General features: G+C 45.7%; 4 protein-coding genes across 6 annotated transcripts in view; 2 read left to right on the top strand and 2 right to left on the bottom strand.

Annotated features, from left to right (window-relative positions):
• The window catches only part of LOC144509981 (N-acetyllactosaminide alpha-1,3-galactosyltransferase-like), a 65,843-nt gene extending 61,062 nt beyond the window's left edge, over positions 1 to 4,781 (top strand). For all 3 annotated transcript variants that reach the window (XM_078239056.1, XM_078239055.1, XM_078239054.1), the window contains one exon: positions 771 to 4,781. In XM_078239056.1, coding sequence (XP_078095182.1) covers positions 771 to 1,464 — 694 coding nt within the window. In that variant the 3' untranslated portion in view covers positions 1,465 to 4,781. The remainder of the gene's footprint in view (positions 1 to 770) is intronic.
• Positions 4,782 to 12,025: 7,244 nt separating this feature from the next.
• Positions 12,026 to 33,847, bottom strand: LOC144509983 (chymotrypsin-like elastase family member 2A). The gene is made up of 8 exons (XM_078239059.1): positions 33,808 to 33,847; positions 31,743 to 31,831; positions 31,184 to 31,281; positions 28,018 to 28,146; positions 23,825 to 23,961; positions 19,441 to 19,586; positions 19,205 to 19,354; positions 12,026 to 12,043 (listed from the first exon to the last, which is right to left on the bottom strand). Exons 1-8 carry the CDS (start codon positions 33,845 to 33,847, stop codon positions 12,026 to 12,028), a joined length of 807 nt encoding a protein of 268 aa, XP_078095185.1.
• A 29,363-nt stretch (positions 33,848 to 63,210) lies between these two features.
• Positions 63,211 to 84,714, top strand: LOC144509982 (chymotrypsin-C-like). Its single transcript, XM_078239058.1, has 8 exons — positions 63,211 to 63,274; positions 66,052 to 66,140; positions 71,054 to 71,151; positions 72,863 to 72,997; positions 75,840 to 75,976; positions 77,810 to 77,955; positions 79,918 to 80,070; positions 84,625 to 84,714. Exons 1-8 carry the CDS (start codon positions 63,235 to 63,237, stop codon positions 84,640 to 84,642), a joined length of 816 nt encoding a protein of 271 aa, XP_078095184.1. The 5' UTR covers positions 63,211 to 63,234; the 3' UTR covers positions 84,643 to 84,714.
• A 2,677-nt stretch (positions 84,715 to 87,391) lies between these two features.
• rcc2 (regulator of chromosome condensation 2) lies at positions 87,392 to 124,031 on the bottom strand. The gene is made up of 12 exons (XM_078239041.1): positions 123,470 to 124,031; positions 114,696 to 114,789; positions 111,552 to 111,695; positions 109,974 to 110,105; positions 107,303 to 107,391; positions 106,100 to 106,214; positions 99,752 to 99,918; positions 98,504 to 98,684; positions 97,016 to 97,121; positions 94,503 to 94,575; positions 92,549 to 92,626; positions 87,392 to 91,814 (listed from the first exon to the last, which is right to left on the bottom strand). Exons 1-12 carry the CDS (start codon positions 123,629 to 123,631, stop codon positions 91,710 to 91,712), a joined length of 1,446 nt encoding a protein of 481 aa, XP_078095167.1. The 5' UTR covers positions 123,632 to 124,031; the 3' UTR covers positions 87,392 to 91,709.
• Between the last annotated feature and the right edge of the window lie 20,148 nt (positions 124,032 to 144,179).

Here is a 144,179-nt window from a genome sequence, read left to right as displayed (position 1 = left end):
ATGATGAAATTTGAATTCAATAAAAAGTATCTGGAATTCAGAGCCTACTGATGACCATGGAACCATTAGCTGAGGGGAGTGTAGCTCAGTGGCAGAGCATTTGACAGCAGATCAAGATGTCCTCCATTCAAATCCCGGTGTTTGATTGACATCTTTGGCGTGGCACAGTGGTTAGCATTGCTGCCTCACAGTGCCAGGAACCCAGATTCGATTCCTGCCTTGGGTCACTGTGCGGAATCTGCACCTTCTCCCGTTCTGCGTGGGTTTCCTCCGGGTGCTCTAGTTTCCTCCCAAACTCCAAAGATGTGTGGGTTAGGTGGATTGGTGATGCTAAATTGCCCCTTAGTGTCAGGGGGACTAGCTGCAGTAAATACATGGGGTTATGGGGATAGGGCCTGGGTGGGATTGTAGCCGGTGCAGACTCGATGGGCCGAATGGCCTCCTTCTGCACTGTAAGATTCTATGATTCATTGTTGGAAAAACCCATCTGGTTCACTAATGCCCTTTAGGGAAGGAAATCTGCCGTCCTTACCTGGTCTGGCCTACATGTGACTTCAGAGTCACAGCAATGTGGTTGATTCTCAACTGCCCTCGGGCAACAAGGATTGGGCAATAAATTCTGGCCCAGGCAGTGACGCCCGTGTCCCATGAATGAATAAAATAAAAGATGATACTGTGGTGGGGGGGTTGTGATTGTGGGGAGGAAGAGTATGAGGATGTGTTTGTGTGACAACTACTTCTGAGAGAACATGCATGTTTGGATATTTCAGGTATCTGGACATGTACTTGGAGAGTTTTCTGGTGTCGGCCGATGAACACTTCATGCCAGGCTTGTCCGTTATCTACTACGTGTTTGTCGATGAGCTGCCGAAGCTGGACAGTCTGAGGCTGAGGCCCAACGTGAGACGAAAGCTCAAGAAATTCCAAGTTGACAGGCACAAGCGGTGGCAGGACATCTCAATGTTCCGCATGAAGACCATTAGCAGGCTGATTGAGGATCACGTCAAGCACGAAGCCGACTACGTGTTCTGCTTCGACGTGGACCAGAGATTCCAAGGTCGCTTTGGCACGGAGGCGCTGAGCGAGTCCGTGGCCCTCCTGCACGCCTGGTTCTACAGAAGGCCAAAGTTCATGTACACCTACGACCATAACCCCCTCTCTGCAGCTTACCTGGACGCTGAGGGGGATTTCTACTATCACGCCGCCGTGTTTGGTGGGACTTGGCAGAGCGTCAAGAACCTGACAGAGTCCTGCGACCGGGGCGTCATGCAGGACAAGCAGAAGAACGTGGAGGCTCTCTGGCATGACGAGAGCCACCTCAACAAGTACTTTTGGCTGCACAAGCCCACCAAACTCCTCTCGCCAGAATACTGCTGGGACTCCAAGATCGGGTGGCGAAGAGACATCCGTGTGGTCAGACTGCTGTGGGCTGAGAAACAGTACGACATCAGTCGACAAAACTGACTGAAGCGTTTGGAGAAGGCCTCCTGTTGATTTTAGCACTCTGTTCCTTGAGGTGAGGTGTCGTCTTCTTCTCTTCCCAAACAGGCGTAACATGGGTTAGGTGCATGGTGAAGCTGGTCAGATAGTATGCCTTAAACCTTCGCCCCACCCGCCATTCCCCCCCCTCTCCCACTCCTCCCCTGCAAACCCAGAAGATCATCCGCTTACTGCAACAGTGTCGTTTGGAAGAATGGTTTTTAAACTCCCGACTTTGTGCCAAGCAAGTTAATATAAATGTGTATAGATTAAAAGTGAGGGGTCTCAATGAAATATTGCAGCCTTTTTAAACTTGATTTGTGCTTTATGTTTACACAGGCCCGTTGAGGCCAGCACTGACCTTTGGTGATAACTGCTTACTCCGTTTCACTTTCATTGACTGTGGTGTACAGATAACTGTTAATATTTGGGGGGGGATAGAGAAAACTGTATATATTGGCTCGCGAAACAAATAAATTTTTAATTCTGCCCCAAGGTGTTTATTTTTGAATAATGTGCATGGTAAGTCATTTAGCCACAGGCTCTGATCTGTTTGGGGTACATATTAATGAATTAGATGAGGGAGCTAAATGTAATATCTCCAAATTTTCAGATGACACAAAGTTGGGCGGGAGGGTAAGCTGGTGCTTCAGTGTGATCTGGACTAGTTGAATGAATGGGAAATGCATGGCAGATGCAATATGATGTGGATAAATGTGAGGAAGGCAGCTTATTTTGTGAATGGTTATAGATTGAGACGGGAATGTGCAATAAGACCTGGGTGTCCTTGTACACCAGTCACTGGAAGTATGCATGCAATTGCAGCAGGCAGTAAGGCAGACAAATTGTATGTTGGCCTTTGTCGAGGGAGGATTCTAGTACAGAAGCAGAAATGTCTTGCTACAGTTATACTGGTGAGGCCAAACCTGGAATATCATGTGCAGTTTTGGTCTCCTTATCTGAAGAAGGATGTTCTTGCCATAGAGGGAGTGCAGAGAAGGTTTACCAGACTGATTTCTGGGATAGCGGGACTGATGCGTAAGGTGCGATTCAGTTGATTAGTTGCACGGTGGCACAGTGGTTAGAACCGCTGCTTCACAGCACCAGGGTCCCAGATTCGATTTCAGCCTTGGGTGACTGTCTTGTGTGGAGTTTGCACATTCTCCCCGTGTCTGTGCGGGTTTCCTCCGGGTGCTCCGGTTTCCTCCCGCAGTTCAGAGATGTGCGGGTTAGGTGGATTGGCCATGCTAAATTGCCTCTTCATGTCAGGGGAATTAGCAGGGTAAATACGTGGGGTTACAGGGATAGGGACCGGGTGGCATTGTTGTTGGTGCAGCCTTGATGGGCCAAATGGCCTCCTGCACTGTAGGGATTCTATATTTGCTGGAGTTTAAAATAATGAGGGGCGGGGGGGGGGGCGGGGGGGGGGGGGGGGATCTCATAGAAACCTATAAAATTCTCACTGGATTAGACAGGGTAGATGCAAGAAGGATGTTCCTGATGATGGGGGAATCCAGAACCAGGGGTCACAGTCTAAGGACACGGGGTAAACCATTTCCAACGGGGATGAGAAAAAATTTCTTCATTCAAAAAGTGGTGAGCCTGTGGAATTTATTACTACAGAAAGCAGTTGAGGCCAAAACATTGTATGTTTTCAAGAAGGGGTTAGATATAGCCCTTGGGGCTAAAGGGATCAAAGGATATGGAGGGGAAATCAATAACAGGTTACTGATTTTGATGATCAGCCATGATCATGATAAATGGTGCGGAACAGGCTCGAAGGGCTGAATGGCCTACACCTGCTCCTATTTTCTATGTTTACAGGGGTGGGTTTTCCAAACCGGTGTCGTGGAGTGGAAAGGAGTCTCTCTGAGCTTGATGGCGTACATTTCCAACAGATCCCCTACCCAGAAGCTAGCCTGAACGACAGGTTTGGTTCCCTATCAGAAGAGGTTGCAGCCAAGGAGCAGGTAGACCAGGACACGTTGACCAAACCCAGACCCACAGCAATGCCGTTAACTGCCCTCTGAAATGGCCCAGCAAGCCACTCAGTTCAAGGGCAAGTAGGGATGGGCAACAATTGCTGGCCCAGCCAGCGACGCCCACATCCCATAAAGGAATAAAGATAAAGAAACGGTTAGCCATAAGAGTTTTACAGCAGAACAAGAGGCCCTTCGGCCCACTGTGTCATCTATCTTGACATCCCTTATTTTGGCTTAGTAAAATGACCCAACTGATAAGAGTCACCAATCAAATTTTAACACTGTTAAAAGTGCAATATGAAACTAACTTGTTGGTGGAGAGGTGGGTGGGAGTCGAACATGAGGAAGGAAGCAGGCTGGCTGCACTGGGGAGAACACTCTTCTTCCTCCTCTTGGCCCATAAGCAATGCTGGATGGGCCAATGCCGCTTCCACAATGTAAGAAATGGTAGTTCTGAGAATATGGTAAAATTACTAGAAATTAAAGGTCTTCCACTTAAATATGAAGGTACGGCAATAGGTTGCTCTTTAGGTCTTGCACTCCATTGCTCACAGGTGCTCTCTATCGTTCTGGTGCTCTGAATACCAGTGATTCCATGGTCAAGATAGACCAGTTTTGTAAGGGTTGTTATCTACTTAAGGGTATTATTCTAGTGCAGATCCTGGCACAATCCTTTCCTCCGCTTGATAAGATTGAACGTCCTATCAAGAGGTGAGTAGGAGGATGATCTCACGGGCTGGGGGCTGGAATCCGAGCAGGTGAGACACACACCAGCCCCCTGGATGTAAGGTATATCAACAGGCACTTGAGGGTGTTGTGGGAAAATCACCACTCGGAGTCAGACTTAAAGATTCAACATGCAGTTTATTCGGACAAAGCTTTGGGAGAAGGGCTGGGCACTCCGCAGTGCAGGCAGTCACCTTCTCAACTTTAAAATAGCAGTTGAGCATCTTTTATACATTTTCAAATAATGGACAAGTACGGACATTAGCCGTTAGCACATCGTTATACGTTGAGTAGACAAGGACGGACATCGGCAGTTAACACATCGTTTTACATAGAGTAGATACATTTATGTCTCCCATCAACGACTGATCTCGTTATCAAAACTCATTGTTTTGGTTCTGCTTTATCTCAAGCAGCTAAGGTGCCTCAAGGTCTGATCTGTTTCCTGCAGCTATTTAAACACTGACAGGTTTTAACTTGCTGTGCAATGTCTGTGCCCAAGTCAGCACATCTTAATGTCTTTTCCCAGAGTCCATTTTGTGCCAGGTAACCATTTTGAGTCCTTTAATTTTGATTTCACTCCAACAAGGGGAAGGTATGTTAGATAAGGTAGAGCTTTCTGAGGTGGATTCCCGCTGTCTTTGGCCTTGTTCCCTGCTTAACTCAGGAAGACGGAGAGCAGAAGTCACTGTAAATTGAAATCAGCATCACTTTGCTTCACCTCTCCCTCTAGCTGATCCTGCACTGGTAAACAGCTCTCGTGTTGAGGGTTATATGTCTATTGTCGATGTAACTTGTACATTGTTTCTAAACTATATTTTAATAAACTGTTTTAAATCACTTGAGATCTTGACTCTTTTTTTGGGTAATGAGCGATCAGACCAAATTTCGCTCAAATTCGATAGACTTGAGCACATCTTGGCCAATAGTGGGGAGTACCAACTGAGTGTCCCAAATCAGATCGGGTGACCCCTGCCCTTGTTAGGACAATATGGACAAAGGGGGTTACCCCTCCCTTCCTTTCCCATACAGGGTTGACAGTGTGGATGGGTAATGCTGCACGGTGTGTGGATTCTCACAAACCCCAGCAACAGGTCAGCCTAGGCACAGGACTCAAGGGAATAAGGATGGCGTACGACAAAGCCCACTGAGGATGAGGGAGAGACCACCATCACACCACACATGGACCCCATACCCCCTGCTGAGGTCAAAGCTGTAAAGGAGGAGCTGGGATGAGGATGGGTATTAACACCTTGAATTAGAGAAGGATGACCGAACCCAAAGAACGAAGCAGACATGCTCCTGCGATGCACACACCACTGTCATAGAATCCCTACAGTACAGAAGGAGGCCATTTGGCCCATCGAGTCTACACCAACCACAATCCCACACAGGCCCTATTCCCGTAACCCCACTCCTAATACCCTAATATTCCCGTAACCCCAATACCCTCCTAACCCCCCTGACACTAGGGTCAATTTAGCATAGCCAATCCACCTAACTTGCCCATCTATGGACTGTCATAGAAGTTTACAGCATGGAAGCAGGCCCTTTGGCCCAACTTGTCCATGCCGCCTTTTTTAAGCCACTAAGCCAGTCCCAATTGTCCGCATTTGGCCCATATCCCGCTATATTCATCTTACCCATGTAACCGTCTAAATGCTTTTTAAAAGACAAAATTGTACCCGTCTCTACTACTACCTCTGGCAGCTTGTTCCAGACACTCCCCACCCTCTGCATGAAAAAATTGCCCCATGGACCCTTTTGTATCTCTCCCCTCACTTTAAACCTATGCCCTCTAGTTTTAGACTCCCCTACCTTTGGGAAAATACATTGACTATCTAGCTGATCTGTGCCCCTCATTATTTTATAAACCTCTATAAGGTCACCCCTTAGCCTTCTACGTTCCAGGGAAAAAAGTCCCAGTCTATGCAGCCTCTCCTTATAACTCAAACCATCAAGTCCCAGTAGCATCCTGGTAAATCTTTCGACTGCGATTATCCCAAGTGTTTGAACCACTGTCCAGCCATTGTTAAAGTAGAGTGTTGCTCACAAACATCAGAAATTGATAAATCAATTGAAGGAAGTAGTTAATTTGTTCAGAGGTAGCTGGAGATTAATCAAAAACGCTGCCTTCCCTGAAGAGAATGTTCTTCACCTCCTTGTGAACCTGCTCCCGGGCCGAGCCCAATGTGCAATAAATAGGTCCGGGCAGTGGGCGACTGACGGGGTCATACAACTGACTGTTTGCCCCTCTACTGTGGCTATGTTCGTGGCTGGGTGTCCCTGGAGAGGGAGCATGCAGAGTCCACGGGCGCTGTCGAGGCCTCCCATACTCATTGGGCACCGCAGGGACTGGGTGTATATTTGACCACTTCAATCGCATTTTGGTTTTAGGTTTTAAGTTTCCTTTATGCTTGGGGTTTTGTTTCGGGCGGTTCTCCCCTTTTAAGGGGCTGCCCTCCTTGCTTTATCCCTTAGTTTGTTTAATTGTTTTAACCAAAAAGAAGGATGAGAATGTTGGCCTCTTGACGTTGACAATGTTAATGATTCATTCCAGAGGATAAAAATATGTACAGGTTTGAAAAGGAAGCGAGACGTAAAACATTTGAAATGCCTTCAAATGGGGGGGTGGCGGGGAGAGCATCAAGTGGCACAATTGGAGGCGCCTCGGAATGTTCTGCTCCACTTTCTTACCGGAAAAGAGATTTACTATTTATGCTGACAATTTTTAAGAGTCACCAGACAAACAATGCAAATTTCTATACTGGGCATTATTACATTTGAAATTTCTAAATTGACGAATCTGATTGAACCAATCAACCCATTGGCCTCCTGAACAGAACCACAATTTCATTTTCTTTTGGAAGTGTATTTGGCATTTTAGAGAATAAACTTGGAGGGCACCGGAGATGTTGAAGAGAGGATAGGACTGACTGGATTGCTCTACAGAGAGCCAGTATGGACAGAATAGGCCAAATGGCCTCCTAGAGTCATAGAGCAATGCAGCATGGAAACAGGCCTTTCGGCCTAACCAGTCCATGGTGCCCTCTCAGCTAGTCCTAATTGCCCGTGTTTGGCCCCTATCTCTCTAATCCTTTCCCATCCATGTTCTTATCCAAATGCTTTTTCAATGTTGCTATTGAACCTGCCTCAGCCATTTTCTCCGATAGCTCAGTCCATACACGCACCACCCTCTGCGTGAAGAAGTTGCCCCTCAGGTCCCTTTTAAAATCTTTTCCTTCTCGCCTTAAACCGATGCACTCCAGTTTTCAATTCCCCTTCCCTGGGGAAAGGACTGTGTGTGTTCATGCTATCTATGATTTTATATACCTCAATAAGGTCACCCCCTCATTCCCCTGCTTTCCAAGGAGTAAAGTCTTAGCCTGGCCAACCTCTCCCGATAACTCCCATACTCCCATACATGGGCGGCACGGTAGCACAGTGGTTAGCACTGCTGCTTCACAGCTCCAGGGTCCCGGGTTCGATTCCCGGCTCGGGTCACTGTCTGTGTGGAGTTTGCACATTCTCCTCGTGTCTGCGTGGGTTTCCTCCGGGTGCTCCGGTTTCCTCCCACAGTCCAAAGATGTGCGGGTTAGGTTGGCCAGGTTAAAAAAAAAAATTGCCCCTTAGAGTCCTGGGATGTGTAGGTTAGAGGGATTAGCGGGTAAAATATGTGGGGGTAGGGCCTGGGTGGGATTGTGGTCGGTGCAGACTCGATGGGCCGAATGGCCTCCTTCTGCACTGTAGGGTTTCTATGATTTCTATGAACTCAGGCCCACTAGTCCTGGGGATATCCTCGTAAATCTTCTTTGCACTCTTTCCAGTTTAGGGGAGATGGTGGTAATGTTGCTGGAGTTGTAATCCGGATGCCCAGGCTAATGCTCTGGGGGACATGGGTTTAAATCTCACAGCAGCTGGTGGAATTTAATTTCAATCAGTAACATCTGGAATTGAAAACTAGAATCTGGAATGGTGACCATGAAACTATCATCAATTGCTGTTTTTAAAAAACCCATCTGGATCACTAATGTCATTTAGAGAACAAAATCTGCCGTCCTTGGCCTGGATTACATGTGATTCCAGAGCCACAACAATGTGGTTGACTTCCAATGCCCTTGGGAATAGCCTAGCAAGCCCCTCAATTCAAGGGCAAAACCTCCCATGAAAGAACGTACTGTAATGACTCCATATAATTTGTTCAACATGCAGAAATGCATGATGAATTTGAACTGAAGAATAGGATTGAGACATGCTCAGCTAATTTTAAACAGCACAATATAAAAAGGTTGATGTGGCCAAGATAGATTAGGGCTGGAATTCTCCAGTCTTGCACGTCCTGCTGCTAGCGAGAATGGAGAATTTGGCACTCAGCCAAATCTCCGTTCACTGCAACGGGACTGGAGAACCTCAGCTGTGGGTGGGGTCGGAGAATTCCAGCCTCGGTTTCGCAATGGCTATTATCTAGGTCCTGGTATTCCTAATCTGGATGAGGTGGGGCCTCATGCTCCATATCTACATGAATTGTTGGAATAAGGTTAATATGAAGTCCTAATGATGTGGAGATGCCAGCATCGGACTGGGATGGGCACGGTAAGAAGTCTCACAATACCGGGTTTAATTCCAACAGGTTTATTTGGAGTCATGAGCTTTCGGAGCGCTGCCCCTTCATCAGGTGAGTCACTCGTGATTCCAAATAAATCTGTTGGACTTTAATCTGGTGTTGTGAGACTTCTTACTATGAAGTCCTAGTCAGAGATGAGCTTATGGGCTAGGGGCTGGATTTTTGGAAAGAGGAGACACCTGCCAGGCCACTAGAAATTAGATATGTAAATAGATAGTGAAGTGGGAAAAGGTATATCGGACAAGGGCAAGCTTTCTGAGGTTGGTTTGCACTTGTCTTCGACCTCACACTCTGGTTAGCTCAAAAAGACCGAGGGGGAAGAGACAATCACTGCTAGCTGCGGAGATCATCATCACTTTGCTTCTTAACATAGAAATGAGGAGCAGGGGTAGGCCAATCCTACCTTATCAAATACCTTCTGGAAATTAACCAGCAGTTCCCCTTTGTCCACAGCATGTGTGACTCATTCAAAGAACTCCAGTAAACTGGTTCAACACAATTTCCCTTTCACTAAACCATGTTGACTCTGCCTGATTGCCTTGAATTTTTCCCAGTGGCCTTGCATTAACATCTTTAGTTATGTCTTCTAACATTTTAGCTTTGACAAATGTTGGTTAACTGGCCTATAGTTTCCTGCTTTCTGCCTCTCTTTTTTGAAGAAAGGAGTTACATTTGCTATTTTCCAAATTAATGGAACCTTCCACGAATCTAGAAGAAAATTAAAACCAATGCATTGACTATCTCAGTAGCCACTTCTTTTATGACCTTCGGGTGAACTAGACCCAGGATTTGTCAGCCTCCAAACTCAACAATTTGCTCAGTACCAGTTCTCTGGTGAATGCAATTTTCCTGAGCTCCTCCCTTCCATTTCCTGATTTATAGCTATTTCTGGGATGTTACTTGTATCCTCTATAGTGAAGATAGATACAAATTGCCTGTTCAATTCATCTATCATAGCCCTATTTCCATCACCCAGACACATTTTCTATAGGAAAAGCATTCACTTTGTTAACTTTTTTTCTTAGCTAAGTATCTACGGAAACTCTTACTGTCCATTTTTGTTCCTCGCTAGCTTTCTCTCGTACTCTAGTTTTCCCCTTCTTATCAATCTTTTTGTCATTCTGTGATGTTCTTTATATTATTTCCAATCTTCTGACCTGCCATTAGTCTTTATGCAAATATGTGTTTTTCCTCAACATTAATACTGTCTTTAACTTTTTTAGTTAAGCACAGATGATGGACCTTCCCTTGGAATTTTTCTTTCTCATTGGGATGTGTCTATTTTGTGTATTCTGAACTATCCCTTTAAATGTCTGTCACTGGACATCTATTGATCTATCCCTTAAGCATATTTGCCAGTTCACTAAAACTGGCTCTTCTATGGTAGTGACTTTTCAGGGGCGTCTTGACAAGTACATGAATAGAATGGGAATAGAGGGATATGGTCCCTGGAAGGGTAGGGGGTTTAGTTAAGTTGGGCAGCATGGCCGGTGCAGGCTTGGAGGGCCGAAGGGCCTGTTCCTGTGCTGTAACTTTCTTTGTTCTTTGTTCTTTCATGCCCTCATAATTGCCCTTATTTTAAGTTTCAAATACTAGTCTTGGACACGCTCTTCTCACCCTCAAACTGAATGTAAAATTCATTCATGTTATTCTCACTGTTGCCTAGGGGCCATGCAGGGTCATTCTCAGCTATTACAGGTCAAATCTCAATTCTGTCTATTTAGCTTGCATAGCTTTTCTGAACTATGTCTTCTCAATAAACAGCTTTATTGGGGTTCAATTCCCAGTTTGGGTCACTCAGTGCAGAGTCTGGATGTTCTCCCCGTGTCTCTGTGGGTTTTCTCTGGGTGCTCCAGTTTCCTCCCACAGTCCGAGATGTGTTGGTTAGGTGCATTGGCCATGCTAAATTCTCCCTCAGTGTACCCGAACAGGCGCCGGACTGTGGCGACTAGGGGATTTTCACAATGACTTCATTGCAGTGTTAATGTAAGCCTACTTGTGACACTAATACATAAATAAACTTTAACTTAAGTAGCTTGAAGGGAAACTTAAAGGTGGTGGTGGTCCCAATCATCTCCTAGACCTGTCCTTCTAGATGATAGAGCTTGCATGTTTAGAAGGTTTTGTCAAAGGAGACTTGGGGAGTTAGGATAAGCAGATTATCCTATTGAGATAGGTTGAACAAGCTGGGCTTGTATCTATTGGAGTTCAGGAGAATGAGAGATGATATTGAAACATTTAAGATCCTGAGGAGAGGTTGACAAGAGGGATGTTGAAAGCATGTTTCCTCTTGTGGGAGAGATCAGAACTAGGAGGCACAGTTTAAAAATAAGGGCTAGAATTCTCTAACCTGAGCCACGGCTGGGGTTTTCTGGTCCCGCTGCTATGAATGGAGATTTGGCTGAGCACCAAATTCTCCGTTCTCGCTGGCAGTGATGGCGGGGTGTGCGAGAGCTGAGAATTCCAGCCAAGATGGCGAGCCTTTGGAACTCTTTTCCAGGAAGTGGTAGAGATAGGGTCAATGGATACTTTTAAGGCAGGAGTAGATAGATTCTTGACTATCAAGGGAATGAAGCGGGGTAGGGGGAGAGGGTGGAATGAGGCCAAAATCAGATCCGCCATTATCTTATTGAATGGTAGAGCAGCTGGAGGGGCCAAATGGCCTGCTGCTTGTTTGTATGTTTGTTTGCTGTAGTGCACCTTGTATATGGTACACACTGCTGCCACTGAGCATTGGTGTCGGAGTGAGTGATGATTTAAGCTGATGGATGGGTTGCTTTGTCTGGGATGCTGTTGAACTCCTTGAGTTAAGGCGTAGCTGGCCATGACCTATTTGAACACTAGAACAGACTCAAGGGGCTGAATGGCCGCCTTCTGTTCAACGCTTATTATCTGGTCTCCATGTGGAGAATTGCCACGCTTGTGAAGGTTGCTGACATTGAGGAACCAGACCTCGGCAGCACGCCTCAATTACGAAGGGGGCTTTGCACAGTCTGCTTAGGTTAATAACATTTCTCATCTATACAGTCTCCATTCTGTGATCTACGTGTATGTCAAAGAGCTCAGAGATCTTCCGAGTCACTGACTATAAATGTAGATCACTTTCAATAAAGAATGTCATTGAAAGGCCACACAACAGCGTTAATTTCAGAAATATATTTATTTTGTGAATTCCATCTGTTTGCAATCATCTGAAGCCTCAGAGTGAATCATTTTAGTTGTTCATCATTTTCTGTAAAGTAATAGAATTGTCATTAGAATGATATTTTTAGAATAATTTGTTTATCAAACGTTCACCCCAGTCGTTAGTAATAAATTCATTGAATAATAAAATTCCTACAGTACAGAAGGAGGCCATTTGGCCCATCAAACCTGCACTGACAAGAACCCTGCCCAGGCTCGAACCCCATAATCCCACATATTTACCTTGCTAGTCTCCCTGACACTAAGGGGCAATTTGCCATGGCAAATCTACCTAACCTACGCATCTTAAGACACTAAGGGGTGAATTAGCATAGCCAATCCACCTAACCTACACATCTTTGGACACTAAGGGGTAATTTAGCATAGCCAATCCACCTCACCTATACATCTTTGGGCTGTGGGAGGAAACCGGAGCACCCGGAGGAAACCCACGCAGACACGGGGAGAATGTGCAAACTCCACACAGACAGTGACCCGAGGCCGGAATTGAACCCGGTTCCCTGGATCTGTGAGGCAGCAGTGCTAACCACTGTGTTACCCTTAGATTCTTAGATCAAGAGGTGGATACGCACTTTCCTTGGCAGCTATGGATGTGACTGACAGGCTGGCAAAATTTAGATCGGAATGTCTGCTCCCATTCTTTTCTCAGACAGGAATAACTGATCTTTTGAATTTCTCCTGTTCAGCTAATCCCTCCTTTTTCTCGCCCATTATCATCCCTTTCACAGCGCACCATCTTCCCTTTTGTTATTTAATCTCCCTGCCTTCCACCCTATCACAGACCTTCTCTTTTGATCTTCCTCACTCTTGTCCAGCCTCTCTACCTGCTTAAAAGCTGTTACCTCTCTTCTGGTGGAAGGTCCTTGACCTGAAACATTAACTCTGTTTCTCTCTCCACAGATGCTGCCAGACCTGCTGGATGTTTCCGTTTTTATTGCAGATTGCCAGCAGCTGCACTATTTTATTTCTGGGCAAATCTCTCACTGGAAATAGGATTGGTGCTGGAATGGCCAGGTTATGGGCACATGACCAAATCTTCAAATAGCAAGACTATGGGAACAGAGCAGAGGGGTGGGATTGATTGGATTGCTCTGTAGAAATCCAGCATGGACTCAATAGGCTGAATGGCCTCCTTCTGAAACAGTTCTATGTAATGACTCTTGAGAACAGGAATAATTAATATGTGTTGGGAGAGAGACAGAGTTAACATTTCAGGTTGATGACCTCCAGAAGAACTTGACATAATTGATGGCCCAAAATGGCTACTGAGGCTAGGGGAAGAAGGAATAGAGACCGGAATTCTCCAGTCTAGAACACCCCCCCCGGCACGCCCCCGCTACTGCTGCCAGCGAGAACAGAGAATTTGGTGCTCAGCCAAATCCTCATTCACTGCAGCGGGACTGTAGAATCCCAGCCGTGGGCGAGGTTGGAGAATTCAGGCCATTGTCTCTGCCACAGTTGGATACGCGATTTTCTAATGGTCTTAATATTATAATAAGAACACTTGAGATTTTGTAAATACTGCAAGTGATAAGATACTTGATATCCCACTCCCACTGTTCTAACTGTGGAACCCACCTCACACTATACATTCATCATTGTTACAATGGTACGATGGGTAATCTATGGACTCCCACTACAATAAGAAGTTTAACAACACCAGGTTAAAGTCCAACAGGTTTATTTGGTAGCAAAAGCCACACAAGCTTTCGGAGCTCCGAAAGCTTGTGTGGCTTTTGCTACCAAATAAACCTGTTGGACTTTAACCTGGTGTTGTTAAACTTCTTACTGTGTTTACCCCAGTCCAACGTCGGCATCTCCACATCATGACTCCCACTACAAGGCAGCCTGGAACCTTTTACCAGGAAGCTTCTATGGAGCAGATGTTCACAATGCGTCACAATATCACCTAACAAGCAAGAATGGGCTAACTTGGAATGGACCCAGAGAGATAGGAATCCCCATCTCAAGCCGACACTGGCAATGACTTGAGCTTGCGGGACCTCCCAGTTAACAGCAAGGGTCATTGATAGTCTCCTGAAACATCCAAAGATGAAGGCCAAATCATTTTGTATCCCCACAGCATGCAGTTGGCATCACATGGGCACAGACACAGGCTGTCTCAATGTGCCACTAAACTCTATAAATACCCGTGACAAATCTGCTCCATTTGCGATTCAGCACTGTGGGGAGGAGGGGGGGTAAGCAGTGATGTTGTGGTTATCCACAGCCCACCCACACTCCTGCTGCTAGTCCATTCACCCCACAGAGCGGCATCTGGGTGGAACTTTATGAGTGGAATTTTATCTTTTTCACAGATTGTGGCAGTGGGCAGGAAACGTGGCGTTGAAGCCACTGGCACTGAAGCCGGCTTGTCGCTGCCGTATTGTCAGGAACGTAGTGCAAAAACTTAAAGGGGCAGGCCCCACAACAGAGCCCGCCCCGCCAGCAGCTTTGTTTTTTAAAGGTCTGGGTGCCATTTTTAAAGGCCACCCCAGTGCACAGAAGTTCAAATGGAACCACTACCACCCTCCCCATCCCCCTATGAAACCCTGGGCACTGCCCCTGGCACTACCCGCCTGAGCATGGCACTCTATTCCCTGAGCGATGCACCCATTTGAGCTCCTCTGGGAGGTCTGCCCACCAAATGCATGCCATGGGAAACAAGTGATAATTCACTCAGCATACCCTCACACAAACATGAATGGATTATCTAACAGGGGGGGTGGGGGAGGTTGATCAGGTGTAGAGACCTGATTGTCAGATTCAAGCTTAAGGGGCTTTTAGATAAGCACATGAATATGCAAGGAATAAAGGGATATGGAGCAAAGACAGGCAGAAAGAATGAGTTTAATTTGGCGTCATGTTCAGCACAACATCGTGGGCCGAAGGGCCTGTTCCTGTGCTGTACTGTTCTATGTTTATTATAATTGTGTTCCCAACATTGAACGTTAGGATTCCTGTTATGTCACTGGCAGGGGGCAGCAGGGGGCGGCAGGGGACAATCATGGCGTGACTTCCCGCTGACGTAAAACGCAATTTGGGCCTCTCGCAAGATTTTCCACTCCTATCACCAAACCCAGCCGGGAAGAACGGGAGCTGATCCTGGTTACTGGTTTTCCTGACCACATGGTCAAGGGAAACGATGGCACAGTGGTTAGCACTGCTGTCTCACAGCGCCAAGGTCCCCGGTTCAATTCTGGTCTCGGGTCACTGTCTGTGTGGAGTTTGCACATTCTCCCTGTGTCTGCGTGGGTTTCTTTCAATTGCTCTGGTTTCCTCCCACAGTAGTCATGATGTGGAGATGCTGGGGTAAGCACAGTAAGAAGTCTCACAACACCAGGTTAAAGTCCAACAGGTTTATTTGGTAGCAAAATCCACTAGCGTTCGGAGCGCTGCCCCTTTGTCAGGTGAGTGGGAGTTCTATTTACAAACAGGGCATATAAAGACACAAACTCAATTTACAGAATAATGATTGGAATGCGAGTCTTTGCAGCTAATCAAGTCTTAAAGGTACAGACAATGTGAGTGGAGAGAGCGTTAAGCACAGGTTAAAGAGATGTGTATTGTCTCCAGACAGGACAGTTAGTGAGATTTTGCAAGCCCAGGCAAGTCATTATGGGGGTTACAGATAGTGTGACATGAACCCAAGATCCCGGTTGAGGCTGTCCTCGTGTGCGGAACTTGGCTATCAGTATCTGCTCAGCGACTCTGCGCTGTTGTGTGTCGTGAAGGCCACCTTGGAGGGCGCTTACCCAAAGATCAGAGGCCGAATGCCCATGACCGCTGAAGTGTTCCCCAACAGGAAGAGAACACTCTTGCCTGGTGATTGTCGAGCGGTGTTCATTCATCCGTTGTCGTAGCGTCTGCATGGCCTCCCCAATGTACCATGCCTCGGGACATCCTTTCTTGCAGCGTATTAAGGTAGACAACGTTGGCCGAGTTGCAAGAGCATGCAACTCGATGGATGGTGTTCTCACGTGAGATGATGGCATCCGTGTCGATGATCTGGCACATCTTGCAGAGGTTGCTGTGGCAGGGTTGTGTGGTGTCGTGGTCACTGTTCTCCTGAAGGCTGGGTAGTTTGCTGTGGACAATGGTCTGTTTGAGGTTGTGCGGTTGTTTGAAGGCAAGAAGTGGGGATGGCCTTGGCGAGATGTTCGTCTTCATCAATGACATGTTGAAGGCTCCGGAGAAGATGTCATAGCTTCTCCACTCCGGGGAAGTACTGAATGACGAAGGGTACTCTGTCCACGATGTCCCGTGTTTGTCTTCTGAGGAGGTTGGTGCGGTTTTTCGCTGTGGCGCGTGGGAACTGTTGATCGATGAGTTCTTATGAGGGCACCTTTCAGCGTCTGGAGGTGTCTGTTGCGATCCTCCTTATCTGAGCAGATCCTGTGTATACGGAGGGCTTGTCCGTAGGGGATGGCTTCTTTAACGTGTTTAGGGTGGAAGCTGGAGAAGTGGAGCATCGTGAGGTTATCCGTGGGCTTGCGGTACAGTGAGGTGCTGAGGTGACCGTCCTTAATGGAGATGCGTGTGTCCAAGAATGCAACCGATTCCGGAGAGTAGTCCATGGTGAGTCTGATGGTGGGATGGAACTTGTTGATGTCACCATATTGTTGTTTCAGTGATTGTTCACCATGAGTCCAAAGGAAGAAAATGTCATCAATGTATCTAGTGTATAGCATCGGTTGAAGGTCCTGTGCAGAGAAGAGGTCTTATTCGAACCTGTGCATGAAGATGTTGGCATATTGAGGCGTGAATTTGGTCCCCATGGCTGTTCCGTGTGTCTGGATGAAGAACTGGTTGTTGAAGGTGAAGACATTGTGGTCCAGGATGAAGCGGATGAGTTGTAACATTGCATCTGGAAACTGGCAGTTGTCAGCGTTGAGTACTGAGGCCGTTGCAGCAATGCCATCGTCGTAGGGGATGCTGGTGTAGAGTGCCGAGGCGTCCATTGTGACGAGGAGTGCTCCTGATTCAACTGCTCCATGTGTGCTGAGTTTCTGTAGGAAGTCCGTAGTGTCGCGACAAAAACTGGGGGTTCTTTGTACAATGGGTTTCGGGATGCCCTTGACATAGCCAGAGAGGTTCTCGCACAGGGTCCCATTACCCGATACGATGGCATGGCCGGGTGTGTTTGCCTTGTGTATCTTCGGGAGGCAGTAGAGATCTCCAACGCGGGGAGTACGTGGGATGAGAGCACGGAGGGTGCTCTGAAGGTCCGGATCAAAGGTCTTGATCAGTCTGTTGAGTTGATGGGTGTGTTCTTTGGTCGGATCTGCAGGTAACTGTCTGTAGTGTTCCCCGTTGTTCAGTTGTCGGTACACTTCTTTGCAGTAATCCGTTCTGTTCAGTATGACGATGGCCCCTCCTTTGTCTGCTGGTTTGATGACAATGTTGCGGTTGGTCTTGAGAGTGCGGATGGCGTTGCGTTGTGCTTGGGTGATGTTCGGGGCTGTCTTGTGAGTGCGGCTGATGAATCTGGTGTTGACGCACCTCCTGACGGCTTGGGCATACATGTCAAGTCGAGGGCAGCGGCCTTCCGGAGGAGTCCAATTCGACTCTTTTCTCTTCGGTTGCTGCACTGCGGATCTCTCTGTCGGCTGTTCCGGTTCATTGGCTGTCTCATTGTGTTCGCTGTTGGCCTCTTAGGGTTTGTGGAAGTGACCACGACACCACACAACCCTGCCACAGTAACCTCTGCAAGACGTGCCAGATCATCGACATGGATGCCATCATCTCACGTGAGACCACCATCCACCAGGTACACGGTACATACGCTTGCAACTCGGCCAACGTTGTCCACCTGATACGCTGCAGGAAAGGATGTCCCGAGGCATGGTACATTGGGGAGACCATGCAGACGCTACGACAACGGATGAATGAACACTGCTCGACAATTACCAGGCAAGAGTGTTCTCTTCCTGTTGGGGAACAATTCAGCGGTCATGGGCATTCGGCCTCTGATCTTCGGGTAAGCGTCCTCCAAGGTGGCCTTCACGACACACGACAGCGCAGAGTCACTGAGCAGAGACTGATAGCCAAGTTCCGCACACATGAGGACGGCCTCAACCGGGATCTTGGGTTCATGTCACACTATCTGTAACCCCCATAATCACTTGCCTGGGCTTGCAAAATTTCACTAACTGTCCTGTCTGGAGACAATACACGTCTCTTTAACCTGTGCTTAACGCTCTCTCCACTCACATTGTCTGTACCTTTAAGACTTGATTACCTGTAAAGACTCGCATTCCAATCATTATTTTGTAAATTGAATTTGTGTCTTTATATGCCCTGTTGTGAACAGAAATCCCACTCACCTGATGAAGGGGCAGCGCTCCGAAAGCTAGTGGATTTTGCTACCAAATAAATCTATTGGAATTTAACCTGGTGTTGTGAGACTTCTTACTGTGTTCCTCCCACAGTCCAAAGATGTGCCGGTTAGGTGGATTGGCCATAGTGAATTGCCCCTTAGTCTCAGGGGGATTAGCAGGGTGGAAAAGTGCAGTTATGGGAATAGGGCCTAGATGGGATTGTAATCCGTGTAGACCTGATGGGCCAAGTGGCCTCTTTCTGCACTAGGAGATTCTTCTATGACTTTGGTCATTACAATGTTCCTCTGTAGCTTCCAGCCCTCAACAACAACTTTCATTTATATAGCGCCGTTAATGGAGCAAAATTGCACTTGGTAAGAATGTTATAAGATGAAATGAGACATGGAGCAATGTAAAGATATTTATTGGGATAGGTGACTAAAATCTTGGTCAACGAGGTAGGCTTTTTATAGGAGTGACTTGAAGGAAGAGAGGGAGATAGATGGAAAGGTTCAGGGCGGGAGTTCCAGAGCTTAGGGCTTAGGCAGCTGAAGATACAACCACCAGTGGTGAAAATGGTGGATAGCCAAGAGATCGGAATTGGAGGAAGAGGAAGATCTTGGAACCTTATAGGACCTAGAGGAGATTACAGAGATTTGGGGGTGCAGGATTTTGGGGAAGGAAAAGTGATGGGGAGGGGCTGGATTTAAACACAGGGATAGGATTTGTAAAATTGAGGCATTGTGAGCTTCTCAAAGGCCACCAGCAATGTAAAACAGATGCGTTTGACAGGAGTGGCGGGGTTCAGCAATACGAAGAGATAGTAATATTCATGACTTCAGTAACCATCATTATTTCTGGCTAGGTACCTCAGAAATCCAGTCATTGTAGGCAGACACACGGGTGAAGACCGTTGGCTTCTTCTTGTGGCTGCAGAAAGAGGACCCAAAGCTGACTATGCCGTGCACTTCCCAGGCACCGTTAGCGTTCTGGCAGTTCAGGGGTCCGCCAGAATCGCCCTGAATGGAGAGCAGAAACAATGGTTAGTTGCCGCGGAAGGTCTCAAATGACACAACCCGTGAGCAGTTTGCATTGGTCGACTAACATTGCATCCTGAGACGACTCCATCGCCACCGGCGCACACCATCGACTGCTTGGCTATCGATCCCCACCAATCAGCCTTGGAGCAAGTGGCATGATCAACGATGGGTAGAAGGGCTTGTTGTAGAACGTCAGAGACAGTACCGCCAGCTGAAAGGAAACAAACTCAATTGTTACAGAGAAGTGTAGGTGAGAATTGGACAATAATTTTCCAGTTACTACCCAAAAGGCACTAATGTGTTGGGTTCTCCATTTGCATTCTCCCAGATCCAAGAATTTGGACACACCTGATATTGGGACGAGGACTTCATAATTACGTTAAATGACATTTTTGGTAAATCCACCTCAGGGAGATGCTAGGGTCAGTCAGAGTTTGCCAATCTCAGCATGGGTGATAGAGGAAGATGCTTGAACTGGCTTCTGCCTTCTCAGATTGGGGAAAGGGGAGAGAAATGGCTGCTTTGGACCACCCACCAATCCAATTGGCACGGTAGCACAGTGGTTAGCACTGCTGCTTCACAGCTCCAGGGACCAGGGTTCGATTCCCGGCTTGGGTCACTGTCTGTGTGGAGTTTGCACATTCTCCTCGTGTCTGCGTGGGTTTCCTCCGGGTGCTCCGGTTTCCTCCCACAGTCCAAAGATGTGCGGGTAAGGTTGATTGGCCATGCTAAAATTGCCCCTTAGTGTCCTGGGATGCGTAGATTAGAGCGATTAGTGGGTAAAGTATGTAGGGGTATGGGGGTAGGGCCTGGGTGGGATTGTGGTCGGTGCAGACTCGATGGGACGAATGGCCTCTTTCTGTACTGTAGGGTTTCTATGATTTCAATCTACCGATTAAAAAACATCGGTGTGGACATCACATGAAGGCCTGGTCATGATGCACCACACCACCCCGCTCAGCCTGCCAACGCTCGGCAAATAGGATCACCCGTAACTTGTGTGTGTTTCTCAAGGGTGACCAATAACCCAACAAGAGACACAGAATAAACAAGCAAAAACAAAGACTGAGAGTAATAAGGAATAATAGGCTGAAGGATGTCAGTGGAATAAAAATTGTGCAACTCCCAGATATGTTGGCAAAACAGCTCAGCCAGATTATTGTCCAGACACTGAAGGTTCCTGGTGCTCTTCCTGCTGCTCTCTCCAGAGTACCGGTATTTATCGTACTGCCAACTGAAACTTTGGAGAAGTGTCTGTGAGGGCACATGTAACAGACATGGCATCCCCCCAAAATCTCTGTCATCTCCTCCAGTCCTACAAAGTTCTAACATCTCTTTGTGATTCCCGATCTCTTGTATGGGATTGAATTACACTGGCCCCCAGGTAAGGGTGGCAGGGGAGCTGGTAAAATAGCAGGGAGCCACTCTGGGATAGTTCCCCAATGTTAGAACAAAGAGAACAAAGAAAATTACAGCACAGGAACAGGCCCTTCGGTCCTCTGAGCCTGCACCGACCATACTGCCCATCTGAAATAAAACCCCCTACCCTTCCGTGGACCATATCTCTCTATTCCCATCCTATTCATGTATTTGTCCAGACGCCCCTTAAAACTCACTTGTTGTCCTGCTGACAGGAATGGTTCCCAGCAGCGGGCAGGAGGTGGGCAGCCAAGTTGCATAATTAAGACCCCAATTAGGGGCAATTCAGCGAGGCCGCTGGCATCTTGCTCATAAGAGGGTGCCCACCTGCTGTGTGGGGAAATCACAGCTTCATGGGGGTTCCATTGTCCATGAGGGGCTGTAGGATGGCAAGGCAGTCCTTGGATCTCCCCGGGAGGTGTTGCCTCTTGAACCTGATTCCTCGGGTGGCAAGTTTGGGTTAGGATTGTAATCATTGGAGTTTAGAAGAGTTGGAGGGGATCTCATAGAAACTTATAAAATTCTAACAGGGTTAAAGACAGAAAGAATGTTCCCGGTGGTGGGGGAGTCGAGAACTAGGGATCATAGTTTGAGGATAAGGGGTAAGCGTTTTAGAACTGAGATTAGGAGAAATTTCTTCACCCAGGAGGGAGGCGAATGTGTGGAATTCACTACCACAGAAAGTAGTTGAGGCCAAAAAGTTGTGTGATTTCAAAAAGAAATTCGACATAACTCTTGGGGCTGAAAGGATCAAGCGATGTGCGGGGGAAGGAGGGAATCAGAATATTGAATTCAATGATCTGCCATGATCATAATGAATGGTAGGACAGGCTCGAAGGGCTGAATGGCCTATTCCTGCTTCTAGTTTCTATGTTTCTATGATCTCCAAACCCCCTGAATTTTTAGTTTTCGATGTATTGATATGGAGGTGCCTTGTCAACGCCACCTTTTCCACTGTGGAGACTTCGGACCTGCCAGATCTCTGATTGGTTCAGCAGATCAACAGTCCTCCCACCGTCCTTAATTGGATGGGGGAACTAGAGGTGACCAATTAGGAGGTCCCACTGCTGGCAAGTATGGGCTAGGGACCCCCTATATTTGGTCCTGTCATCGAGGTCCCAAAGCCCACGGGAAAATTCGGCCCATGAAGTCATTGGATAAAAGCAAATTACTGCGGATGCTGGAATCTGAAACCAAAAGAGAAAATGCTGGAAAATCTCAGCAGGTCTGGCAGCATCTGTAAGGAGAGAAAAAAGTAATGAAGTCATTGTCGCATTTCCCAGACCGTACTACTGTGTGTTTAGATATTGTGAGTTAACTCCAAATGTCAGAGACACTGAGGCATGTCCTGGGAGTGACTAATGCCACTGAACACAGGAGAATACTTCTGGCAGACCCGAGATCCGTAACATCAATTCATCTAAAGCACATTGATTACATCAGCTTTCCACGTTCAAGGCCTTTTGATAGATCCCTATATACCATGAGGTAAATTATTTCTGTTCTCTGATCACTCTTAAGGTCCCATTAATGTGTAAATAACATAATAAAGATCATTGTTACGAGATAGAACGAGTGAGCGGCGTAGGATTAAAAATAATCTCTTAAAATATGTTATCGTTTCATACCAGGATTTCAATAAAATGTATCACTCACCTGATGAAGGAGCAGCGCCCCGAAAGCTCGTGATTCCAAATTAGCCTGTTGGACTTTAACCTGGTGTGGGGAGACTTCTTACTATGATCTGTGTAAGCTACCTCATGGACCATGACGCTCGAGTCAAAATTCCCATTAATTTGTACACATCCCACGTTGTTGATCAGTTTGCTGATTTGGGGTTTATTCACTAGCGTGGCAACAAAGCTTGTAACAGCCCTTTTGAAACTGCGGATCCACAAAATTCAAACTGTGTTTTTGGCTTCTTTCAAAACCTATTTTTTATGTTCGCTTTTCTCCTTCGCTTCCTTTGAAAGCCTCTTTCTTTAGTTTCATTGTTAACTTTATTTCTTTACTCTTCACTGGTGTGTTATTACTGACTAGTTTATTTTCACCTTTTAGTCAGATATATTTCATATCCTCTTTGTAAATAGGCTGCTTCTCTGTGTTTTGATGTAAATTATACCCTGTTCGACTATAAGTCCTGCTTGCTTCCAATTTGTTGATTGGCACAATGGTGTCAGCAAAACTCTTGTGTTACAGTTCACCATACTTAAAACATAGAATCCCTACAGTGCAGGAGGAGGCTATTCAGCCCATCGAGCCCGCACCAACAACAATCCCACCCAGACCCTATCCCCGTACCATAACCCCACGCATTTACCCCACTAATCCCCCTGACACTAAGGGGCAATTTAGCTTGGCCAATCCACTGCAGAATCATAGAATCCTGCAGTGCAGAAGGAGGCCATTCAGTCCATCGAGCCCGCACCAACAACAATCCCACCCAATCCCTATCCCCGTAACCCCTCTCATTTACCCTACTAGTCCCCCTGACACTAAGGGGCAATTTAGCATGGTCAATCAACCTAACCCGCACATCTTTGGACTGTGGGAGGAAACCGGAGCACCCGGAGGAAACCCACGCAGATACAGGGAGAATGTGCAGACTCCACATGGACAGTGACCCAAGCTGGGAATTGAGCCCAGGTCCCTGGCGCTCTGAAGTGGCAGTGCTAACCACTGTGCCGCTTAATGGCCTAATCATCTCAAAATGAAGCCCTCAAGTTGATTTACAGATGCAATCGGATGTGGTACTAAGAATAACCAGGTGTAAGTTTGATGCGGTGGTCCCTGGGGAATTGGCTAACATTTGCAGAGTAGCAGTTGGAGGATAAGAATTGAAGAACAGATCCACAAACTAGTGGGAAAACTAGTGAACTAACACTAAAAGTGCAAACAGCAAGGTGTGGCCTCGGCTTTGCCAGATTGCCAAGATTTGTGGGATGCATGGGGCCTTAGATGAGATCATTGTGCTCTAATGCTGTGAAGCACTGCCTCATTAAATAGTTCTTTATATCTTGATTCACTCACCTTTCAGAAGGCCCCAACCGGTGATGTAACAACTGAAGTTATTGGGAAGAAGCGTGCCTGGGGCAGGGATACAACCCAACTCAATTTTGGCATCTAAAACCACTGGTGCTGTAAGCTTGACGAGAGCGATGTCATATCTGGGAAGAAAAAGGGAAAAGAGCATTGAGCATCAACAGTTGTGGAGAGGAGTGTACAGATGGAGTGAGCTTTTTATCAATGGTGTGAGCTCTGAGGGGTCTGACTGACTTTTCTCATTCTAGTCTGTTTCCAATTAATTTAGTGATGTGATTATTTGTGTTTCATAGAAATGTACAGCACACAAGGGGGACATTCAGCCCATCAAATCTGTGCCAGCTCTTTGGAAGATTTCACTCCCCTGCTTTTACCATCGAATCCAACAGAATCCCTACAGTGCAAAAATAGGCCATTCAGCTCATCCAGTCTGCACTGACCCTCCGAAAAAGCATCCTACCTAGGTCCACTCCCCCACCCTATCCCTATGACCCCACACATTGATCATGGCCAATCTACCTACCCCGCACATCTTTGGACTCTGGGAGGAAACTGGAGCACCCGGAGGAAACCCACGCAGACACGGGGAAAACGTGTAAGCTCCACACAGACAGTGACCCGAGGCCGGAATTGAACCCGGGTCCTTGGCACTGTGAGGCAGCAGTGCTAACCACTGTGCCATCATGCTGCCCCTTTCCTCCTTAGAACGTATCCTCCTTCAAATCTATCAAGTAACAATTTTCCTGCCACTTTCAGAGACCCCCTGTATGGAGACATTGGGCCCTCTCTATTCCTGCACACCCATCAAAGCTGTATCATTCAGTCCACGCTGTAACAGCTCCACTACCCCAAACTGTTGTCAGCACCAACGATCGGCCAGCACCCTGCTCCAGCATCACCGCTCCAACTCTACTCCATCCCTCCTCCAACCTCTCCCATCCACCTATAAAATTCAACAAAAATGTTTCTGACCAAGAACCTGCATCAACAAACCACACCTGACATCAAAGCTGGTTTGTAAAGCTATGGGAAAATATTCTAGCACAAGTACATGCCCTAGACCCAAACTATTCCATCGTTCCTGATAGGTATAACCTCAGTTCTACCATAATTCTCGCAAATACTTTTTACACATTCCCCTGTGCCTTGATATCCTTTTTGGAGACCAAAGTTGCTCACAGCTGACAAGGTACAATTGACCCAATATTCTATACAAACTTAACATACACATTCTCTGCTTTAATTTTGACCTTCTAGGAATGAACCCAATGCTTTGTTTGTTTTTCTTATGGCCATATTAATGTGTGTCACTGCTTGTAAAGATCAGCATATCTGCACCCCCACTGCATCCCTCTGCTCCCCTAATCCCTTTTATACAGTTGTTGTTCAAGGAGTAAAGGACCTCATTGTTTACCAAAAGTGTATTATCTCAATGAACCTTTTTTTTTCATTCATTTGTGGGACATGGGCGTCGCTGGCTGGCCAGCATTTATTGCCCATCCCTAGTTGCCCTTGGCTAGGCTATTTTAGAGGGCAGTTGAGAGTCAACCATATTGCTGTGGCTCTGGACTCGCATGTAGGCCAGACCAGATAAAGACGGCAGATTTCCTTTCCTCAAGGACATTAGTGAACCAGATGGGTTATTCCAACAATCAACAATGGTTTCATGGCCATCAGTAGATTCTTAATTCCAGATTTTTTTTATTGAATTCAAATTCCACCAACTGCTGTCGCGGGATTCGAACCCGGGCCCCCAGCACATTAGCTGAGTTTCTGGATTAACAGTCTAGCAATAATACCACTAGGACATCGCCTCTGCAAAGCCTATTTGCCAATTGCAAGTCCATTCTCCAAGTTTAGTTAATGTCTTCTTGCATTTTGTTGCAGCCCTTCTCGGTCTTAACTCCGCCCCGATTTCTTGTCAATAAATTTTGAAATTGTATTTCCTACTCCCAAATTCACACAGTTCATGTAAATGGGGAATAAAAAGGCTCCTAATGATTATCCTTGTTGAACATCAGTGCCCACCATTTACTAATCTCACCTTTAATGCCTGCGCTCTTTTATAATCAGCTTGCTAGCCATTGTGCAATTTGCCTCCTGACAGATTCTGACTTTATTCATGGGTTTACTGTACGGTTTTTAAAAATCCAAATATATTACATCTACTACATTACCTTTGTCCACCCTTTCTGTTACTACTATGGAGAATTTTATTAAGTTTGTCAAATATGACCTTCTCTTTTGGCATCCTTACCAACTGCTCTTTACTATATTTTTAGCTGAGGGAGAATTTAGCACGGCCAATGCACCTAACCAGCACATCTTTCGGACTGTGGGAGGAAACCGGAGCACCTGGAGGAAACCCACGCAGACACGGGGAAGAACGTGCAGACTCTGCACAGACAGTGACCCAAACCGGGGAATCGAACCCGGGTCCCTGGTGCTGGGAGACAGCAGTGCTAACTACTATGCCACTGTGCTGTTCCAATAACGACACAGAGATTGCAGACATGTCAGAGGCTCAGGGGGTGGAGTGTGCAAACAATTGTCAAGGCTTCATTGAGTGCACTCAGCTGTTTCTCGGTGTCTTACAGGGGGTAAACTAAATTGGATGAGAACTTGAGGAGGCAGAGAAGGGTCATCTGCTTAGCGCATCTGACTAAAGATAGCCGCAAATGCCTTAGCATGTGGCAGGTTCTACCATCAATGAGAATAGGGATATCTGTGAAGCTTCCTCCTCCTGTTTTTTACCCCCAAGGCTTAACAAGATGTTAGTTTTTCTTGTGCTTTATGTCAGCAGAATGTATCATTGTTTCTTTTCATATTCCTTGCTATTCTTTGTCTTCCTAATGTGTTTCTTTTGGCTTCTTTCCTAACCTATTCACATTCCTTTTATTATCCTTTCCTTTGTTGTCTATGTACTCAGTTTCAATATCTTCTGTTTCAATATTGTCCCTACTCGTTTATTCATCCATGGTGCGCTATGACTGACTAGTTTGTTCCTGATTTTAGTGGGATGTATTTCTCTTGGACTCTGTAAATAGGCTTTGTTTGCTTTGCTTTTTGTTTCATTTAGTAAGATTCACTTATTGGACCTTCAGTCCCCTCGCCGTCAATTCACTGACTGGCATCCCAACGTCAATAGATATTCCACAAGATGTCAGTGTAAAATCCTATGGTACAGTTAACAATATTTATGACTTAAATTAACACCCTGTTTTACAGATGAGGCCAAACATCTAACAGGAACAATGGGGTGTGGTACTAAATGGACACAATTTTGATTCCTAAGCACAGATCTTCCAGCCAATGCCAAGGTTGCAACACCTTCATCTTGAGTTGGCCAATTTTTGCAGAGTAGCAGTTGGATTAAACATTAGACCACCCTGCTCCTCATATAGAAGAGGGGAAAGAAATTCGTTGAATCGTAGAATCCCTACAGCGCAGAAGGAGGCCATTGAGTCTGCACCGACAGCAATCCCACCCAAGCCCTATCCCCGCAACCCTACGTATTTACCCTGCTGATCCCCTTGTCAAAAAGGGGCAATTTACCATAGCCAATCAACCGCAAACATCTTTGGAATGTGGGAGGAAACCGGAGCACCCGGAGGAAACCCATGCAGACATGCAAACTCCACACAGTCAGTGAGCCGAGGTTGGAATTGAACCCGGGTCTCTGGTGCTGCGTGACAGCAGTGCTAACTGTGGTGGACTACAGTTGCGCCTTTGTCCTGTCTGGACCACCGTTGTTGTGTTTGTCATGCCTGGAAACATCCCCTGCCGGCTCCTCCCCTTGTCACCTAGTATAAAGGTGGCTGTTTCCTCCCCCTTGTTCAATTCGGGTCGGTTATCTGTTAGGATGCGCTCCTAGTTCTGCAATGAATAAAAGCCTACAGTTGTATTGGCACACAAGTAGTCTTTTGCCTAATTGATAGCGCTTCACTAACCATTGTGCCATCCAGCCAGGATTCTCACTCCTGATCACTGCTGGAAAGTTAATTGTTTGGGGGGGTGTGGTGGTGGCACTGGAATCTACCTTAGCTGAAGTGCCTTCCAAAGTAAGAAAGAATCGAAATACTCACCCTGTCTAAGTGCAAATCTGAAATGTGACCAGCTTTGCAGTTTTGTAAGAAGAGAAGAAACCTTTCATTTAATCCAGTTTTCTTTTTTATACTAACCCATTGGCAGCAAAGATCATGCTGAACTTCTCATGGCGGATGGTCTTCTCAACATCAGCGAAGAAGGACCCTGGTTCATTGGCTGTAAGGACTTGCTTGCCAAGTGCCACTCTGTAGGTATTCTTCCTGCTGTTAGTAAAAACAAAGATTGTTAAAATAATGAAAGGCTTCAGAACGTGTCATAATGTGAAATAGAAACCCGCATACTTGTTAACTGACTTCAAGTAGGGAGAGGATGGGGCTGTAGATTAGACACCATCTTTCATCACCAGGAAGGAACATGGAACATGTGAAACAGGAGCTGGAGTAGACCATTTGTCCCGTTGAGCCTGCTTCACCATTCAAATAGATCATGGCTGATCTCCTGTCCCAACTCCATCTTTCTGCTCTATCTCCATATCCCTTAATTATCCTAGTACCCAAAACTCTATCAGGTATTGATCACCTTATCTAAGGAACGATGTAAAATACATTGGAAGCAGTTCAGAGAAGGTTTGCCGGACTAATACTAGGAATGGGTGTGTTGTCTAATGAGGAAAGGCTGGACAAGTTAGGCTTGCATCCAATGGAGTTTAGAAGAGTAAGAGGCAACTTGATTGAAACATATAAGATCCTGAGGGGTCTTGACAGGGTGGATGTGGAGAGGATCATAGAAGCCCTACAGTGCAGAAGGAGGCCACTCGGCCCCATCGAGCCTGCACCGACAACAATACCACCCAGGCCCTATCCCCGCTTAGTTACCCCGCTAATTCCTCTAACCTATCACACCCTGGGGAACTAAGGGGCAATTTAGCATGTCCTTTGGACTGTGGGAGGAAACCGGAGCACCCGGAGGAAACCCACGTGGACATGGGGAGAATGTGCAAACTCCACACAGACAGTGACCCAAGTTGGGAATCGAACCCGGGTCCCTGGAGCTGTGAGGCAGCAGTGCTAACCACTGTGCTACCCAAGGATGTTTCCTCTTGTGGGAGAATCTAGTACTAGAGGCCATTGTTTCAAAATAGGAGGCCATTTAAAATGGAGATGAGGTGTAATTCTTTCTCACGAATCTTTGTGTCTCTCGTTCTGAAAAGGTGGTGGAAGCAGAGACTCTGAACGTTTTTAAGACAGAGGTGGATAGATTCTTGTTAAGCAGGGGAGTGAAAGGTTATCGGGGGATAGGGGGAAATGCAAATTTGAGGGGCGGGATTTACAGTGCAATCTGCACATGTTTTGTGGTTGCAGGAATTGGCCCGCCATTGGCCGGCAGTGGGATCATCTGGTCCCGCCACTGTCAATGGGATTTCCTGTTGAACACACCCCTCACAGCTGTGAAACCCACAGAGGGGGAGTGTCATTGGCAGGACTGGAAGATCCTGCCGGCATGAATAGCTGGAAATTTTTAGCAGAGGTTACTTTCAGATCAGCTATGATCTTGTTAAATGGCAGTAGAGGCTCAAGGGGCTGAATGGTCTACTCTTACTCCTTGTTCATATGTTCGAGTTCTACCTTGACTATACTCAATGGCTGAGCAACCACAGCATCCCAGGGTCGAGAAATTTGAAGGCTCCAAACGTTTGAGTGAAGAAATTTCCCCTCATCTCAGTTTAAATGGCCAACTCTTTATTCTGAAACAGTCGCCCCATGATTCAGATCCAATGGAAACAATGACTCAGCATCTACCATGTCAAGCTCCTCAAAAATTCTATATATTTCAATTAGATCACCTTTCAGCTTTCTAAACACCATGGAATACAGGCCTGGTCTACTCAATTTCTCCTCATCAGACAATCCCCTCATCCACGAAACCTAGTTTAGTGAGCCTCCTTCTAAAGTGAGTAAGTCCATCCTTACATATGGAATTAAATATTTCAGTCCAGTTTGGTGAGGTGAGGGCTTCCACTGGTAACTGGAATTGTGGCTGGGAAAAAGATGGTGTTTATATTTGAGACGGAGGGTGGAATTTTCCTGCCCTTCCCACCGGCAGGATCTTCCAGTCCCGCCGAAAGTCGACCCCTGCCATGAGTTCCCCAGCAGCAGGGAGGGTGGACCATGTCAAGCACCATAGACTTTGGCAGAACTCGAAGTTCCCGTCAACGGATAATGGCAAGTCGCCACAGTTGGTGTGGGGGTGGGGGAGGGAGGTGGGGGGGTGGTTTGAAATTTCGGCCAAAGGGTGGCGCACTAAAAATGGGATATGGGCTCAACCTGAGATTGTTTAACTGGGATATGTTACAGGGATTGTCCATTGCAGCCCTAATGTAAAGCAAGTGTTGTCCTTCTCAACCAGTTGCTGAATGGTTGATGAACTAGGGGCAGCACGATGGCACTGTGGTTGGCACTGCTGTCTCACAGTGTCAGAGATCTTCCCCGTGTCTGCATGGGTTTCCTCCAGGTGCTCCAGTTTCCTCCCACAGTTAAAAGATGTATACATGGATTAGCCATGGGAAATGTGTGGGGTAATGGGGAAAGGGCGGGGGAGAGGGCCTGTGTAAGATGCTCTGCTGGAGAGTCGGTGCAGACTCGATGGGCCAAATGGCCTCTTCTGCACTGCAGGCATTCTATGATCTGGAGATATTGCTCAGGCAGAATGGCAATGACAAAAAAATGCAAAGCGCTGCAACAGGTAGAGTTGGGTCAGGCTAGGAGAGCTTTTTAAGGGCGTAAGACCATAAGATCATCGGACAGAGGAACAGAATTAGGCCACTCGGCCCATCGAGTCTGCTCCGCCATTCAATCATGGCTGATATTTTTCTCATCCCCATTCTCCTGCCTTTTCCCCATAACCCCTGATCCCCTTATCAATCAAGAACCTATCTATCTCTGTCTTAAAGGCACTCAATGACCTGGCCTCCACAGCCTTCTGCGGCAAAGAGTCCCACAGATTCACCACTCTCTGGCTGAAGAAATTCCTCCTCATCTCTGTTTTAAAGGATCGTCCCTTTAGCCTGAGGTTGTGCCCTCTGATTCTAGTTTTCCCCACTAGTGGAAACATCCTCTCCACGTCCACTCTATCCAGGCCTCGCAGTATCCTGTAAGTGGTGTATAGTGTATGTACTGCTGATGCAGTACTCGATGCAGCCTACAATGGGAAAATATCACAACAATCTGACTTTAAATGATACTAATTTCACAAAAAGATAAAATGTATTAATATTCATTTTTAAATAAACCAGTGACTTACTTAATGCAATGTGCAGCTGTCATAACCCATCTCGGATCAATCAATGTTCCCCCGCAAGTGTGAAACCAGTTACCTTCCCTCGCGACTTGGAGAGAGATCTGCAAGGAATTCAGATGTTGAGCTTTAAAAACAATGGATGGAACTTTCCGGCCGCACCCGCCCCAAGGCCAGAAATTCCTGCCCGGGGTCAGCGGACCTTTGCATAGTCCGCTGAATTTTCTGTCCCTCCTGCTACGATTCCCGTGGCTGACAGGATGGGTAAATTCCACCCAATATTCTAGCAGAGAAACGTTGCTTCGAGTTCTGTATCCCTGAGGTCATCCAAAAGGTGTCGGAGGAGAAGTAGGTCATTCAGCCCGTCGGGTCTTCTCTACCATTCAATGAGATCATGACTGATATGGTGTGATCATCCTAAACTCCACTTTCCCGCCTTATCCGTATAACCCTCAATTCCGACCCCCCGGCCCCTGGTCATATATTATTCAGCCCACATTCTTTACTATTTGGAATATTAAAGGCTTTAAATGTGAAGACAGTTTGGTATTAGGAGTTTACGTACCTGCCATGGCCAGCTGTTCGGTCTTGCATCCACACCTCCTACAACCCTGGAGAGTATAGGTTGGTAGGTAGGGGACCCACAGCCATAGACTGGAAAACAAAACAGTACTTCAAATAATTCACATTTCTAACATTGTCCCAGTTCTTCACTTCCTATCTTCATAAAAATGGTGGCACAGTGGTTAGCGCCGCTGCCTCAGTCTCGGGTGACTGTGTGGAGTTTGCACATTCTTCCCGTGTCTGCATGGGTTTCCTCCAGGGGCTCCGGTTTCCTCCCACACACCAAAGATGTGCAGCTTAGGTGGATTGGCCTTACTAAATTGCCCCTTAGTGTCAGGGGGTTAGAAGGGAAAATACCTGGGGTTATGGGGATAGGATTGTGGTCAGTGCAGCATCGATGGGCCATATGGTCTTCTTCTGCATTGTAGGGATTCTAAACCCTACAGTGCAGAAGGAGGCCATTCGGCCCATCGAGTCTGCACCAACAACAATCCAGGCCCTATTCCTGAAACCCCACATATTTACCCTGCTAACCCCTCTAACATACACATCCCAGGACACTAAGGGGCAATTTAGCATAACCAATCAACCTAACATGCACATCTTTGGAGTGTGGGAGGAAACTGGAGCACCCGGAGGAAACCCGCACAGACACGGGGAGAACGTGCAGACTCCGCACAGACAGTGACCCAAGCCGGGAATTGAACCCAGATCCCTGGCGCTGTGAGGCAGCAGTGCTAACCACTGTGCCACCATGTCATCTTGTACAAAGGTATTGAGATTCAATGTGGCAGCCCAGCTGGTCTAGCACAACCCAGTTTCAAACCAACCAGCCCACTGTGATTCAATGCCATAATGTATAGTGTATTTACCCGTCAAGTCATCGGGATAAATGAGTCAGGCATGATTTTTATAACAATCAACAGGGCTATTTTTAAAGAACGTGGTCTATCAGACCTATAATTAACTTTTGAAACTGTTTGTCCATCTCTGCGAGAACTGTGGGGGACCCGGTTTAGAAATTAGACAGCTGGCAGTTAAGATTGAGATGAGAGGAATATTTTTTTCGTCTCAGAGGGTTATTAGTCTGTGGAAATCTCTTCCCCAGAGAGCAGTGGTAGCCTCGTCACTGAATATATTTAAGGCTGAGTTAGATAGAGTTTTGATCAAAAAGGGGCTCAAGGGTCATCGAGGGCAGGCAACAAGATGGGTTATGTGGGGGGCAGGCAGAGAAGTACAGTTGAGGCCATGATCGGAGCAGCCATGATCTTATGGAATAGCGTAGCAGGTTCAAGGGGCTGAATGGCCTACTCCTCTTCCTACTTCTGGTGTTCTCATGTTATTCTCATTGATAGTTTGTGACGATACCTGGGCTAACTTGATCTTTTACCCTTTGACCTGTTTGATGAAGCTGAGGTATGGTGGTTCATTCTACTTCCCAATTGCTGCCATTGGCCAATTGGAGCTGCTAGAGAGCTATCCATAAGGCCATAAGATATAGGAGCATTGATTCTGCTCCACCACTCGATCATGGCTGATATGCCTCTCAACCCCATTCTCCTGCCTTTTTGCCGTAATCTTTGATCCCCTTACCAATCAAGAACGTATCTATCTCTGTCTTAAATATACTTAATGACCTGGCCTCGGCGGCCTTCTGTGGCACTGAATTCCTCTGGCTGAAGAAATTCCTCCTCATCTTGGTTCTAAAGGTCGTGCCTTTATTCTGAGGCTGTGCTCTCGGATCCTAGTCTCACCTACTAATGGAAACATCTTCCCCATGCACACTCTATCCAGGCCTTTCAGTATTCTGTAAGTTTCAATGAGATCCCCCCTCATCCTTCTAGACTCCATCGAGCACAGATCCAGAGCCCTGAAACACTCCTCTTACATAAAGCCTTTCATTCCCGGGATCATTCTCTTGAATCTCCTCTGGATCCTCTCAAAGGCCAGCACATCCTTCCTTAGATACAGGATCATGTCCATTGCATGCTGTATTTAAAGGAATCCCTCAAACCTGAGGAGGAGGAAGGAAGAGAAAAAGCTGAAGGAATGAAATAGGTGCTTACCGGTTGCGACAAGAAAAGCAGCCAAGACAAAACGTATCATGTTTGCAGATGACTGAGGTCTCTGTACGCACTCTACTGACTTTATTTATACCTGAAGAGGAGTTATCGCTTCAGCATGTAACAACCCTTTCAACCTTAATTGTGGGAAATAAGAGCTTGTGTCCTTGTAAAATATCTATTGATTTGGCAATTTTTCTCCTTTATCTTCGATAAGCTCCGGCATCGATACAGTCACAGAATTCCCATGGCTTTGAAGGAAAAAAACATGAAGAATGACCGATGGATAGCTGCCAGCAACCATGAAGTGTGCCCCTGTGGGATTCAACATCTTCGACAGAAGAGAAGAAAACAGAGATGCTTGAAGTCAAGGTCTGTTTCTTCCGACAGGGCTTTTCTTTCCCCATTCCTGTGGTGTGTGCGTTCTATGGACAATTGTAGAATCCTCTCTGTGGTGTTAATGGATGGGTGTCATGGTGCTGCGGTGGTTAGCGCTGCTACCTCACAGCACCAGGGACCCAGGATTTGGTGAAAATATCACACACAGAAACAGAAAATGCTGGAAAATCTCAGTAGGTCTGACTGATAGCCCCTGTGGAGAGAGAATAGAGTAAGAAATCTCACAACACCAGGTTAAAGGCCAACAGGTTTATTTGGGAGCAGAAGCCACTAGCTTTTGGAGCGCTGTCCCTTCATCAGGTAAGAGAGAGAATAGAGCCAACGTTTCGCGTCTGGATGGTTCCTCATCAGAGCTAAGAGCAAAGAAAATCAGAAGAGATTTATACTATTATACTGTGGGGGGAGGGTGGTGCTGTGATTGGACAAATGAAATGTAAATGATGATGAAGGCTAAGAAAGATGCTGAAAGTGTCCATTAAACGATTAGAATGTGTGAAACTTTCCAAGAGTTTCTGTTTTTGTTTCAGATTCCAGCATCCGCGGTATTTTGCTTTTATTTTGGTGACAATATGTCTGTCCATTGTCCTATTTTGTGACATTAATGTCACGGGCGGCACAGTGGCACAGTGTTAGGGAGGCGGTGGCAAAGTGGTATTGTCACTGGACTAATAATCCAGAGACGCAGAGTAATGTTCTGGGGACCCAGGTTCGAATCCCGCCATGGTAGATTGTGGAATTTGAATTCAGTAAAAAATATCTGGAATTAAGAATCTACTGATGACCATGAAAACCATTGTCGATTGTTGGAAAAACCCATCTGGTTCACTAATGTCCTTTGGGGAAGGAAGTCTGCCATCCTCACCTGGTCTGGCCAACATGTGATTCCAGAGCCACAGCAATGTGGTTGACTCTTAACTGACCCTTAAGGGCAATTAGGGATGGGCAATAAACGCTGGCCCAGCCATGTCCCATGAACTAATGAAAATAAGCACTGCCACCAGGGACCCGGGTTCAATTCTGGCCTTGGGTGACTGTCTGTGTGGAGTTTGCACATTCTCCCCATGTCTGCGTGGGTTTCCTCCGGGTGCTCCAGTTTCCTCCCACAGTCCAATGATGTGCAGGTGAGGTGGATTGGCCGTGCTAAATTGCCCCTTAGTGTTGGAGGGACTAGTTAGGGTAAATGTGGGTAAATGGGGATGGGGCCTGGGTGGGATTGTGGTCAGTGCAGGCTCGATGGGCCAAATGGCCTCCTTCTGCACTGTAAGATTTTATGACTTTTAAACAAAGGCACAACATTTGCCACCCTACAATCTTCAGGTACCTCATCTGTGGCTGTCGATGATTCAAATATCTCTGCTAGGGGATGCACAATTTCCTCCCTAGCCTCCCATAATGTCCTGGGATACACTTCATCCAGTTTCCTCCCACAGTCCAATGAGGGGCACAGATCAGCTAGATAGTCAATATCTTTTCCCAAAGGTCAGGGAGTCTAAAACTAGAGGGCATAGGTTTAAGGTGAGAGGGGAGTGATACAAAAGTGTCCAGAGGGGCAATTTTTTCACACAGAGAGTGGTGAATGTCTGGAATAAGCTGCCAGAGGTAGTAGTAGAGGCGGGTACAATTTTTTCTTTTAAAAAAGCATTTAGACAGTAACATGGGTACGATGGGTATAGAGGGATATGGGCCAAATGCGGGCAATTGGGATTAGCTTAGTGGTTTTAAAAAAGAAAGGGTGGCATGGACAAGTTGGGCTGAAGGGCCTGTTTCCATGCTGTAACCCTCTATGACTCTATGTGCAGGTTAGCTGGATCGGCCATGCTAAATTGCCCCTGAGGGAGAAAGAGAGAGTGTGTGAGTGTGGCTATGCTTGATGTGGTGTAGTGCCCCTCAAGATATAAGCATCTGGCAACAGACTAGTGACCTGTTCCAGGAATCATTAGCTAAAGAAACAGAGAAAGGTCTGACCTATGCACCATCAGGGTGCGGAAAGGTAGAGAGAGAGAGTATTGATGGAGTACCACTGAATTTGTTTTTGCATTGAACAATGGAATGAGATGCCCATCATGTATGTGCGGACAACTGTGGTGGGATTGGACATTGACAGTTCTGAGGGAAAAAAATTTAAATAGCAATCCTACTCTCACGTTCCCTTGCCTAAATCTTCAAAAGCACATTTCACAACTATAGGGCTGTTTAATTTTAGACAATACACTATTTCCCTCTTCCAAAAGCAGTGACTTATACCCAAAGGCCCATTGCTGGGATAAGATCAACTTCAAGTGTGAGAATGTGGGTTCCGTCAGAAACATGTAGCTGTAGGGACGTCACAACAGATCCCTTTAAAAATATTCCTCAATGTCATAAATATTTAAAAGTTGGCGTATGCCATTTCTCATTTAGCAGAGAGGGCCATTTTAAACTCTCAAGAAACAATTCACTTTTGCACAGCTTCCAAGATTTCAAGCAATGCTTTACTAAGAATTGACATTTAGCACTGAGCTAGCTCGTATAACTTTTCAGCGCCAGGGACCTGGGTTCAATTCCGGCCTTGGGTCACTGTCTGTGTGGAGTTTGCACCTTTTTCCTGTGTCTGCGTGGGTTTCCTCCGGGTGCTCCGGTTTCCTCCCACACTCCAAAGATGTGCAGATTAGGTGGATTGGCCATGCTCAATTGCCCCTTAATGTCAGGGGGATTAGCAGGGTAAATATAAATATGGGGATAGGGCCTGAGTGGGATTGTTGCTGGTGCAGGTTTGATGGTCCGAATGGCCTCCTTCTGTAATCAGATTAGGTTGGTAGATTAGGTTGGTAGGTGTCAAGTGATAGCTAGGTGTTAAAGTGAAAGCTATACTGATAACTCTTTAGCTGCCAGTATGTGTTTATAAAATCATAGTTTAGATTATCCACAGGGAAGGGTTTCCATCAGAGGTGTGGCGGGATAAGGATGTCTGCTCACCCGATGACACAACTCCTGAGGTTTCCAGTGTCAGGATGACTTGTGTAATTTGGGTGGGTTCCCAGTGCTGTAAATTTCTCTGGAGAACAGCAACAGCGCAGGGACAGGACATTTGGAATTGAAAGACAGAAGACACCCATGGAATGGTTTGGAGTCAATGAGAGTTGGCCAGAGCTGTACCCCCAAATTCCATCACCCCTGGTACCGTCTCTCAATTCAGGAAGAAGCTTAATAGAATCATAGAATCCCTACAGTACAGAAGGAGGCCATTTGGCCCATCGAGTCTGCACTGACCACAATCCCACTAGGCCCTATTCCCATAACCTTCATTTACCCATGCTAATACCCCTGACACTAGAGTCAATTTAGCATGGCCAATCAACCTAACTTGCACATCTTTCGACTGTGGGAGGAAACCGGAGCAACCAGAGGAAACCCACGCAGAAACGGGGAGAACGTGCGAACTCCACACAGACCCAAGGCCAGAATTAAACCTGGGACCCTGGTGCTGTGAGGCAGCAATGCTAACCACTGTGCCACCATGCCGCCCTTATGTACTTACCAGAGCAGGTAGGATATGAGGAGATGGCCACAACTTCTAAGAATGCTCTGCGCTGATTAAGGGGTTCTGATCGTCATTCTTAAACACATTAATTGACATGAAGTCCTCAATGCCACTCCCTCGACTGTAGAGATGTGAGCCGCAATGCTTGGGAAACCATTCTAACCTTTCTCATTTATTTTCTCCCTTCGTGTGCCAGAATATGAGCAGGACAAAGCTTCATCTCCATCTGCTACACTTGTAGCAGGCGCCATCACTTCACTGAGCCACTGGAATGAATAGTGAACCCACATACACACACAAGCACTTATTCCATGCCCTTGCTACCCTCAGTGTTGCCATCAAGTTGTGTTCAATGTGGAGGGCAGTAGGTGGCGATCAGCTGGTTTCCTTGCCCATGATTTACCCAAAGTCATGCGAGTTCATGAGTTAATGTTGAGTACAAGTGGGCCAAGCCTCCATGACTCTACATCAATGTGCCCCACTTAGGTGTTGAACAAATCTGGGATAGAGGCAGATATGTATTGCTATGTTAGACTGTTGCTTGACTAAATTGAGAGACAATTCTCCCAACTTTGGCACCAATCCCTCGGTGTTGACAGACCTGATGAAAGGGTACGCGAGGCAACGAGAAGGAGAGCCCCGCAGCAAGTGGCTAAAAGAGCTGTCTGGTCCAGTCAAGTCCAGTCCAGTCTGTGCTCCAACAGCATTTAGATTCCTTAGGCAGCACCTTCCAAATCCATGACCACGACTACCGATAAGGACAAGAGCAGCAGATACCTGGGAACACCATCACATGTAGGTTCCCCTCCAAGCCACTCACCACCCTGACCTGGAAATATATCGCCGTTCCTTCATTGTCACTGAGGTCAAAATCCTGGAACCCCCTCCTCCCTAGCAGCAGTGTGGGTGTACCTACACCTCAAGGTACTACCATCTTCTCAAGGTATTACCATCTTCTCAAGGGCAGTTAGGGATGGGCAATAAATGCTGGCCTAGCCAGTAACGCCCACATCCCGTAAATTAATTTTATAAAGTGATGCTATAGGAGATAAATGATTAATTGGTGAGTATTTTGCTCCTTTATCTTTCAAAACAAGTATAATTTATTGATAATTGTCATGTTTTATTCATATTAGTAACTTTACTAGTGGTAATAAATTAGTAGGAGTAGTTGTTGGTTCTCTTCCTGCACTTAGTAGCACACAAGGCAAGCTTTCCTCTTCTCATAGCGATATTAAGCTACTCTAGCTATGACTGTAACACTACATTCCGCACCCTCTCCTTTCCTTCTCTATGAACGGTATACTTTGTCTGTAGAGCACGCAAGAAACAATACTTTTCACTGTGTACTAATACATGTGACAATAATAATTCAAATCAAAAACCAAAGAGATTTATCCTGGAACATGTTGCTAGTTTGGCCCCAGAGGCTTATAGCTTGAGGGGCCAAAGAGAAAACGCAGGAAAATCTCAGCCGGTCCGGCAGTATCTATAAGGAGAGAAAAGAGCTGCCGTTGAGACCTTTTGTCAAAGCTTGAGGGGCGCACTCGTCATCAAGCATGGCTAGCCAGGAGTCTCTCCCACTCTTACTAGCTGCCATTGGTGTATGGGAAGGATGTTATACATTGGCACTCCACCTGTTTGGCCTCATTATGAATGCACCTTCCTCATCAAGTCCTGGGGTGGGATTCAAACCCGGAGCTTCTGGCGCAGGGCCAGGGATGCTACCCAAGATCTCATATTGGGAGTAGTATAAAATAAATTAATAAACACATAATAAGGATGGCACGACTGAGAACATAAGAGCTCTGGGGTATCTGTGTGATTCAGGGCAAACACATCTGTAGCAAGTGTCCTTGTGGAGCTTTGTCTCAGAGTCTTCGAGCTGGAGGCCGAGCTGCAGACACTGCGATGCAACAGGGAGGGCAACAGTTTACCTGTTTGCTCTGTCGCAGGAGACGGTTACACCTCTTAGATTAGGAGCTTTTGGTTTGGTCAGTGGTCAGGGACAGCAGGGTATGGCAAAGGGTAAATCGATAAATGTGTGACTCAGAGATTAGTGTAGGAGAAATGGGTTTCTATTGATGGGGCATTGGCACCAGTATTGAAGAAAGTGGGAGCTGTACTGTTGGCTAATGAGATAGTTGATGCATTGGTTTCCTTTTCCAGAGAGAAATTTCCTGCCGTTCCCACCGGCGGGATCTTCCGGTCCCACCAAACCTCCTCTGTGGGAAACTCCATTGACAACGGTGGGACCAGAAGATCCCATAATCAGCCAATGGCAGGCCACCTACGCCACTGTGAAGCCCAGGGCGGGGAAGGTGGGGGCAAAATATCTCGCCCAGGGTTAACGGCCGTGATTCTCCCTAAAAATAGCGCAGCAGGCCGGGAGATTGTTGTGTTGGCCAATTTGTGGGGTACATGCATGCTTTTGCACCCCACCAGCGTCCCCCAGTGCCAGATTTCTGGCGGTGTCTGCTCCACGGCAGGGAGGCACAAAGATCATTAACATGGTCATTGTAATCTCATTTGAATGTGATTAGCGGGCCTGGGACTGAAGTCTCCGGGCCCGCTAGCATCTCCCACCCCACCAGAGTGGTTCACTCCAGCGGGGATTACAGTAACTCCCCACTTTTGGGGAACTAGCGACCCGACCCCGCTGGAGTGAAGGGGGACAATCGGGGCCCCCAGAGAGTCAGGTGGTGGGGGTGCCCCCTGAGTATTGGCACCCTGGCAGTGCCAGCCTGTGCCCCCGGCACTGCCCAAGGGGCAAAGTGCCAATCCCCAGGGGGCTCCTTGGTTCTGCCCATTGGGCATGGGGCAGTGCCAAGGGGATGGAGCATAAGGGGGCAGGGCCTCGGGGATGATCAGTGCGGGTGGGGGAATCATGCTGCCACTCTGCATTGGGATCGGTGGGGGAAGGAGGGAGAACAGCGATTGGGGCGGGTTGGGGGTTTCAGCCAGGAGGGGCGGTGAGTCTGCTGGGTGGGGTATCGGCACTTGCGGGGGGGTGGGATTGGGACTGCGGGGAGACGGGGGGGGAGTAATTCTCCGGGGAGGAATCGGTGGTGGGGTGGGAAGGCTGGAGATCGCAGTGAGCTGGGAGGAGGGGTGTTGGGGCTGGGCCCAGTAATGGTTGGGGGGGGGGGGTCATCGAGCGGGCCGTGGGAGATGGGGGGTCGGGAGGGGGGGGGGGGGGGCGGGGGGGGGAGGGCGTGGTGAGAGAGCCAGCATTGCAGGTATCACGGGATTGAGCTGGCCAACGATCGGGAGGCCGGCAGTGCGGGGCTGCTGTGCATGCGCCAATCTCGCCACTTGGGAGCCAATTAGGAGCCAAGCTCATGGATGCGTGACTGGAGTCACAAATGGAACAACTCTTGTAAAAATGGTCGATTTCCTTCACGACTGAATCAGTTGGGATTTTACAACCAAGTGACAGTTTTGTGGCCACTTTCTGCAACTTATTATTTCCAGATTTGTTTTTAAACTAAATTCAAGTTCTCAAACTCAGTTTCCGCTGCAACAATATAACCACTAAGATCTGTGCCCATATCAACAAAAATAAGTCAAGATTGTCAGAGGTTCAATTCAAATCAGATGTTTTAAATTGAGAGACTCATTAAACTGCATTGGAATGTTGAAAAGTATTTTGAAGTGAACTGTAGGATGATTACAAGAAAAATGTAGTTACACGCAACAACTTTGCCCCTCATCGGGCTCTTTCGCAGACAAAAGCCAGAATTTTCCAGCCATTCACGCCTAAGCAGCACTTAAAAATGGCCCTAGGATACGTTGGTGCTCATCCGCCAAGATTCTATAGACTCTGGAACAGTTCCTGCAGACTGGAGGGCAGCTAATGTAACCCCACTATTCGGAAAGGGAGGTAGAGAGAAAACGGAATTATAGACCAGTCATCCTGATGTCATCAGTGGGGAAAATTCTAGAGTCCATTATCAAAGATTTTATAGCAGAGCACTTGCTAAACAGTGGTAGAATCAGATAGAGTCAGCATGGATCATCGAAAGGGAAATCATGCTTGACAAGTCTATTGGAATTCTTCAAGGATGTAATTTAGACTTTCAACAAAGTCCCATATAAGAGATTAGCATGTAAAATTAGAGTGCTTGGGATTGGGGATAGTGTATTGAGATGGATAGAAAACTGGTTGGCAGACAGGAAACAAAGAGCAAGAATCATTTTCCGAAAGGCAGGCAGAACTAGTGGGGTGTCACAGGGATCGGTGCTGGGACCCCAGCTATTCGCAATGTTTATTAGTGATTTGGATGAGGGAACTAAACGTAATATCTCCAGATGTGGAGGTGACATGAAGTTGGGTGGCAGGGTGAGCTGCGAGGGGGATGCCGAGATGCTTCAGTGTGATTTGGACAGGCTGAGTGAATGGGCGAAGAATGGCAGATGTGCAGTATAATGTGGAATGTATAATGTGAGGTTATCCACTTCTGCAGCAAAAACAGGAAGACAGATTATTATCTGAATGGTTGTAAGTTAAGAGAGGAAAATGTTCAATAAGACCTGGGTGTCCTTGTACACCTGTCATTGAAGATAAGCTTACAGGTGCAGCAGGTGGTAAAGAAGGCAAATGGTGTGTAGGCCTTCATAGTGAGAGGATTCGAGTACAAGAGTGGGGATACCTTGCTACAATTATGCATGGCCTTAGTGAGACTGGAATATTGTGAGCATTTTTGATCTCTTTCTCTGAGGAAGAATGTTTTTGTGCTAGAGGGAGTGTAGAGAAGGTTTACCAGGCAGATTCTTGGAATGGCAAGCCTGATCTATGAGAAGAGATTGAATTGGTTAGGATTATATTTGCTGGAGTTTAGAAGAATGAGGGGGAATCTCATAGAAATCTATAAAATTCTAACAGGACTAGACAGGGTAGATGCAGGAAGGATGTTCCCAATGACAGGAGTGTCATAGTCTAAGGATATGGGGTAAACCTTTTGGGACTGAGATTCAGAGAAATGTTTTCACCCAGAGAGTGATGAGCCTGTGGAATTCATTACCACAGAAAGCAATTGAGGCCAAAACATTGAATGCTTTCAAGAAGGAGTTAGATATAGCTCTTGGGGTGAAGGGTATCAAAGGATGTGGGGGGAAGGTGGGATCAGGCTATTGAGTTAGATGATCAGCCATGATAATAATGAATGGCGGAGAAGACTCGAAGGGCTGAATGACCTACCTTTGCTCCTAGTTTCTATGTTTCTGTTTCATCCTGGAGTGAAATACTCATTATTTTCTCTGTCCTCTCAAACCATTTAAGTTCCCCGGTCACTTTCATTTCCATGTCCCCTGGACAGCTGGAAGTCTTCCAAATCACTGCGGTACTCCATTCAGCAGAATGAGTTCCCCTTACTCTGTCTAGGAAGATGCAGGTGTGAGAAGATCCTTTTAAAGTCCTCTGACTGTCAGAAGACACTCACTTCCACTAGAGGGGGAATTCCCATCTCCATAGCTGTTCACCCAGCCCCATTGTTTTAATTCACCATTTACTTCAAGTCGCTGAGCCTTCATAGAAAGCTAAGAGCCTTTGAAATAACTTCAAACCCTCTGAAAACCTTTGTTTCCATTAAATTTCAGCCCAATCCTTTTAACTCTCATTTGACTGACAGCTTAATGGTTTTTACTCAGCAAACAGTCAGCTGTGTTGATTTACCTTTCCTTTCAGGCCTGAATGCATCTCAAGTACACCTCATTGTTCCTAAACTGCAATGTTTATATAAAAGAGGAAATGGAAAGCACTTAGCTGGTTTGGAGTTGCCTGCAGCTGTTTGTGGTCTCTGCAGGCAACTCCAAACCAGCTAAGTGCTTTCGCTTCCTCCTTTGTGTAAAAATTGTGGTTGGGAATAATGCTGCTTGAAATGCATTCAAACAAAAGGTTGTTGATCAAGAATCTTGACTCCCTTATCATGTAAGCGGAGTGGTCGTGCTAGCTTTTCATAGATCAATGATGCTGTCGCTGAGAATGTAAATGGTTGTTATTGATTTGATTTTGATTCAATTTGATTTGATTTATTATTGTCACATGTATTCGTATACAGTGAAAAGTATTGTTTCTTGCGCGCTATACAGACAAAGCATACCGTTCATAGAGAAGGAAACAAGAGAGTGCAGAATGTAGTGTTACAGTCATAGCTAGGGTGCAGAGAAAGATCAACATAATGCGAGGTAGGTCCATTCAAAAGTCTGATGGCAGCAGGGAAGAAGCTGCTCTTGAGTCAGTTGGTACGTAACCTCAGGCTTTGGTATCTTTTTCCTGATGGATGAAGGTGGAAGAGAGAATGTCCGGGGTGCGTGGGGTCCTTGATTAAATTGGCTGCTTTTCTGAGGCAGTGGGAAGTGTAGACAGTGTCAATGGATGGGAGGCTGGTTTGAGTGATGGACTGGACTTCATTCATGACCCTTTGTAGTTTATTGTGGACTTGGGCAGAGCAAGTGCCATTCCAAGCTGTGATACAAACGGAAAGAATGCTTTCTATGATACATCTGTAGAAGGTGGTGAGAGTCATAGTGGACAGGTCAAATTTCCTTAGTCTCCTGAGAAGGTAGAGGCATTGATGGGCTTTCCTAACTATAGCATCCACATGGAGGGACCAGGACAGGTTGTTGGTGGTCTGGACACCGAAAAACTTGAAGCTCTCGACCATTTCCACTTCATCCCCATTGCTGTAGAAAGGGGTGTGTCCTCCACTACGCTTCCTGAAGTCGATGACAATCTCCTTCGTTTTGTTGACATTGAGGGAGAGATTATTGTCATCGCACTAGTTCACCAGGTTCTCTATCTCATTCCTGTACTCTGTCTCGTCATTGTTTGAGATCCGACCCACAATGGTGGTCTCATCAGCAAACTTGAAAATCGAGTTGGAATTTGGCCATACAGTCAGAGGTGTATAAGGGCGGCACGGTAGCACAGTGGTTAGGGGCGGCACGGTAGCACAGTGGTTACGGGCGGCACGGTAGCACAGTGGTTAGCACTGCTGCTTCACAGCTCCAGGGTCCTGGGTTCGATTCCCGGCTCGTGTCACTGTCTGTGTGGAGTTTGCACATTCTCCTCGTGTCTGCGTGGGTTTCCTCCGGGTGCTCCGGTTTCCTCCCACAGTCCAAAGATGTGCGGGTTAGGTTGATTGGCCAGGTTAAAAATTTCCCCTTAGAGTCCTGGGATGTGTAGATTAGCGGGTAAATATGTGGGGGTAGGGCCTGGGTGGGATTGTGGTCGGTGCAGACTCGATGGGCCGAATGGCCTCCTTCTGCACTGTAGAGTTTCTATGGTTTCTATAAAGGAGTATAGTAAGGGGCTGAGGTCACAGTCTTGTGGGGCACCGGTGTTGAGGATGATCATGGAGGAGGTGTTGTTGCTTATCCTTACTGATTGTGATCTGTGGTTTCGGAAGTCCAGGATCCAGTTGCAGAGGGAGGATCTGAGCCCCAGGCCACGAAATTTGGTGATGAGTCTTGTCGGAATAATGGTGTTGAAGGCCGAGCTGTAGCCAATAAATAGGAGTCTGACGTAAGTGTCTTTGTTATCTCGATGTTCCAGGGTTGAGTGCAGGGCCAGGGAGATGGCGTCTGCTGTGGACCTGTTGCGGTGGTAGGCGAACTTTAGTGGATCCAGGCAATCTGGGAGGCAGGATGCTTTACAATGAACTCAGTACTTTGAAGATGAGAAGGAATTTCTTCTCTCAGAGGGTAGTGAATCTGTGGAATTCTTACCGCAGAGGGCTGTGGAGTCTGGGTCGTTAAGTATGTTCAAGGCTGAGATAGACAGATCTTTAATCACTAAGGGAATCAAGGGATTGGCGGAAAATTGCAATTGAGGATTATATTAGATCAGTCATGATCTGATTGAATGGCGGAGCAGACTCGATGGGCCAAATGGACGATTTCTACTCCTACCTACTATGGTCTTATGGAAGTCTAGTTACTGTTGTATTCTAAGAAGTGCAGTGGAAAGTACGATCACAGGAAACACCCACAAACAGCAATGTGATAATGTCCAGATATTCTGTCTTGGTGATGTTGATTAAAGGATGAATATTGGTCAGGATACTGGAAACTCTTCTGACCCCCCTTTAAAATAATGCCACTGAGCTTTGACATTGTATCTGAGAGAGCAGATAAGGAGCTTGCTTCAACATCTTATCTAAAGGACAGCACGTCTGACAATGCAGCACTCCCTCAGTGAGTGTGCTGCCAACTGGCACTGATAAATTGTGGCCTGCGGCTATTTTTCCAGCCTTTCTGTGGCTCCTCCCACAAGTTCACGGCAGACAAGTGGGAGAACCCTCTTGAAAATACACCTCCTATTTTTCTCACCCCAGACTGCGCCACTAATGTGACTCGTGAACTGCCTGGGTCCCAAAGTGAGTCCACTCATTTAATTGGGGTTTAGATTGGATTGGTTGGAGGGGAAAATTTGGTGCAAAGTAAGTGTCCCCAAAGGGGGCGGTGGGGGGGGGGGGGGGGTGCTGGAATCTGTTCCTAATCACTGCCATAGGGTGAAACCTACAGGAAGACACTCCTGTGGTGTGACTATCAGGATGCCCATTTCTACCCCTCTCCCTCCTCATTGGTTGCCCATTTAAGACAATTCACACCTCTTTAACCTGTGATTATCCCTCTCTCCACGCACACTTTTTGCATCTGTAAAGACTTGGTTACCTGGAAAGACTCACATTCCAACCATTCGGTGGCATGGTAGCACAGTGGTTAGCACTGCTGCTTCATAGCGCCAGGGACCCGGGTTCGATTTCTGGCTTGAGTCACTGTGTGTGTGTGGAGTTTGCACGTTTTCCCTGTGTCTGTGTGGGTTTCCTCCAGGTGCTCCGGTTTTCTCCCATAGTCTGAAAGACGTGCTGGTTAGGTGCATTGATCCGAATAGGCGCCGGAGTGTGGTAACTAGGGGAATTTCACAGTAACTTCATTGCAGTGTTAATATAAGCCTTACTTGTGACTAAATTAACTTTAATTCTTCACATTACAATCTGTAATCATCTTGCAGTTGTGTCTTTGTCTATATATACTGTGTTTGTGAACCTACCTCCACTCACCTGATGAAGGAGCAGCGCTCTGAAAGCTCACGATTCCAAATGTACCTGTTGGACTTTAACCTGGTGTTGTGAGAATTCTTACTGTTCCATTTAAGACAGAGGTAAGGAGGAATTTCTTCTCTCAGAGGGTAGTGAAGCTGCGGAATTCTTTACCACCGAGGGCTGTAGGGGTTGGTTCATTAAGTATGTTCAAGAGGTAGGCATTTTTAATCAGTAAGGGAATCAAGGGTTATGGGGATAAGGCGGGAAAGTGGAGTTGAGGATTATCACATCAGATCAGTCATGATCTCACTGAATGTCAGAGCAGACTGGATGGGCTGAATGACCTACTGCTGCTCCTACATCTTGTGGTCTTATGATCTATATTGATGTTGGATATATTGTTAACACAAAGGAAGGCCAATGCAAGGCTTCCAGCCATTTTAACATATTCAGAATACCAGCCCCCTCTCCCCCGTGGGAGGATATTGGCAACCCACCCCTCGCTCCCTCAGTGAAGAGGTTGGCAGCTGGAGCCGGAGTCCTGGCATGCTCAGAATTATTGCCCTTTCCAAATCCCCCACCACCCGCACCCAATCCAACCCACTGACCCATGTTAAAATCCCCCCCTACCCCACCCCATTACTGTAAAGCACTTGGATGAGTTCTGGAGTGCACGCTCGGAGGAGCATATCTCACAGGAGCAGGCAGCTTCGAGCGAGGAAAGATGCCACCTGTAACTTTCCTGATATATTCAAGTTAAAGATTGACTGAACTGAGCACTCACTTTTTTTCCCAATTGACCCCCTGTCAGAATAACCTGTTTAAATTAAGCATTCCGACCACTTCACCTTAATCTTTGTCATTGAATAACCTTAGTGAAATGATACCAGTTATTAATAGCCACTGCACTGGCTTCACCTACCTTTCAGCCCTCCTCAAGAGTGAAACACTTGAATAACCCAGAATACATGAGGTGTTATCGGGCATGATTTTACCGCCCGTCCACATCACGCTCCCGCAGCAGCAAGATCGGGGAATTTGGTGGCCAGCTAAATCTCTGTGGGAAAATTCCACCGGCGTGAATGGTAATAAGATTCCGGCAATGGTTTCCGACATTGGAACGGTGACTGCTCCTCAAAAACACTTCATCCAGAATCACAGAATCGTTACGTCGCATTAAAGTTTTAAAAATTGTTTTAAAAGTTTATTTATTAATGTCACAAGTAGGCTCACATTAACACTGCAATGAAGTTACTGTGAAAATCCCCTAGTCGCCACACTCCAACGCCTGTTCGGGTACACTGAGGGAAAATCTAGCCCGCCCAACGCACCTAACCGGGACTTCTTTCGGACTGTAGGAGGAAACCAGAGCACCCAGATGAAACCCATGCAGACACGGGGAGAATGTGCAGACTCCACACAGACAGTGACCCAAGCCGGGAATTGAACCCAAGTCCCTGGCGCTGTGAGGCAGCAATGCTAACCACTGTGCCACCCCAGTAGGAGGCCATTTGGCCCATTGTGTCTGCACCGGATGTGCAGGCGTATCGCACTTTAGGACGTCTCGAAGTTCTGAAAGGCGCTAAGTCAATGCAAGTCTTTCTTTAGCTTTCATGACGCATCTTGGTTTGAGCCCACTCTCGCCAAACGCAACAAGCAGCAAGCTGGCCAGAGATACATCACCGACTCCATGCCACGCACTGACCCAGAGAAATTAAACTGTGCCCTGTGATGGCGCAATGCCAGCTGTGACTATACCTTCCAGTAATTTAGACTGCAGCATTTAACACCAATAGTTTACATACAAAATGCAAGTGTGTACATGATTTGGCCTCAGTTGTGGGTGGATTAGTCTCACCAACACTGAAGAGGTTTAAGTAACCTGTGCAAACATTGCAATGCAGTGATGCAGGGATAGTTTACAACTGGTGTGAAGTCAGAGTGCTGTGAGATTAACTTGCTGAAATCATTTCTCAACCTTGCCCTAATTTGGGTCAGTTTCACACAGTAGTTTCACCACATTGAAAGTAAGTCGGAACCAGTACAAATCGATGGTGTACCAACGGTAGCAGAGTTGAGCATTTAGAGTTTGGAGAACTGAATGTGTGACTTATGTGACTCCTAACGGAAGTGCACTCGATCTGTGGATAAGCCAGCATCAGGTAAAGGAATTTGGGCCTAGGAACTCCTGTGGCTTACTGATGAAGTAATTGCAGAACCATAGAATCCCTACAGTGCAGAAGGCGGCCATTCGGTCCATCGAGTCTGCACCAACCATAACCCCATCCAGGCCTTATCCCCACATATTTACCCTGCTAATCCCCTGACACTAGGGTCAATTTAGCATGGCCGATCCACCTAACCCGCACATCTTTGGACTGTGGGAGGAAACCGGAGCACCCGAAGGAAACACACGCAGACACTGGGAGAACGTGCAAACTCCACACAGACAGTGACCCGAAGCCGGAATTGAACTCAGGTCCCTGGAGCTGTGAGGCAGCAGTGCTAACCACTGTGCCACCGTGCCGTCCCATGTCAATCTGGACAGAACCTCATCTGGTTCTGACAGCAAGCCATCGGCGTGAAACGCTGTTCCCAATTTTACAGCAGTTTTCAGAATCCTGACCCGATCCTGAGGCCACACTTGCCGTCAGTGGGACTGGTGATTTTAGTGGACATGAGACACTAATTGGACACCAGCAAGCCCACTGCCTCATGAAGGATGAAGAATGGACCCCCGATGCTCTGGGCCCATCAGAAGGCCAGCAGAACTGAAGCTTCGGTGGCGTCACCAGGGGAGATGGATGCTGCTGAGGCAGGTCGGAGAAATTTGAAGTGGGCCTCAAAATGGTGGCATCCTTGGAGAGTTAAAAATAAATTAAGGTTCTGGATGGCCAAGAATTGAAGGGCCCACCGACTGGAGGGGACACCCTTCGGTAGGGATCTTCGGGGCTGAGGGACTTACCTTTGCTGCCTGTGACCTCTGGTTTGTTTTTGACCAGAGAACCACAGATCCCGATGGCTCTCTGGGCTGCTGCAGCGAACCCCTCTCCATAACCCTGACAGCCTCCACATGTGGGGCGAGTGGATGGTGGCGCTGCTCTAGGGGACCCTGACAGAGGCCTTAATTATGCAAATCAGCTGTCCATCATTGGGAAACGTGACACCTGGTTCCTGGGATGGCAAGTTTGCCATATGAGGAGAGACTAAGTCGCTTAGCATTATATTCACTGGAGTTTAGAAGAGTGAGAGGGGATCTCATAGAAACGTATAAAATTCTAACAGGGTTAGACAGGGTAGATTCAGAAAGAATGTTCCCGATGGTGGGGGAGTCCAGAACTAGGGGTCATAGTTTGAGGATAAGGGGTAAACCTTTTAGAATTGGGGTGAGGAGAAATTTCTTCACCCAGAGGGTGGTGAATGTGTGGAATTCACTACCATAGAAGGTAGTTGAGGCCAAAATGTCTGATTCCAAGAAGAAATTAGATACAGCTCTTGGGGCTAAAGGGATCAAGGGATATGGCGGGGGGTGGGGGGGGGGACAGGATATTGAATTCAATGATCAACAGATTTGAAGGGCTGAATGGCCTACTCCTGCTTCTAGTTTCTTGGTTTCTATGTACTAAACGGCTCCATCACGCATTCAACTTCATCCCAGAAATGGGGCAGTCAAATGAACTTCCTTTCCTTCATATACTAGTTGAGAAATTTGCCATGGGTCTAACTGCCATGGCCTACCACAAGTCTATCTACACTGGTCAATGTACACATTGGGATTCTTACAGTTCAGCATGGTGTAAGATTGGCCTTATCGTCAACCTTGGGCCTCAGCCATTTGCTCACCGTGCAAGCTTGTTGCTAAGATAAGACACAACACAACAGTGGCATACTGCGGGATAATGGCTACTCCGATCAGACCACTTCATTCTGTGTATGGTACAAACTCATTAACAGGTCTAACACTGTCACTTTCCACCCTAAAAATGCCCAGTCTACCTCAGATTACTCTAGCAGGGCATGGTATCTCAAACTTTGTGCCTCAGGTGAAACTAGCTGTTTCACGTTGCTATTCTGCTACTGCATAATAGCAACGTGGCGAAGGCGATGGCCTAGTGGTATTACCACTAGACTATTAGTCCACGAAACTCAGCTAATGCTCTGGGGACCCGGGTTCAAATCCCGCCACGGCAGATGGTGGAATCTGAATTCAATAAAAAAAGATCTGGAATTAAGAATCTACTGACGACCATGAAACCATTGTTGGAAAAACCTATCTGGTTCACCTATCTGTCCTTTCGGGAAGGAAATCTGCCATCCTTACCTGCTCTGGCCTACATGTGACTCCAAAGCCACAGTAATGTGGTTGACTCTCAACTGCCGTCGGACAACTGGGGATGGACAATAAATGATGGCCAGACAGCAATGCCCATGTCCCATGAATGAATTTAAAAAAATATGAGTGATATTCGTCACTAAGAGGGTGCTGCCATCAAGCCAAAAAAACCATTCTGCCTATCACACAAATGAATAATGTGGTATTAGAATTTCAGTACCAGTGTGATGCTAGGGTGGTGTGCACGGTGGCACCATGGTTAGCATTGCTGCCTCACAACGGATCCTATTCCAGCCTTGGGTGACTGTCTGTGTGGAGTTTGCACATTCTCCCCGTGTCTGTGTGGGTTTCCTCCGGGCGCTCCGGTTTTCTCCCACAGTCCAAAGATGTGCAGGTTAGGTGGATTGGCCATGCTAAATTGCCCCTTAGTGTCAGGGGGACTAGCTAGGGTAAATACATGGGGTTATGTGGATAGGGCCTGGGTGGGATTGTGGTTGGTGCAGACTTTTCGATGGGCTGAATGGCCTCCTTCTGCACTATAGGGATTCTATAAGATGAAATGCTTCAATTAATAATGTCTCTCTTTCCTGCAACACTCGAGTTCTATACTACCAGATGGCTATTTATTCAGGAAATAGTAACAAGCCACTTAGAAAAACATGAGTCATATGGTTCTGTGAGAAGGAAATTGGGGTTGACAGATCTATTGAGTTTTTTTGAGGATGTAATCAGCAAGGGAGATAAAGAGGAATTGTTGGATCCATGGACCTATGGGTTTTCAAAGAGCATTCAGTTAGGTTCCACAAGTGTGGTTGTTACACAGGATGTGCACTCGTGGGGATGGGGGCAATATATTAGCCTGGATGGTGAATTAGGTAAAGGACAAAGAACAAAGAGTCGAAATAAATGGATAATTGCAGATTGTCGGGGTGTTACCTGTGGGGTGCCGCAAGGATATATGGTTGGGCTTCAGGGTATTTACAATCCACATTATTGACAAATTAAATGAAAGGAACACAGCATCTAGTGGGCCAATGAATGGCAGATGGAGATTAATTTAGATAAATGTGAGCTGATGCACTTTGGTGGATCAGATTGGGGCAGGACCTATTCAGTTAATTGTAGGGTGTTGGGGAGAGTTATAGAACAAAGGGATCTAGGAATACAGGTCCATAGCTCTTTGAAAGTGGAGTCACAGGTGGACAGGGTGATGAAGAAGGCATTTGGCATGCTTGGTTTCATTGGTTAGAACATTGAATACAGGAGTTGGGACGTCTTGTTGAAGTTGTACTAGACATTGGTAAGGCCACACTTGGGATACTGTATAAAGTTCTGGTCACCCTAGTACGGAAAGGATATTATTAAACTGGAAAGAGTGCAGAAAAGATTTACTAGGATGCTACTGCGATTTCATGGTTTGAGTTATAAGGAGAGGCTGGATAGACTGGGACTTTTTTCCCTGGAGCGTAGGAGGCTGAGGGGTGACCTTACAGAGGTCTGTAAAATAATGAGGGACATAGATAAGGTAGATAGTCAACATCTTTTCCCAAAGGTAGGGGAGTCTAAAACTAGAGGATATAGGTTTAAGTTGAGAGGGGAGAGATACAAAAGAGTCCAGAGGGGCAATTTTTTCACTCAGATGGTGGTGAATGTCTGGAACAAACTGTCAGAGGTAGTAGTAGAATCGGGTACAACTTTGTCCTTTAAAAAACATTTACATGAGTAAGGTGGGTATAGAGGGATATGGCCAAATGCAGGCAATTGGGACTTGCTTAGTGGTAAAAACTGCGTGGCATGGACAAGTTGGGCCGAAAGGCCTGTTTCCATGCTGTAAACCTCTATGGCTTTATCCCTACAGTGCAGAAGGAGGCCATTCGACACGGGCAGTGGTGAGGTCGAACGAGGCCGTAAGATCCCGCCCATAGTCTAACTCAGTGCCAAATATCTTTCAGACAGTAACTCCTCCAATGGATTACTCTAAGATGCACATAGCCAGACAGGCAAAAACCTTGGCTTTAAATGGAGATATAAGGTCACACTTGTATCCAGTTATAATCTGAACACCTGCCTGACTTCACACTGTGTGTATACAGGGTTTGCAGAAAATAAAGAAATTAACCGTTAGAGTCAAGGTTATGGGATGATTTGAAGGGAATGTGTTTCCAGAACCTTGCCTTGAAGGATTGGGTAACTCCGCCAGATGTCAGGGACTGACATTGTAGCAATATAGTAAACACCTGACCACTCTCTATTGCCTTCATTGGTAGCTATGGGTTCATGGCACACTATTTGTAACCCCCACAGAGTTTCACTGGCTGTCTTGTCTGGAGACAATACACATCTTTTTAGCCTGTCTTGATGCTCTCTCCACTCACATTGTTTTGTTTCTTAAAGACTTGATTAGTTGTAAGTATTCGCATTCCAACCATTATTCATGTAAATTGAGTTTGTGTCTTTATATGCTCTGTTTGTGAACAGAATTCCCACTCACCTGAAGAAGGGGCTTGCAGCTCCGAAAGCTTGTGTGGCTTTTGCTACCAAATAAACCTGTTGGACGTTAACCTGGTGTTGTTAAACTTCTTACAGCTATTAAAACGCCAGTGATGGCTGCGTATGACAACTTCTTTCATTCAGGAAAACTAAGTTTTCCATCTGCTCCTTCCTTATAGACTAATGAGATCCTTGGACTTATTAAATGGTGATGCAGGCTTGAAGGGCAGAATGTCCTACTCCTATTCCTATTTCTAATGGTCTTGCTTCAACCTGTAGCCTGTGCTCAGTTGGAATGATTTCAGTTAACGATTGCTTACAGAGAAAACAAAATTGACTTTCACACTCGGGAATAGGGTAGAAAAAAGAGTCGGGGTTCCTGCCTGTGGGATTGTCAGTCATCAATCATAGTACAGAAGGAGGCCATTCAGCCCATCGAGTCTGTACCGACCACAATCCCACCCAGGCCCTATTCCCGTAACTCCACACATTTTCCCTGCTAATCCCCCTGACACTAGGGTCAATTTAGCATGGCCAATCAACCTAACCTGCACATCTTTGGACTGTGGGAGGAAACCGGAGCAGCCGGAGGAAACCCACACAGACACGGGGAGAACATGCAAACTCCACACAGTCACCCAAGGCTAGAATTGAACCTGGGTCCCTGGCAGTGCTAAACACTGTGCCACCGAACCGCCCATTTGCCTGGACGTTGGGTATAATTGTTCACAGTCAAATAGCCCTCCAACTCTTCCGATCTAAGTATAAGAATTAACTCCCTTTTCTGCTCCGATCACCAATCGCTTTGGCCCGGGAAGATTGACTCACCTTTTATTCAGTCCCATTTGTCTTCCACCCACCTTCTTTTTATCCTGCTCCCACCCACCCCTTGCTCAAAACCTGCCACATTCCTACATTTTCCCAGTTCTGAGGAAAGGTCGCAGGTCTGAAACGTTGGCTGGGATTTTCCCGTTCCGCCAGCGGTGAGAATCGGCACGGGCCAGACCGGAACATTTGGAGAGCAGTCAAAAAGCTCATTGAGTCTGGGCAGGAATTTCTGGTTCCGTCGCAGGTAGATTGGAACATCCTGCCCGTTAACTCTGTCTCTCTCCGTTGATGCTGCCATAACCTGCCGATGATGTGATGAGCAGCGCTCCGAAAGCTTGTGCTACCAAATTAACCTGTTGGACTTTAACCTGGTATTATGAGGCTTCTTACATAACTTGCGGAGTACTGTTTTTTTTCCATTTTAATTGAAGAAGCAACCTTCAGTGAACTATTGCTCCACTGTGCACCCAATGTCAGAGCTCTGAAGCTCACCTGAAATTGGACTTTCTGCGTCATTTCAATATCACCGGTGAGCTGAGGGCTTCTAGAGGCAGCTCATTGGTTTAGGGCATCCAAGATGGGCTGTTTGCATCATAAATAAACAGGGTGGTCTTGGATGGGGATTAGGTTAGAAGAAGGGAATGGGGGTATTACTTGATTTATTATTGTCATATGTATAAGTATGATGTGGAGACGCCGGCGTTGGACTGGGGTAAACACAGTAAGAGTTTTAACAACACCAGGTTAAAGTCCAACAGGTTTGGACTTTAAACCTGTTGGACTTTAACCTGGTGTTGTTAAAACTCTTAATATGCATAAGTATACAGTAAAAAGTATTGTTTCTTGTGCGCTATACAGACAAAGCATGCCGTTCATACAGAAGGAAAGGAGAGGGTGCAGAATGTGGTGTTACAGTCATAGCTAGGATGTAGAGAAAGATCAACTTAATATAAGGTAGGTCCATTCAAAAGTCTGATGGCAGCAGGGAAGAAGCTGTTCTTGAGTTGTTTGGTACGCGACCTCAGACTTTTCAATCTTTTTCCCCAATGGAAGAAGGTAGAAGAGAGAATGCCCGGGTGCGTGGGAGTCCTTGATTATGCTGGTTGCTTTTCTGAGGCAGCGGGAAGTATAGACAGAGTCAATGGATGGGAGGCTGGTTTGCGTGATGGGCTGGGCTTTGTTCATGACCCTTTGTAGTTTCTTGCGGTCTTGGTCAGAGCAGGAGCCATGCCAAGCTGTGATACAACCAGAAAGGATGCTGAAAGAGTAGTGGGACTGTCAGTGGTCAGCAGTAGAGCCATGGAGCTAGGAACATCATTTCTGCCTTCCTCACCTCTATGTGATGGTAAGCATAGAAAATAATGAGTAAGGTGATAGATGAATTTCAGTGCCAGTGTGGTACTATGTATGTGGGCCATCAGCCCCAGATCGGTTCAGACAGTATGTTCCTTCCACTGTTCACAATGGACAAAGGTACAAATCACAACCAACCAACCTGTGCCTGCAAAACTCAAAACAGTGTCCAACATTAGATGTCATTCTGTGACTGGACAACATTTGCTAAGTAATCCTTGGTGTGCTAAAAACTACACTGACAACCAATTTAAAATAGTCAGTCTGACTCATAGTCTTTGCAGACAGTAAGAACATGTATGCAAACTGCGCCTGTTTCAGCTAAATAAGTTAAGTGACAGCCATTCAATGGTTCATTCCTCAAGGCAATGCCTTGACCAATTAGAGTCAAGCTGCCTAGTTTTAATTTCAAACAATGTTTGGCAGTTAATTGTCAGTCACTATGAACTGATGCATTCTGCATGGCAACACCTCTACCAATCAGAGTCGAGCAGTCAGCATTCTCTTCACATCCAGTACACATTTGTTGATTTCACCTAACATTGTAATCTTGCAAATTTCCTGATGAATGCAAAATTAACAAGTCACCAAAACAAAAGAGATGGTCATCGACTTCAGGAAGCATAATGGAGGACATGCCCTCTGTCTACATCAATGCAGATGAAGTAGAAATGGTCGAGAGCTTCAAGTTTTTAGGTGTCCAGATCACCAACAACCTGTCCTGGTCCCTCCATGCGGACACAAAAGTTAAGAAAGCCCACCAACGCCTCTACTTTCTCAGGCGACAAAGGAAATTTGACATGTCAGCTACGACTCTCACCAACTTCTACAGACGCACCATAGAAAGCATTCTTTCTGGTTGTATAACAGCTTGGTATGGCTCCTGCTCTGTCCAAGACCGCAAGAAACTACAAAGGGCCATAAATGAAGCCCAGTCCATCACTCAAACCAGCCTCCCACTCATTGACACTGTCTACACTTCCTGCTGCCTCAGAAAAGCAGCCAGCATAATCAAGGACCCCACACATACTCCCTCCCACCTGCTTCGGATGGGAAAAAGATACAAAAGTCTGAGATCACGATCCAACCGACTCAAGAACAGCTTCTTCCCTGCTGCCGTCAGACTTTTGAATGGACCTACCTCGCGCCAAGTTGATCTTTCTCTACACCCTAGCTATGACTGTAACACTACATTCTGCACTCTCTCCTTCCCTTCTCTACGAACAGTATGCTTTGTCTGTACAGCGCGCAAGAAACAATACTTTTCACTGTATGTTAATACATGTGACAATAATAAATCAAATCAAAATGAAAAACTTCAGCAAAAGCAAGTCTCATTTTCACAACAGTACTCAAGAAAGAAATATCTTTGGCCTCTGTCTCAGCCTCCAGCCAAGAGTTTTAAGTCCTGCTGATTGCAAGTGGAACCGGTAAGGAAATCGAGGAGAAAGTAAGAGGTGAGCATCTTAATAAGTATTAAAAAGAATGGGAAACTATTCTACAAAATACATCAATAAGAAATACATCAGTGTGAGATGGAACTCAGGGGAGGAGTGTGAGTTAGTGAAGGATAGCACCAAAGAGGGGTTACACATGAACAAGTTCAATGTTCAATAAAAAATATTGGAGAAGAAATAGGGCCAAGATAGTTAAAAGACAGAGAGGAAATAACATCATAAATAAAAGATAAACTAAAGGGGGATAATATCCATGGCCCTTAGTGGATACATTGAAGGATGTTGAGAAAAGTGGGGGAGGTATTGTCTGGGGTATTTCTAATATCTCAAAGTAAAGTCAAGTTTATTTATTAGTCACAAGTAAGGCTTACATTAACACTGCAATGAAGTTACTGTGAAATTCCCCTAGTCACCATGGTTCAGCGCCTGTTCGGGTCAATGCACCTAACCAACATGTCGTTCAGACTGTGGGAGGAAACCGGAGCACCCGGAGGAAACCCACGCAGACACAGGGAGAACGTGCAGACTCCACACAGACAGTGACCCAAGGCGGGAATCGAACCCGGGTCCCTGGCGCTGTGAGGCAGCAGTGCTAACCACTGTGCCACCGTGCCGCCCCAGCACTGTGTATAATGGATTTTACACCTCTGCATATAATAGGGAAAAGGGCTACGCACACGAACCAATAGTCAATCACCAAGTCGCAACTTTATTTCAAACAGGTGAAGACCTACGTTTCACAAACTTTAACAATTCTCTCTCTCTGTAGCTAGTTGATCATCTAGAAATTTGTATCCTACCCCGGATTCTCGTGATTCCGTCAGTGCGTTGAACTCTCTCTCTCTCTCTGGCCTGGAGGCGAGCTGCTCTTGTCACTGCCGTGTCCTGATCCGCGTCTTCGGGAAGCTGAAGAGGTGGGTTCTTCAAACGCTGTGAACATAGATTTCTTATACCTGTCTGGCTACCTTCTGGAATCTTCCGAGCATTTGGCCTATCAGTGCTTAGGTCTGATTAGTTTCACATCATTATCGGTGGGTTTCGATGGATGTTAATGAGTTTTAATGGGTGGACCCTTTGTGTTTGTGTGCTAGATGTCTAGTTTCAGCTTCTAATATGCATTGAATCTTGTTGTTTCTCTGATGCGTGTCTGTCCCGTGTATATAGCGGTGATCTGTTTCTCAGGAAGTGTATAACTGTCCTTTTTACACATGCTAATGTGTCCTGATGCATCTTTGGTTTTCAATTGTCTGAACTCCAATCTTGCAAAGGGCCTGTCTCCAGGCAGACTGCTCTGGACTGAGGTAATCCCAGCATACTTTGCTTTTAGGCCAACATCTGTCAGTTTTTATGTCATCTCGCTGTGCCTGAGCCCCTGGCCTGATGTTTGTCTGCAGTTGGTTTCCTTCCAATGATTCCATTTTACTCAAGCAGTCACAGGCTGCTGCAGAGGTATTGGCTGAGGCCCCAGTAATTATGGTCGGAATTCTCGAGCCGTTCACAGCAGCGGGATTCTCTGGTCCCCGCTAGCGGTGCACTCCTTGTTGTGAGTTTCCCGGCGGCATGGGGTAGCTTCAGTGGGAATTCCCATTGACAGTGGCAGGACCAGAAGATCCCCCACCAGCAGCGAATGGCGTGCCTCCACCCTCCCACCGCTGAGAAAAAACACTGAGGGGAGGCTGAGGAATCTCACCCTATTTCACAGTTGTTCTGTTGAGAGTGAAAGCGTGTCAAAGGATTGGAGATTAGGCCAGGGATATTCATTTTCAAAATGGATGACAGCTAACCTGGACAATCACTGGTTAGGTGCGTTGGCCGTGCTAAGTTCTCCCTCAGTGTACCCGAACAGGTGCCGGAGTGTGGCGACTAGGGGATTTTCACAGTGACTTAATTGCAGTGTTAATGTAAGCCTACTTGTGGCACTAATAAATAAACTTTAACTTTAACTTTTAACTTTAATCAGTTTAATATTTACAGCAGAGAATAACGCTGGATTTTTAAAATTAGAAGTGAAAATTGCTAAGTATTTAAATGGAGGGCGGCACGGTGGAACACTGGTTAGCACTGCTGCTTCACGACGCCAGGGACCCGGGTTCGATTCCCGGTTTGGGTCACTGTCTGTGCGGAGCCTGCACATTCTCCCCATGTCTGCGTGGGTTTCCTCCGAGTGCTCGGGTTTCCGTCTGAAAGACGTGCTGGAAAGGTAGATTGGCCATGCTAAATTCTTCCTCAGTGTCCCCGAACAGGCGGCAGAGTGTGGCGACTAGGGGATTTTCACAGTAACTTCATTGCAGTGTTAATGTAAGCCTACCTGTGACACTGATAAATAAACTTTGTTAAACTTTGAAATTAGCGCAAATGAGAAAATTGTTAGATTTTCAGAAGGGGAATCAGGGCTGGAATTGTCCGGCCATTTACCCTGGCAAGATTCTCCGCTCCGATTGGCGGCGCACCCCTCTGTGGGTTTCCCGGTGGTGTGGGTTAACATCAATGGGAAATTCCATTGGCAGGGGCAGGACCAAAGAATCCCAGCACCAGCGAATGGCACTCCATCTTCCACCACCGAGAAACATCCGGCTGGGAGGCTGGAGAATCCCACCCCATGCTTGACGAGCCTGAGTAGAGTTGGTTGGGAGGATTGCAGTCAACATGGCATACATGGACTTTCAGAAAACCTTGGACAAAGTATCACACAGGAGACTAATGTATGTCTGGGCCATTAGTCAAGAATACATAATGAGGCTTGGCTGAGAGCCCCAGAAATCCATTAGTTTGAGCACAAAATGTTATTTGATTGACATCTCCATCCCTCTGATCTATGCTGTCATTTGCTCAATATTTATTCACACAGGTTAAGAGGTCAAGTGCTTGTAGTTTCACCAATTGAAAGTTTAAAGGGTCTGCATTATTGACATTTTTAGCAGGCTGTATCAAAATTGTTTTTTTAATGCAGTGGAAAGTTAATAAATTTTTTTCTGAAACTTTTTTAACACATCCTCTTGTCACTATATGGTTTATTGACCCTATACATAAAATTCAACCCACAAAATTATAGAAAAAGTTCAGTACTTCATGCTGATCTGTTCAGCCCAGTCAAGGTATGACTTCCATCAAGTAGTCTGATCTGGAAAAACCCTCCCACACAAGACATCAACGCAAATTCCACCTGGACAAATGAATAGAAGTTTAACAAAGTTTATTTATTAGTCACGAGTAGGCTGACATTAACACTGCAATGAAGTTACTGTGAAATTCCCCTAGTTGCCACACTCCGGTGCTTGTTCAGGTACACTGAAGGAGAATATAGCATGGCCAATACACCCTAACCCGCACATCTTTCAGACTGTGGGAGGAAACCAGAGCACCGGGAGAAAACCCAAGCAGACACGGGGAGAACATGCAAACTCCACACAGCAAAAAAGTACCTGGTCTCAAACCCAACTCCACAGCTGCCTGTTTTCAACCTTCCGAGGAAAGAGTTGTCCACCCTCAACAGACTCAGGACTGGCCATGGCCCCTGTATGGCCAAGCTCCATTAATGGGACATGAGTGACAGCCCCCTGTGAGAGAGAGCAAACTATACAGCACATTGTCGAAGAGTGTCCGATCCACAGACTCAGCGGGAGCCAATCCGCACTCAACACAGCGGGACCAGAATAAACTGCATGGTTTAGGAACTTCGCATTCAGTAATTAAATAAATTATATACAGTGTATTGTGCGTGGTTCAATGGGCATGGAACTGCCACAGTTTGGCATAGGGAGAATGAGAGGCCATGGGGCCAATTGGAGGAGCATAGCCTAATATGGGGAGGGGGAGGGGGGCAGGGGGAGGGGGGAATGCATGAGGATCCATTGGAGTTGTAGGGTGAGCGTACATTGGCATGGAGGTGCATGAGGGGGTGGGTGGGTGTATGAAGGGTAATGAATGGGCTGTGAGTGTGGGGTGGGTGTGGGGCTGTTAAGGCCTTTCTGTTTTTAGCTTCACTGGGACAAAGACCGGAATTTTACCGGCACGCCCGCCCTGATTCCGGAGGCGGGCGAGGCTCGGAGAACGGCATTCTCCGCTGGCCTTGGGGAGGATCATACAAAACGCGGGCGGACGTGCCGGTAAAATTCCACCCAGAGTCACAACACCCACCATTATATCCGTCACTCCTTCCAATGTGTTTCCCGGGTCTGTCAACCTGGTGCCAGCCTGCAACCCAGCCCCTCACAGTGAAAATCCCGTCCTTGCGGGCACTTTCCCCCGAGGAGGGCGAGGCGAGCTGGGAATTGATCCTGAGTCCTGCTACCCCAGGGGTGAAAATCCCAGCCAACGTCAACATTTGGGAACAGGTAGGATAGGGACAAAGAGGAGATGGGAACAGGTCAAAGTCCTGAGATTAGGTCGCTCGTGTGGAGGGTAAACAGCGCCTCACACTGGTTGTGCTGAGGGACTTGATTCTGTGTTGGGAGTTCTGTGTAGTTCTATCTGATTAAAGCAGGAGCTGTGAAGAAAGTTAACCCTTTATCTGCCTTCACACGAGCGGTATTCCTAATCCCATCTGCCTCAGCCTTTCCATTTTCTTACAATTAACAGAGTTGGGAAACCCAAACATTTGCGCAACTAAATCACTATCCATCGCTGATCCGCAATGTTTCTCCTCGGCTTTGCAAATCGAGGACTAAGTACTGATGTGCTAAGTGGAGAGGAAACAATACTTTCAGTCAAGCATGGCTACAGTACAATGGGGATGTGGGCACGGAATGGTAACATTCTGGACTGATTCAGGAAGCTTTTCCTCAGACAAACAATAAATAATGTCCGAGATGGCTTCCTGTGTCAGCTGCTGAAAGCGAAACCTCTGGAAACATTCCAAGTTATTGAGCTGCTGTGATATGGAGGATGCTGTGCGCCTGGGGAGTTCAGCTCTTCCTGCACAGAGCTTAGCTTTCTATCGCTCCATGGGATGTTTCGCCATATTAAAGGCACTATACAAATGCAATTTGTTGTCAGTGCTGACTCGTGACGTCTGTCGCCGATGGCAACAGTTTCCAGGTGACTTAGGCCATAGTCCTCAAATCCAGTAAAGGCCCAGGTGAGTCTGGGAGCTGCACATTTAGTGTCAGTGCCAACTATTCCAAGCCCACATTCAGTGTTGGTTTTGATTTGATTTGATTTATTATTGTCACATGTACTAGCATACAGTGAAAAGTGTTGTTTCTTGTGCGCTATACAGACAAAGCATACCGTTCACAGGGAAGGAAAGGAGCGAGTGCAGAATGTAGTGTTACAGTCATAGCTAGGGTGTAGAGAAAGATCAACTTAATACGAGGTAGGTACATTCAAAAGTCTGACGGCAGCAGAGAAGAAGCTATTCTTGAGTCAGTTGGTACGTGGTCTTAGGCTTTTGTATCTTTTTCCTGATGGAAGAAGGTGGAAGAGAGCGTGTCCAGATTGCGTGGGGTCTTTAATTATGCTGGCTGCTTTCCCAAGGCAGCAGGAAGTGTAGACGGAGTCAATGGATGGGAGACTGAGTGATGGACTGGACTTCATTCACGATCCAACCAGACCAAGACTATGTTCAGTGTTGATACCAACTAGACCAAGTCCATGTTTAGTGTGGGTGCCAACTAGATAAAGCCCATATTTAGTATTGGTACCAGCTAGGCCAAGCCCACGGTCAGAGCTGAACGTAACACGAAAACAGCTCTGGGTGCACTGAGTGACCTCCTCCTCCATCCATATCTGGCTGATCTATTGAACCTTGCTGATATCGGGCAAATCAGGCCCTGACCCGTCCCCCTTCTCTTCTGGAAAAAGACACCATTGTAAATGAACTGCGGTGAAACCTTGAGCACCTGTTAACATGTCAGGAACAAACTGCCCGTCTCACACAAACAGAGCTGCCCTTTATTCTCTGCTCCTAATCTGACACATTGATTAATAAGGTGCGAGGTAAGAAGGTCGAGCAAGTCTCTATAAATGTTACTGCAGCGGAATCTCAACAGCAGAGGCATAGAAATGATTTTGCTCGTGGTTACAGCTCTGCTCCTGGCCCGTGGTAAGAACCGTGTGCTCTGAGCATCGTCCCAGCACTGCTACTAGAGTTTATTGTTTTTTACACACAGAAACTGACCACTTGGGGTGAGAGACCTGATGGCTGGCAGTGCCCAGTGGCACGGTGCAACAGTGGTTAGCACTGCTGCCTCCCAGCACCAGGGACCTGGGTTCGATTCCCGGCTTGGGTCACTGTTTGTGTGGAGTTTGCACATTCTCCCTGGGTGCTCCGGTTTCCTCCCACAGTCCAAAGATGTGCAGATTAGGTGGATCGGCCCTAGTAAATACACGGGGTTACGGGGATCAGGTGGAGGGGAGGGCCTGAGCGGGATGCTCTTTTGGAGAGTCGGTGCAGACATTGATGGGCTGAATGGCCTCTTTCTGCACTGTGCACTGGAGGGATTCTCTGGTTGCATGGTCCTATGTCCATTCCTAAAGGCGCTGCCTCCTTGCTGAGGAATGGCCTCCTGGGCACTGCCTGCTATCTTGTATAGAACATAGAACAGTACAGCACAGAACAGGCCCTTCGACCCACGATGTTGTGCCGAGCTTTATCTGAAACTAAGATCAAGCTATCCCACTCCCTATCATCCTGGTGTGCTCCATGTGCCACATGTATCTCACCCATGTGGGCAGTCTCTGTGTATAAACCTGGGTGGGGTTAATCAGCGAGCTTTTTAACACTGGGGGCTGGACAGGAAGGATCTGCGGTCAGTTATAATCTGAATGGGCTTCAGACCAGGGAGTGGGCAGCTGGCTGGGGGAGTGAGTGCAAAAAGCATTGGCTGGCTTGAATTGCATTTTAACTTCTGGGACCTCACTTACAAACTGCTCGGAACCTGGGAGGGGAGGGGGGGGGGGGAAAGGTGGTGGAAACAGTGTCTGTTGTTGGGGAAAGAGCCCGTTTGTGTCGACTCAGCAGAAGGGAGGAAGCTTTCTTTTTATTATTCGTTCATGGGGTTCATGATGTCAGCAGTTATTACCCGTTGCCTTTGAGAAAGTGGTGGCGAGCCCCCTAATTGAACCAGTGTGGATAGAGTCAGGACATCGTCAGGAAGGGAGGTCCGGTACGCTGGCCCAGAGACAGTGAAGGAACGGTGATACAGGGTGAGGGGGGGGGGGGGGGTGTAACTTACAGGGAAAGCTGCAGGGGGTGCTATGTGTCTGCTTTCCTTGTCCTTCTAGGTGGTAGAGGTCGCGGCAAGTTGCTGCTCACCTTGTAGACGGTACACAGTTCTGCCCTTGTGCACCAATGAGGGAGAGGGCGGATGGTTGATAAGCTGGATGGATTGCCGGTTAAGCGGGCTGCTTTGGCCTGGATGATGTCAAACCTCTTGAGTGTTGTTGGAGCTGCACCCATCCAGGCAAGCGGGGAGTATTCCATCACACCCCTGACTTGTACCCTGTAGATGGTGGGCAAGCTTTGGGGAGTCAGGAGGTAAATTACTCGCCACAAGATTCCTAGCCTCCTCTTGTAGCCACAGTATTCATATGGCGAGCCCCATCCCCAGATCCCCATGCTGATAGTGGGAGAAACAGCAATGGGGATGCCATTGATGGAGAGATGGTTAGATTCTCTCTTGTTGGAGATGGTCAGTGTCTGGCACTTGTGTGTCACTTGTCAGCCCAAGTCTGGATATTGTCCAGGTCTTGTCATTTGAACATAGACTGCTTCAATATCTGAGGAGTCGCGAATGGTGCTGAACATTGTGCAATCATCAGCGAACATTCCAAATTCTGACCTAATGACAGAGGGAAGGCCATTGGTGAGGCAGGTGAAGAGGGTTGGGCCTAGGACCCTGAGGGAGTCCTGCAGTGATATTCCGAGGATGGGATAATTAGCCTCCAACACAACCACAACCATCTTCCGTTGTGCCTTTGTCTCCACCTGATATCTGCACATATACAGTCCGTAGCTAGTGATGAGACGCACCAATCCTGACAGATCCTATCCCCCCTTTCTAGCTCACTGGCCCTGACACTAACTGCATTAGAACCACAGAATCCCTACAGTACAGTTGGAGGCCATTGGGCCACTGAGTCTGCACTGACTCTCCAAAAGAGCATCCCACCCACCCAGGTCCACCTCCCCCCCACCACCGGCCCCGCTCATTTTACCACAGCCGACGCACCTAACCTGCACATCCTTGGACCACGAGAGGAAACCGGAGCACCCGGAGGAAACCCACGCAGACACGGGGAGAATGTGCAAACTCCGCACAGTCACCCGAGGCCGGAATTCAGCCCAGGTCCCTGGTGCTGTGAGGCAGCAATGCTAACGGCTGGGCCACCGTGCCGCCCGTCCTCTGCCGCATGACCCTGGCTGGATCAGTTAAGTCAGCGCGCACTGACGATTGGGCCTTGCTAGTTGGTGTAGCTCAGTGATACACAGGCTAGTGCAATAACTCACCCTGGGCGTACACGGAGATACTGAAAGTGGGACTCAGGGCTGTGCGATGGATGGTAAGAGGTTAGTGCCTTAAACTTCAATGTGGGTCCTAATTTCCTTTGGCCATTCAGAGATAGATGTCAAACAGTGGGAGCTCCCAGCCCGGTGACGGAGCGCCTTCACCCTTTGGCACTATCTTGCAAAGGAAAACCGGGGGAAGGATTCATCGCGGGGGAATGTGATTAATTGGACAGCCCTTTCAAGAAGCCAGCACCAAAACAACGGGCCGAATGGCCTCCTCTGTGATGTCTGATTCCACCATCCTGTGTCTCTGTGAAAAGATTGTTCTAAAACGCAGACTAGATTGAGAGTGAGTGTTGTTTGTCTTGCAGCCTATGGGTGCGGCACACCCGCTGTTCCACCGATAACCTCCAGGGTTGTGGGTGGTGTAGATGCCCAGCCCCACAGCTGGCCGTGGCAGGTAAGAGATCCTTTTCCATTTCCCGGAAATAGAAACAAAACAATGCCAGCAGAGTTTCCTGGAAATTTACATTGTTCGATATCAGATTTTAAAATTTGATTTGATTTATTATTGTCACATGTATTAGCATACAGTGAAAAGTATTGTTTCTTGCGTGCTATACAGACAAAGCATACCGTTCATAGAGAAGGAAAGGAGAGAGTGCAGAATGTAGTGTTACAGTCATAGCTAGGGTGTAGAGAAAGATCAACTTAATACGGGGTAGATCCGTTCAAAAGTCTGACGTCAGCACGGAAGAAGCTGTTCTTGAGTCGGTTGGTACATGACCTCACACTTTTGCATCTTTTTCCCGATGATAGAAATTGGAAGAGAGAATGTCTGGAGTGCGTGGAGCCTTGATTATGCTGGCTGCTTTGCCGAGGCAGCAGGAAGTGTAGACAAAGTCAATGGATGGGAGGCTGGTTTGCGTGGTGGATTGGGATTCATTCACAACCTTTTGTAGTTCCTTGCGGTCTTAGGCAGAGCAGGAGCCATACCAAGCTGTGATACAACCAGAAAGAATGCTTTCTATGGCGCATCTGTAAAAGTTGGTGAGAGTCGTAGCTGACATGCTAAATTTCCTTTGTCTCCAGAGAAAGTAGAGGCGTTGGTGGGCTTTCTTAACTATAGTGTCAGCACTCCTACTCCCTCTGTCTCTTAATGTGGACCTCTTGTCAATGCGGAGTTCCAGTTATCTAATCCTCGACCTATTGTTTTTACTTATTAACTATTTAGCCTTTGTTATTTGGGCTTCATTGAGCATAAACGTAATCTACCTAATTTGTAGTTGTCGGTCGACAATTGGTATCGCTCAGACGCAAAATTAATTTGCAAATAAATTGCTTGGTTGTGAACATGCTGTTTAATTGAGAGGTTTCACGAACTCTGCAGAAACCCTTGATCATTCCTTAATTATTTCTACATAAGGTTTCAGTGCAAGCAATGAACTGCCCGGAAGTGATTAATTACATGAGGCAATTTTGCCTTAATAATGTCTGAACGTATTGATTACCCTGTGTGTACCCACGATTTGGGTGGCACAGTGGTTAGCACTGCTACCTCACAGCGCCAGGGACCCGGGTTCGATTCCCGGCTTGGGTCACTGTCTGTGTGGAGTCTGCATGTTCTCCCTGTGTCTGCATGGGTTTCCTCCGGGTGCTGCGGTTTCCTCCCACAGTCTGAAAGACGTGCTGGTTAGGGTGCATTGATCCGAACAGGCGCCGGACTGTGGCAACTAGGGGAATTTCACAGTAACTTCACTGCAGTGTTAATGTAAGCCTACTTGTGACACTAATAAATAAACTTTCTTTCTGTACTTCAAGATTTTTAGAAGTAAAAAAGGTTGAATATTACGATACGCTCCATTACCTTTCGTGGCCAAGTGACCACAAATATGTCCATGGCTGACTTTCTTCCTCAGCTGTCTTTCCCCAGTATTCCCAGAGAGACCAAACACCTGTCTATCCCAGCTTGAAATATATTCTGCAATGGAGCATCTGCAGACTGCAGGGTAGAGAATTCAAAGATTCACAACCCTTTGAGTGAGGAAGATTTATCTTATCTCAGTTCTAAATAATCAGCCCTCTAACTCTGACGTTGTTCCCCTGTTCCAGATCCTCGTCAGCCTCTCAGTGTCAACAGTAAGTTCACTGAAACAACCTCTCAGTGGCTGCTACCCTGTTCAGCCCCTTCAGAATCTTGCAATGAGATCACCTCTCATTCTTCCAAACTGCGGAGGGTGTCGGCTCAGTTCACTCGGCCCCCTCCTCACAGAACAACCTTCTTCCATTGAGGAATCTGGAAAATCCCCCCTCCCTGATTTTAGTGGACAACCAAGCTACGATCGAGCTTCTTTGTGCTAACTCCCATCCTTGTGTTCCAATCCCTCCACAGCCTCGACTCTCTCCATCTCCATCCAGGCCCACCGTTCTGAGATCTCTGCGCTCCCCCAATTCTGGCCTCTCGCCCTTCCTTGGTTTTCATTGTTCTGCCATTGGCTGGCTGTGCCTTCAGCTGCTGAGACCCTGTGCTCTGGAATTCCCATCCTGAACACCCCCCCCCCCCCCGCACCCCCCGCCCCCCCCCCCCCCGCCCCCCGCCTCCTCTCTCCTCCTTCAAGACCCATGTTAAACCTGCCTCTTTCACCAACCTTTTGGCCACCCAATCCCTACAGTGCAGAAAGAGGCCGTTTGGCCCATCGAGCCTGCACTGGCAACAATCCCACCCAGGTCCTATCCCTGTAACCCCAAGTATTTGCCCCCCTAATCTCCGTGACACTAAAGGGCAATTATTTTGTAAGTCCAATCATCCTAACCCGCACATCTTTCAGACGGTGGGAGGAAACCAGAGCACCCGGAGGAAACCCATGCAGACACGGGGAGAATGTGCAAACTCCACACGGACAGTGACCCAAGCCGGGAATCGAACTCAGGTCCCTGGCGCTGTGAGGCAGCAGTGCTAATCACTATGCCACCGTGCCGGCTCACCTGCCCCAGTATCTATCCCCCTGCGTGACCTGGTATCAACGTTTGTTTGACAATGGTGCCTTCGGGCAGGGTGTGTTAATTCAGCAAAGATGCTGTATAAATATTAAACATGATGTGGAGATGCCAGCGTTGGACTGGGGTAAACACAGTAAGAGTTTTAACAACACCAGGTTAAAGTCCAACAGGTTTATTTGGTAGCAAATGCCATTAGCTTTCGGAGCGCTGCTCCTTCATCAGATGATATCCACTCCATCTGACGAAGGAGCAGCGCTCCGAAAGCTAATGGCATTTGCTACCAAATAAACCTGTTGGATTTTAACCTGGTGTTGTTAAAACTCTTTACTGTAAATATTAAACTGCAAACTGCATTAAAACACATACAATTTTATAAATAAGAGCAATGCTGCCATCTCCTGGCGTTTAAATAACACTGCAGCACCAGGAGGTGTTTCTCCTGAAAGTTGCCTGTTTTGTGAGGGTAAAAGCTCCCATCTTGACTTTTCGTGCTTGTTTGTTCCGGGGGTGTGGGTGATGCTACTCAAGGTGGTTGATTGCCAGTTTCTACTTACTCAGAAAAGGTGGCATGGGCCTGCAGATCCACCATCTCTCACTGAACCTTATGGGACACTGCTGTCATCACCATGTTAGCTGGGGAATGCCAGATTACTGACCCAGCGACGATGAATGGGGATATATTTCTGGGTCGGGATGGTGTACAATTTAAAAGGTCACTTGAAGTTGATGGTGATCCCACAACATTGCCGCTAGCGTCCTTCACTGTATTTAGAGACTGCAGGAGGGAAATGCAGTTGAAATCATAGAATCCCTACAGTGCAGAAGGAGGCCATTCGGCCTATCGAATCTGCCCATAATCCCACCCAGGCCCTATCCCCATAACCCCATGAACTTATCCTAGCTAGTCCTCCTGACACTAAGAGGCAATTTAGCGTGGCCAATCCACCTAACCCGCACATCTTTGGACCGTGGGAGGAAACCGGAGCACCCGGAGGAAACCCACACAGACACGGGGAGAATGTGCAAAATCCACATAGACAGTGACCCAAGGCCGGGAAGCGAACCCGTGTCCCTGGCGCTGTGAAGCAGCAGTGCTAACCACTGTGCCACCGTGCCTTGCCCAGTTGCTGCATGGCATTCTGTAGAGGGCACATATGGAGGTCATGGTGGTAAAAGAGGTGAACATTGAGCTCAATGCTTACAGTGCTGATTGAGTGAACAATTCTGTCCTGGATGCTGACAAACGTCTGCAGTATTCTTGTGTCTCCACCGGTCCTTCACAGTCCTGACTTGAGCTTTGTAAAGAGTGGGTAGGCTTTGAGGAATCCAAAGATGATCCACTTATTGCACAGTTTCTGCGCTGCCAATGTGTTGACCCTGCCCAGTTTGAGCTGCTGGACAATGGTGACCCCATGATGTTGGTGGTGGTATTGGTGGAAGTGAGGAGGAGACATTTCACCCACTTCCAGGACCCACTTCTCTGTTTCAATTTCTCTGAGAACGCTGCACAAATATTGCTGTTTGCAAACGCATCATTGGGTTCCCTGATTATTCAGGGAATGTTAATCTGTGGATTTTTCTCCATTAAGTAGGCATAACAACAATTCTATACAGTGGGGTCACACCAACCGCACCTGTAGGGGTGAGCACTAAAAGCAACGTTTCCTCATAAGGGAATTCCTTCATCCCAGGAATCATCCTGGTGAACCTTCTCTGAACTGCCTAAAATGAAGTCATATCCCTTCTTCATAATCCACCTGACCCACACATCTTGGGAAACAAAAGGGCAATTTAGCATGGCCAATCCACCTAACCTTCACACCTTTGCACACTAAGGGGCAATTTTAGCATGGCCAATCAACCTAACCCACACATCTTTGGGCTGTGGGAGGAAACCGGAGCACCCGGAGGAAACCCATGCAGACATGGGGAGAACATGCAAACACCACACAGTCAGTCAAGGCTGGAATCAAACCCGGGTCCCTGGCGCTGTGAGGCAGCAGTGCTAACCACTGTGCCACTGTCCCGCCCAGTGACATTAATGTTGCAATGACAATGGACAGCCACACTGGGGCGTATTTTCCCATTCCGCCTGCCACAGGAATCGTAACGGGTGAGGGGCAGACAATGGAAAGTTCTGTTGGATCTCGGTAGGATTTTCCAGCCACACTCGTCCAAAGACCGGAAGATAATCCCACCCGTGTTCAATGGACCTTTGCCTAGTCCTGTCCCGCCGTCCGCTACGATTCCCGTGGCGGGCGGGGCAATAAAATTCCGGCCATTGTTTTTTTGTGTGGGGGGGGGGGGGGGGGGGGGCGGGGGTGGTTCATTTCAAAGCCCGCAGCATGACTTGTTCCCTTTTGTTTCACCAAGGTCTCTCTCCAATATTTAATAAATGATAATTGGGCCCATACTTGTGGTGGATCCCTCATCGCGGCCAACTGGGTGATGACTGCTGCTCACTGCATCAGGTGAGTTTGGAAATGAACAAATCAGCGTGTGACAGCTACCCTACACTTCCTCTCATTTCAGCTTTACTTATTCTGATTTTCATTCAGCACTCTTCTAAACGTCCCTCTATTGTTCCTCCTGAGCTACATTTACAACATCCTGCGTGCACTATCTGTAACCTCGTTGTCTTTGAACCCATTGCACAGTACAGGATGGCGAGGAGGGGAAGATGATATTCATCATGAGGGCTGAGGCGGATGCCACAGATCGTGAGGGCGAAGGGCGGCACGGTAGCACAGTGGTTAGCACTGCTGCTTCACAGCTCCAGGGACCTGGGTTCGATTCCCGGCTTGGGTCACTGTCTGTGTGGAGTTTGCACATTCTCCTGGTGTCTGCGTGGGTTTCCTCCGGGTGCTCCGGTTTCCTCCCACAGTCCAAAGATGTGTGGGTTAGGTTGATTGGTCATGCTGAAAAATTTCCCCTTAGTGTCCTGAGATGTGTAGGTTAGAGGGATTAGTGGGTAAAATATGTAGGGATATGGGGGTAGGGCCTGGGTGGGATTGTGGTCGGTGCAGACTCGATGGGCCGAATGGCCTCTTTCTGTACTGTAGGGTTTCTATGATTCTATGATTCTATGAAGGGGAACGGCAATTTTCAAAGGGGAACTGGATACATATATCAAAAGGGGAAAAACAAATGTAGTGCTGTGTCGAAAGAGCAGGGAAATTAGATATCTCTTTCACAGAACCAGCACTGATGCAGTAGACTGAGCGGTCTTTCTCTCTGCTAAGCGATTCTCCCTCCGACTTTTACTCATTCTTTCCCAGAACCTCACAACTGCAGTAATCCACAGTTCCCACTCCTCTTCCACCTTGAAGGCATTTGAAACTTCCTCAAAAGTCTCTTCCTGCACCATGACGATTCTGGGCGGGGGAACAACATGAAGTCACGATGCTCGCTTGGAGAGCCGGTGCAGACACGATGGGCCAAATGTTCATAAATTCATAAGACATAGGAGCAGAATTAGGCCATTTGGCCCATCGAGTCTGTTCCGCCATTCGATCATGGCTGATAAGCTCCTCATCCCCATTTTCCTGCCTTCTCCCCACAACCCTTCAACCCATTACCAATTAAAAATCTGTCTAACTCCTCCTTAAATTTACTCACTGTCCCAGCATCCACCGCACTTTGGGATAGCGAATTCCACAGATTCACAACCCTTTGGGAGAAGTAGTTTCTCCTCAACTCTGTTTTAAACTTGCTATCCCTTATCCTAAGACCTCTCGTCCTAGAATGTCCCACAGGAGGAAGCATCCGCTCCATGTCTACTTTATCTATACCTTTTATCACCTTGTATACCTCAATTTGATCTCCCCTCATTCTTCTGAATTCCAGAGAGTATGAGTTTAAACTGTTCAATCTCTCTCCTTCTCATTCTGCACCGTAACCATGCTGTGATTCTGTGAAAACCAAAAACGTAGAGCGGGATTTTCCCATCCAGCCCGCCACGGGAATCGTAGTGGACGGGACGTGGACCATGCAAATGTCCCTTGACCTCGGGCAGGATTTTCCGGTCTTGAGGCAAGCGTGGCCATGGTGTCAGACTAACTAATCTCATCTTCCCATCTACTCTATTCAACATCTGACATTATCGGCCAATGCTCTCATCATTGACTGAAGCAGTGCCCGTCCAGACGACTGAAAATTCTGATTTTTTTTCCCCTCTTTAAGCAAGAGCAACACGTATCGGGTGGTGCTTGGCAAGCATAACCTCAAGTCTTCAGAGCTGGAATCAGTTTCAGTGGAAATTGCTCCGGGGAACATGTTTGTCCATGAGAAATGGAATCCAATTCTTGTTGCTCTTGGGTAAGTGCAGATCCCAATTTACATCCTTGTGTTGAAGAAAGGGTGTTAACATCCCAATATAATTCAATTCCAATTTTGCGGGGGTGCTCCCTACCTATATTACATGCTGAGTTCCACATCATTCTTCCATCTCGCTTGGACCACCTCAAAACCCAATAGCTCTTTGTGGGTTAGTGAGTTAATTGGACAGATTGCCCACAATTTGCACGGTGCGGGCATCCAACTCCTTAACCAAAGAGCCCTCACAGCCTCAAGTAAGACTAGAGCCCATCAACCTTGGCTGGATTTCAGGAATAATTGGAAAGAATCAGGACAGGGTGGCACAGAGATTAGCACTGCTGCCACACAGCGCTAGGAACCCAGGTTCAATTCCACTCTTGGGTGACTGTCTATGTGGAATCTGCACTTCTTCCCTGTGTGGGCTTGGGTTTCCTCCGGGTGCTCCGGTTTCCTCCCACACTCCAAAGATGTGCAAGGCTAGATGGATTGGCCATGGTAAATTACCCTTAGTGTCCCCAAGATGTAGGTTAGGGGGATTAGCTGGGTAAATACCGGGGGTTACAGGGGATAGGGCCTGGGTAAGATGCTCTTTCGAAGAATCAGTGCAGACTTGATGGGCCAAACAGCCTCCTTCTGTACTGTAGGGATTCTATGACGTAATCACAGTACCACCAAAAATCATAATCTGGTTGCAATTTTAATAAATGTTGCTTAATTTTCTCTTGACAAACCTCTGACCCTCATGCAGTTGATATGTGCAGCAGCTTTGACAATCCCATGTGTGAGTCAGGTAGGCCCACAGGACTCTGCTTGGTCAACTATCCAGCCTGCTCATTAATGGTGGAGTGGTTAGCTTGTTGCTCCTGGGGGCTGGGGTTTTTATCAATTAGGTCCAGCCATGTTGATCAAAGCCCTAATGGATAGGGTAGTCTTACCTGGACAAGTAATCGGAATCCAGCGCCGGAACTCTACTGTCCCGCTCGCCACAGGAATCGGAGTGGGCGAGGGGCAGACAATGGGAAGGTCCGTTGACTTTGAGTGTGATTTTATGGTCTTGGATCGAGCGAGGCCATAAGAACCCACCCCAACAAGTCTTTACCAGCTGAAACTCTGGCAGCATCTGGGGCACATACTGGCCTTCACTGTGCCAACTTACATTTCAATGCTATTGATAGGTGGGATACGTTCCAACAGGAAGAGAGTGAGTGCACTTAATTCCGTGCAAGCCAAACCCTGCAATGTTGGTGTAAATCTCTCAGCTGCTTGGATAGCTGACCCCTGAAAGTGGGTTGCTCCATGTGTTAAGACATCCTGCTGACCAAGGTGTTTAATGGGACTTTGTCATTTCACTTCATTTCAGAGCGGGGGCCGTTTCCTGGTCAGTTGGAACAACAGCAGTATTGCTGAAAATAAAGAGACATCTTTTTGTCAAAGCTTTTCATTTTGCACTTATCAGGATAATTTGCAGGAGTACCAAATATACAGGGAACAACAATTTATACTGTATGAGAAGAGAGTGCTGATTGGTTGGCAAGTGGACTCTGATTGGTAGAGGCCTTTCCTTGGAGAATGCACCAGTTGATGGTGACTGACAGTTAACTTCTGAGCATTGTTTGAAATTTAAACCAGGCAGCTTGACTGATTGATCAAGGCATTGCTCAAAAATTGTCTTTTTTTCTGCAATACTCAAGTTCTGTACTAACCTGTGTTGAATGCTCCCTCCACCCACATTGTCTGTACATTTAAGGTCTACATTTAAGACCTGGCTGGCTGTAGAGATTTGCATTCTAATCAGTATTCTGTAATTTGATTTCTGTGTCTGTTGCACTGTTTGAGAACAGATATCCACTCCATCTGACGAAGGAGCTGTGCTCTGAAAGCTTATGGTATTTGCTACCAAATAAACCTGTTGGACTTTAACCTGGTGTTGTGAGACTTGAGACTAGGTTATGCCAGGGTTTGGTTCTTCAGGGGCCAAGAGCTCTGTGACAACTTAACCAAGTGGAAGTTTGTCATATATGAGGTTTAATAAACTCATGATAGGTTATTCCATCGCGTGCTTTCATTCAGACACAAGGAGAGGGTATCATTGGGCCAGGAATGGGAACTTCAATTTAGTTTCGAGGTCCCAACAACAACGGCTAGGTGAGGTTTGTTTAACTCAAAGTCCAGTGCCACACAGCACAGTCCTTATTAGAGCAGACTCAATGATTCTCACAGTACGCTGTTCCAGGAAGCCAAACTTCCTGAAGTGTCTCTGGTGATGCCAGGACAATCTCTTACTGAAGGTTAATGGAAATTCTTCCAGGAATAGTGTTCTCTTTAAATGCTCTCATTCTCGGCCGGGTGTCCCTGGAGAGGGAACATGCGGTGTCCGAGGGCACCATCGAGGCCTTCTGTGCCTGTTGGGCACCGCGGGGGCTGGGGTGTATTACTAACCAATTGAATCACATTTTGATTTGATGTTCATAAGTTGATAAGATATAGGAGCAGAATTAGGCGATTCGGACCATCGAGTCCGCTCCGCCATTCGATCATGGCTGATGTGCTCCTCATCCCCATTTTCCTGCCTTCTCCCCATAACCCTTCAACCCATTACCAATTAAAAATCTGTCTAACTCCTCCTTAAATTTAAAATGTTTTAAGTTTCCTTTCTGCTTTCTCTTTTGTTTCAAGGTGTTCCCTTCTTTTCGCGGGCTGCCCTTCTTGCTTTGCCCCTGAGTTTGTTTAACTTAGTTTATTTGATTTACCAAAAAGAAAGTTGGGGAAAAAAATGTTCTCTTTCTAATTCCTTTTGCTAAGAATCAGTTGTTGACTGGTGATTTTTGATTCAACCCCATAGGTATGATATTGCACTCATCAAGCTCTCCACCCCTGTGACTCTGACCAGTTCAATTGAGCTGGGCTGCATCCCTGCTCCTAATTCCGTGCTTCCCAACAACTATCCCTGCTTTGTGACTGGATGGGGTCGTCTCTACAGTGAGTGATGCACAAAGTATTTTCTTCATACAGATGTTACCGTCAGATTTTTCCAAAGAATACTCTCAAAATGCTGTGCCCATATTGTTTAGCTCCCCCTGTCCAGAGAAGGGAAGACTGCGATCCAGAAAGGAAGTGTTATTTTTTTCTCGATATGTGCATTAAAACACATAGGACTTAGGAGCAGGCCATTTGGCCCTTCAAGCCTGCTCCTGCATTCAATAAGATCATTGCTCTTCTAGCTGTGGTTTCAACTCCATTTTCCTGTCCTGCCAATAACTCTGTCTCTCAGAGACCTATCCAATGCGGCCTTGAGTAGACACAATGATCCAGCATCCACTGCTTTCGGGGGACAGAATACCCCCGGGCTAACCACCTTCTGAGAGAATCAATATTCTCCGAATCTGTCTTGAAATCTTATTTTTGAACAGTGTCTCCTTGTTCTAGTCTCCCCCACAAGAGGAAACATTCTCCCAGTATCATAGAATCCCTACAGTGCAGAGGGAAGCCATTCGGCCCATCGAGTCTGCACTGACTCTTACCCAGACCCACCTACTCTCGTCCTATTCCCGCAATCCCATCATTTACCATGGCTAATCCACATAACCTACACATCTTGGGACACTAAAGTTTATTTATTTATAAGTCACAAGTACGGCTTACATTAACACTGCAATGAAGTTACTGTGAAAATCCCTGAGTCGTCATACTCTGGCACCTGTTCGGGTACACTGAAGGAGAATTTAGCATGGCCAATGCTCCTAACTAGCACGTTTTTTGGGAGGAAACCGCAGCACCCAGAGGAAACCCACGCAAACACGGGGAGAACGTGCAGACTCCGCACAGACAGTGACCCAGGCCGGGAATCGAACCTGGATCCCTGGCACTTTGAAGCAGCAGTGCTAACTACTGTGCCACCGTGCCACCCTAAGGGAAGATTGTTTGCTTTGAGGACACATAATCAACAAGGAACCACCTATTGGCATTTAATCCTGCTAATTTACCTTTTATAAATGTTCAATATGTGTTTCTGGTGGTTTATAGTCTGAATTTCACTGATAGATGTTTTTCACTTACTGAAGACAAGGAGATTGTGTTAATACATGCTAACACTCCATTGGATTGGAGTGCAGCGGCAAGAGTTCTTTGCTCAACTCCTGGGTGAAGGAGTTAAATACAATTCTTGGGGCGAAGGGAATCGAGGAATAAGTGGGTAGAAGGCGGGATCGGGCTATTGAATTGGATGATCAGTCATGATCATAAGGAATGGTGGAGCTGGGTCAAAGGGCCGAATGGCCTCTGCCTGCTCCCTATGAAAGGAGTTAAGCTTGGCTCTATCTGTGCCCTCAAATACCCTAACAATTATAGAATCATCATAGAATCCCTACAGAGCAGATGAAGGCCATATGGCCCTTTGGGTCTGCACCAACTCTCCGACAGAGCATCTTAGGCCACCACCCCACCCTAACCCCATAGCCCCACACATTTACCATTTAACCTACACGTTGTGGGACACTAAAGGCCAATTTAGCATGGCCAATCCACCTAAACCTGCACATCTTTGGACTGTGGGGGGAAACTGGAGCACCCCCGTAGAAAGCTGTAGACATGGGGAGAACATGCAAACTCCACATAGTCACCCAAGGTCGGAATTGAATCCGGGTCCCTGACGCTGTGAGGCAGCAGTGTTAACCACTCACTAAGATTAGCACATGAATAATAGCACTTTGGGCGAGTACCCCAAAAGAGTCAACATCATTAGGGGAGACAATGAGACAAATTTTAACAACAAAGCAGCTGACGTCAACCATCTCTTTTTGATTCCCATTGCAGCAAACGGCCCCATCGCCGACAATCTCCAGCAGGCTCTCATGCCGGTGGTGGACCACACAACATGCTCCAAAATGGACTGGTGGGGTTTCTCCGTGAGGAAGACGATGGTGTGCGCCGGTGGAGATGGCATCGTGGCTGGATGCAATGTGAGTAATTTGGGAAAGAATGTAAACAACCACAGCGAAGATTTGAAGAATAGCTTTGGTTAATGAACAAACTTGGACGAAAGGCAATTCATACGAGTGTAAAAAGAGGCAAAACAATGAGCTTGGTTTCAAAATTCTGGGGACTGCAGAAGGGTGAGGCCAAGAGCAGCAAGAAGCTCCAACAATGTTAAAATTCAGAGCAGGAAGAGCTAGAATTGGAAATGTTTTGGAAGTGTTTGTGTCAACACTTAGAAGGGCGCGTGTTGACAGTGCAATTACAGTTTTAGTAGAATACACATTCAAGTAGGAACCACAATAGCCTTCCCAAGTTAGATGACAATATTGTTATTATACAACATAAATACTGGACGGTAAAATGTTTTCACTCATGGGGGAGTCTCGAACAAGAGGACATAGCTATAAGATAAAGGACCGGTAATTGAAAGCTGAGATGCGTAGAAAGTTCTTCTCGCAGAGAGTGGTGAATCTCTGGAATATTTTTGCCCCAGAGGATGGTGGAGGCTGGATCATTAGAAGCATTTAAAGTGGTGGAGGTGGGTAAATATTTGATAGACCGAGGAATAGAGGGCAAGGAGGAAATGGCACAGGAAAGGAGTTGAGGCCAACAAAGATCAGCCGTGATCTTACTGAGTGGTGGGGCAGGCTTGAAGGGCCTGGAGGTCCCCTCCTGCTTCTATTTCTTGTCTTGTGTTGTGTTGAGACCATTCGATCCATGGCATCGGTGTTGGAAATGGAGGCAATGAAGCTTTTTCAGCCAAGTTAATATCCTGACAAGTTTTTCCACACCAGATTTAAACTGTCTTTCATAGAAATCCCAAATAGAATACTTTTTGGTAAACTGCCTTGGGAAATCCCACTTAATTTCAGTAAATCTCCCTTCCAGAATTTATTATTATTGTTACAGGTATTGGTATACAGTGAAAAGTATTGTTTCTTGCGCACTATACAGGCAAAGCATACCATACATGGAAAAGGAAAGGAGAAGGTGCAGAATGTAGTGTTACAGTCACAGCTAGGGTGTAGAGAAAGATCGACTTAATATGAGGTAGGGGCATTCTAAAGTCTGATGGCAGCAGAGAAGAAGCTGTTTTTTGAGTCGGATGGTATGTGTCCTCAGACTTTCATACCTTTTTCCCGATAAAGGTGAAAGAGAGTATGTTTGGGATGCGTGTGGGATCCTTAATTATACTGGCTGCTTTTCCGAGGCAGCGGGAAGTGTAGACATAGTCAATGGATGGGAGGCAGGTTTGCGTGATGGACTGTGTTCGTTAACAACCCTTTGTAGTTTCTTGTGGTCTTGGACAGAGCAGGAGCCATACCAAGCTGTGATACAACCAAGAAGAATGCTTTCTATGGTGCATCTGTAAAAGTTGGTAAGAGTCGTAGTGGACATGCCAAATTTTCTTAGTCTCCAGAGAAAGTAGAAGTGTTGGTGGGCTTTCTGAACTATAGTGTCAGCGTGGAGGGACCAGGACAGGTCGTTGGTGATCTGGACACCTAGAAACTTGAAGCTCTCAACCATTTGCACTTTGTCCCTGTAGACAGGGGCATGTTCTCCTTTACGCTTCCTGAAGTTGATGACTATCTCCTTCATTTTGTTGACATTGAGGGAGAGATCATTGTCGTTGCAGCAGTTCGCCAGATTCTCCGTCTCTTTCCTGTATTCCGAAGGTTAAGAAGTTGGCATTTCCCTTAAGATACTGTGGACATGTAGATTCCATCGGCAGCCATCAAACCGGTGTTGAGTTGAGTTAAAAAGTGGATAGCAAAGCATGATATAAGATGAGATCGATTGAATGGTATCATGGGTCAGTAAGACCTGACTTCACATGCTACAAGCCAAATAAAAGTAGATCAACTAATTTCACGCAACATTGCAGCAGCCCATGGCTACAGGTGTGTCTTGGTTTGGAAAAGAAACTCACTAACCTTTCTCAACAGGGGGATTCGGGTGGACCTCTAAATTGCCGGGCTACTGACGGAACCTGGCAAGTGCATGGTATTGCCAGTTTTGTATCTGGCTTGGGTTGCAATGCCAAGAAGAAACCCACCGTCTTCACTCGTGTTTCTGCCTATAATGACTGGATTAATCAGGTATGCTGGAGATATAAGAGTGAATGGCTAAGATAATGGATGAGACAAATGTCTTGGGGGCTGGGGTACAACAGAACAGAATATCCCACGGGTGTATTTAATGCTAATATAAAGATGTGTAATCTTTATGGTGCACTGGCTTTTCCTCACACTATCCAACATTGAGAACAGGGTCATACCTCGGGACAACTAAAATTAGCAAGTATCCATGTTAATTCTGTGGAACGCACTCCACATGGATAAAAGAAAAGTTGCCCTTTTGTTTCAGTTAAATGATGCAATTGGACTCTTCATTGAATCCCTACAGTCTAGAGAGGCCATTTGACCTATCGAGTCTGCACTGACAACAATCCCACCTAGACCCAATCCCTCTAACCCCACGTATTTACACAACTAATCCCCCTGACACTAAGGGGCAATTTTACCGTGGGGCCAATCCACCTAACCTGCACATCTTTGGACTGTGGGAGGAAACCGGAGCACCCAGAAGAAACTTACACAGACTTGGGGGAAAACGTGCAAACTCCACACAGACAGTGTCCCAAGCCGGGGATCGAACCCGGGTCCTTGGCGCTGTGAGGCAGCAGTGCTAACCACTGTGCCGCCTTATTGATGTCATCATTCGCCACATTTCAGAGTAGAAATTGACAGCTGATGGGAATTATAAGACCAGAATTTCCTGGACAGTTTCAGCAGAGACAAGAATTCTTTCCAGAGGAAGTTCATGTGCAACTAATTTGTCAAAAATTTCATTACATGCAAATTGCAAGTGGCATTTCCAAGATTCTTCTGCCAAAATTCCCTTGCCACTCATCCCCGCAACACTAACCTTGGATGCAAATGACCTGCAGGAAGTGAGGTTGGAATTTCCCATTGGCAAGGCTGGCTCAGAAAACCAGTCCCACCTGGGCACAGTTAATTCAGTCACCCAGAAACCGCCAGTGCTAATGTTTTATTATCTGAGGCCTTGTTTCACTTAACTTCAGTGAGGAGAAAGGAGTCCTTGAGACAAAAACTTGTGATAACAGTCACCAACAATATTATGAACAAAATAGTAGAGGAGATTTGAACAGGATAACACCGCCCTAGTGAAGTTGTTCAGATGCAGCTACAACACTGGCCTCTATCCAGCAATGTGGAAAATCGCCCAGGTACATTCTGTACACAAGAAACAGAACAAGCCAACCCGGCCAATTACCACCCCATTAGTCTACTCTCAATCATCAGTAAAGTGATGGAAGGGGTCATAGGCAGTGTTATCAAGCAGTCTTACTCAGCAATAACCTGCTCAGTGACGCTCAGTTTGGATTCTGCCAGAGTCACTCAGCTCCTGACTGCATTGCAGCCTTGGTTCAAACATGGACAAAAGAGCTGAATGCCAGAGGTGAGGAGTGACTGCCCTTGACATCAACGGTAGCATTTGGCCAATTGTTTAACTTTATTTATTAGTCACAAGTAGGCTTATATTCACACTGTAATGTACTTACTGTGAAAATCCCCTAGTCGCCACACTCTGGCACCTGTTTGGGTACACTGAGGGAGAAGTTAGCATGGCCAATGCACCTAACCAGCACGTCTTTGGACTGTGGGAGGAAACCGGAGCACACGGAGGAAACCCACGCAGACACGGGAAGAATGTGCAAACTGCACACAGTGACCCAAGCCGGGAATTGAACCTGGGTCCCTGGCGCTGTGAGGCAGCAATGCTAACCACTGTGCCACCGTGCATCAAGGAACTCTAGTAAAACTGGAGACAATGGGAATCGGGGGAAACTCTCCGCTGGTTGGAGTCATACTTAGCACAAGGGGAAGATGGCTGTGGTGGTTGGAGGTCAATCATCTCAGCTCCAGGACTCCAGAATTGCAGGAGTCCCTCAGCGGAGTGTCGTGGGCCCAACTATCTTCAGCTGCTTAATCCATGATCTCCCTTCAATCAGGTTAGAAGTGGGGATGTTTGCAGGTGACTGCACAATGCTCAACACCATTGGTGACCCCTTAAATCGTAGAATTCCTACAATGCAGAAGGAGGTCAATCGGCCCATCAAGTCTGCACCAACTCTCCGACAGAGCATCTTACCCATGCCTTATCACCATAACCCCACACATTTATCCCACTAACCTGCATATCTTTGGACTATGGGAGGAAACTGGAGCACACAGAGGAAATCCACACAGCTGTGAGGAGAACGTGCAAACTCCACACAGTCACCCGAGGGCTGGAATAGAAACCGGGTCTCTGGCACTGTGAGGCAGTAGTGCTAACCACTGCCACCATGCTGCCCCCTCCTCAGATACTGAAGCAGTTAATGTCCAAATGCAGCAAGACCTGGACAGTGTCCAGGCTGGGGCTGACAAGTAGCATTCATGTCACACAAATGCCAGGCAATGACCATCACCCAGTTGACATTCAATGGCATTACCATTGCCGAATCCCCTGCTTTCAACATCCATTGACCAGAAACTGAACTGGACTAGCCATTTAAATGCTGTGGCTATCAGAGCAGGTCAAAGGCTAGGAATCCTGTGGCGAGAAACTGATTTCCTGACACCTGCCCCCAAAGCCTGTTCGCCACCTGCAAGGCACAAGTCAGGAGTGGAAGGGAATACTCTCCAGTTGCCTGGATGGGTGCAGCACCCAAGATACTCAACACCACCCAACGCAAAGCAGCTGCTTGATTGCTACCCCTTCCATAAAAATTCATTCCCTCCACCACCAATGAACAGTGGCAGCTGTGTGTACCACCTACAAGATGCTCTGCAGGAACTCACTTAGGCAGCACCTTCCAAACCCACGATCACTACCATCTAAAGCAGCAGCTGAGAACACCGCCACCTGGAGGTTCCCCCTCTAAGCTGCTCACCATCCTGACTTGGAAATACATTACTGTTCCCTTACTGTTGCTGGGATGCGTTCCCTAACAGCACTGTGGGTATACTTACACCTCAGGGACCACAATGGTTTAACAAAGCAGCTCACTTCCACATCCAAAGATGTGTGGGTTAGGTTGATTGGCTATGCTAAAATTGCCCCTTATTGTCCTGAGATGCGTAGATTAGAGGGATTAGCAGGTAAAATATGTAGGGATATGGGGGTAGGGCCTGGGTGGGTTTGTGGTCGGTGCAGACTCGATGGGCCGAATGGCCTCTTTCTGCACTGTAGGGTTTCTATGATTCTATAGGGCAACTATGGATGGGCAATAAATGTTGGCTTAGCTGGAGATACCCACAACTCGTAAATTATTTAAAAACTGGCTCGGAGGAACGAGGTCACCTGTGTAGAGAAGTACATTTAATAATGGTTACTCTGTTTCTCAGTATCAAGCTAATTAAAATGATCTGACCTCATTCTTCTAACTGTGTCAGCAGATTGACTTTTAAGTCAATTTCATCATAGAATCCTTACAGTGAAGGCTTATCGAGTCTGCACCAACTTGCATCTTAGCAAGTCTCCCCCGCTCCTCCCCCCCCCCCCCCCCCCCCCCCACCAAAACCCTGAGCATTTACCATGGTCAATCTATCAAACCTGCATATCTTTGGACAGTGAGAGGAAACAGGAGCAACCGGAGGAAACACACGCAGACACAGGGAGAACATGCAAACTCCACACAGTCACCCAAGGTCCCTGGCGCTGTGAGGCAGCAGTGCTAACCACTCTGCCACCATGTTGCCCATTATTACCACTCCTTTTTAAAAGCAGGTTTGAAGCTTAGCTTCAGAGGCAGTAACCCTTCGTGCCTTTCCCAAGTGGTGGTTCTTTATACATCAGCCTGGTCAGTGAGCAGTGATGGTCAGTTCAACCATGAAGCACATTGCAGCCAAGCCAGATCCCATCTTGATCCAATGATAACCCAATTTACTTTGCAACAGGCATTACTATCAGGACCAGAAAGTGTGCTTTTATTTTTGCTCAAAATAAAACAGTATACTTCTTAGCAGTGTGTACGATCTACAAGATGCACTGCAGCAATTCACCAAAGATCTTTAGACAGCACCTTCCAAACCCACGACCACTTCCATCTAAAAGGACAAGGGCAGCAGATACATAGGCGCACCACCACCACCTGCAAGTTCCCCTCCAAGCCACACACCATCCTGACTTGGGAAATATATCGCCGTTGCTTCGCAGTCACTGGGGTCAAAATCCTGGAATTCCCTCCCCAACAGCATGGTGGGTCAACCCACGGCTAATGGACTGCAGCAATTCAAGGCGGCAGCTCACCACCACCTTCTCAAGGGCAACTAGGGATGGGCAATAAATGCTGGCCAGCCAGTGATGTCCATGTCCCATGAATGAATTAAAGGTTCTGATTAGGAGGGCTTCATGGGTCATTAGGCTATGACAAAGGTGTGAGGGGCACGAGCTTTCCAAAACGGATTGCTCACAATGTAGAACAACCAAAATTTCCATCTCCCTCAACACAGTAGGCATCAGGACATTAAGGAGGCCCGGAGGATCTGTTACTCTCACACACTAGCAGCAGGTTGCTCTGTGAAGTTGATTCTGCTTTTGTCACCCTGACGAGAGTAACTGTTTTTATTTCTTTTATTCCACAGATAATGGCAAACAACTGAAGTGAGTCGCAAAAGGGGTGCATGATTCAAAGTGGACTTGGTCTACAAATCAATAAATAAATCATTATTTGCTTTAACTTGCTTGTTCTTTCCCCTCCACCCTTCCAAAACATATAAGTTTATGCACTAATGGACACTGGTCTCGTACCACAGGACAGCATCCAGATGGATCTAAAAACCATAGGCTTCTATTCTCAAAGTTAATAGCATGCAAATCACACAACCACTAGCCCCACTAGCTGCACAGTTCACTGGCCAATATCCATTCATGTCAGCTCCCTGCCATTCAAAAGGTTGCAAGTAATTCTCAGCTAAATCAAAGCTTTATGCTTCAGACACAGAATTGAGCCGCCACGCAGCCAGTTTGAAAGCAAGACTAGATTTTTTTTTGAATGTTTGACAAGGCTTTCATTCACAGAAAGTGATGTGTCTACAACTAGGCTCTCTCATTCAAAAGCAGGGAGTATCTTCAATCTAGTTTGATATAATCTGCAGTCTCAAATGATAGATTTTTCATCCTCACATTCAATCTTGATCAGCACACGAGGGTTCTCCTGAATTCTATTCATTGGAACTGGTGGAAATGTGTGCATCAATGTTTTAATCACATCAAAGCCACTATATAAATTATTCTCGGATAACATATTCTGCGCTCCACCTCCCGAAGTCAAGAACAGCTTTGTACATCTTTAAGCAACTTAAAGCCAGTTCTGAAAGGTCTCAACCCAAAACATTAACTCTTTCTCTGTCCAGATATTGCCATACTACTGAGTGTATACAGTTTTAATTATATATTCAAGCTGTTGTTTTATCATCCAATATTTTACCTGGGCTCCCTTTACTTGCAGACTACTTCCTTGTAAACTCAAACTCCAGTTTGAATTATATTTATTAGTGTCACAAGTAAGCTTACTTTAACACTGCAATGAAGTTACAGTGAAAATCCCCTGGTCACCACACTCTGGTACCTGTTCGGGTACACCGAGGGAGAATTTAGCATGGCCGGTGCACCTACCCAGCACGTTTTTCAGACCGTGGGAGGAAACCCATGCAGACACAGGGAGATCGTGCAGATTCCGCACGGTCACCCAAGCCAGGAATCTAACCCGGGTCCCTGGCACCACAAGGCAGCAGTGCTAACCACTGTGCCGTGCTGCCCAATCTATACTTTGGCATCCAAATCACACCCTTCTTGATCTTTCTCCACCCAACTGCCTGCTGCTTCTTGAACATTTTCCCTCCATTTCTTCACATTCTGATTCCTTCTCTATAATCCTACGTTCCCCTTGTTTTTCCACAGGCCCGTTCTGCCTTGTCATTCACTATACAGCATCAAAGTATCCCAGTCCCCCCCCCCCCCCGAGCCAACATCCTTGCAACCCACTTTCAAAGGCCAATCTCTTGCAGCTTCTTCCTAATGACTGCATGTGAAGTTGTGTAGACAAGGCCTTCTCAATTCACTCAAGGCCCGAGTCTGACAACCCTAGCCCATGTTTGCCTTGCACACCCCCACCAAAAATAATCACTACCCAGTTATAGGTCCTACAGTCCCCATTTCTTCTTTGACCATTCTCTCTCGCCTACACCTTTCCAAACCTCCATGCCAAATTCTTGTAGCAATTGCCTGTTTATTGCAGCTTTGCAACTTCTCCTGAGTAGTTATTTCGATCTTCACCCAAACTGCTACCCGACCACCTCATAACCTCCCTGTTCACTCATACCTTTGCTTTTCGCATTTGAATGATAGCTTCTTGCATAAAACCTTTAAATGTAGCGTAACTATAATTTAACACAATTAACTGAAGACACTGTTTAAATATGAAATGGCAGGTCTAATGAATATTCAAAGTACTTTACAGCCAATGAAGTACTTCAACATGTTGTCAACTGTTGCAATACAGTGGTCAATTTTCATGTAGCAAGTTCCCCAAACAATGGTGATAACAAGCAGATAATCTGTTCTTCAGTGTCGTCTGAAGGTAGAAATTTCAGGTTACAGAAAGCACTTGATCCTCTTGCCCCATAACAAACAAGGGTGGCACAGTGGTTAGCACTGCTACCTCACAGGATCAGGGACCCAGGTTCAATTCCCGGCTTGGGTCAGTGTCTGTGCGGAGTCTGCACATTCTCCGTGTCTGCGTGGGTTTCCTCCGGGTGCTCCAGTTTCCTCCGACAGTCTGAAAGATGTGCTGGTTAGGTGCATTGGTCATGTTAAATCTTCCCTCCGTGTACCCGAACAGGCGCAGAGTGTGGCGACTAGGGGATTTTTACAGTAACTTCATTGCAAGCCTACTTGTGACACTAATAAGCAAACTTTAAGTTCAGCGGCAATAAGAATAAAAGAAAAAGCTGGAGAGAAAGTTAATGTTTCACCTCAATGACCTCCCAGTTGAAGAGAACTTTTTCTCGCCACAGATACTGCCCAATATGCTGAGTTCTCCTACTTTTTTTTGTAATTTAAGATTTCCTGCATTTGTATTACAATTTTAGGGGCACTGTTTTCAATCTCGGGTCAATTTTCAGGACAGCGGGGCAGAGTTTGAGGTTACAAATTTAAGAAAATTGTTTTAAAATCAAGTTGGGGACATAAATCGAGGCAAACATCTTTCCCTTCACATGTACTGGTGGTTCATCTGCAAAATGTCACAGACAAGATGAAGATAATTTATCCTCACTCCTAAACCAGCACCTCAAATTCAGCAGTTGTTAATGGGCTGTATAGAAATTACATCCATACTAATACACAATGGAAGGAAACACAAGGTAAAATTTATTCAATTTATTGCAGGAAATACAAAAGTAAAAAAAAAAGAAAAGTTTACAGCACTGAACAGGCAGCTAATTGGCTACAAATCACTAACTAAATCTAATGATGCCAAGAAACTAGTCATTAATAACCAGCATGAAAAGAGACGCCGCCCCTCCCCTCTTCACCCACCTTACTAAACAAGCCGACAGCTCACCTCCACTTGGGGGAAGTGTTAAACCTTTGCAAACGTTCAATTCCATCATTAGTTTTGCGTTGCCAGGAAAGCCATTAACAGTACAACAAATGGATGGTGTTTGTGCGCAGTGGAATAACTTCCCCAGGCACCACAGCTGCAATGAACAGTTCCAATTTATTCTCCTTTGGGGGCAATTAGCTGAAAGGAGCAGGATCTAGGGTCTCTCCCTACCCTCCCCAATTCTTTAAAAAGGAATTTTGGAGAGGGAGGAAAAGATGCAAGAGTTTGCACTATAATAGCTTCATGACTTGCTCAACATATTTCTTCCATAAGCAAGTTGAACCACTTTCTGTCTGGACATTTGAAATTGACAGAAGGAGGAAAAAAAACAGCCCTGGTGTTTAAAAAGGAGAGTCCAGCTTGGACTTTCCATTCTGATGAGAGTGGAGAAGAGCAGGATTAGGTTCCAGACACCTGGAGCTGAAAACTGGAAAGAATATTTGAAGGCACATGAAAAGCATGAGGGGAGTCAAATGCAGGTGACAATGGGCCATTTGACCTTGGTCTTAAGTAGCATCAATAGCTTTCCTCTCACGATGAAGAAAAATTAGTCAAGGCAGCAGAGGAGCACTATTGCGTGCTCTGTCTAGCCATATTATTCACTTTATACACAAATTCCACCCAGCTCAGGGATACTGAAAGATGGAAACGAGTCCAAACATTATCCAAGTTATTTTATTTTGTCTGGCTGAATTCCATGCAACACTTACAGAAAAGAGTGCATACTCACAGCTACTGGTGCAGTACACCGTTAGTGCAACTTGCACCTGCAAAATTCTGTGGTACATTCATACCCAATTCCATAAAGCTTGGACCTTAGAAACCAGAAGGAAAAAAAAAATCTGGGCCAACCTTTCCACATTTGCCACCTTTGTTGACACATAATCATTGGCTGCTACAGGAAGAACCCAACATAGTAGTGCCATGCAGGGGCTTGTACCAGATTGAAAAAAGGACCAGCATAGAAAATTCACACACTTCTTACTCAGTCCACTGATGAGGTTTTCAGGATAGTGGCAGAGGCTCAAACCCCCCCCCCCCCCCCCCCCAAGATCAGGAAGGCATATGTGTAAATCTAGTCAATGTGGCCGTTAATGACAACAGAACATTGTGTAAAGTGGGCAGGTTGGCTGGCAAATTAGTGGGGAGAAAGAAAAACATTAATCTAAAAGAGCAAAACCTAAAAAAAAAGGAAGCTTATTGAGCATTTGTCAAAATAGAAATCAGGAAACATCAGGGTTATAAGCAGATGGTATCAGACTTAGTTACATAACTGTGACATGTACATCAGTGAAAATTTAACCGGAACACAAAATCCAGTTTGAACTGCAGCCAGTCTCTCTCTTCTTTAAGAGGATGTGCAGTTTTGTCCCACAAACACTAAAAAAAAAGATAACCCAAGTAATTTCCATGAAATCAACATCATTAAACTCCAAGGTGCCAACACCCTGACCTTGTTAAACGATGCACTGTGGAAAGAGGATGCACCACAGGGTGGTCACAGATATACCCCAGAGCACCATCAGCTTATTCTAAAATTCCCCCTCCCCACAAAACCCGGTATCAAGCATTTAAAAAAGGTGCCTGGATTGTGGATCCGTCAAATTAAAAATGGTTAAATTTATTGGCTTACTCGGGGTCAGAACCCTTCACTTCATCAGTCGCTCAATTTAGAACAGTAACCAAATCACAGGGGTCCTGCCAGCACACTCATCTCAGGCATTTTGAACTGTTAAAGATTCAGTTCAGTTCAACAAATTATCCTGACAGACATAATGAATTTAAAGGAATGCCAGATGAAAAATAGGGCAACTAAACCTGCAATTCTGATTCAACAGGGAGGCTAAACAAAATGCTGGAAAAATTGTGCGCTAACCCCCATTTTTCCAGCTCCTCTCAAATCGCCCCAAGAAATCTTTTAGGGAGGGATTTTTGATCCTGTCTATCAAAGAGGGCTGAAAGGGCTAGATTTATAGTCACTATAGAACTTTGCAACTGCGGAGTCAGGCACGTGGCTTTCTAAATGGTAGGAGCCATACCAATGGAGACAGTTGCAGTTGACCAACATGTACCATAACTTGCATTGAAACTTCTGAGGTACTGTCCATACTATGGCCTGTCAATGCACAAAGAAGCAATGGATGAGCTGCTGCTGGAGAGCAAGAGATTACAGTTCTGGTAATTAATAGCCGGGAATAAGAATAGCACTTTTCTATTTCAGCTGTGAATTTACAATAGCAGATTTTCCATGACCTCATTTATGTGCGTATTGCAACTTAACAGATGAGAAATCTGACAAACTACCCAAGGACATTAGAAATTGGAACAATGTAAAAAGGATTCAGTGTTCAAATGTTAATATGTAAAGCATCTAATCTGATCTGCTTACTAATTCTACGGAAAGAATCAAACATGTTCGCAATAGCCATCAAGTCGGACTACACAGAATACAAATACATTTGCCAGATAAAAAAAAAACCTTTTGGTCTGGTAGACTGTCCTGCATCTAATCCTGTTGTGCCTCATGCTTCTAATAAAACACCCAAACTAGAACTTACCCTGATCTTTAGAACAGCAAAGAGATTAGTCAAATAATGACCAGTCATAAGCCACTGGTATTGGAAGTAACTGGGCCCCACCTCCCCTTCACCATGGCAGATTCCTTGCTCAGAGTTCCTTCAGACTTCAATTCTCTCAGGATTGTAGTGCCAATTTCATTCTTCCCTCTATAGGGAAAGGCGGCAAAGGAATGTAATAATCCTTACATTTACAAATGACCATGTCACATTGAAAAGTCTCAAAAAAAAAGACACCTCTTAATGACTTTTCAAGCCGAAGCAAGAGAAATATCCCAAACAGTTTGAATTTGGGTTGATAAAGTTAGTGCACAAAGATTTCACTCGTTGCGAGTAATCTCAATGGAAAGAAAATCAAAAAGGGGGCGGGGCAGGGCAGAAATTTTTAAAAAGGGGAAAAATAGTTTCATTAGCTTATCAGAAATGTAGCACTGTAACCAAACACATTGCTTAACTTAATACAGACCGGGAATGGAAGTGAAAATGTGAGTCTTCTTAGGCCTGTGCAGAGGAAATCAATGTAATAATTATTGGCAATGAATTGGCCAGAGTGGGACATCATAAGGCACTTCACACTGATGGTGCACCACTGACAGCAAGTGTGCTTCACACCTGCTGTCAATAGCAAACTAATATGACCCACAACCTCAATGGTGCAGGGACCTCAAGGACAAGAGGTCAGAAGCTACAGAATGCAAGCATTTTTCGACAGGCCCTTCAAAACTAAAGCTGGAGATACGTAATTGCACTAAAAAGGGAGCATGTGGTTTTCAAGGATTTCTGCTCGAACACTACTCTCCTGCAACACCACAGGCAGTGTCGGAAGTCCAACCACTCGGGTCCTGCCCTGCCCTACCCTACAGGAGCAGCTGTTATTACAAAATCCCGAGTCACATTTCAGGACTTAGTGGTTAGCAGAACCGGATGGAATGTCCCTGCACCCTTCCCAAATAATCAAAAGGGAGGACACGGATTTCACAATTCACAAGTACGCCAATCTGACCAGATCAGAACTAAAATTAGAAATAATTGTACCAGTGTGATGGTTTAAACATAGCCATTTAAAGACCATGATTCCCAGCGTTCCAGCTTGTTTATACCACTCTTGCTGACCAAGTAAAACAGCCAAATCTAGGCTTTAAAAGATACAAAAGAGTTCCAACACATCAGTAGGAAATGGCCATTACTGGAGTAACACAATGGCCATAGAACACAAGTAAAATCAACTATCTGCGTGCATTGTTAAATCAGTTGCTCTGGACATACTACCGCTAGCTGCATATGTAATCGCGATCATGTAAGTACCACTAACATTTTTTTTAATGAATTGGAAAAGTTCTTTATAAGATGTTGTCCATTGCCTGGCTCCCTGTTCAGTGTGGATTTTATTTATTTTTTTAAAAATCTTGTTGACCAGTGCACTGCAAACTTCAGCTGCCTTTGTTCAAGTGAAGCTTTCATGTGTGGTTGCACAGGCTACACAGCATCAGATAATCCGCGGGTTATATTCGGGCAACTTCTTAATCCTCTCTTTCTCTGCGTCGCTTTCATCTCTTGCGATCATCAACGAATGAGCATGGCCCATAGCGACCTGCAGGAAAAAAAAATAAAATTCTTTCCCTACAAAGCATCACCGGGCAAAAAGGTGTTGACGATCTTCAGAAAGAAAGATTTGCATTTATATGGTATTATGATGTCTCAAAGTATTTTACAGTCAAGAATTTTAAAAATGTAGGAAATACAGCAGCTAGCTTGCTGACAGCATGGTCCCAGAAATAGCAATGTGATAAAGGCCGGATAAGTTGAAAAAAAAAGTCTTGGTCAAGGAATAAATATTCACCAGGACGTAGAGAGAGAGAACTCGCCCACAAAATAACGGCATAGGATCTTTTACATTTACCCAAGGGGGTGGAGGGAGCCTCAAATTAACAGCTTATATGAATGACAGTGCAGCACTCAGTCAGTACTGCACTGCAGCATCAGTCTTGGTACTGCCCTTTTTAATTTCTGGAGTGTGATTTGAACCCAAAATCACGGGGCTTGGGCTAGACTCCTCTCCCTTGCCACTGAGCCAAGGCTGGCATTGGACCACCGCAGTGACCCTGGTGAGTCCAACAATTTTGTTGCAGCCTTGATCCACCCGCCCCCTTCCGAGTGTGCCGACCCAATCCCTTTTCAGGGCGTCAACGGTCTAGAATTAAGTTAGCTTTCTACAAAAGTGGCAAAATCCCAGGAGGGCATTTTGGAGCAATGCTCAAGAAGCATGTTCTTTGTATACTTCCCGAAGTTCAAGATGGAAAAGGAATGAGAAAAACTCTCCCTCACCTGCTCAATATAAACGCCATCCAAGGTCTTTATCTCCTGTGCAGTGGTGGAAGACTTGGGTTTGTTGTCTCCATAGCCCTGTAACATCAGTTATGGTTTAAATTATACCAACGGACTGCAGTGATAAGACCATCATATGCAGGAGCAATTGAGGACCTATTATCAAGGTTTCTGTTTATAAATAAAGGTGCAGGCATTCGGTACTGCAAATAAAATCTATTGTATTGCATCTATTAAATGAGGCACAACTTTACACTTCAAAACACAATGAAGAATCCTGCAGGGGACTTTCACAGTAACTTCACTGCAGTGTTAATGCAAGCCTACTTGTGACACTAATAAATAAACTTTAAATTTTGTCAGCCTCAGTCAATGACAAAATCCATTTTGAATGGGTTGTTTGGTTACAGTGCCTGTAGGTGGCGATGCTTATGGCAGTTTCCAGTTATAAAATCGATTACTGACATTAGCTTGAAAAGCAGCACTTTATATTACATGAATTGTGCTGCACTTTCAGACAGTTGCCAGCAGTCATCTTGTTAAGAAAATCCAGCAACCTTCTACGTTTTGGTGTAAATAAACTTAGCCGAACATTCCAGCTTGATCCTTCATCGTCTGCTGTCAACATAGCAAATGTTAGGCTGCTTTCCAAAACCCCGTAAGAAGTCTCACAACACCAGGTTAAAGTCTAACAGGTTTATTTGGTAGCAAATACCATCAGCTTTCAGAGCGCTGCTCCTTCGTCAGATGGAGTGGAAATATCTGACGAAGGAGCAGCGCTCCGAAAGCTTATGGTATTTGCTACCAAATAAACCTGTTGGACTTTAACCTGGTGTTGTGAGACTTCTTACTGTGTTCACCCCAGTCCAACGCCGGCATCTCCACATCATGACTTCCAAAACCCCTCCATCGAATTCTCCCTTCAAGTCATTCTGTTGTGACCTCTTTGAATACAGTAACGTTGGAAGGTCTATTATGGATGCTGCCTGGATTAAAGGGTATGAGCTGGACAAACTAAGGTTGTTTTCTCTGGAGCAGTGGAGGCTGAGGGGACATCTGATGGAAGTCTATAGGTTTGACAGTCAGAATCTCCCCTCGGGTTGAAATGTCTAACACTAGGGGGCATGCACTCAAGGTGAGGGGGCGGGGGGTAGGAGTTGAGAGATGTGAGGGGCAATTTTTTTAAAAAACACCAAAAGTGATATGTGTCTGGAACCCGCTGCCAGGGGTGGTGGTGGAAGCAGATATGAAAGGGGCATTTAGGTAATACATGGAATAGAGGAATATGGACCAAGGGCAGGCAGAAGGGATTACTTTAATTTGATGTCATGTTTGGCACAACATCATGGGCTGAAGGGCCTCTTCCTGTGCTGTACTGTTCAATGTTCTATAAATGGAGCACACGAGATGCTCCAGTCATTACGTGGGTCAAAATAAGGAGTCGCGCATTTAAGACAGAGATGAGGAGAAATGCATCCTATGTGCAGAGTCAGGGTCAACATGGGCACCAGATCAAAGTTCAGTTAAACTTCCCGGAGGGTGCCTCATTCTACATCACTCCCTAATCAGAAGCACTTAGCTGTTGTAAATAAATGCATCCAATGTCAAGAATACTCAAATGGCCTAGGAGACCCTTGGTTCAAATCCTTCCTCCAACCATAAGGCCCCACTTTTCTCACCAATTTGACCATACAGATGGAGACTTCAAAACTGTTGTACACCCTAAATCATCAACCTTATTTCATCTTTAAAAAAGGTGAACATTTAGTCGATACACTTCTCCATTCTGGTGCGATCGAATCCCACAAACAGCCTAGTTTCTAATGTTCCTTGGTGACGTGAGGAGGTCACGGTTCAAAACAGAGGGCGATGGGCACCAACTTCTGCGCATGTAAACATGCACAAGGTGCCGAAGCTCTGTCTGCAAATACCTTCCTCCCATCGCGGTTCTTACCAATTCTCCAAAGGTAGGTGATGGCCCCCAGCTGATTGTGCTCTCATCGGCTGCTACAATTATGCTACTTTTCCTGAACATGAAGAAAAAGAGACATTCAATAATATTCCAGCCTGAGATTTCCACCCCTCCCCCACCCCCAAGTGTTAAGAACAAGCTCAAGTCCCGATGAAGGATCCACACCCAAAAATACAATGCGAGGTCCTTTCTCTCCATGAATGCTGCTCAACGGGTTATAAGATTACCAGAATTTTCTGTGTGTCCTTCAAATTTCCATTCTCTTCCCTTTCAGATGTTGCTCGCAATAACAAGCATTTAAAAAGTGGAGAATTGGAAAGAACGCCTCAAATCATTTGTCACACCATCAGCAGCTTGAAGAAAATCAAGTTCCATCACCGCAACATAACTCGCACAGCTACAGGGACAACCATGTGATTCAGTGCATTCTTTCAGTTACTTGCCTCCAGGACTCTTGTGGCCTTTGATTAGGAGTACTTTATTTCTAAATCAAAAGAACTAATTCAAATTAGGTTCAATCATGGTCCCCACACGAGGGACAAACAAGGCTTTGTATCACGTCTTGGGCTCGATCAAACAAGATCCAAGCTGACAGGAGGAGGCATTGCACCCTCACCCAAGCTTGATCCAACGCTTCATCTTAGCCAAAAGGCCGAGATGGCTCTAATAAAAAAAAAACAATTGCATCAGCTAAAGCCTCGGTTTTACCTCATTGGCCTCCCTGTTCTTTTGCTCTACCCTGGCTTAGGCAAACCACCATCGCAGGCATCAGCACACCCCCAGTGCAATGGGCTAGGTTTGTCTCCTGTCTGATCGTGGTTTCACCCATGCCAGATTAGGAGTCCCATCAAAGTTAAGCAATCCCAACACACCTGATAATGGGTAGAGACCGCTGCTTACTGCACCAAGTCTAACAGGACAGATGATTCCAGATAAAAATGCTGGAAAAACTCCAAAATATCTGGCAGCACCCGTGGAGGCAGAAACAGAGCTAACATTTCAGTTCAGTGACCTTACAACAGAACGGGCAAGGCATTTTCTGATGAAAGATCATTGACCCGAAACGTCAACTCTCGTTTCTCCCCCCCCTCCTCCGGATGCTGCCAGCCCTGCGGAGAACCAGTTTCTGTTTTCATTCCAGAATCCACCAGTTTTTCTGCTGCTTTTGCAGATGATCCCAGGTTCAATTCCTCATCCTGCTGATCTCGTCCAGGGCAGAAATGTGGACACTACAAAAAGGCTTCAGGCAGCTTTGGGACAAGGGAAGAAGTCTATATTAAAAAGTCACTTGGAGGTGCCTCTATTGATTGCATCAGCCCAACGTAAAACTGCACATGCTCCCTGCAAAGGTTGGCACCCTGGGGAAAGGAGGCAAGAAAATGGGCACAGCTTACACGAGCATAACAACAGTGCACAGATGACGGAGATGGGGATACCAAAGAAACAGAAATATAACTGGACTGGCCAAATAAACACTGGCTAGAAGAACAAGTCAGAGGCTTGATGTCCTGCAGCGAGTGACTCAAACTTCTGATTCCCCAAAATAAGGCGCAAGTCAGGAGTGATGGAATATTCTCCCTTGCCTGGATGAGTGAAGCCCCAACAACACTCATCCAGGCCAAAGCAACCTGCTTGGTCAGCACCCCATCCAGCACCTTAAACACTCACTACATCGGCCACCCGTGCAAAATGGCAGCAGTGTGCACCACATACCAGTTGCACTGCAGCAACTCCCAAGCCTGTGACTTCCTCCACCCAGGCAGCAAGGGCATGGGGATACCAATACCTGCAAGTTCACACACCACACTAATTTGGAATAACCGCTGTGTCAAAATCTTGGAACATCCTCCCAGACATAGAATTGTAGAAACCCTACAGCGCAGAAGGTGGCCATTTGGCCCATTGAGCCTGCACTGACTCTCTGACAAAACATCTTACCCAGGCCCGCCTCTCTGCCCTATACCTGTAACCCCACACATTTACCCCATGAGCCCCCTAACCTGCACATCTTTGGACTGTGGGAGGAAACCGGAGCATCCGGAGGAAACCCATACAGACACGGGACGAACATGCAAACTCCATATGGACAGTCACCCAAGGCTGGAATTGAACCTGGGTCCCTCGCATAGAGGCAGCAGTGCCAACCACTGTGCCACCCTATCACCATAGGAATATTTTCATCATACCAATTGCAGCGGTACAAGGCAGCGGTTCACTACCATGCTCAAGGACAATTAATGCTGGCATTTATCAATGATGTAAAAATCCTGTGAGTGAATACATTTTTAAATTCTTCCAAGCATGGTGCAGGAAATTATATTTACATTTGCATGCACTCAAGTGTCCTTGCTGCCCCCTTTTGTTTTGCTATTTAATAGAAAATTATAGGGCAGACAACGGTTCATGATCAGATTCAGCCTAGGCACCCAAACCAAAGATAAGTTGTGACTTGAAATCCTACATTGTGCACAGCAATTCTGCGGCTCTTTACTCACCCACTGGACAGGCTTCGAACCTTCCACCCACACAGGTCCTGCACCACTTTAGGATACATCGTAGAGTCCCGGGATGTGTTAGTTGCACCCCAGAAAAACAAACCACCTGCGAGGCAAAGAAGAGGGGAAGGATCCCGGAATTACTGACCAATCAAATGTAAAAGAAAACTCCATTGTCACAAGTGACCTATTCCAAACTTGTTTAAACAGTCCTCCGATATTTTACAAGTTGCCATTGGGCAGATACAGTCAGGAAGAGCATGTCCAAGTGCCTGAACCCCAAGGCAGCTGATATTTAAAATGGATCAGAAACAGCAATTGGTTGAAGAGCAAACTTGCATTCATAAAGCATAGTTTACACTCTCAGAACATTGCAAAGTTCATCAAATTTTGATGAACTTTGCAGTGTAGACTTGAGGGTTCCAATTCTGCTGCAAGACTTCAGCGCATACAGCACAGTACTGAGTATTGGCACAGAATTGTTACAGGAAGCCAAGCTCAATGCGCAAATGAATTACATTTGAGTTATCGTCACAATTATGTGGGCACAGATTACAGCCAGTTTGTGGACTGAAAGAGCCCAAAACATTAATGACTAGTTAATCTGACTGAACAATGTTTAATTGAGGATTGCACTAGACCACTGGTCCTTCAAGAGTCCACAGCATTATTTAAAGAGCAAAGAGGCTTAATAGTACTGGTGAGACTGGCACAGACACTACAGCTAGGGTGACACAGTGGTTAGCACTGCTGCCTCACAGCTCCAGGGACCTGGGTTCGATTCCCAGCTTGGGTAAATGTCTGTGTGGAGTTTGCATGTTCTCCCCGTGTCTGCGTGGGTTTCCTCCGGGTGCTCCGGTTCTCCTCCCCCCCCACAGTCCAAAGATGTGCGGGTTAGGTTGATTGACCATGCTAAATTGTCCCTTACTGTCAGGGGGGATTAGCGGGGTAAATATGTGGAGTTACAGGGATAGGGCCTGGGCGGGATTGCTGTCGGTGCATTCTGGATGGGCCGAATGGCCTCCTTGTGCATTGTAGGGTTTCTATGATTTCGACCTCCTTTTATGCTCTAACAATTCTGTGCCAATACTCAGTACTGTGCTGTATGCGCTAAAGCCTTGTGGCAGAATTGGAACCCTCAAGTCTACACTCAAACTGTTACGACCGAGAAGAGGCTACAGTAACCTCAACTACGAGGGCTGGGGTGCCATAATCGCGAGCAAGAGGTTCCATTTTAATGTCGCCCTTTCATATGCTGAGTTGAAACTGGGATAACCACACCTGATAGCGCCCCATTGCAAATAAAATCAGCATTGAGCCCCTAGGATGAGGCTAGAGATCTGTAAGGAAAGGCAACCACATCAAGCTCAGCCAACAGGTGGGAGGGGTAGTAATACCGGTCCTGGTCATATTAATGAAATTTCATTGCCAGCAACTCCTACTAAACAACTAGTCCACAAGAATACAGTGAACAGGTATATTACTAACCCATTTCATTCACTGCAAATGAGCAGGTGTTCCCTGCGCAGATCTGTACAGCACCTCGACCAGGGAAGTCAAACAGCTTAACGAGGCGCGGCACCATTTCATCCTTCTGTTCCGTATGTCCGAGGCGGCCATATCCTCCAAATCCCCAAGTAAATACCCTCTTCTGTGAATCAAGAGCAATCTGGGAAATGCAAAAAGACAAATGGATCACACACTTCCAACTTTGCAAGGCTGCTGAACCACCTGCACACTCATTAGTTCACTGGAGGTGTACACTAGGCCAACCTTCAGGGAGGTCACTTGTAGTCACGACTGATATGGGCAGTAGTCAATACAGTTAGGAAGCAACAGCAAGAAAAGATCAGGTGCCACCAAGTTCCCAAGAGTCATGTGCAATCTGAAACGTTAAATCTGTTTAGCTCCCCGCAGGTGCTGCCAGATCTGTTGACATTTTCCAGCATTTTGTTTTTATTTCAGATTTCCAGCAATATCCATAATATTTCACTTTATTCAGGTGCCACTATGTTCAGGGGAGAGCAGGCAAGTCCCAATTAAACATCAGAATGGAGTTACAAACACAGCCTAGAGATCATACAAATATCTCTTACCCAAAATTAGAAATTTAGGCAAAATATGCAACAAAAAAATTGAAATAAATTCTCCTTAAACAGAAGGGTAGGGAACATATCTACTTGACTGCAGAGAGCTGGGGTTTATTGTCATTACAAGGGCATTGTTGTAGTTTACTGCTCATCTGTATCGTCCTGGAAGAGATGGTTGGGGACTCCTTGAACTACTCCGAATGTCAATACATTTCTACGTCCACAATGTGAAGGAGGCTTCCAAGTGCCTGCCGGCCTTGTCCTTAGAAAGGTGGTTACAGATTTGGGGGTGTCCTGCCTGGAATGGGGGCAGGGGGGGGTCACTGATAAAGAAGACAGGGCAACACTGGCTCTTTTCAACACAACTTCCATAAAATATCCGTCGAAAGGCTCATCCTTTGAAGACAAAGGGAAAGGTAAGAAAATAATTCTCTCTATATCCCATCCTCCACACGAATAAATCTCTTTTAAAAAAAGGGCATAATTTGTTGTTTTGTTTCCGCGAGGGGGGCATCTTCCTTAGAAAGATTTCAGATTGACTGATGTCGCTCTCAAATTGATGCCATTATTGTTATGGAGAATGAGATTACAGGTGTACAGGTTAGGTTATCAAGACAGTTCTGAGCACAAATTCTCTCTTCAATACCGTGTGATTCGCTCCGCAGGCCACCTCACGGACAACAACATTTGGCACTGGTAAGATCTGACCATCTTTTGTCTTCTCCAGGAAGATCGCTACACGCCGCGGCACCACCTCGCAGTCAAATTCAATTCTCTGGGCCCGGGCAATGAACTTCCCGTCAGAGTTGTGCCCTGTTTGAAAACAGCAATTAAAATAGAATTTTATAGCATATTTTACATAGAAAATAGGAGCAGGAGGCAGCCATTCCGCCCTTCAAGCCTGCTCCGCCATTCATCATCCAAATCAATAGCCTTCCCTCGCATATCGTTTGATCTCCTTCGCCTCAAGAGCAATATCTAACTGCTTCTTGAAAACGTACAATGTTTTGGCCTCAACTACTTTCATGGTAGTGAAGGTTGGCCACTCTCTGGGTGAAGAAATTTCACCTAATCTCTGACCTAAAATGGTCCACCCTGTATCTTCAGATTGTGACCCCTGATTCTGGTCACCCCCACCATTGGGAACATCCTTCTTGCATCTATCCTGTCTGGTCCTGTTAGAATTTTATAGATTTCTAAGAGATTCCCCCCTCATTCCTCTGAACTCCAGCGAATACAATCCTGACTCAATCTCTCCTCATCCATCCTAGGAATCAGTCTCGTAAAACTCGACAGAGCAAGAAAACCCTTCCTCAGATAAGGAGGCCAAAACTGCACACAATACTCCAGGTGTGGCCTTACCAAGCCCTGTATAATTGCAGCAAGACATCCCTGTTCTTGCATTTGAATCTTCCAGCTATGAAGGCCAACATACCTTTTTTTAAAAAAATTTTTTTTATTACTGCCTACTGCACCAGCACGCTTATCTTCAGATCTTGTTGTACATTCCCCTCTTGTATTTTATAGCCAGATGATAATCTGTCTTCTTGTTTTAGCTACCAAAGTGGATAACCTCACATTTATCTAAGTTATAGTGCATCAGCCATTCATTCAAACTTGTCCAAGTCACACTGAAGGATCTCTGCATCCTCCTTACAGCTCTCACTCCCACCCAGCTTTGTTTATGAGCCATTTGGCCCAAAAGGCCTATGCCAGCCCCATCTTGGGTTAGTTCAACTCCTCCCCCCCCCTCAACAGCATACTCTTCTCTTCCTTTCTGCCTCATGCACAGATCCAAATGCATCAACGCATTTCCCCTACTCACGAGGAGGAAATTTCCATATTCTTCCTGTACTTTTGGTAAACAGATTTCTCGTAGTGTTTATTAACCACCTTACATAGGAACATTAGAATTAGGAGCAATTGAGCCCTTTTGAGCCTGGTGCGCCATTTAACACGATCACAGCTGGTGTAGAAACATAGGATCCGAATTTTGGGCTCCCCTATTGATAGAACTGCTTCATTATTTTAACAAAAGAGAGATTTTAAATATTCATCCCATTGAAACAACCCATAATTTGGAAGTTAGCACAATGTTGAGTTTTTTTTTTCAAAACACTACGCAAGGACCACCAGCACAAGGTGCTAAATACATTGTAAGCCAAGCAGTGAAATTAGATTAGGGGAACAGCAGGAATCGAGGAGCACTGTACATATCCTACAGCGTCTGAAATGAAGTTTTAGCTATTTCTCCAGCTCCATTCTGATACAGTAGAAGACGAAAAACTGGCAGAAAAAAAAACCTTGGGTAATATATATTTAGGTTTTGATTATGAATCTGGTTACCATTATCCAAATCACATTTCTTTCAACCCAATGTTTTAACCAGAGGTGCTCACATAGTCACCACTTTCTCCTCCTGCTTCCACAGCCCAGTTCTCTCCCCTGGCTTAGCTAGTGACACGTGCTAGGACGTTGTTAGAAGACCCCTGTGCGCGCGTAGGAGCTCAGACAGCAATTGCTGGGAGGCATCATTACCTGTCTCACTTAAAAGTCATACATGTATCATTTCCAGCAGAAGGTACTCGATGATGACCAGGCCCCTCCATGGCCAGTGAGGACAATAAGAATGTGCTTACTGACACAGATCAGCTAACACATTACAGGGATCAAGCCATTGACTTTTGGGTCTGTTTGGTTACAGCCCACATTTTACCAGCAAAGACATCAGGGAGGTTGCATTTATTGCCCCTCTGCTGCACAAACCAAGTACCCATGTCAGCATCTCTGGCTCCAACACAAAGTAAATTTGCCCTTCTCTTGCACTGAAGGACAATGGAATAGGCCATTCAACCTCAATTAGATCTTGGTTGATCTGCACCACAACTCTGTTTTCCTACCCTTGCTTCATACAAGATGCAGTGCAGCAGCTCGCCAATGCTCTTTCGACAGCACCTTCCAAACCCGCGAACTCTACCACCTAGAAGAACAAGGGCAGCAGATGCATGGAAACACCACCACCTGCAAGTTCCCCTCCAAGCCACACCATCTTGACTGGGACTATATCGCCATTCCTTCACTGTCACTGGAAAAAAAAAGACTGGAACTCCTTCCCTAACAGCACTGTGGGTGCACCTACACCACAGACACTGCAGCAGTTGAAGGCGGCAACTCACCACCATCTTCTCAGGGGCAATGTCGGGTTGGGCAATGAATGCTGGCTTTGCCAGCGATGCTCACATCCCAAGTAGTAGCAAAAATTGATACCTTTACTAAACAAAAAAAAAGCAGCATCAAGTCCCACATTTCTACTGCCTGAAAAACATGTTTCTTAGTTAATGCACACATTCAAAAAAAAAAGTAAAGCACAGATACATAAAACGTACAGCATAGTAACAAGCCATTCAGCAGTGTGTTTGCTACAAGCAAGCCAACCAATTATTTCTTGTAAAAAAAGTGTAAAGTTTTCATGAGAATAGTTCTCGGGCTGAGGAACTTCAGCTGTGCAGCTAGATGGGAATTGGGATTGTTCTCCTTGCAGAAGGCAGAGAGGAGATTTGATAGAGGTGTTCAAAATCATGAGTGGTCTGGACAGAGTAGATCAGGGAAAACAGTTCCCGTGGATGGAAGGATCGAGAGCACAGATTTAAGGTAGTTAGCAAAAGAAGCAATGGTGACACGGAGGAAGAGCTATTTTTTAAAAAACACAGTGAGGGGTTAAAGTCTGGAATGCACTACTTGACAGTGTGAAGGAGGCAGGTTCAGTTGCAACATTCAAGAAGAAATTGGATTGTTATCCAAAAAGGAAGAATATGTAGGGCTACGGGGATAAAAGATGGGGGAGTGACTCCAGGTGAATTACTTCTTTGGAGAGCCAGCACAGACACGATGAGTGGATTGGCCTCCTTCTGCGCTGTAACCATGCCCTTTAATCTGTGAATTTCCCTGATACTGTTCATTGCAATATTTTTAATGTTCTGAAATTGCAGCTGGAGTGGAATTCAGCAGAAAAACTGAACGCTATCATTGGAGCTTTCCTGCAACTGTCAGGGGCAAGTTGAAACAGGCCAGTGATAAGGAAGGCACATTGCTCATTTGTATGACCAGGCAGAGGGCTCTGCCCACTCTATACACACACCAAGAAACAAGTAGTAATAAACAAAGATCTGGCTGTACTGAAAAATCCACCAGTACATCCTCATTTATATTATATGCTGTCTCCAGCACCAGTACTGTTACGTGCAGGAGAGGGAGGGGTGGGGACAGAAGCAATTCTTCAGGCTCCCCTGGTCCTTTGGAGATGGAAAAAAACACATTCCAAGCTCAGAAAACTAAATGGAATCCTGTTCCAGCTCATTAAACTGCACTTCATGAAACTCATATCCACACAGATCAAGGAGATGAACATCAACACCAGATAACGACTCTAATAGTCTCAATCTGCCACTGATCTTACACACTGGTCATGTGTGAAACACTCATTAAAAGCAGTTAATGATTCCTCTGCGAGTTTGTTTTTGAATGTGGGCAACCCGCCCTTCAGTGCAGTAGTGGTGATGTTCACCGAGTGGAAGAGGGAAACACAGGCCAACAATGTGCAACAGATTAATAAATTGAATTGCTTTATCGCGGTGCTAGCTTTCACACTGAAAATCATTCCGGGGGTCAAGTGCTGCAACCTTGGAAGCAACTGAAATAGCTGTTCTCTCGCTCCCTTTCATCTTTGATTCATGAAAAATCAAAGTTAGTGGACCCACAAAGTGAGAAGATTCATAAGACTCACGACGGAAATATTTTTTGCCCCCATTATTCTGCTGGGGTAGAACGGAGACAAAGGCCAGAATCGGGGCGGGCGAGGCTCGCAGAACAGAATTCTCCGTTGGCCTCAGGTGGGATTTTACGAGCCTTGCCCAAGTGATGGAACAAAGATGTTGCAGTTGTCTAGAACGTTGGTTCGGCCGCATTTGGAATACTGCCCCCAGTTCTGGTCGCCACACTACCAGAAAGACGTGGAGGCGTTAGAGAGAGTGCAGAGGAGGTTTACCAGGATGTTGCCTGGTATGGAAGGGCTTAGTTATGAGGAGAGATTGGGTAAACTGGGGTTGTTCTCACTGGAAAGACGGAGGATGAGGGGTGACCTAATAGAGGTGTATAAAATTATGAAAGGCATAGATAGGGTGAACGGTGGGAAGCTTTTTCCCAGATCGGTGGTGACGTTCACGAGGGGTAGGTTCAAGGTGAGGAGGGGGGGGGGGGGGGGGGGGGGGGGGGAAGGAAGAGAGAGAGAGAGAGAGGAGGTTTAACGCGGATATCAGAAGGACGGACACACTGGGAACATTTAAGACTTATCTAGATAGCCACATGAACGGAGTGGGAATGGAGGGATACAAAAGAATGGTCTAGTTTGGACCAGGGAGTGGCGTGGGCTTGGAGGGCTGAAGGGCCTGTTCCTGTGCTGTATTGTTCTTTGTTCTGTCTGAGTGAAAGCAGATAGCGATGAAGTTTCTTTTTTGGGCTGCAGGAAAGTATAGAATGGGATTCCCCAGGCGTTGGTGCGAGGACCACTGCTTTTATCAACATTAACAACTAGATTTGGGTGGGTGCAGAGCACAATTTCAAAAAGTGCAGATGACAACATTTGTATCATTAACTGTGGGGGTAGCACTAAACTACAAGAGGTCATTGACAGGCTGATGGAAAAGATAGACGATTGGCAGGTGAAATTAATGCAAAGTGATACAGTAAAGGAGGAAGAATGAGAAGAGGCAATGTAAACTTAAGAGTACAATTCTAGAGGGATGCAAGAGCAGAGGGACCTGGGGGGGGGGGGGGGGGGGTATATGTGCATAAATCATTGAAGGTAGCAAGGTAGGTAGAGTTAGCAGTTAATAAGGCACACAGGCCCTGGGCTTTGTAAATAGGGGCACAGAGTTCAAGAATAAGGAAGATATGGTGAAGCTTTATAAAACACTGGTTCCACCTCAACTGGAGTAGTGTGTCCAATGCTGGGCACCAGACTTTAGGAAGAATGTGAGGGCATTAGAGATGGTGCTGGAAAGGTTTAGATTGCTGTGATGAGGGACTTTAGCTACATAGATACACCAGAGAAGCTTGGCTGTTCTCTTTGGAGAAGATTGAGAGTAGAGGCATCCAGAATCATGAATGATCAGAGCAGAGTAGATAGAGAGAAACTGTTTGTTGGCAGAAGAGTCAAGAAACGGAGCACACCAGCTTAAGGGACTAACAAAAGAAACAACTGTGACATGAGGAAAAACAAGAAATGTAGCACATAGCTAGGATTTGGAATGCAGTGACTGAGAACGTGATGGAGGTGGATTTAATCGAAGCCTTGAAGGAGAATTAGATAATTGTCTAAAGTGAGAAAATTTGTAGGGCTCCGGAGAAAATAAGAGTGGCTCTTCCAGAAGGCTAGCAAATACATGGCAGACTGGATGGCTTCCTTCTGTGCTGCAACCAGTCCATGATTCCATTCTTATAAAACAGACAATTGAACATGCTGCATTAATCAGAAGGATGCATCAGACTCCATTTAAAAATTGGCAATAGGGCATTAAGCAAAAAACTTGGATTTACATCGTCCCCCCAAGACCTCCGGTCATCTCAAAGCACTTCACAACCAGTGAATTCCTTTAAAAGGTGCATTTATTCATACTGGCAAACGCACCAGTCAATTCACACAGTGGGGACCCGACCCCACACACAGCATGGGATGATCAATCAACTTGCGGGCTTTTTGTGTGCAAACGTACAAGTGGTCTGAGGTGTGCAATAGTGGGGATGGCATTTGAGGAAAGATCAAGTGCCAAGACATATTGGACGTAGTTTTCCAGCCGTGCTCGCCCCAAGGCCGGAAAATCCCACCCGAGATCAATAGACCTTTGCGTGGTCCGAGTCCCACCCAACTACGATTCCCGTGGCGGGTGGGACTCGAAAATTCCACCCATTATGTTTAAAAACACATGCACATACATACCAAGCTGGCCGTACTCTGGATGACCGAATGAATACAGGTTCCCTTTGCAGTCAGCAATCATACTGAATTCTGCACCACAGGCAATTTTTACAATTGGCTGGCCATTGTACATTATCTGAAAAAAAAATGACAAGAGCATAAACAAGCTAATTGATTGATCCACTGGTTGGTAACACAATTCTCAGTATATAAAAGGAAGTTTACTGTAGCACTGTTTCAAAGCGCACTAAATTAATTTATTTTTCTATGTTCCCGATAGCCTAACTGGTTGTTCTGTGGATCAGGGAACAAAACATATTTTATTTGATCCCAAAAATAATTTGCTTTGACAATAACTGTATCTTCAGTCACACCCTTAATCATAGCTTACTATGTAGCACAGGCTGCTATGACGTAAATATATATATATGAACTTTGCTTAACCCTCCCCACAACTTTTGCGAGCAAGTACAAAAATATTTGGGGGAAAATGTGCTTAGAAGCTAACAAACAAGCGAAGGAAGGCCACAACAAGCCTTTAAAACCTCTGTTTTGTGGATTAATTTAGGATACTGTACTTTTCCAACTGCCCATTCAATATAACCCAGCTTCAATTCAAAAGAAGATAAAGATACTGAACATAATGTTGCCTAGCAGCACAAGGTGCAGGGCACTGATGTTTTCAAATATATAAAAATCTGCAGCCGCTTTTGTGCTCCTAAACCAGTAGCACATCAATATTACTATTAATGCCAGAAAATGTTAATGCCACTGGCTTTACTGTTCATTAACCTAATGTAATGGGACATGAAATGGCAGTATTTCAATACAGATGTTCAGTAGATACTACGTTGCTGCTACTGCAATGCCTGTAAAAACTACAAAATAAAACACCCACATCCAAGAGAGGGGAACAGGATAAGACACGCAACTAAAGTAAAAGGCAAGAGAAAGGTTCAGTTTCAGCTTGGAAATGCATACGTGGACATGGAGAGGCCAAGATCAGGTATGGCTGCCATGTCACAGTACAACAGCCCTGTTAACATTCAATAAACACATTAAGTGTGGTTCACTTGAGCAAGTTTCCATAGAGCTTCTAATATCTAGGGAATCAGTGCAAGCCCAACATTAAAAAAAAGAGAAAATAAGAAATAGCGAGCAGGCAGAGACTGGATAATATTCATCAGGAAGAGAGTTGGTCAGGTTGATTGGGGGTTGGTTTACCTGCGAAGGGCAGGGTTCCGCTTCAGTCTGATTTCCGAGACCAAGCTGTCCCATTTTGTTCTCACCAAAGGCAAAAACGGTTCCATTTTCTAGAAACAGTTAGAAGTTAAGACAACTTAGTAATTACAAAAAGAATCAGTCTTCAATGAAGGGAATTAACAGGATTACAAGCAACATCATGACAGACATTCATGAATAGCTACATACTGGATATAGTCAGCTTATCAAGAACTGGCACAATTTTACAGAGCTCCCCATGCTCATGTTGTTCATTTAGAACTCCAGCGTTGAAACTGATGACTTGCTTAGGGTTGTTTTTCATCAGATCTACCTCCCCTCAACTCAACTTCTGGTCATAAATCATAGAATCCCTGCAGTGCAGAAGGTGGTCAATTAGCCCATCCAGTCTGCACCGACTCTCCGACAGAACATCTTATTCAGACCCACTCCCTGCAACCCCACATATTTACCCTGCTAATCTCCCTAATCTGCACATCTTGGGACACTGTGGGGCAATTTAGCCACTCCACCTAACCTATGCATCTTTCGGACTGCGGGAGGAAACCGGAGCACCCGAAGGAAACCCACACAGACACGGGGCGAACGTGCAAACTTATGGCCGAGTTATGACAATTGATCTATACATTCGAGAGAAAGGGAGAAAGAAAAGCAGGCAAGTGCCTCACTTATGACAGTTTTATCAAGTAAATTCTGCTGGCAACAAGCTGTCTGACATCAGGTAAAAGAGAAAATGGAGGTCAACTGAACCACTAATCTTTATTTCGATGCCTGGGGCTTTACAGACAAGGCACCTAAACACTGATAGCAGTTAAACTATACCATAGCACAGATTAGCTCCTTCAGGAGCAGAGAGAAAAAAAATTAGAACAAAAGCTTGTTTTGCAGCAACAGGGCAATTAGTTTTTGAATACATTCGACTGCAGCCAAGTCAGAATCACTCCCTTTTCTTGTCTACCAGCAGGGAAGAAATCAGAATACAGATACAATTAAACAGCCGTTATTCTGATCCAAGGTTATGCGATTAGGATAGATACTATTTTACACAGTGACAACTGGCAAGCATTTTGAAAACTTTCCTATGTTACATTTTGTCCAGTACAGATTAAAAAGGTTTGCAAGGGTAACTCCCTTAGTATATTTGTTATTTAAAATGCTATAACAGCTGTTGCACGTGCAGTTACAAATCATTTGCAGTTTTTCATACGAAACCCTCTGTCTAATGGCTCAGTGAATTACCAAAGGTCCCGGTGAGACCCACAAGGCCCGGGTCTTATCCCCTGGCCCCTGCAAGTCACTCTGACCACTGTACGCTTTTCAACAGAAATCATTGGTAAGCAGCCAAATATTTTCCATCTCATTGCCTGGGGGTACGGGGGCCAATTGTAGCATCTATTGGCTGATTCAGCAAAGTACTGGGGACCTTTTGGGCTAATTGACCTGCAGTTGTATTAATACCCCGACAGAGTTCTGAGGCTAAAAGCTACGCGAAGCACAGAACAAAAAAAAACGCATGCTCAGGCACGGCCCTGAAACCTCAAGAGAAGGTAACTAAATAGGTAAGTTCGGTAGACTTTTGTGTTCCACATCAGATATCAGAACTGTTGCTTGCAGGGAAACGTATAGATGAAAAGCTTGCACCATAGCACCCAGAAGACAGCCAGCCACTTCAATGAACAGGAAATTAAACACATGGATCTGGCAACAATCAGCCAAGGGACCCCCACATCAAGTGCTTTGCTTCATTTCCTCTCGAATAAAATGGACATCATTGAGCTCTGTGCTGAAGCCTTTCAACTTTAAGCTCCAGTGGTAGATTTTAAAACCCACAAGATTTAAATTCAATCAAATAGGATTAGACAGAGGTTTGCCATGCAGAAGATGAAAAAAAAACGCCTGAACGTCTTAGCGAGCAATGTTACAGATCTAAACACCCAATTAAAAGCATGTTTAGCATGACCGTTACACAGAATTTCCTCCCGTTACCTCAAGGCCTAAATCTGTTCCAATGTGTCTTCTATTCTTGGACCAGCATCTCACAAGAGACACTTTTGAGAATGTGGGCATTCTACTTCAAGACCCCTCGTGTGTCTTGGAAGGGGCAGTCTAGAGTCCTATAACTTGTAACTTTAAAATTGCCGTGTAACTTTAAAAGATATCCAACCATGCAAACTGCAGAGGGAAGAGGCAAAATGGTTCACTGTCACTAGTAACAAATTTGGCCTTGTTGGAAGGATGAAACAGCTGCCACTGCTCAGAATGTTCTGTAATCCCCTTTGTATGTTGTTGCTGCACTCATTAAACACCATACAATGCAGTTGCTACTTTTCAGATAAGAGTACCTTAAATGACATCTTAGTAATGTTTCTTTGCTCTATGATATATTATATATAGACAATTATTTATAATTCTGGTGCAGAGAAGCCCTCAATATTCCAGAACTTGAAGGTGACGAATGAGTTTAAATACTGAAACTTCTCGTAGAAATTCTAATAGAAGAGCAAGTTTTAGGCATATATTAAATACTAGCCTTATCTGGAATACGGCAATCTTCCCTAAGGGATAACGCCACGTGCTTTACTGCAAAATACAATCATTGCTCATTATGATGTTATAACAACTTTTCAGGCCTCCCACATGCTCTGGTAGTTACCTGTTAAACAGAGACTGTGATTACGTCCGCAAGCTCCTGCAACTATTGTCTGCTCTTTGAGGGCCTCAATGAGTTTAGGGACCTCTCCGCGCTTTGTGTCACCGTGTCCAAGCTGACCTTTCTCTCCTCGACCTAAGAGAAGGGAAAAGAAGGATAAAGAACATTTTTAAAATAGCCTCGAGTACACAGGGTAGGCGACATTTAACGCAGTCAGCATGGGTCGCGGTTGCTGGTTTGGCGAGTACCATGTTGCCCCCTTTTCGCGAAGGCCAATCAAGCACTGAACTGGGTAGAGGTGGGGCTTCCCCAGGGTCAAAGGGCCTCGGGGGTGGAAGTCGCACTTTTCATTGCTCGACAGTGCCACCAAGGAGGCAGCGGCTGCTGCAGGTCCTACAACTACCCAAAGCAGAGGATTGCCACGGACCTAGGCACAGGGGAGTGATAGTAGGAGGGGGGTTCACAGGGGAGGGGAGGGGCGGGTGCAGGGAGTGTGTATGTAGGGCAAGTTGGCTCACAGTGGGGCCCCTCCTTTCCAACGCCGGGTCAGAGTGCCTTTAACAGGAAGGCTGTCCATGAACTGTGGGAGACCAAAAGAAACTAGGGGCCATAAATACAAGATGGACACTAATAAGTCAAACAAGAAATTCAGGGGAAACCTCTTTACCCGGAGACTGATTAGAACAGGGAACTCGCTGCAAATAATTGAGGACTGTAGCATTGATTAATTTAGTCAGACTCGAGTTTTACAGCATAGAAAGAAGCCCTTCAGCCCACCTGCGCCGGCCAAACTCTTATCCGTTCTAATCCCATTTTCCAGCACTTGGTCTGTAGCCTTGTACATTATGGTGTTTCAAGTGCTCAACTAAATGTTTCTTAAACATTGTGAGGGTTCCTGGCTCTACCACCCTTTCAGGTAGTGAATTCCAGATTCCCATCACCCTGTTTTTTCCTCAAGTCCCCTCTATGTTCCCTGCTCATTACCTTAAATCTACGTCCCCTGTTTATTGGCCCTTCTATGAAGGGGAAAAGTTTCTTCCCATCTACGTCCTTCATAATGTTGTACACCTCGATCAGGTTCTCGCCTTCTCGGCTCCAAGGAACACCAGGCTAACCAGCCTCTCTTCATTGCTGAAAGATTCCAACCCAGGCAACATCTTGGTGAATCTCCTCTGCACCTTTCCTAGTGCAATCACTAGAAAGCATGAGAAAGAAGCGTAGGGGGCCATGCTATCAGGGCTAGATGAAAAGGACTGGGAGGAGGCTTGTGGGGAGTATGAACAGAAGTATGGACCATTTGGGTCAAATGATCCATTTCAGCGCTGCAAATTCCACACATGCCAGGTTGAACAGCAAGACGGAGGAAGGAAGAATTCACCTTCTTCCAAATAAGAAGTCAAGTCTTTCAGGATGTCATTTTCAGCTTTTAAAAAAGGTAGTTAAATGCTATAAGTGCGTTTGAATGCAAACTTGATAAGAAAATTAGTGTCAGTCAGTTGCTGACAGCTGATTCAAGGTAGAAGCTCAATCCAGCTACAGCGCTTTTACAAGATCTCTCTCGTTCTACATCTGGCTACTCACCCCAGCTCCAAATCTTCCCTTCTGTTGTAATGATGAGATTGTGAGCAGCACATGATCCTGATGACACCGTCCGTACCCGTATTCCTGAGAGACATCCGTAACGATTTGGGCCCCACAGATTCTGCCCCAGGTTTCGATATGCAGCTGAAACAATTAAAGCGAGTTTAGCTACAAGCCATTGCCAAACACATTCAAATAAAACACAACATAATTGCCCGGCTGACATTTTGTTCACTTTTCCATCACAAACAGAAAATTGCTGGCTCCGTGATTACAGTAATTAACAGACTTGGGTAAACATTGTGGTCACCAAAGTTGCACTTCAAAATAAAAAATCAACCATATTACCACTGATTGAGAATCAATGTGCACACTGTAAATAAAATGGTTATCTAATAAAAACAGTCGAGAGAAGTCCACCACTATACAACTCTATTTGATAATTTGTAATATTTAACTCCAAATCACTAATAAGTATACAGATGCAATTCAAATTAAGCAATTTAATGAAACGGATTCTCATGCAAGTCTCAGCTCTAGAATTCAGTAGTTATTGGAGGCTTGTATCATTCACCGTTAGAATTTAAGTAAACTGCAAGTAGGAGCAATTTGAGGCAGATGGGGGCCAATTTCAACAGCCCTGTAAACAGGCAGATATACAATTAGCCTGTGCCCACTGGCAAGATGTTGCATCGCGATCAATGTCTTGCTGCCTGCTCACTTCAAATGATTTCAGCCTCCAGCCAGCAGCAACCACACTATTGACTGGCTGCCTATATCAACAGGGGGCCAATAGCGCGAGTAGCTAGCACCATCTAAAACTAGCATTGTGTTTGAAGCAGGTGCAGACAGTTACCCAGGAAACATTGAAAAAACATCACAGCATAGCTCCCAAGGTTTCTGGATGCTGAACAAGCAGTCCTAGTTGAGGAGGTGGGAAGAGGAGGACGTGTCCTGTATCCACAGTGGTCCAGGGGGCCCTCAACACATGCTCAGAACACTCAGAAAATTGCCATGGAGGTTTATGCCAGAAGCCTGGCCGAGGACCTGGATGTGATGCCACAAGTAGTCCAAATGACCTCACAAAAGTAGTTAAGATCAGTGGATTCAGCTTCAAATGCCATAGCCTATCAACTGTACCACCGACCTCGGGCACTGCTCAATGTTCCACACCTCCAATCACTGAACTACCACAAATCTGTCAAATCAGGGCTCATATCTGACATCCATATGCTTGATTACTACTGTAAGTATCACACCCATATCCTCACTGTTGCACGCACTGCTGGTTATTCAAGCATGACAGTCCTATCAGGTAAACAGATTCCAAAACACCCAGTGGCACACTTCCCTCTCTGAAGAGAAAGTTTATACACAACCAGAAGTAGCAGCAAGAAGCTGGAGGTGAACCTGCACGTCTGAGCTGTCATGCAGCACATTGGCTTTTATTGGTACGGCCATTGCTGAGGCCGCACCCAAAAGGTGGGGATGAAATCACTGATAACGACAGAACCCTCATACCTTATCCAAAGATTGGTGTCTTTCAAGGGACAGCTTGCTGCCATCCAGACTCAGGTTGCTGTCACCGTGGGTTGTGGACTCGTCTGCAAAGAGTCACATCTGTCCTCCAGCAGGTTAATTCAGATAGCGGAGATGGTGCCCAAGGGTAGTCGATTTAGTCTCACCAATGCTCTTGTGGTTGCTTGTTAGCCAGCCCAGGCAGCTGCTGCCCATACAGATATGGCGCAGTCCTAAGCCAGGCATTTCAGATTTCCCTCCAGTTACCTGCAGCCTCTTCCACAAAAATCAGCAACCTTCCACTCCCCACGCTGCAGTCAGTGGGGTTGGACTACATAGGAACACTAGGACAGGAAAAGGAACAAGGGAGACAGGCATGAAGAGAATGCACAAGGGCAATTATTAACTTTTGTATGCATTTTGGTCGGATTTCAATTATAAATTTGGTCTGGAATGTTTGTTTTAGGCTTTGATTTTTGCATGGTCGTCGGGTGCGGTGATAGTGACGAAGGGAAGGCGCAGAACAGTTTGTTAATGGTGAAATTGGGGTTGCAGTTGCTAATATTGCATTTGGGAGAAGTTCTTCACAGCCTAGGCAAAAAGACGCTGTGTTGGTTGCCTCCTTCTTTCCTGCTCGTGGGCTCAATGGTTAGCACTGCTGCCTCGCAGCGCCAGGGACCCTGGTTCGGTTCCTGGCTTGGGTCACTGTCTGTGCGGAATCTGCACATTCTTCCCGTGTCTGCGTGGGTTTCCTCCGGATGCCCCAGCTTCCTCCCACAGTCCGAAAGACGTGCTGGTTAGGTGCATTGGCCATGCCAAATTCTCTCAGTGTATCCGAACAGGCGTCAGAGCGTGGCGACAAGGGGGTTTTCACAGTAACTTCATTGCAGTATTCAGGTAAGCCTACCTGTGACACTAATAAATAACTTTAAACTTTCCCCAGCTACTCGTTGTATAGCTACTGCAAGAGCGGTCATCTCATGATAGCAAGGTTGGGCAGTATCTACCAGGTACTGGAGGGCTCTTCTAGAATGGTCCAGGCGACGGTAGCATTGTTTCAGCATACCAATGATCTGCTCTTTCATTGCACAACAGCCGGGTCCTCATCACCTAGTAGCAACTCTTGGTTTTGGCATGGTGGATTAACAGCAGGTAGCACAACAGACTGCTACAGAAAGGATTCAAGACTGCTGCCCAGATACCTGGCATAACCTATGTGATTCACTGCCAACTGAACCCCGAGAGAGAGGAATACATTTCAGTTCCAGAACAGGACAGAGGTAATCTATGATGTCTGCAAGTTATGTGTGGCAATGACACTCTACACCCCTAACAAACCAGTGTGCTTGCTCCACCCACTTGTCTTTGGCAAGAGAATGAAATGTTGTGGCAGATGCCAGTGAGAATGTTCTTATTGAGGTTCAAGCATTTCATCTATTGAGATTTTGGTCTGTTGCTGAGAATCCCTTCTTCTCCCTCTTCCAGCAGCCTGTCCTGCTCTCACCCCCAACAGCATGTGAATTCTAAGGGCTCACAACACAGGCGCAAATTAACTCCATTTCTTGCCCCATGTGTTCAGACTTGCCAAAAAGACATAGCTTCACATTCCGAAGTGCACTGTCCTACCTTGTTGCTTAGGAACTTCTTTGCGGCCAATCAGGTCCCAGTTTGTGGCTCCACAGATAAGAAGCTGACCTTTGCACTTAGATCCTTCCAGTTTCTGTGGGAAAGCATTGAGAGAAATATTCAGGAGCACAAGGGATCACAAATACCAGTCACAGCAGTAAATTGTAGGGGGAAAAACAGGAGACGACAGTCATATACCATGTTCTTTCATACAGAGATCTGAGGTGATGGGTTTTAAGATTAAAATACAGCCTGTGGGGGGGAAACATCAGAACTAGCACATGGTTTCTCAGTCTATTTACATCAGCACCGTTAGATCCAAAACCTTTGACAAGGACAGTTTTAGTAACAAATCACTCGGTCCATCTCTCCCACTCTCAGAAATGCAAAGCCAAACCAACAAAAACAATAGAATGCTTTTGAAGGATATGGAATTACATGGAATTTTCAGCACAGAAACAGGCCATTCAATCCAACTGGTCTATTCTGGTACTTGCGTTCCACACAGGCCTCCACTCAGTATTGCTAGTATGAAGACAAAATACCACTGATCTTGGAAATCGAAAATAAAGACAGAAAATGTTAGAACATCTCAGCAGGTCTTTGAAGAAAGATACAGAGCCCTGGTGAAAGGTCAGAGACTGAAAACATTAATTCTTTTTGTTCATTCGTGGGCGTCGCTGGCTGTCCAGCATTTATTGTCCATCCCGAGGTTGCCCTTGGAGGGCAGTTGAGAGCCAACCACATTGCTGTGGCCATTTTTGGCAAGTTACATGATTTGGTTGCTACTATGAGATAAATTGGCATGCCAATCTTCTGTGTGCCAAAGCCAACGGACAAACCCACCACGTTTCAGGGTCAAAGAGAACGTTTAGTTCGTAGAATTGTAATAGATTTGCCCTAGAAATTGGCACAACAGAACTTCCCACAAGTCTTTAGCTTATGATTTCATCTGCATGTCAAAAACTCTGTGACACGCTCCTTTAACAAAAACCTTCCAAAAACAGCCCTGTTAAAAAAAAATCTAAATATGGATCATGTAGGCCAGACCAGATAAGGATGGCAGATTTCCTTCCCTAAAAAGGACATTAGTGAACCAGATGGGCTTTTCCGACAATTGACAATGGTTTCATTGTCATCAGTAGATTCTTAATTCCAGATATTTTTTATTGAATTCAAATTCCACCATCTGCCGTGGCGGGATTCGAACCCGGGTCCCCAGAACATCAGCTGAGTTTCTGAATTAATAGTCTAGCAATAATACTACTCAGTCATCACCTCCCCTGCTTCTCTCGCTCCACATATGCTGCCAGATCTGCAGTTATTCCAGCATTTTTGTTTTATGTTCCAGTTATTGCCATTTGTTGGACAGAAGAAACCTACGTGGCTGAAATCTGAAATAAGGTTCTGTCCTGGAGTGGTAACTACTGATATTGACTAACCACCATGTTTCCAACATAGTGTTCCTGTTTAGATACTTGCAGCTTTTTAAATGCCATTTTTGGCAAGTTACGTGATTTGGTTGCTGCTATTTGAGATAAATTGGCATGCCAATCTTCTGTGTGCCAAAGCCAACGGACAAACCCACCACGTTTCAGGATCAAAAAGAACGTTTAGTTCGTAGAATGATAGAAGATTTGCCCTAGAAATTGGCACAACAGAACTTCCCACAAGTCTTTAGCTTATGATTTCATCTGCATGTCAAAACCTCTGACACGCTCCTTTAAAAAAAAACACCTTCCAAAAACAGCCCTGTTAAAAAAAAATCTAAATATGGATCAACCCACTTCTGTAGGTTTATTTTCAGCATCAGCATCAAAACAGTAACGAAAATCTTCCATGAGTCAGTGCTCCCGTTGATCGGGCTAGCTCCCTCAGACTAAAAGACAAAGGCACGTCTTACAAGGCATCCATTTGCGCTGTAGATGATCAGAACACAAAATGGCACTGTGACGAGGGGCTCATAAGCTGCATGTGAAGCCTATTTTTAATGATGTTGCCAAGTGCTGCCATTTCCCTGCATTGTATGATCTGGCCCTCACTGCCAGAGATCACGTAACTACTTTAATGGGCCTATTTCCTGTTGGTTCTGAAATCTCCTGAGACCAGTTATTAGATGGGCCAAGGCAGATTTAGTGCATCTGTGGCCTATTTCATACAGAAAACTCCTACAGTAAAATGACACTTTTCGCAAACACACAGTGGGGAATGTGTTGGCAAATTGCAACTACATTAAAAATGCAAGTCCAACTCATTGTAAAACCAAGTTTTGCTTTTATTTCAGATTTCTAGAATCTGTATTGAAGTTACTTTATAATATATTGTAACAGGATGGAACGACACATTCATCATTAGTGAATGGCAATGCAGGCTTCATCCTGTGAGAAATAAAAATCATTAATATTGAAAAACTGTTTTCTTTCAATTTGGTTTATCCTTTGCCATATTAAACTACTCCACCCTGCTACCAAGTGTTGTTACTGATTTGTGCATATGCCTTATTCTAGGCTACTAGACCATACTTGCTGATGGATGATCACATGCCATTCTCCACATTAGTGACAGATGCCTAGTGTCAGGGTAGATTGGGAGCTTTTGAGCTGGGAGCTGATTTTTCAGACACTGGGTTGAGACAATGGATGGAGCCGGTCTCTGGCTATGGAGGCTTGGCATGATGCCTGGGAGAGGGGTCTGCAGGAGAGGATCCCATGCATCTTGGCATATTGCCTCAGAAATGTACTTTTATTTATCATACATTTCCTATGGGTGATCACTGGATGATGTATCTTCTTGCTAAGATATGCACAAGCCTCAGAGTGCCAGTTTCCTTGACCTACTTGAAGTTGGAAGGTTGGGTCATTTCATCCAGTCTATTTTTTGCCATCTCCAGGACTGACACATCCAACCAAGGCTCTACTGTGATATGCCCCATAAAATCCAACAGACCGATCTCATCACAACTGGCAGCCTGCAATACAAAGAATGCTCCAGAGATACACCTCAGATCAACCATTCAGGCCAAGCAATACCAAAAACATGAGGCTTTTCAGATTCTGTTGGCCACCCTCTCTTGGGACTCGGGACAAACTCTCCCCTCCATTTACAGGAGGGTCAACTTTGAATCATTCAATCTCACCCTGAAAAGCTATAAAGATTCCTAGCTAAATGCTTATTCCTACCCTAAAACTCATTTGAAATTACATAAAATATTCAAAATAACCAAGCGACTTTTGTGAAGCGGTGTGTGGCTCTATGAGGCTGAAGTATTAAGAGGGAAAATACAATTGTCAGTACCCAAATTGGAATGCAAGGTTTGAAAGTGGAATGTCCTTAATACAATTTACAAAAAGAAAATCTACACTCACATGATAGGCAACTTTAAACAATAAGAGCTGCCAATTGTTGCACTTTTACAGAATTATCACAAGCATATAAAAAACAATGTTGAAGGTCACTGCTACACAGATGCACTCAAATCTGCAGTGGTGTGTACTGTGTGTTATTCACTTCATAAGAGAGCCTTCATATGTCGATGATTTTTCCAAAGGCAATATAGACACCCTGATATTCCAAAAAGGTAACATAGGAACTTGAAGCACGATAGACCATTTGGCCCTTCAAGCCCACTCCACCATTCAGTTTGATCATGGCCGATCATCAAACTCAATATCCTGATCTCGCCTTCCCCCGCAATATCCCTTGATCCCTTTAGACCCACAAGCTAAGGTCTAATTTCTTGTTGAAATCAGACAATGTTTTGGCCTCAACTACTTTCTGTGATAGTGAATTCCAGATTCACCACTCTCTGGGTCTCCTCACCTCAATCCTAAAAGGTTTACCCCTTATCCTCAAACTATGACCCCTAGTTCTGGACACCCCTGCCATCAGAAACATTCTAAATCTACTCTGTTAGAATTTAAGTTTCTATGAGATCTCCCATCACTCTTCTAAACTCCAATCAATACAATCCAACCGACTTAGTCTCTCTTTGCCATCCCAGGAATCAGCCTGGTAAACCTATGCTACACTCCCTCTAACTCTGTGCCATTTAGAACAAGGAAAACCTCTAGTTCCATCCTAGATCTCTCCTGAATAAGTACGTAAGGGCTGCCATGTGTGAACGCAAGGTAGAATCAAGCTTGAAGTCCCCCCAGCATTGACCATCAAGACATCAACCATAATTAGCTGAGTTACCAGAGGGCAATCACCACACCCAAGGCAGGGAAATTTGGAGGGATAAGAGTTCGCTACCACTTTTGCAGCTTCTGGTCTTATGACTGGCTTCTAGAGTCACGAGGACTCAGCAGTGCAACATCACAAACAAGCAAGTTCAGCTAGAGTGAACTTTGGACGTTCCAATTTTGTTTAACAGTACTGTCCAATTATACAGACTAAAATACTAGTTTAAAAAATTGAATAGTACCGCAGAACCAGATTCCCTCCCTGCTGGGTCATTTTGTGTTGCCACCAGAAGGTATCTATCCTCATGCCTCCATGGGAAAAAAGGAAGTTGCTCCCTTGGACTTCAGAGATCAGATCCAGGGATCCGAGACTCTGGAGGGACCCAGGCACCGACCATTTAATTGTCCAACAATTGGGCAAAGACAAAGATATCAAAGGGGCAACTTCTTTTGTTTCTTCCTCTATTTCAAATATAATTCTGTTGAAGCCCAGGTGCTAGGTATATTCAATTACCAAAAGAAACTGTGTAGCACACAACTACCAAGAGGTAACTCTTTTGGAAAATGCTTGCACATTTAAATTCTATGCTTTCTAATAAATATAAAGCGTGCAAGCTAGAATATGCAGAGCTAAAGAACAACCTTTCAGTCTTCCACCCAGGATTTCTGCCTTTGCTCCTAGGATTTCTCTGATCCACCCTCAGCTTGAAATATGCATCCCCAAGTCCCTCCTCCCATAACCACACGGTGTTGAAATACAGAAATTGTCATTGCAACATCTCGAGACTCAATTCACTCTGCTGCAGGCCCACAAAACTGCGGAGCGCCCACAGTTTCTCTTTCCTTCTTGGGGCTAATCTTACCCAACTACTACTACTCAATTTAGCTTGCTCTTCTCCACCCCCTCCCAACTCAGCATTGATGCTTTGGACAAATATAAAATTTATTAACTCTCGTCTACAAAACAGTGTCCCTGGTGGGAAAACAAAGCGACGGGAAAAGTGCCAGACGTGCCAAGAGAGAAACAAAGAGTTAACATTGAATCCAATATGTCTCTTCTTTGGAACTCTTGCAGTTCCATAGGAGATTCACAGTGGACTCCAAATGTTAACTATGTTTCTCTTTCCACCGATGGAGCCAGATCTGTTGAGTTTTCCCAGCACTTGTTAGATTGCCAACATGTGCAATATTTTACTTTTATTTGAATACTGCTGTTTTTCATGCAAAACCAAACAGTGGCATAGTGGTTTAGCACTGCTGCCTCACAGCGCCAGGGACCCAGGTCCGATTCCCAGCTTGTCCATGCAGTCTGCACGCTCTCCCAGTGCCTGTGTGGGTTTCCTCTGGGTACTCCGGTTTCCTCCCATGTTCCGAAAGATGTGCTGGGAAGGTGCATTGGCTACGCTAAAATTTGCCCTCTGTACCCGAACAGGCGCAGGAGTGCGGCGACTAGGGGATTTTCACAGGATCTTCATTGCAGTGTTAATGTAAGCCTGTGACACTAATAAAATAAAACTTTTTAATATATATATGTGAGCAATATTATGAGTAATAAGGTAAGGGTATTATATAGGGTGTTGGTGAGACCACATCTAGAGTATTGTGTCCAGTTTTGGTCTCCTTATTTGAGGAAAGATGTGGTTGCATCAGAGACAGTTCCGAGGAGGTTCACCAGATTTATTCCGGGGATGAAAGGGTTGACAGATGAGGAGAGATTAAACGGTTTGGGCTTATACTCGCTGGAGGATGAGAGGGGATCTGATCAAAGGGAAATAAAATTTTAAAAGGGATTGATAAAGTAAACGTAGATCAAATGTTTCCTCTTATTGGGGCAATCGTGAACAAGAGGTCACGGGTATAGGTTGAGAGGCGGTAGCTTTAAAACTGAGATGAGGAGGAACTATTTCTCACAGAGGGTGGTGAATTTGTGGAACTCGTTGCTCCAGAGTGCGGTGGAGGCTGAATCATTGAATGGTTTCAAGAAGATATATTTCCAATTTAAAAAAAGGGATAAGGGGAACAGGTTGGGAGGTGGATTTGAGACCAGGGAGAGTTCAGCCATGATTTGATTAAGCTAAACCGTGACATCCTACTTCTGCTCCTAATTCCTATAACCAGTTGATGTTGGTTAGTACTGGACTCATCCTTACTCAGTCATGCATTTATTTGCAGAGTGAAAGACTACATGCATGCATCTCCAAATTCAATCACTTGCGGTTTCAGTAAATGGCTCTGTTTAGGTGCACCATTCATGCCTTCCATCTGCAGAAATTAACCACAGCCGATAGACAACTATCACCCACCGATTACCTTCATGGCCATTATAACGAAGCAGCAGAGGGTTGCCAACACCAAGCCATAGTAAATCAGCAAAGAGATGGCTTGTTCAAGAAAATACGGAACACGCGGAGGAAAATGCCGTGTGTTGCAATATTCCCTCCTGAGGTTTTACAAACCCTGGACATACTCTCTCCCACCTTCTTCCATCGGGAAAAAGAAAAAGTCTGAAGACATGTACCAACTGACTCAAGAACAGCTTCTTCCCTGCTGCCATCAGACTTTTGAATGGACCTCGCGCATATTAAGCTGATGTTCCTCTACACTCTGGCTATGACTGTAACACTATATTCTGTACTCACTCCTTTCCTTCTCTACCTAAGATATGCTTTGTATGTCTAGCGGGCAAGAAAAATACTTTCCACTGTATATTAATACACGTGACAATAATAAATCAAATCAAAAGCTCTGCGTCGAGTGCCCCGTGGCAATGAGAAATGGAGCTGTCTCTCTTAATTCCTATGCTCCTATATAAAGTAATTAGCCACAGCTCACAAAGGACCATAACCAATGGACCAAAAGACTATGGTGATGCATGCAAGATACGCCTCTCCAGTAAAGTTCTGACCAAGGACTTCGAGAAAATTCCAAAAGTATATAACTATTATTTAAAATGCAGCAAAAAAATGCATTTTAAAATTAGCAGACGTCCCAATATCCCTCCATTATGCCTAGTTTGCAGCATCTGGAGTTGAATAGCTCTGCTTGGAGCCGTGCTGAGGACACTGGAGGCGGGGGGAAGAGAGATGATTGACAGGCGAGGCCGGAGCATGCGCAGCGAGCCCGCCTCCGCCGCCGGAGAAATGGCGGGAAATTGGAGCGGCGGAAACGGAGGAAAAATTCAAAAAAATTTAAAAAATATATATATTTTAAAAGTCGGAGAGTTAATCAAATAAACTTGCGACATCCGAAGCTGAAGGAAACACGAGGTAAAAAAGTGACTATGACGGGAAGTTTAGTTTATTCAAAACAAAAACACACACACCCGAATTGTAAATACTGGCGTGAATAAAAGCGGCGGAAGATGAGTTAAGTTTTTTTTCCTCTTCCTGAGGTCGGTTCTGTGTGTGTGTGGTGGGGGTGGAAGAGGAAAAAAAGTGTCGCCGCTTCGGGCTGGGCGTGCGGCCTAGTCCGGGGGGGGGAGCCCGAGTCCCGGCCGAGGAGTCTCAGTCCCCCGGGGGCGGGGAGAAAGAGTGAGGGCCTTTCTCTGGCATCCCCCCCAACCAATCTCCCCTCCTTTAAAACACACACGAGGGAAGGCGAGGGCTCCAGGAGATTTAAACCCACCCCCCCCCACCCACCCATTATCCATTTAATCGGTCGCCGGCCGCCGCTTGGACTCGAGGCTCGGCGCCTGGGCCGCGGCCCCAAACCCTCCACACAACAAAAAAAACTCATCTCCCTGACCAATAAAAACCACTTAAATCCCCCTCACAAACACCCACAAATAAATTCATAATAAGTAAATAAACACCCTTTAAACAAAAAAAAAATCACTCAAGAAAACTGACAAAATAAATCAAAATGTAATATTTAAAAACACTAAAGAAATGAAGCTGACAACACCATAACCCTAATAAACGAACATGGATTTTTAAAAAAAAAGTCACTCAAGATAGAAAAAAAAAGCTGAGGTAAAACTGATTGAAGCCTCTTTTTAAAATAAAACCGTCCCTTTTAAAATTTAAAAAGTAAACCGCCAGTTGGATAAATAGTGACAGAAGCCCCTTCCCCACCACCCCCCCTAAACAACAAATAAAACCCTCCCCAAATTAAGAAGCAAAACAAAAAGGCAACTCGAATAAGCCGAAATAAATCATTTGGAGAAGGGTGTCGCTCTGCTGTGCGGGCCCGGCTTTCTCTTTGTTCAGGCCTCCTCGCAATGTTTTGTTTTTTTTGTGGACCAAAAAAAAAATGAATCCCGGAGATAAGTTGGGACTTTTAAAGTTTAAAACGTGTGTGTGTTTTGGAAATAAAACTTTTCAAACTGGAGAGAAGAGAGGGGGGAAAATAAGGGAGGACTTTTTTTTGCTTTGAAACCTCTCCTCTCCCCAGACGGTTCAACTTGTTTTATTTCTTTCAGTTCTGAGGGAATTTTTTCCCCCCTAAGTTGGATTTAACCAAAATTAAGACCTCCCCCCTCCAAAACAAAAAGAAATAAGATTCCCCTCAAAATAAAGGGGGAAATAAAGAGAGAAAAGTTGTCCCCTCTCACCGACCACCACCAAAAAGAAAAAAAGCCCCGAGCTTTCTTACTATCTTTTCCTTGGTCTCCTCCGGCTCGTTGACGGTCTGCAGGACGGGCTTGCCCATCTTCTTGCCGGGATGCTCCAGTTCCAGCTCCTCTTCGTCGCTGAAGTCCCTCTCCCTTTTCCTCCCACCTTTCATTTTCTTCTTGTCCACCTTCTTGCGAGGCATCTCGTCTTTCGGGCGGAGAGGGGGGGGAAAGAGAAGCCGACAAACAGCAAGAAGAGGAGGCAGCAGCAAAGGGGGGGGGGGGGGAAGAGAGAGACACACACAAAACCTTGGGGTTTTTGGGGAGGGAAAAGGGGGGAAAAAGTAAGAAAATGCTCCTCTTTTAAGCCAAATTAATCCCTCCTTTCCACGCACAAATCCAGGTGATTAAATATCCACCAACTTGATTGAAAGTCACTAAATTATATCTCTTTTTTGCCCCCCCCCCACTGGGCTTTTTTAAACCCTTAAAGATTTGTCTCCTTTCTCCCCCCCCCCCCTTTCTAGACTCTGCCTTTTTATTGATCTGAACAATAGATCTGTGTCTGAAACAAACCACGTGGACCCGCCTCACATCTGCCTCTTTTATCTATATATATATTTATATATATATTCTAAATAATTGAAGCTTCAAACTTCCGCCTTTCCCTTCCTCCTCCGAAATCATGCAGCACAAAGTGCGTTGCTTTTTTTCTTCCTCCTCCCCCCTCTCTCTCTCTCTTTGTCCCGTTCTCAGATCAACTTTAAGTACCTGGTTTCGTTTAATTGGGAAGAAATGATGTGGTTGTTGCAAATGTGTGTTATGGGGGGAAGGGAGGGAGGTTGGGTTATTTTCTGTAGGTCTTTTTTTTAATATATTCCAGCCCACCCGCCGTTAGGTTAAAATGTAAATCTGCCCTGTGCCTGTGACATGATGTGACAGCTCTCTCTATTCACAATCAGTCATGGACACACATCTCAGGAAGCAAAACCAGCCTTTTACAAAAGAAATCCCTGAGAGCTCCTCAGACATTGACATCTGCTGGCTAGGAGAGATCCTTTAAACCCATTTTGGGCTAAGGGCTTCGTTTCAGCTGGAAGGGAAGAATTGTTCAGGATTTCATTAGATTCCCATTTAAACGTGGCGGGATGTTAAATGCGCACCGCAGAGTGGGGCAGTGGGTTGGAGGAAATGGAGTTTGCAACCTTGAGCTGCTGAGGGTGGCACAGTGGTTAACACTGCTGCCTCACAGCGCCTTTCGATTCACGGCTTGGCTCACTGTCTGTGTAGAGTTTGCATGTTCTGCCCGTGTCTGCGTGGGTTTCCTCCAGGTGCTCCCGTTTCCTCCCACAGTCTGAAAGATGTGCTGGTTAGGTGCATTGACCTGAACAGGCGCCAGAGTGTGGCGACTAGGGGAATTTCACAGCAACTTAATTGCAGTGTTAGTGTAAGCTTTATTTGTGACTAACAAACTTTAGAGTGGGAGATAGTCCCACTTTTCATAGAATCTCTACAGTGCAGAAAGAGGCTATTCGGCTCATTGAGCCTGCACTGACAACAATCCCACCCAAGCCCTATCCCGTAACCCCGCGTATTTACCCTGCTAATCTCCCTGACAATAAGGGGCAATTTAGCATGGTCAAATCAACCTAACCCACATACCTTTAGACTGGGAGGAAACTGGAGCACCTGGAGGAAACTCATGCGGACACGAGGAGAACATGCAAACTTCACACAGGTTACCCAAGGCCGGAATTGAACCCGGGTCTCTGGCACCGTGAGGAAGCAGTGCTAACCACTGTGCCGCCCTTTGAGAGTCCTTTGCACCTCCTGACAGCAATAAGTTGCATTTTTGGAGCACCTTCAATGTAAATGGTCTTGGGGCACAGCCTCCTCTTTTTCTTTGTAGCTACTCCTACCAGTATGTCACACTCGTCTGTCTTGCGCCATCCTTACACATACACTAGCTTGCCTGGAGCCACTCTGATATCCGTCATCTGATGCTGCCTAGGTCGACTCTTCCTTCTGCAGCCCTCCACAGTACCCTCTAGAGAAGATTTCTATAGCTTTCCAGCTCCAATTAACTGGTTAAAATACTGATTTCTTTTCTGGATGTCACTTTTTAGAATTATTTTTGTTCTTGCAATTTCAAGCACCTCTTCTTTGGTCTTAACCGCATTTCAAAAGCCTCTATTTTCTTCCGCAGATCTTTATTTATGTCCGGGGTTGTGAGACTTACAGGAAAGTAGACAGAACATAGCATCTTACAAAATTTTTCTTTGTTACTAGCTGGAGTTTTCATGTTAATAACACATCCTTCATCTTCACAAAATTACTTCTGATTATTCTTTGAATTTCGGCATCTATCTATCATCTTACCGTTTGTCCTAAATAGACAAACTTATCAACTTGTGTGTGACACCATCCACTTCAATCTTCACTCTATTTTTTTCCAATATATTCCTTTGTTTTTGTCTTTTTGGTGTTCATACTCAATCCATACTCTAAACGTCTAGATTTCACTGATCCATGAGATTTTATAGAGCTTCTTCTGATTCTGCAAGTAGTGCTGTGTCATCAGCATACCACAAGTTTCTTACATTTTTGCCCCCAATTCTCTGAATATTTGTTCTGTATCAAGATTGAATAATTTTGCCAACAGTACACAGTCTTGACGTACTCATCCCTTCACTTGAAACATGTCTGATTGTCTGTCTTCTAACCTGATGCTCGCTGTCTGGTCCCAGTATAGGCTCTGGAGAAATCTCACATCTTTATTATCAATGTCACATTTCAGCAGCAGGTCTATTAGCTTTTGGGGATAAACACAATTGAATGCTTTTTCATAGCCTGTGAAGCATGTATGTATATGTGTTTTCTTTACTTCTAGATACTTATCGAAGATTGTTCTTAGATTAATATTCCCTCTTGTTCCTACTCCAGGTCTAAATCCAGACGTTTCACCAATTCCTACTTCAAATATGTTCTTATTTATTTCTATTATGATTTTCAAAACTCACTTTAATGAAACGACTCATTGAGATTATAGTTCTCAATTGATTGCAGTCATTTTCTCTAGGTTGCTTCGGAACCTCGCTTCACAGCAAGGTAGAAGAAAAATGGATGCTCAACCATGAAGGAAGGAATTAAAGATCAAAATCAACACTTAAACAATGAGATGTACAGTTCTGTGCTGTTCTGTACAATAAGTAAATGTTGTTTTCTTGAATCCAATTCATCAGCTCTCATATAGAATCATAGAATTCCTACAGTTCAGGAGGTGACCATTCAGCCCATTGAGCCTGCATCGACAACAATCCCACCCAGGCCCTATCCCTGTAACCCTACGTATTTATCCTGGTAGTTCCCCTGACATTAAGGGGGAATTTAGCATGGTCAATCAACATAACCCACACATCTTTGGAGTGTGGGAGGAAACCGGAGCACCTGGAGGAAACTCACGCAGACACGGGGAGAACGTGCAAACTCCACACAGACAGGGACCCATGGCTGGAATTGAACCTGGGTGCCTGGTGCTGTGAGGCAGCAGTGCTGACCACTGAGCCACCGTGATAATTGTTAAGCAGGATTTGTGCCTTCAGTAGCTAGAAAACAAGTGTCATCAATTCTTACGTGATAATACAGAGTAGTCCCCCAAAAAAGTGTTGATGTGTTACTCGAGTTCAAGATCAACAGATTCTTGGATACTAAGTGAACCAAAGATAAGGGGACACTGAAGGAAGGTGTGGCAGAGATAGAAAATTGAGGCAGCACGGTGGCACAGTGGTTAGTACTGCACTAGGACTCAGGTTCAATTCTGACTTCGGGTGGCTGTCTGTGCACGCTCTCTCTGTGTCTGTGTGGGTTTCCTCCGGGTGCTCTGGTTTCCTCCCACAGCCCAAAGACGTGCTGGTTAGGTTGATCGGCCATGCTAAATTGCCCCTTAGTCAAGGTGATACGTGGGGTTATGGGGATAGGGCCTGGGTAGGATTGTTGATGGTGCAGGCTTGATGGGCCGAATGGCCTCCTTCAGCACTGTAGGGATTCCATGATTCTATAAGATCAGCCAGTATCTTATTAAATGATTGTCCAGGTTGGAAGGACTGAATGGCCTACTCCTGTTCCTATTCTTTATGCTCTTATGCCACCATCCTACTGACTGCAACATGAACACCTGCTGTACCCTAGTGGTTTTACCTGTTAGATTTTCAGCAGCCAATGCTTGTCTCTCTGTAATCAAATTATGGTAGGCACTAAACTCTGGGTACATGGCCTAACTAGTAAGATATAGCTTTTGATATTCTATAAGTGTGTTATGGCTTTGCACAGTTTAAGAGGCCACCTTGAATGTATTAGTTTGAAAATACAAGGTAATTTGTGGCACAATTTCTAATTAATGTCAGTACCTACTGTGGATGCAACTTCAATCTGGACACAGATTTTCAGGACCATGCTAAATGGGATGTGGTGCATTTGGTATTTATCTTTTTTGCAATGATAGCCAAAAACCTAATAAATGTTACATTGGTGACATATAAGAGATGGTCAGCACTCAGCCACACAACAGGATGGATGTCCTTCAGTGCTCCCTCTACTCATTATAAGTTTCAGCTTCCAGCTATGAGGGGTATTTATTGGAAAAAGGAAAATCACTGTGGGAGCAATTCATTCTATAGTAGATATTTTTTTTCCAAAGCTGCTCTCTTAAGAATCTGATGATGAGTAACCTTGATTTGTGATATTTGACTTGGAGATCAGGAACAGTAGGCTGGTACATGGCTGCTATCCTGCATATGTCCATTATTGCTATTGAGGAACTTCTGAGATTTAGGTGATCAACAGTTGAATGATGTTTTCTGGACACCGAAGGCGGGATTCTCCGGCCGCGCTCGCCTGAAAAACGGAGATTTCACATTGTCCGCGCCCCCCCCCCCCCCACTAGAATTCCAGCGGTGGGTGCGATGGCAGAATTCCAGCCCAGGTATATGAACCAGTGGCACATCAATGGTCAACAGACCATAGAAACATAGAAAACTTATGGAATAGAAAGAGGTCATTCGGTCCATCATTTCTCTGCTGGTCAAAGAAGAGCAATCCAGCCTAATCCCCATTTCCTTGTTCTTGGTTTGTAATCCTGTAAACTTTGGCACCTCAAGTGCACATTCAAATATTTTTTCAATGTGATGAGGGTTTCTGCCTCGACCACCCTTGAAAGCAGATTCTCTGGTGAAAATAATTTTTTCCCCCATTCCTCTCCAATCATTGGATAATCATATGGATGATATTGGAATAGTGTAGGTGAGATGGGCTTTAGATTGGTTTCACTGGTCGGCGAAACATCGAGGGCCGAAGGGCCTGTACTGCGCTGTAATGTTCTATGTTCTAATCTTTCTGCTAATTTTACTTCCTTATCTGAGGGATTATATTCTTGCTATGGAGGGTGTGCGGCAAAGGTTTACCAGACTGATTCCTGGAATGATGGGACTGACATATGAGGAGAGGTTGAGTTGGTTAGGATTATATTCACTGGAGTTTGGAAGAATGAGAAGGGATCTCATAGAAACCTATAAAATTCTAACAGGACTTGAAAAGGTAGATGCAGGAAGGATGTTCCCGATGGTGGGAGAGTCCAGAAACAGCAGTCTCAGCCTAAGGATATGGGGTAAACCAGTTTGGACTGAGATGAGGAGAAATTTCTTCATCCAAGAATGATGAGTCTATGGAATCCTCTACCACAGAAAGCAGTTGAGGCCAAAACATTGTTTTCAAGGAGGAGTTAGATATAGCTCTTGGGGCTAAAGGGATCAAAGGCTATGAAGGGAAAGCGGGAATAGCTTACTAAGTTGGATGATCAACCAAGATGAAACAGGCTCAATTGGCCTACTCCTACTTTCTATGTTTACTTTAATTGCATGCTCCTTGGTTATCGACCTTGCTGCGAAGAGAAATAAGTCCTTCCTGTCCACTTTTTCTAGCCCACTGATAGTCATATACATCTTCATTATATCATCTCTCAGCTTCCCCTGTTCCAAAGTAAACAATCTAATCTTTCCTCGTAGCCAAAATTCTTCATTCCTGACGATGTCCTTGTAAACATCCTCTGGTACCCACTTTAAAGCAATCACATTCTTCCTGTAATGTAATGACCAGAACTGTATGTTTGATAGTTTCATCATTTATTTCTTCTCTGCAACTGTTTGCCGATAGAATAAAGGAGTTGAAAACCTTCCTGACAATACCTCTAGTGAAACAAATCAATCTCGTCTTTTTGCTAAAATTATTCACAGGTTGAGTTTCACTCCCGGGCCGAATCTTCCCGTTCTGCCCGCTATGATTCCCGAGGGGCGGACCATGGAAAGGTCCATTGACCTTGGGCGACATTTTCCGGTTTTGGGCAAGTACGGTCAGAAAATCCCGCCTCCAAACTTTCCACTGTCTTTTGTAATTCTTCTATATTTTGCCGCTTTTTAAAATCTCTTTTTTTTTTACCCGTTTTATCTTTTCTCAGTTCTCTTGACTTTCCTTTACCTCTCACTCATTTGCTTTCACACTTTTAGTCTTACGGTAATCTGTCTCTTTCTTCATCCATTTCCTTTCTGCAGTTTCCAAGTTTTATATTTGTTCCTTTAGTTGTACTGTTTCCCTCTCCTGTCAGCTCTATTGATGCTTTCTTCTGATCTCAAGCTTTCATGTGAGCAGTTGAAGGCGCAATGTTTTCTTGTCTTGCTGTGAGCCAAATACTAACACCATGGAGAAAAGCCAGAGGACTGTCTACATTGCATTGACTACACTCAAAATATCTGGCTTCAAATGCTGCCTCGTGTGCAAAGGGAAGCCCTACTGATGCCATTAAAAAGAACTGCTTCTATCATACTGTGCAAAAGTTAGAGCTTCAATGCAAATAGTAAAAGCAATCTTGGTGAAACTCTTTCAACTTACTGCTCTGACTGAAACTCTTTGCTTAATGAAGCCATAACTTTACTTCCATTTTTCTCAATTTTTCTTTTAAATCAAGTTTCTCACTTCCTGGCAACAATCCAAAATCTTGCCCAGATGGCCATTCTTCACCTGTGAGGCTGCAGTGAGTCATGGCATGATACTGAACCTTGTATTAACCCAGTTCTATTCTTGTCCAATATTCAAACTGTCATGAAAATGTGCTTTATGTCAAGAAAAAGTCTGTAAGAGTTTTAACAACACCAGGTTAAAGTCCAACAGGTTTATTTGGTAGCAAATGCCATTAGCTTTCGGAGCGCTGCTCCTTCGTCAGATGGAGTGGAAATCTGCTCTCAAACAGGGCATACAGAGACACAAAAACAAGTTACAGAATACTGATTAGAATGCGAATCTCTACAGCCAACCAGGTCTTAAAGATACAGACAATGTGAGTGGAGGGAGCATTAAACAGAGGTTAAAGAGATGTGTATTGTCTCCAGACAGGAAAGCCAGTGATATTCTGCAAGTCCAGGAGGCAAGCTGTGGAGGTTAGTGATAGTGTGACATAAACCCAACATCCCTGTTTAGGCCGTCCTCATGTGTGCGGAACTTGGCTATCAGTTTCTGCTCAGCGTCTCTGCGCTGTCGTGTGTCGTGAAGGCCGCCTTGGAGAACGCTTACCCGAAGATCAGAGGCCGAATGCCCGTGACCGCTGAAGTGCTCCCCCACAGGAAGAGAACAGTCTTGCCTGGTGATTGTCGAGCGGTGTTCATTCATCCGTTGTCGTAGCGTCTGCATGGTTTCCCCAATGTACCATGCCTCGGGACATCCTTTCCTGCAGCGTATCAGGTAGACAACATTGGCCGAGTTGCAAGAGTAGGTACCGTGTACCTGGTAGATGGTGTTCTCACGTGAGATGACGGCATCCGTGTCGATGATCCGGCACGTCTTGCAGAGGTTGCTGTGGCAGGGTTGTGTGGTGTCGCGGTCACTGTTCTCCTGAAGGCTGGGTAGTTTGCTGCGGACAATGGTCTGTTTGAGGTTGTGCGGTTGTTTGAAGGCAAAAAGTGGGGGTGTGGGGATGGCCTTGGCGAGATGTTCGTCTTCATCAATGACATGTTGAAGGCTCCGGAGGAGATGCCGTAGCTTCTCCGTTCCAGGCTGCGGGAGTTCTTCCAGAAACCCCAAGAGGCCAACAGCGAACACAATGAGACAGCCAATGAACCGGAACAGCCGACAGAGAGATCCGCAGTGCAACCGAAGAGGAAAGAGTCGAATTGGACTCCTCCGGAAGGCCGCTGCCCTTGACTTCACATGTACGCCCAAGCCACCAGGAGGTGCGTCAACACCAAATTCATCAGCCGCACTCACAAGACAGCACCGAACATCACCCAAGCACAACGCAACGCCATCCACGCTCTCAAGACCAACCGCAACATTGTCATCAAACCAGCAGACAAAGGAGGGGCCATCGTCATACTGAGGGTTTAAACTAATTCAACAGGGGGGGTGGGTACCTGAATTGTAGCTCCGGTGTACAGGAGGTTGAGAGTAGTGAGGTCATGGATGAGGTTTCAGAGTCGCAGGAGTGTACTGGCAGGCAGGAAGACGGTTTGAAGTGTGTATACTTCAACGCCAGGAGCATCCGGAATAAGGTGGGTGAGCTTGCAGCATGGGTTGGTACCTGGGATTTCGATGTTGTGGCCATTTCGGAGACGTGGATAGAGCAGGGACAGGAATGGTTGTTGCAGGTTCAGGGGTTTAGATGTTTCAGTAAGTGCAGGGAAGGTGGTAAAAGAGGGGGAGGTGTCGCATTGTTACTCAAGGACAGTATTACGGTGGCAGAAAGGACATTTGATGAGGACTCGTCTACTGAGGTAGTTTGGGCTGAGGTTAGAAACAGGAAAGGAGAGGTCACCCTGTTGGAAGTTTTTTATAGACCTCCGAAAAGTTCCAGAGGAAAAGATTGCAAAGATGATTCTGGACAGGAGCGAAAGTAACAGGGTAGTTGTACTGGGGGACTTTAACTTTACAAATATTGACTGGAAAAGCTGTAGTTCGAGTACTTTAGAGGGGTCGGTTTTTGTCCAATGTGTGCAGGAAGACTTCCTGATGCAGTATGTAGATAGACCAACAAGAGGCGAGGCCACATTGGATTTGGTACTGGGTAATGAACCAGGCCAGGTGTTAGATTTGGAGGTAAGTGAGCACTTTGGTGACAGTGACCACAATTCGATTACGTTTACCTTAGCAATGGAAGGGGATAGGTATATACCAAAGGGCAAGAGTTATAGCTGGGGGGAAAGGAAATTATGATGCGATTAGGCGAGATTTAGCTGGCATAGGTTGGGGAAGAAAACTGCAGGGGATGGGCACAATTGTAATGTGGAACTTGTTCAAGGAACAGCTACTATGCGTCCTTGATAAATATGTACCTGTCAGGCAGGGAGGAAGCAGATGTGTGAGGGAACCGTGGTTTACTAAGGAGGTTGAATCTCTTGTGAAGAGGAAGAAGGAGACTTATGTTAAGATGAGACGTGAAGGCTCAGTTCGGGCACTTGAGAGTTACAAGTTAGCCAGGAAGGACCTAAAGAAAGAGTTAATAAGAGCCAGGAGGGGACATGAGAAGTCTTTGGCAGGTAGGATCAAGGAAAACCCTAAAGCTTTCTATATGTATGTCAGGAGTAAAAGAATGACTAGGGTAAGATTAGGGCCAATCAAGGACAGTAGTGGGAAGTTGTGCGTGGAGTCTGAAGAGATAGGAGAGGCACTAAATGAATATTTTTCGTCAGTATTCACACTGGAGAGGGACAGTGTTGTCGAGGGGAGTACTGAGATGCAGGCTGTTGGACTGGATGGGATTGATGTTCATAAGGAGGAGGTGTTAGCAATTCTGGAAAGGGTAAAAATAGATAAGTCCCCTGGGCCGGATGGGATTTATCCTAGGATTCTCTGGGAGGCTAGAGAGGAGATTGCAGAGCCTTTGACTTTGATCTTTGTGTCGTCATTGTCTACAGGAACAGTGCCAGAAGACTGGAGGATAGCAAACGTTGTCCCCTTGTTCAAGAAGGGGAGTAGGGACAACCCTGGTAATTATAGACCGGTGAGCCTTACTTCTGTTGTGGGCAAAGTATTGGAAAGGATTATAAGAGATAGGATTTATAATCACCTAGAAAGAAATAATTTGATTCGGGATAGTCAGCACGGTTTTGTGAAAGGTAGGTCGTGCCTCACAAACCTTATTGAGTTCTTTGAGAAGGTGACCAAAGAGTTGGATGAGGGTAAAGCGGTTGATGTGGTGTATATGGATTTCAGCAAAGTGTTTGATAAGGTTCCCCATGGTAAGCTATTGCAGAAAATACGGACACATGGGATTGAGGGTGATTTCGTGGTTTGGATCAGGAATTGGCTAGCTGTAAGAAAACAGAGGGTGGTGGTTAATGGGAAATATTCATCGTGGAGTTCAGTTACTAGTGGTGTACCGCAAGGATCTGTTTTGGGGCCACTGCTGTTTGTCATTTTTATTAATGACCTGGATGAGGGCGTGGAAGGATGGATTAGTAAATTTGCGGATGACACTAAAGTCGGTGGAGTTGTAGACAGTGCGGAGGGAAGTGGCAGGTTACAGAGGGACATAGATAAGCTGCAGAGCTGGGCTAAGGGGTGGCAAATGGAGTTTAATGCGGAAAAGTGTGAGGTGATTCACTTTGGAAGGAGTAACAGGAATACAGAGTACTGGGCTAATGGTAAGATACTTGATAGTGTGGATGAACAGAGGGATCTGGGTGTCCATGTGCATAGATCCCTGAAAGTTGGCACCCAAGTTGATAGGGTTGTTAAGAAGGCGTACGGTGTGTTAGCTTTTATTGGTAGAGGGATTGAGTTTCGGAGCCAGGAGGTCATGCTGCAACTGTACAAAACTCTGGTGCGGCCGCATTTGGAGTATTGCGTACAGTTCTGGTCGCCGTATTATAGGAAAGATGTGGAAGTGTTGGAAAGGGTGCAGAGGAGATTTACCAGGATGTTGCCTGGTATGGTGGGAAAATCGTATGAGGAAAGGCTGAGGGGCTTGAGATTGTTTTTGTTAGAGAGAAGTTTAAGAGGTGACTTAATAGAGGTATACAAGATGATCAGAGGATTAGATAGGGTGGATAGTGAGAGCCTTTTTCCTCGGATGGTGATGGCTAGCATGAGGGGACATAGCTTTAAATTGAGGGGTGATAGATATAGGACAGATGTTAGAGGTAGGTTCTTTACTCAGAGAGTAGTAAGGGCGTGGAATGCCCTGTCTGCAGCAGTAGTGGACTCGTCAACATTAAGAGCATTCAAATGGTTATTGGATAAACATATGGATGATATGGGAATAGTGTAGATTAGAGGGGCTTTAGATTGGTTCCACTGGTCGGCGCAACATGGAGGGCCGAAGGGCCTGTACTGCGCTGTAATGTTCTATGTTCTAACAGAACGGATTACTGCAAAGAAGTGTACCGACAACTGAACAACGAGGAACACTACAGACAGTTACCCACAGATCCGACCAAAGAACACACCCGTCAACTCAACACTCTGATCAAGACCTTTGATCCGGACCTTCAGAGCACCCTCCGTGCTCTCATCCCACGTACTCCCCGCGTTGGAGATCTCTACTGCCTCCCGAAGATACACAAGGCAAACACACCCGGCCGTCCCATCGTATCAGGCAATGGGACCCTGTGCGAGAACCTCTCCGGCTATGTCGAGGGCATCCTGAAACCCATTGTACAAAGAACCCCCAGCTTTTGTCGCGACACTACAGACTTCCTACAGAAACTCAGCACACATGGAGCAGTTGAACCAGGAGCACTCCTCGTCACAATGGATGTCTCGGCACTCTACACCAGCATCCCCCACGATGATGGCATTGCTGCAACGGCCTCAGGACTCAACGCCGACAACTGCCAGTTTCCAGATGCAATGTTACAACTCATCTGCTTCATCCTGGACCACAATGTCTTCACCTTCAACAACCAGTTCTTCATCCAGACACACGGAACAGCCATGGGGACCAAATTTGCACCTCAATATACCAACATCTTCATGCACAGGTTCGAACAAGACTTCTTCACCCCACAGGGCCTTTAACCGATGCTATACACTAGATACAACGATGGCATTTTCTTCCTTTGGACTCATGGTGAACAATCACTGAAACAACTATATGGTGACATCAACAAGTTCCATCCCACCATCAGACTCACCATGGACTACTCTCCGGAATCGGTTGCATTCTTGGACACACGCATCTCCATTAAGGACGGTCACCTCAGCAGCTCACTGTACCGCAAGCCCACGGATAACCTCACGATGCTCCACTTCTCCAGCTTCCACCCTAAACACGTTAAAGAAGCCATCCCCTACGGACAAGCCCTCCGTATACACAGGATCTGCTCGGATGAGGAGGATCGCAACAGACACCTCCAGACGCTGAAAGATGCCCTCATAAGAACAGGATATGGCACTCGACTCATCGATCGACAGTTCCGACGCGCCACAGCGAAAAACTGCACCGACCTCCTCAGAAGACAAACACGGGACACGGTGGACAGAGTACCCTTCATCGTCCAGTACTTCCCCGGAGCGGAGAAGCTACGGCATCTCCTCCGGAGCCTTCAACATGTCATTGATGAAGACGAATATCTCGCCAAGGCCATCCCCACACCCCCACTTCTGTAGGGAATAGGATACTATGGTGTGGGATTGTTTGTGTCTCAGGCTGGGAGAGGCCATTAAACCACATATTTGGACATGAGAGGATTGATTTGTGAACTAAAATTCAGACACAGCTGGGGTGTCAAAAGGTAGTTTGAACAATAACCTTGATGTAATTAAACCTCATGTTGATTGGATATTATAATTAAGCAAGCGTGAGGTGATTGTAATTGGTTTTAATATCTCTACCTTATGTATGATGTAACCTTAATCAATAACTGTGAATGAATAAAGATAACCCCTGTACCTTGATTGGTATGTGTTAATTACTTGTAATCAAATTATAAACTATAACTGTTTGTGTATTTTTGAATTCTGTTCTCTGATTGGCCTTACTGACCTGATTCAGAATCATATAGCTATAGATTAATTAAACCATTTTGAACCACTCTGCCTGGCTCCTTCAAGGGAATAAAAATAATAACTACATTAACAGGTGAAACATCAAAGAAGCAAACCAATTGAATGGAGACAGCAAGTCTGTAAACTCACCAAAGATGATGATCTCCTGAGGAATGTGAAAGACCCACGTAACCTGTTTGATTAGCAAGGCATTATAAGGAAATTACCTGAAGTATTCAACTGTTTGAGGCAGATCATTAATCACTTAGACAATGGGGGCGTGGCTAATATAGCTTTCCGGACATGAGCCAATCAAATCACCCATGGAATACACAGACAATAATCTTATTTGGAACCCCCTGACAGGAGAAGAAGGAAGGTCACATGACAAGCCAACCCTTTGTATGTTTTAAGTACGTGTTCTCTCAGCAGAACTGAGGACAAGCAGCTGAGAAACTAAGAGTGAATTCTCAAGTGGTATCCCTCCTGCCCCCCTCTCTGTCCACTCAATTGGCAAGCTTTGAGCCCTGTTTGCTGACTGAACCCATCCAGGGATCTTCATCCTGCAAACAAACTTCTTAAAATAAATTCAGCCCAACACTACCGTCTCCAGAAGAACAACCAAATCAGCCAGCTACAGCTTTAATTCTGAAGCTTCATCCAATGGAAGCCAGCCGAGTTACTAAACTGCGGACTATATCCCTTTTGATATCTTAAGAACTCGATTTTGGCCAACCTATCCTTCCCCACTCTATAATCTATCAGTGTGTGTGAGAAAGTTGGAGAATTTTTTAGCAGTTTACTTAGATCAGTTTAAGTATAATCAAGCTAACCCCTTTCTTTGTTAATCTCAAGAAAACCTGTTTGATTGGTTCTTTTATGATCACAGCACATAAATAGTTAAGTATTCATTAAATTGGCAGGAATATCCTTTGCAAAATGAAAAAATCTTTTGCGTTCAAACAAGGAGAGGGAAAAGAGAGGAACTGTTTGACCCCTCTTCACCTGATTAAGGCAAAACATGTACTCAGCAAAGAGCCATTGGATGTTACGAAGATTGGAAGATTTTAGAAATGATTTTTTAACTTTATACTTTAGTTCAGGGCACTGATGCCAATTGTAGTGACTCATCTGCCACCTTGCTGTTATCAGGTTATTTACTCGAGTCAGGGATGATTTTTGATTTGATTTATTATTGTCACATGTATTAGCACACAGTGAAAAATATTGCTTTTTGCGTGCAATACAGACAAAACATACCGTTCATAGAGAAGGAAATGAGCGTGTGCAGAATGTAGTGTTACAGTCATAGCTAAGATGTAGAGAAAGATAATGAAGTTTTAGAAGCATAGGATGAGAGTAAAAGATAGAATTAGAAAGCATGCTGGGCACAGCTTGCAAGAAGTTGCCTCGCTCCAGTGCCATCTTTGGCATCAATAAACCTGATACATTCTGATTACTAAATAGTTAAATTTTGCAGGCCAGAACCCAAGGGTGCTACTGTCTTCTCATTACATTTGGATATTGCAAGTGGTCTCTCTGTGAATCTATCACAGATTGAATCTGAGTACATAGTAATGAATATTTGGCTGGGGAAATATAGGAAGTAGCATTATTATGACTTTGCATTATGATATCAAAAGAAGGATCGTGCTGCAACCGCAGTTATTGGGAAAGATACAGTAAGGCCTGGTACTAAATGGAGAATTCTGACCATCAGTCTTAAAGAAACAAAGTATGTTGAATGTACCGTGTTGTTGTTGATGGCTGCAGGAAACCCAAACTGGGAGTGAACAGCACAAGACCAATGCAAAAATAACTTGCATAATTCAATATTATTAGTGTCAACACACCTGGGAGTACTGCCTTAGAGAGGATTGCTAATTTTTTCCTGGCAGAATACACCCATAATATGCTGCAGACAGCGAAGATGGAAATGATTGAATCTCTTTCATTAGTCGCCCATGTATCATGGCCATCCAACAAGGTGCTGAGAGCACAATGCTTATGAACTATCTGCTTGGTCCTAAGGGTCACTTTATAACATTACAAACTATACATTTCATGCAACACAATCAAAGTTTATACCATAAAGAATTAACGATAGCACTTTAGTTGAAATCCTTCAAAATCACTCTGATCATTATGAATCATCAAACAAATCATCAAACAACATCATCATATGGATCTTCCTAGTCATCATCTTCATCATCATCGTTGTTGTCATTAAAGTACTGTTAACTTCAGCATCATCATTCCACCAGTAGTCATCCTTGTTACTGTTGAGTCCATTCAACATCCTACATTTTAGAAACGCTTTTTTGACAATATTGAGATCAAGTTCATTTCATGCATTTTAAAGTTATTAACATAATGTTGCTAGTGAGGGTGCTTGCATATTTGATTTGATTTGATTTGATTTATTATTGTCACGTATTAGTATACAGTGAAAAGTATTGTTTCTTGCACGCTATACAGACAAAACATACCGGTCATAGAGAAGGAAACGAGAGAGTGCAGAATGTAGTGTTACAGTCATAGCTAGAGTGTAGAGAAAGATCAACTTAATGCAAGGTAAGTCCATTCAAAAGTCTGACAGCAGCAGGGAAGAAGCTGTTCTTGAGTCAGTTGGTGGGTGACCTAAGACTTTTGTATCTTTATTCCGAAGGAAGAAGGTGGAAGAGAGAATGTCCAGGGTGCGTGGAGTCCTTAATTATGCTGGCTGCTTTGCCGAGGCAGCGGGAAGTGTGGACAGAGTCAATGGATGGGAGTCTGGTTTGCGTGATGGATTGGGCTACATTCACGACCTTTTGTAGTTTCTTGCGGTCTTGGGCAGAACAGGAGCCAGACCAAGCTGTGATACAACCAGAAATAATGCTTTCTATGGTGCATCTGTAAAGGTTGGTGAGAGTCGTAGCTGACATGCCAAATTTCCTTAGTCTTCTGAGAAAATAGAGGCGTTGGTGAGCTTTCTTAACTATAGTATTGGCATGGGGGTACCAGGAAGGTTGTTGGTGATCTGGACACCCAAAAACGTGAAGCTCTCGACCCCTTCTACTTCATCTCCATTGATGTAGACAGGGGCATGTTCTCCTTTACGCTTCCTGAAATCCATGACAATCTCCTTCGTTTTGTTGACATTGAGGGAGAGATTATTGTTGCCGCACCAGTTCACCAGATTCTCTATCTCATTCCTATACTCTGTCTCGTCATTGTTTGAGATCCGACCCACTATGGTGGTGACATCAGCAAACTTGAAGATCGAATTGGAGGGGAATTTGGCCACACAGTCATAGATGTATAGGCAGTATAGTAGGGGGCTGTGAACAGAGCCTTGTGGGGCACTGGTGTTGAGGATGATAGTGGAGGGGGTGTTGTTGCCTATCCTTACCGATTGTGGTCTGTGAGTTAGGAAGTTCAGGATCCACTCACAGAGGGAGGTACCGAGGCCCAGGCCACGGAGTTTGGAGATGAGGTTCGTGGGAATAATAGTGTTGAAGGCTGAGCTGTAGTCAATAAATAGGAGTCTGACATAGGTGTCTTTGTTATTTAGGTGTTCCAGGGTTGAGTGCAGGGCCAGGGAAATGGTGTCTGCTGTGGACCTGTTGCGGCGATAGGCAAACTGTAGTGGATCCAGGTAGTCCGGGAGGCTGGAATTGATTTGTGCCATGACTAGCCTTTTGAAGCACTTCATAATGATGGATGTCAGAGCCACCGGCTGATAGTCATTAAGGCACGCTGCTTGGTTTTTCTTAGGTACCGGGATGATGGTTGTCTTCTTGAAGCAGATAGGGACCTCAGATTGTTGTAAAGAGAGGTTGAAGATGTCTGTGAATACTCCCGCCAGCTGATCTGCACAGGATCTATTTCCATCTTTAGTGATTTTTTTTTTGTCGTTCAACACCCAATTGTTCCACATCTTTTGGATACTGTTTTGAGTAGTTTATTTGTCCATGCATTGAAGGGCTGAACAACTGTCCAAAGACCACCAGGAACAACTGCCATGTTATTGTTGGTTGATCTCACATCACGAACTACATCATCGACAAGGTGGGATTTGAACATGTCCCAGATCAGCAAACCGTTTTCTTTGCTGATCTCAAATTCCACATTTCTTTGATCCATTTTTTCCAGCTGCTTTCATTTATCTAGCCTTTCTCATGAACATGGTTGATAATGTCTTTCTGAAACTTTTGTGCTTGAATTTCACCATTGGCTTTAATTTTGTGCGTTGTCTACCGTACAGGATGGAACCACTGAGAACCAAATCTTCTCCTGGAGACACTGATTGTTGTTTGAGTATGGTTCCAAAGGCAATGGAAGTCTTCAGCACCTCACAAAGCGGCCATTTTCCACATCCTTTTTCCTTACTAATTCTAAATCAGTTTAGAATGCCCAGCATGGCCATGATGACCTCTTTTGTGCTATAATCATTTAATAGTCGGAATTTAATGCCCTCCCCAAGGAAGGTTTGGAGGCAGGAGGCCATTTAATCAGGCTAGAGGGTGTGAGGCTGGGACCCTTCTGCATGCCTGCCGCTGCCCCCAATTTCTTGTCTGACACTAATAGAGTCCCTTAAATAGGCAATTAATGCCCACTTAAAGGCATCATCCCGATGCTGCTGGTGCTCAATTGCGGCAGAGGGGGCATTCACCACACTTGCTGGCTCTGGGGGGGGGGGGGGAGGGGGGGGGCGGTGGTGGTGGGGGTTGTCCCACATTTAAAGGCACTCAGTAACTGACCAAGGGATTAAGTATCAGGAACAGGAGGGCCTGATGACAACCACTTCTGCCCTTTCTTCTTTCTTCCCTGAAACCTCCAGCCACCAACACCCACACTGTGACTCCCATCCCACCCTCACCTACTTTTTGCCTGGGATTATTCACTGATCCTAATACTCTGGTGGATGCATTACTGGCAGTTGCCACGCTCTTCGATTGGAAGATAAAATTGAAGGAATGGAGTTCCGACAAATGTCTGCATCTGAAATATAAACCTGTCTTTCCATCTACAAAAGCTGTTGGGCCTGATCCGTACTTCAAAATTCTACTGTTTTACACCACAAACTCCGTTCCCTAGTCACTCATTCTGCTATTCTCCCTGGCAAATGTCTGAGGCTGAACTTGACTCTTAACAACCTTGGGCTGAGATTTAAACTCATTCAAGACCCAATCAGTTGCACAAAGTTATAGCTGACACCGAGATAAGCTCCCAACAACATTCACAACACCACTCAGGTAATCTGTTCCATTGTTCCATCTCCGTAACTTCACCCAATTCCTCCCCTGCATTGGTTTATCAGCTGCTGAAACCCTTATGTATGCCTTTGATACCTCTGGGCTTGACTATTTTAACAACTCTTGGCTTGCCTCCCACATTCTACTTTCTGTAATTCATAGAATCATAGAATATCATAGAATCGTAACGTGCAGAAGTAGGCCATTTGGCCCATCAAGTCTACACCGACCACAATGCCACCCAGGCTCTATCCCCATGACCCTACTTATTTACCTTACTAATCCACCAGGCACTTATGGGCAATTTAGCATGGCCAATTAACCTAACCCGCACATCTTTGGACTGTGGGAGGAAACCGGAGCACCCAGAGGAAACCCACGCAGACACGGGAAGAATGTGCAAACTCCACACAGACAGTGACCCACGCTGGGAATCGAACCCTGGTCCCTGGCGCTGTGAGGCAGCAGTGCTAACCATTGTGCCACCCCACGGGCACAATGTGGCTTGGTGACAAATTTGGTTTGATAATGCTCCTGTGAAGCACCTTGGGATGTTTCATTGCATTAAAGGCATTTCATAACTGTAACTTGTTTCATTCTTAGAGGATCTTTGTGCTGTAATGACTGTCGAACTAACATTGGAAAAGATTGAAAGTGGACTAAACATTGACATTTAGACTCATCAGAGCATGGGAGAAAAGACTCTGGGATAAAATAAGGAAAAAAATTGGAAGAAAAATTTGAAGTCAAACAAAAAGCTGCAGGATATGGGGATATTGATACAAACCAGTAAAAAATCGGTCCAGGACTGATGGCAGAAAACAAGCCTCATACAGATTAATGGCATTGATCAATCAATTGAATTGTAAAGTCGTAGAGACCGTAACAGGTCCACAGCAGACGCCATCTCCCTGGCCCTGCACTTAACCCTGTACCACCTGGACACTTATGTCAAACTCCTATTCATTGACTGCAGCTCAGCCTTCAACACCATTATTCCTACAAAACTCTTCTCCAAACTCTGTGGCCTAGGGCTCGGCTCCTCCCTCTACGACTGGATCCTAGATTTCCTAACTCAGAGACTGTAATCAGTAACGATAGGGGACAACACTTTCTCCATGATTATCCTCAACATTGGTGCCGCACAATGCTGTGTCCTCAGCCTCTTACTTTACACCTTATACACCTATGACTGGCCAAATTCCCCTCCAACTCGATTTTAAAGTTTGCTGATGACACCACTGTAGTGGGTCAGATCTGAAAATATGAGATGGAGTACAGGAAAGAGATAGAGAATCTGGTGAACTGGTGCGACGACAATAAAGTCTCCCTCAATGTCAGTAAAACGAAGGAGATAGTCATTGACTTCAAGAAGCGCAGTGGAGGACATGCCCCAATGGAGATGAAGTGGAAATGGTCGAAAGCTTCAGGTTTCTATGTGTCCAGATCATCAACAACCTGTCCTGGTCCATCCATGCTGACGCTATAGTTAAGAAAGCCCAGCAATGTCTCTACTTTCTCAGGAGGTGATGGAAATTTAGCTTGTCCGCTACGACTTTCACCAACTTTTACGGATGCATCATAGAAATCATCCTTTCTGGTTGTATCACAGCTTGATTTGGTTCCTGCTCTGTCCAAGACCGCAAAAAACTACAATGGGTCTACATTTCCTGCTGCCTTGGAAAAGCAGCCAGCATAACCCACGCACCCCGGACATACTCCCTTCCACCTTCTTCTGTCGGGAAAAAGATACAAAAGCCTGAGGTCACATACCAACCGATTCAAGAACAGCTTCTTCCATGCTGCCATCAGACCTTTGCATGGACCTACCTGATATTAAGTTGATCTTTCTCTCCATCCTAGCTATGACTGTAATACTGCATTCTGCACACACTCCTTTCCTTCTCTATGTATGGTATGCTTTATATAGCATGCAAGAAACAATACTTTTCACTGTATCCTAATACATGTGACAATAATAAATCAAATCAAATCAAAGACAAAACTCTCATAGATTTTCATAGAAATCCTACAGTGCAGAAAGAGGCCATTCGGCCCATCGAGTCTGCACCGACCACAATCCCACCCAGGCTCTACTCCCACATATTTTACCCGCTAATCCCTCTAACCGACGCATCTCAGGACTCTAAGGGGCAATTTTTAACCTGGCCAATCAACCTAACCCGCACATCTTTTGGACTGTGGGAGGAAACCGGAGCACCTGGAGGAAACCCATGCAGACACGAGGAGAATGTGCAAACTCCACACAGACAGTGACCCAAGCCGGGAATCGAACCCAGGTCCCTGGAGCTGTGAAGCAGAAGTGCTAACCACTGTGCTACCGTGCCGCCCCAGGGACAGTTGTTTATTGGGAATTGGACAGTTGCTAGTTGGGCTGTATGGCCTCCATTTTCTTCGGGCAGCATGGTGGCACAGTGGTTAGCACTTCTGCCTCGCAGTGCCAGAGACCTAGATTCAATTCCAGCCT

Source organism: Mustelus asterias, chromosome 22 (assembly GCF_964213995.1).
Source record: "Mustelus asterias chromosome 22, sMusAst1.hap1.1, whole genome shotgun sequence".
In the NCBI taxonomy this organism is placed as follows: Eukaryota; Metazoa; Chordata; class Chondrichthyes; order Carcharhiniformes; family Triakidae; genus Mustelus; species Mustelus asterias.
This window is presented reverse-complemented; position numbering and strand designations above follow the sequence as displayed.

Coding starts and splice junctions, on each gene's coding strand:
- LOC144509982 (XM_078239058.1), top strand. CDS start 63,235: ATGATTTTGCTCGTGGTTACAGCTCTGCTCCTGGCCCGTG. Junction 72,998..75,839: donor CCAATTCTTGTTGCTCTTGG/GTAAGTGCAGAT, acceptor TCAACCCCATAG/GTATGATATTGCACTCATCA. Junction 75,977..77,809: donor TGGATGGGGTCGTCTCTACA/GTGAGTGATGCA, acceptor TTCCCATTGCAG/CAAACGGCCCCATCGCCGAC.
- rcc2 (XM_078239041.1), bottom strand. CDS start 123,631: ATGCCTCGCAAGAAGGTGGACAAGAAGAAAATGAAAGGTGGGAGGAAA. Junction 106,215..107,302: donor CGGAACCCTGCCCTTCGCAG/GTAAACCAACCC, acceptor TTTTTTTTTCAG/ATAATGTACAATGGCCAGCC. Junction 98,685..99,751: donor CCTGCGGAGCGAATCACACG/GTATTGAAGAGA, acceptor TGCATTTCCCAG/ATTGCTCTTGATTCACAGAA.
- LOC144509983 (XM_078239059.1), bottom strand. CDS start 33,847: ATGATACGTTTTGTCTTGGCTGCTTTTCTTGTCGCAACCG. Junction 31,832..33,807: donor TGCTTTTCTTGTCGCAACCG/GTAAGCACCTAT, acceptor TTTGTTTTCCAG/TCTATGGCTGTGGGTCCCCT. Junction 23,962..28,017: donor ATGATCTTTGCTGCCAATGG/GTTAGTATAAAA, acceptor TTTTCTTCCCAG/ATATGACATCGCTCTCGTCA.